The 144,179-nt window shown below is 39.1% G+C and overlaps 1 protein-coding gene across 1 annotated transcript; it reads left to right on the top strand.

Annotated features, from left to right (window-relative positions):
- The first annotated feature begins 71,061 nt into the window (after positions 1 to 71,061).
- KLHL4 (kelch like family member 4) lies at positions 71,062 to 109,018 on the top strand. Its single transcript, XM_059483187.1, has 11 exons — positions 71,062 to 71,737; positions 89,945 to 90,115; positions 90,985 to 91,121; positions 91,631 to 91,827; positions 94,677 to 94,889; positions 95,930 to 96,116; positions 99,442 to 99,666; positions 101,591 to 101,753; positions 104,387 to 104,599; positions 106,481 to 106,652; positions 107,393 to 109,018. The coding sequence occupies exons 1-11, from the start codon at positions 71,313 to 71,315 to the stop codon at positions 107,450 to 107,452; spliced, it is 2,163 nt and encodes a 720-aa protein (XP_059339170.1). The 5' UTR covers positions 71,062 to 71,312; the 3' UTR covers positions 107,453 to 109,018.
- Positions 109,019 to 144,179: the final 35,161 nt, after the last annotated feature.

Here is a 144,179-nt window from a genome sequence, read left to right as displayed (position 1 = left end):
AAAAAACAACTCGGGTTGTGGTTTAGATTTTTTTTCCTCCCTCACACATTACATGTTGCTCTGGGAGCTTAAAATATTGTTTTCAGCTGAGCAAAAGGAAACGTCAGGGATAATTTTGATAAATGTGAGCCATCTCATATTTTCTGTTAACAAGTGCTTTGTGTGTCTAATAACATGCACCTGTGAAGCTGAATTTTCTTTTTCATGTGACCTCACAGAACTGAAAAGAGGCTGTGCCTTCTGCTGGGGCAATAACATGGATGGAAAGATTTGATAAACGCAGAGATAGATGGTCCCCACTCTGTGGACCATCCTTCTCCTGGGCTGAGGTTTGCTCTTAGGATTTTTCTGGTGAAGAACAAACCTGGACCCACAGATAGAGGTGGGATGAGCACACCAGGACCAGCCTGAAGTGGGCTCAGCTCAGGTCAAAGATCAGTGCAAAATACAAATCCATACAAGATCAAACTCTGGACTCGATGCTCTTGGAGATCTTTTCCAACCTAAGACTTTAAAGCTGCTCCTCCAGGAACTGAACTCTCTTTACACAAACTAAAAAATCAAATTATTCCTCCTTTCTAACAGAATCTTTACTAGGAGCAGTGAGACTCTTTGCTATAGAGGAGTGAGAATTCATATTAATCTCATCAGTATTTGGAGTGCTAAAATGTCCAGTGTATTATTCATAGTGTATTATTCGCAGTGTATTATTCCCTGTAGAGAATTTACACTAATCTCCTCAGTATTTGGAGTGCTAAAATGTCCAAATTATTATTCTCTGTAGCTGAATGCCCAGTGTATAATTTATTCCCTGTCCAGTGCGTTATTTATTCCCTGACCAGTGCATTATTACCTTTGATAATGCAAACAGCCTCGAATTGCAGAGTGCAGGAAAATTCGCTGTGGTTCCAATGTGCTTTGCTTTCCAAACAGATTTCCCAGGGACAAACTGCCCAGCTCTTCCCTCCTGAGCCAGCAGCCAGCCCTGTTTGCCCACAGGGATAAGCTGGGGGCTGTTCAAGCTCCCTGCCAAAATTTCCCAGGTCTATTGGTTAAGGATGAATAGGGAATGGTAGATTTTCTTGTTTTGTGCAGGTGGCTCTTGTTTTTCTTCTAGCGATAAAACATAAAAAAGAAACTATTATATCCTGATACAGAGAATACCCCATGAAACAAAAAAATATATAAAACTTGCTTTTTTCAAAAATTCAGATTTCCTACTGATACTTTTGTCATAAGTGAAAGCTGCAAAGTTTCTGTTTTGAAAGATGTTTCAGTTTTTATCATGTAAAGGCTCCTGTGAATCCAGGTAGATAGTAATGAGTTTCTTCCAAACATTTCACAACTACAAAAGAAGTGAATACCACTGGCTAATAAGAATTAAAAAGAAAATTGTAGCCTACCTGGTTTCCTGTTAAAAAAAGATTTTCCTAAGCAGAATCAGTAGATCTCCAAGTGACAAAATATTTTTGCTTTAGATGAGACAAATTTCTCAGCTTTAAAGGAGTTCTTTATAAAACTAAAAATGTATTATATAAATTTTCTCCCACACTGAGCTTGACACTAAAATACTTCATCGTTACAAGAAATTTGTATTGTACTATATGAATTTGTACCAACTTTAGACTGCAATTCAATATGTCTGTGAAACCTGACAGGTGAGAAATTTTCTTTTAAATTAAATATCTTCTGGTCAGTTTTTTAAAATGATTCCATCTCTGCTTCTAAACTCCTCTAAGCAAGCTTGTTTTATTTTAGGAATGCTCTTTTAGTCAATTATTTAAATCGTAAGGCTATACAACAGGATATGGTCTGTAGGGATTTGTTATGTATCAATGGGTCATTTATTTATGAAATTTCTGTGCTCTATGCCTGCTAAAATATTGATGTTCTTCCCCTTTGCTCCTTTCTCTGATTTAAGTAAAATGGTAAGTATTGAATTGAATTAATTTAAAGATTAGCCATTATAATGAAGTCTTATTTAATCATTAAGAGGAGCCAAAAGAGGCAAAATGTGGCTGACAGAGTTTAGTTTGGACAGGCAGGAATCCTTGGAGCAGAGTGAAATTTCTGTAAAGTCTCATCCACATTCTGGTGTAAATATGAGGTTAATTTTCTTGAGGAAGGAAATGTCAGTGTCACCTGCATCACTCATTTCTGTACCTCCCAAGGAGATGACAATATTATTATTAATACAACAAATATTATCATTTAATTATAATATATAATAATTTATGTATTACATATATTTAAATAGTTATTTAATATTTAATTATAATTATATACAATGATATAATACATAGTAATGCTACTACTACTACTACTACTACTACTAATAATAATATAATCCCTCTTGATTATTATTCACTTGATTTTCACCTTTTAACCAACATCCATGGCTAGCTAAGAGTGTTCAGGTAATTTAATTTTGGTAAAAATCCTGCAAACCTCTAATTCTCTTTAAGTATGTTCCTGAAGCCTGCCATTCATTTATGGCAAATTATCACTCATTATCTGTTTTGTGATTTGCTGCTGCTCTCTTTTACCAGAGAGCTGCTTTTACAAGATTCTCATGTGAGTAAAACATTTCCTAGCTAGCACAGCTTTCTATTTTAATTTTTGTTTTTTTTCATGCATACATGAGAAATGAGCCTTGCTGGCCAAGCTGAGTGATTGGTGTGAATGTCTGAGGTGTCATTTGAAAAACAATGAATTATTAGAAGAGCTAATAGGAGCAACCTATGATGATACAGTGTCAAGCAAGGCTATTTGTCCTTCATAATCCCTGCCTTTATGGGTTAAAAATAGTTGTATATTCAAAAGCAATCTGAATTTCAGTGTCTCAGTTGTTGGTATGTCAGTAATTTATCTAGAATAGTCCATACTTTGTCATAATATCCCCAAAAATATTGCAAGTTCATTTAATAGTGTGCTGTGCTTTAGAAAAATACATAGTTCCATTTCAGGAGAAATGTTACATTCAAAGTTTTCTTGGTGTCCTTGGTGTTTTGCAAAAGACAAGAGACTCTGAAATTCTAATACTTGGGTGTTTAAAGAGCTTCAGTAATTATACTAATATGAAAAAAATATATAAAAAGAAATTTTTGTTTCCATAATATAACGATAAAATGCCCCACAGTCTCTGGACTAAAATGCAGCTCATGGAATAATAAAAGAAAACCTTTATGTATATATTGGGTCAGATTTGAAAATTCTGGTCTGCACTTCCAACCACTTCTAAGATTAGTTTTTAATGAGCAAATGGATCATGAGGCACCTTCTGGAATCGCCACAAAAGGGGAGTCAAAACCTCCCTACCTGAGTCAGGGATTGACACCTGACTCTGCTTTCTTAGGAAATTTGATTGTGTTTCAATTTTCTACTTGTAAACTCCAGACTTTCACATAAATTTATAACCCAGGGAAGAAAACATCAACCTCAAAATGTGTAAGTAAAATCTGGGACTTATTGTTATCCATGAAATCCTAATTACAGAGCTGTTTACCAGAGATAAAAGCTGGCTGATAATGCAGTGCACCAGCGCAGTTTGATCACTAATTGTAATCTATCAGGAGCCATAAAATTACTCCAGAATGCTATTATGGTTTTTAATTCTGAACTGGGATTTGGAAAGCTTAAGATGCTGTTTAAAAAATACCCCTCTCTATCTTGAAAGAAATGAGCTTCTAGAAGTGATAAAATGAAAATGAGGGATGGATGGGCTGAAGAAAGGACAGAGTGCAGGATGCAAGCAGAGAATATACAATATTTCAGAGCTGGCATGAATTCAGGAGCCAATTTAAGGTTTTCTCTGGATATCAGATGATCTGGTGGCACACCAGTACAGCAGGTACCTCATGTGAGAGAAGTGCACCTAAAGCACCTTGTTAGATCCCCAACATACCTGAGGGAATGAAGGGCAACAAGTTCAAAAATAACTCTGATATCTACCACTGAGCATCTGCTCCATAGCTTCAGTCCAAAATTAACCATTAAAATTATCCAAACAAAGGTGTAAATAATGACTGGAAAGGGTTATTCCCTAATTCAAAATTAGAATGTTCTGGTAGCAGCTCAAAACAAAGCAATTTCTTTGTGCTCCAGCTCTTTCAATGAACATTAAATTCAATTTTAGCAATCACAATTCTTATGCCATTAATCAGAGTTTGGACTTAAATGCAAATAGCAAGATGGGACACGATGAAAAATTCCAATGCTGGGTTAGAAAAGCAGGCTGGCATTGCATTTTTAGAATGATGCAATGACAAAATCTGGTCGCCTGCTTGGTCTTGAAGGACCTGGGTGAGTTCATGGAAGAAAAATCCATCCAAGGTTACCAAAGAAAGGCACATCCCACATCCCCTGTGCCCTGAGGAGGGGAAGCTGCTGCCACCTGGGAAAGATTAATTCTAGGCTCATCCTGGACACTGGCCTGAGCTTCTAAAGCGCCCTTCCTACTGGGACATTGCCACCATCAACAAACCTGCTCTGAAAGAGGGAAATTTAGAATTTTAGTGACAATAACCAAATTATTTTTAACTTTTTAAAACTATTTTTAACTATTTTTAAACTATTTTTAACTATTTTTAAACTATTTTTTAACTTTACCTCCCCGAACATTAATTGTGGAGGCAGATAAAAGATATTTCACTGCTGCTTTTCCCGGTTTTGCTGTGCCCACCAGCCAGCTCTCTGACACTCTTCCCTGTGATATTTAATTTCTCCCTGAATGAACCAGTGTTCTTACATAAAGGGCCACTTTGTTTTCCTGCTCTTCAGGGAAAACCCCTGGCCTTAGATCTCCAAAGAACAAGTATTCACAGGAATGCTTATAAAATAGCACAAAAATTGTGTTTGTCAGAATCTCCTGTAAAAATATTTTGCCTGTGCAAAACACTTTATGCCCAATGTCACAGAAAGTTAAGTTCATTGCAAGAATCCTTCTAATTTGGCAAGGAAAGTCTTTGATCCCAAATTTTACAGACAATGCACTCTTTGATTTTGCAGCTCAGTTTCTTAACTTCTACCTATTCTTTTATATCCTAATCATATTTGCCCTTTCTTTTATATTCCTTTTTTTATAAATGCAGAAATTTTGCAGGCTGGGCCAATTTTCTCCACTTGCTGATGGAACAATAATAATTTTAAAAAATAAATTTTTAAACTACTTATACCTCTATAGCTTGGTATAAAATATTTCAGAAATGAAAATTTCTATTTTGTTCTTTTAAAGCAAACCCAGCCACTGGTGTACAGAAGCTGAATGCTTATATTTCATATTATTTTCAATAATGCAAGTTATTATTCTGACAATAATCCATCATGTAGTAAGGTTGATTAAGAAATTTAGGTAAGTAAAAACCAGCAAAATAGGGAAAACACTAAAAATTCTTTACAAATATAAAAATGGCTTCAGTTCAGATCAATATAATTAAGCTGAAAACACTGTAATATATTTTTGAAACACACCTTTCTTTAATCTGTGTGCATGAATTTCCTCTCTGCCGTGTGCATTGGATGGAACTTCACTCCAAATATTTTTACGAAGTGCCCTAAATTTTAAGTCATTGGGACTGAAAAAATAAAATTATTTGAAAAAAAAATTGCTAGAGCTCACTGATACTCTATTAATACTAATAAATTTACTAATAAATTATTAAAATTTGCAATTTACTAGGCACTTTTTTAAGGTTTTGAGCATATTTCAATTTGGCCATGAGATTTCAGCACAAACCACTCCAGAATTGTCTCTCCATGACCCAAGTCCATGCAGAGAATGTTTCAGCTGGCTGACTGTAAATGTCTGTGTGTCGATTCTGTAACAGTTTTATAGCAATAACATTGGGCTGCTTTTATGGGAGATGCTTTGTACCTTGGCATCTGAAATGGGGATTGTACAGCACACAGTTATGGAGAGCAATCCAAACTCTGATGTCTTATTCAAAAACGTGTCACCATCCCAGATGTCTTCTTGCAAAGCCCTCTGACCACCAAAAACAATTCTAAAATCACTGCACGCCACTTGTTTGCACGGAAATTAAGAACTGATGAGACTCTTGCTGAAAAGCTTTTTTCTGATTTTTTCCCCAAACTTTATCAGTCAAATAGAGTTCAAATTCTTCAATTTTGTTCCCAAAGTTAGATGCTTATTTATATTGTTAGAAAGCCATGCAAGTAAATCCTAGGCAGTAACTTAGGATGAGAGAACTTCATCTCTATTTTGTGGTTATTTTGTGTATTGGTGCTGCTGAAATGAGAAATCCACCCTGCAGTCCTCACAATGATTTAAGAGATGCTCAGGCAGTTTTTTCACATTATTATCAGTACTTATAAAGAGTGAGAGAGGAAATACTTATTCAAGCTACAAAAACATGAAAGAGGGAAAAAAAAAAAAAAAAAAAGAACCTGTTTCACGTTGATTTTCCACATTAAAATTCTTTGTCTGTTTCAAATTTAAAAGCGAGTAATAGCTAAAATATGCATTGGGCTCTGAGAGCTGCAGAGCATCAGTGCAGAGCCCTGGTGCTCTTTTCTACACCGAGTTCTTCAGGAGCCCAAACCCCTCAGGCTATTCCAGAAATGTTCCAGCTCCTCAGTGCCATGCCAAGGCAAACCCTGCCAGAGCCACGTCTCACTCTCAGTTTGCACAAATATCACACCAGCCCTTCCGAGGACAGAGGTGTGTTTTCTTGGGTGTTTGCACTTTGCTATGTAAATTCTCAACACTCAGCACAGCCAAAAACCTGTTTCCTTCAGCTGAAATTGATACCACAGGTTTTTTTTCTTTTTTTTTTTTTCTTTGTTTCGATTAAAAAATACCCAACAACTTCAGTCATTAAAGCCAAGCCTTAATTATTTACATAAATTGAAGTAATGGGTATTTTGCTTGTATTTAGACTGAATTATAGTAAGTATTTTTGATAAATATGAGAGAATTCAAATGAGATGGAAGTGGGTGAAATATGTCATTTTCTATAATTAAAATACAGTAAATCTGGAATTTCAGCAGAAAACAATCCAAATTAAGCACTGAAACCAGTAACAGTTTCAGTAACTGAATATTATAGCCAAGACAAATTTTGCTTTTTTGTTAAAGAGTGAATTAGTATCATAAATTAAAAGTTTCACCTTGCTATAAGGTAACCTTTGAGAACAGGCAATTCTAATTTAAGACTAAGGTAATGTTGAAAATGGGAATTCCAAATAAAGCCCTGACAATTTAGAATTATTTTTAGTAAATAAAACAAACACAGCAGCTCAAACCCTACAAGAGGAAAATAAAACAAGCTAAAGATAAGTAATATTAAGGAAATGTGAACTATCCATTTTCAATATTTTTTCATTGAAATATTGAATTAAAAACATTAAATACTCAAAACGTTGACTATTTTGTATTACCGCGCCTGAGTGGGCGCAGCTGGTGAGAGAGAGACGGTGAATCTTGTTTCTTGACATCAGAAGGCTGAATTTATTAATATATGATATAATACATTATAGTTATACTAAAAGAATATAGAGAGAGGTTTGCAGAGCTGCTAGCTAAGCTAAGAATAGATAGAAAAGAATCCACAACAAAGCTGTGGCCAAGGACTCGGTCCCCTGGCTTGCACTGGTGATTGGCCCTTAATTATAAACATAAAACATGAACCAATCACCAATCAAAATAGGTGCCCCTGTTGCATTCCCCAGCAGCTGATAATAATTGTTTACCTTGTCTTCAGAGGCCTCTGGCCTCCCGAAGACACAGAAATCCGAAAGAAAGGATTTCTGTGGAGAAATGTCTGCGACAATTTTGTCAGTGTAGGCAGGAGTGTTCCATCCCAAGTGCCTTTGCAGCTGTGCCACAGCCCCACTGACACATCTGCCATGGATTACTGCATGGAGGAGAGCAGCTCCAAGAGGAATTAAATATGGATTCAACCTTCTGGCTCCAGATGTCCCCAAAGTGCCAGAAGTGTCCCTGGGGCCAGGGGACGGGGGCTGAGTGCTGGCTCTGCCTTTCCCAATATTCCAGGAGGTGCTGGTGTGACACAGCCTGGCAGGACCTGTGCCCGCCAGGCCCAAGGTGACTCTGGGCTGTTCCTGTGCCATCAATTTGTTCTTGAGAGAGGGAAGGGGCTGAGAGCAGCCCTTCATAAAGGGACACAGATGTTTGTGTTTATTGCACCACCTGAGCTAATTAAAATTCTTACCTTTTTCAAAAAAAGGAAAAAGCTCCCTGTGGGAATGAGAAGTGGCTTAAAGGAAAAAAAAAATATTACAGATGGGTTAATGAGAAAGGGCTATTTTCAAAATAAATTATTTGGTTTCGAGTTTTTGAGGAAAAAATGAGTATAGTGACACAGATGCCCAATTTCTCAGCTCTCTTTGTTTGAATCAGGATACTCCGGATCCCTGAAGATCCAAGGGAGATGTGCAGCACCTCGTTCGGGTGAGAGGTTTTGTACTCAGCATGTGAGAGGGAAAGGCTGGAAGAAAGGATCCTACCCTGGACACCTAAAGTGGAAACCTTTGGCAGATAAATGCTGTCATGGTGCTGCTGCTGTTACATGAATTCTGAAGGAGATGAAAAACCTTGTTGTGCATTTCCCAGATGTTCCTGAGCTTTGCCATATCCACAGGGATCCTGAGCAACACCCACAAGAAAATAGCAGTGAAGCTACAAAAATTAATGCCTCAGGTGGAGGTGCACCTATCTGACATTCTTTTTTCTTTCATTTCATGTTTTATTTTCAAGGACTAAATTCTTTTTGTAGTGAAGTAGTTACTGACTATAAATTGAAGAACCCTCTCCCATATTTCATTGAACTCCTATTGAAACCAAAATGTCAGATAAAAGAAAATAAAGAGGCTTTAATCTGAATTAGTTTTAGAGTCAAATTCTTTTGCAGAGATAAAAGATTTCTGTTCACAGATAGGTTTCTGTTTACCTAACAACTGACAAATATTTTCTAAAGGTCTGAGAATTTTCCATAGCATCTTGATACAATTGAAGACCCATTTAGACTAATGAGCATTAAGATTAAATCATTTACTCACAGATCAAAGGAGATTTTAATTATGTAAACGAGTTGTTCAGAAACACAAAGTGTTCCATTAAGCTTCACAATTAATACATACAATATTTATGAGTTCAGACTTTTTTCCTTGTTAAAAATTGATTGTTACATCAAAAAAAGTTTCCCTGGATGCACTGATTGAAGGAAAAAATATTTTAAGCCATAAAAGTAGCAAGCATGCAAAAGATTTTACTGCCTTTTGCTTTTCCTCCTCCTCCTCATTTTCCCCTTCTCTTTTTTTTGGTGGTGTTGTAGTTGCTCTGAGTGCCTTGTCACCAGATGTTCATTATGTGTACAAAATATTGAGTTCCTTAAGTCAGGACGTGCAGAATGGCCCTGCCAAACTGCAGGGCTGTCACTGGGCCCCAAAACCAAAAATACTCCTCAAACACCCCCACTGAAGGTGTCCACACTTCCTATTTCTTAAATATGGGACAACAACAACAACAACCAATGGCACTGTGCAAAAAGGAGCTGAGCTTTGGTTTTCTGATGAGAATCACAAATTATCTTTTTTTAAGGGAACAACTTCAGGTAAAATGAAGCATAAAAGGTCCCATCTTGCTGCTGACAGATATTACAATAGTGCTGCACAGGGTAGATTCTTAAATCACTACATTATTTCTAACAGGCAAGATTAAAATAAATGCAAAGAAAACAAATGATGGAAAGAATGCTGATAAAATATGCAAGCTGGATTAGTTACAGAGTAATTTATTTCTACTAGAAGTTCTACTTAGGAAAGCAAATCAAAAGAATGGAAATTTGCTGACACTAAGTAATCCTGGAAAACACGGAGACTGGTTGTAAGAAAACTGATGACTGCTTAAGAGGGATGAAAAATCCATTGCAATTCTCAGGGCCAGAGGTTTGCATCAGAAAAACTTCCTATGAGATTAGTTTCCAAACTTAAAAGCTTCATTAAAAAAAAAAAAATAAGATGGCAGAATAGTTTTACTTGAGGTGCTGGGGCTTATTTCTGCCCCTGGCTGCAGAGTAAACTCCAAGAAATTAAACCAGATCACAGGTGCAGGTGCACCTGAGACTTCAGACTGCTTTCAGTCAGAGTTAGCAGCTCAGGCTCTGACAAATGTGGAAATTTGACCAGAATAGTCACTGATGATTCCATGTTAGATTTACAAGGAAGAAGCATAAAATATTTAAATATGTTATGAAATCTGTACCATTGTGTCAGTGAAAAATTCCAACACCTTCAACATTCTGTCTTAACAGAGCAGATGAATTTTGTAGGTTTTTTTTCATATATTAGGAGCTCGTCATACTTTAGCTCTTTCACTCGATACTATGATCTTATGATTGATCCTATTTATTTTTGGTTTGTGTGCAACTTGATGCTGATGCCAGAGTTATTCTAATTATAACACAGTCAACAGAATGACAGAAATCTTATGTCCTGAAAGTCCATAAATAATTCAATGGAATTCAATAGTTTATGTTCATTGCAACCCTAATAAGCCTGCAAACTTATGGTCAGCTTTCAGGTATTTTCCATACATTTACCTTTCCATTGAAATATAATTTCATCCCAAACCAGCATCACTTGCCATGCTCCTAATGCTCCTGCTTTTGGATACAGATGGTGGAGAGAAAAAGTTTAATTCACCACTTATCTACTCCCTGCCTATCAAAATAAGTGTGAATGTAAATTATCCCAATCACTTTCATGCGTGGCACATGAAAACTGAGAAATCTGAGTGTTTACATTTCCTTTTGGCAGAGGAAAAAGTCAATTGAAAATACTTTCAGTACCTCCTCATTAGATATCTTTCTTACCCTCGGTGCTCTCATTTTCTGGACATAGCCTGGGCACAGACAGAGCAGGAGAACACTGCAGCACGTTCTCCCTCCACAGCAGGGCCAGAGGAGCTCTGAGGTGAAGGAGGGAATGTTCAGTGTGTGCCACCCATCCTGGGGCAGCTCTGGAGCTGTGGGCTCACTCCTGCTCCTCCCAGCCCTTTGCAGGAGCTGTGCCCCCAGGGCAGACCAGGCTCCAGACAGATCCAATCCTGCTGATTAAGATTTTCCCAAGGGATTTCAGCTGAGTCTCCAAGCCATGATCCCTGTCTGCTCTTGGCAGAGCTGGGTGTGAAGCCTTAGGACTTCAGCTTTTTTATTTTTCATGTATTTGTAATCTTGCAGCTCTTTAGTGTGCAACTCTAAACTCCACGTACAGTGTGAGCTGCTGCTTTCCCAGTTTGGGCAGACACAACAATTCCTCTCCAGGCCTGGCAATCAAGGACACCTCACTCAGTCCCCAAGAAATGCAAACAAAAGTGAATTTGCGGGGCAGCAAACTTGGGGTCAATGACTTCATTACCTGAAGCTGTAATTAGAAAATTAACCCCCCATATACAAATGGACCAAGCTTATAAAAGTGTACAAACCCATAACTTGTTGTCAATTTTAGGGTGTAGCCCCTGGGGGGCTTCATCTGCCCTAAATGTACCTGAAGGCCCTTCAATAAACAGAACTGCTTTTTATTCCCTTAATTTTGTCTGGCCTCTGTTTTTAGGCAGCCCCAAAACAGCACCTCAGTGCTCTGGTTTGGGTGGGCATAGTTATTTAGACACAAAATTTACATTTCCCTATAGCTCCTGTCATCTCTGAGGACACTGACTCCAGTTCAGCCAAAGGAGTTCAACATCTCAGCCTGGAGGAGAGGACAGAGCAGAGGGAGGCTCTGAGTTGGAGCCATTTAAATGATCTGGATTTCCATGTGTGTGACAGGCAGCAGAAAGGAGCTGGAGCAGGAATTTCAGGTGGATGAGATCCCAAGGGGCTCCTCCAGTGCCTCAGGGCTGCCTGATGTTCCAAAGAGCCAGGACAGAACGTGCCACCAGTGCTGCCTCGTGGCATGGACACGGCACCCTTGAAGTGCTGATATTCAAAACACACTCCACAGTTCTCCCAAGCCACAGAGAACTGAGAGCAAGCAGCTTCCAAAGTTTCTGTGAAGTTTTTCCTCCTTATATATTTGATAAAAAACAACAAAAAATGTCTGTCGTTCAAAAATGTAATTTCCTGTTTTTCTGGGAAGGTGGTGAGTTTTCAGAGGTATTTTTAACACCTAGCAATGTCCACTGCAGAAGTAAATGCATGAAGAGCACTGGTTACACACTCAAGTCATTGTTATTTCTACAAAGTTATGTCTTTATCCAACCAAGAAATCACCTGAAAACTCAAGTCCCAAATGTGTTTTGGAAATTTTCTATTTCTAATACCTGTCATTTCTATATTCCAGTTCAGTGGCAGAAGGAAGAAGAGCTCAGAGTAAGAAATCAGGTGATGGAGCCTCTGTTACTACAAGGGTTTCTGCTCTGTATTGTTCAGAGCTTTCCCCTGCCCACTCCTAAAGACTCCAAAAGAGAGCATTCATCACTTTTATTAGAAAATGATTCCCTAGTTTAGCAGCTGACAGCCACAAAAAAAAAAAGTTTAATTTTTTCTTAAGTTTTAGCCCATTTGTCCAGAAGTAACTCAATGCCATCCCAGCTGCTTGCTCTTTTAATTTGTGTATATCCACTTTCCTTACATTATCTCGTGTGTTTAGTCTAACCAGACCAAAAAGGATAAATGTCATATATTTGTTTTTAGTGCACTCTTTAAATCTTTATTTCTTCTTCTTCAGAGTGCAAAGACAAGTAGGAGGAGAAGAAATTAAATAACATTAAAAAATTTAAATATTCAGAATATATATATGCCTTAATTCAAAGTGCTTTTATAACAAAAATACTATTAAAAAAATACACATAGTAAAAGAGAAATCGAACTGAGCTTCCGTCTGAGGCAAATTGAAGCATTCAGGCCCTTCCTTAACCCTTCTAGAGCAGTTTGAAGATGAAAGAAAACCCATTTTATCCCCCAAAAGACAAGTTATACAGGGGGACTTTAACTGAGCTATTATAAATTAAAAAAGAGATAAAGCTACTGTGTAGTTTTCAAAAATCACAGTTGTTCACACAAGAGTTGAAAGTGAATGCATTTGTAACCTGCCAGATTATTGAATTTAAAAGTCTTAGTCCCATTTCTCCCGTGTTCCTTTCCATGGGATTAGAGCAGTAATGATATTTTTATGTCATTTGCTGCTCCCTAGTGGGGACAAAATATAATTTCAAGGTTAAAAAGAACAAGGAGACAGAACGAGATCAATTATTTGTAAATTTTGAGCTGTAAGGAAATGAGAGTTACTGAGTCTGTGCTGCAGTGCCAGGGCCCTCAGTTCTGGGGTGCAACAACCCCAAGGTGAGGGTTTGATCCCTGCATGGATCATTCATTAAGAGCTGGACTCGATCCCTGTGAGCCAGAATATTCTGTGATTCTGATATCTCATACAGCACACACTGCAGAGTCAGGCAGGGCTTTTTTGAATATAAATGTAAAGTTCATAATGGAATTAGTGAGAGTGATGCTTGCGTATCAAAACCCCAAATTTGGCTCCCGTTCTGCTTCAGTTGATGAAATACACTTTAAAATCTAGACATTTAATAACCCTAAAAGCCTCTAGTGCAAAATGAAAAATCACTGCACAAAAAGAAGAAACTTTTTTGCTTAACCTGCACAACTTTTAAATGTGAATATTCCTGTGCTAACGCAGAGCTTTCTGTTTGTTTGTTATTGCCTGTCCCATGAAATTGGTTCCCTAATTTCCTTGAGTGCAGAGAAGGGCTCGTCTGCTTTCTCTAATCACAGAGGAAAAAGCAATAAATTATATTCAAGCAGAATGCATTTACAGTACCTTCATGCAATTGGTACAGCACGTGCATTTCCAGCTGATTCTCCCAATAAAATCCCATCAGTGTGGCCAAGTCACCTAATTCTCAAATCCTATCATTTGCACATGTTTTGCTTCTGGAGGGGCACCCAAAATGTCTCACAGTACAATGTGAATTCTCCAACCTGAGCTGGACCATGAGACATCTCCCAGAAAGCCCCAGCTGCTCAGGATTTGCTTTTCAGCTCTCAGGGATGACTCCCACACTTCCAGTAATTCATTTTAAATAGCACTTGGACCACTTGATGTTCAGCTTACTCCAAAATCAAATCAAATTTTCAGTGGAAAATTGATTTGAAAATTTTGGAGTTGACTTGCAAAGCTGCTCTGAACATTTATTTTGGGAGTCAGGGACTTAAATAGGTGTTTGGCAGCTGAGCTTGGGCAGCTGAGCAGAGAGACTTGGGGTTGAGTCCTTTCAGTCCTGCTCACAGTCACCTCAAACATATTCCCCATTTCCACCTCCAAAACTTGCTGTTCTGGGAAAGAAATTAGTTAGAAATCTCTGATAAAGAGTGAACTGTGAAATTTGGTTAAGAATTGCACATCTGAACAGAAAGGGCATGGACAAGAACAACCCCATTTTGGATTCTCCACGCTTTTCCCCTGCTATTACTCTTAGAACGAGTAATTACATATTTAAGTACTTGCAAGTTTAAAACTGCATCTCATTTCCCATTTGTGGGGGTTTCTCTGCAGGTTTGTACAGACACAACATCTTCAAGATCTACCTTGTTTATTGGACTCTTCAGCAATTTTTAGAAATTGTTGCCCTGTGCAGTCAAACAGAATTCAATACCTTATTTATAGCACACATTTGATTCTTGCTTTGTAGTTGTTTCTTCATTGGCAGTTTCAGTAATTACTGGAGTGCTCTGCAGGGCAAGAGCAACGAATTAAGCTTGCTGTGAGCACAGGTAAGAACTCATGAAATTAAAAAAAAAACTGTTGGGAAAAACAGGGAAAAGGTTAAGAAAAATCAACCTATAAACTGGAAGAAGAGGGTTGTGAAAAACTTGCTAAAAAAGCCAAGAAAATATTAAATTTACCAGTACTGAAAATTCTATATCCTCCACACAAAATTTTGATTTGGAAGAGTAGAAATTGGCCAATTTGCAGTATTAGATCCTCATTTACCTTCCAGAAATGAACTTGCTAAATACATGACAGAGGGCACCAAAGGCACCTGCAGAAACCAGAGCCATTGCCAGACTTCTGTCTCCCAGAGCAGAGCTTATCTGCACTGATAATGTTTACATCTCCTCTATTTTTTCTTACAAATGTTATATTTTATGAGATTATTAATTCTCATTTACTATATAGACCTAATGCTTCAATTTTGCTTTTCAATTTTTCAAGCCTTCTTCAAAACCAAACAGCATTAACACTGATTTTACTCCTCCCTATCAAACTGACTTTTATTTGCAGTATCGCCCCTTCCAACTTTACCCCCAAAAGCCACTATTATTACCAGTGGCAGGTGTTTACCCTCTTGGCTCCACCTGATAGCAAAGAAACAACACTCATAAAATTGCATTTTGTGGCCACTAAAGCAGTATCAATATTAAGCAGACAATGAGAAAAACCGAGTCCCTCCTTGCTGAAAGGACTGTCCAACATGGCTCCGTATGATTCCCTTCAATAATGTTATCTGTTCCACTCAAGGCTCAGAGAGGAACAATGCAGTTTGGTTTTTTTCTGCTCCCATCCCCTTTGTGGAGGGCTGAAGAGGTGATGTGCTTTTTGTGTGTGTCAAAGTTTTTCATGTGGAATTGCCAGTTCTCTGTTTTTAAAGGTTTTCTGACTCAGTGGGGATTTCACAGTATTTAAACAGACAAAAATTCATCTTGAGATTAAAAATCACATCTTAGGAAGGCCACAAGACAACGAATGATCAGTGTTTTTACAGGGGAAACTCACCTTGGCCTTTGGGTGCTATCATCAGCCTCTCAGCATTTCTGCAAATCTGAACACTTGGAAAAGCTCAAACCTATCAGGAAAAACAAAAAACTCATTTTGGAAATAAAGTTTATTGACTTTTGATGTACGGTCTCTCAGTCTAGATCCCCTCTTTGTTGCTTGAATTGCAAGATGAAAATAATGTGAAATATGAATATGACAATCCTTGGTCTAACCACTACATGGCACAGAGAGATGCACTCAGCTACCATGTACAGCACTCAGCACACCTCCTAATGAAAAATGGAACTCAAATTTTGGATTGTAGACATAAATTTTCTCCCAGTTTTCTATTTCTGATCTCTCAGCAGCTATGCAAGTACAATATCTGTCAGTATCAGCCTTACTTTGCACCACAACAGACCAGAAAATTCAAGACCAGCCTATGCACCCTGCCTGCACTGAAGAGCATGGAACGAGATGTGCAGGAAAGTAGAAGTAAACATGTTTTTTTTATTATTGATTTCTTCCACAGTTTTTAATAGTTTTTTCACAAGTGTATAACTTTTAATTTAAAATGTAAATTTGTATCCATATAATTAACTAAAATATAGTGGAATTAGAACTGTTAGGAGTGATTTATTTCATATCACCAAGAGAAAAATCATAAAAACTAACATGACACAGAAGAAAAATTCCTACTAGTTAAAAGCTTTGTAGCATAGCAAACAATTCCCAGTGATGAGTAAAAAAGGAGTTGTTACATATACTGAATATATCTTAAATGATCAGCAATTAAAAATTGACAAGACTGCTCTAATGGAATGCTAATGGCTATCAAGGGTAATATCCAGCCAGAGAATAAGCAACTGAGCTAATAGATCAATTAAACCTACAAGACAATTTGTGCCCACTGTCACAGTGGCTGTTCCAAGAGCGGATGTTCTACACAGAACAGTCTCCCACAGCCAAGGGACAAACTAGATTTTCAACAGCTCTTGTCTCAGAAATTCAAAGATAAGGAAAAAAATGGAGAAAATGGGTGCTTGACTACGTGAAGAGAATATTTTATAGCAAGTATAAAAATTTGTCTTTGAGCCACTGGGATTCATAATTCCTATAAGAAAAAAAAGCGTTCTTTTCATGTTCTTTCCTTGTTTTCCCTATGGTTGAACCTGAAAATTCTCAGAAAGACCAAGAACTTGTTTGAGCTAAAGAGGAGATTGAAACGGTTGGTTCCCCCACTCGAGAAGCCTCCACCCCCATGGCAGCCCTTGCTGTTGAGCAGCTGAAGCAAACAGATCCACCAGTGTTTTATTTATTTAGTGCATTGCCAGCGCGCGGGCTGCACTCCATCACGGTGACGGCTGAATCCATCATCCCCTACCTGCAGCTATAATAGGAGCGCTCTCAAATCAACAAGTCTTTCCTTCAGAGTAACTGAACTGTAAATTGTCCTTGACCAGTCAGACAAACAAAAACAACCTTCCCTGTTAATCTGCTGAAGACAAACAGCTCCGAGTGTCCCCTCCTGCCAAGGGGGATGCTGGTGGCAGGGCTGGTTTGTGCTCCGCATCCCTCACGCGGGGCCCTTCCGCCCCCGGGTTCACCGGCTCACTGAGAGGTGGAGGAAAAGATGCAATCCGACCTCCAAAAATGTAAATAATCATTTTGTTTCTTGGGTCACGAAGCTGGTTTTAATGGAAATGAGGTTTCCTGGATCGTTAGGATATATTAGAGAAATACAAGTTTTTCTGTTGGACGGACAGAACTTCCAATACCACATCTTACATCAAACACAGGCAAGTTTTTACTCTTGTGCAGGAAACCAATTTCATAAAACACAGTTAGAAAATTAACTAATGATGCCTAGGTTTCACTTTTCTGAATTTCTAGTTCATATGTATGCATATAAATTACTGGAAATATTTTTTATTTAGATTATTTTCTGTATTTCCTTTGGCGGCAACGGAGTGCAAATATTTTCTCTCTCCTCATCACTCTTTGTAACTGACTTTTTAAGGTGTTTTACCAAAAAAAAGCATTCCTGAAAGGCTCCATTAAAGAAATGCTGACACATTATGTTACAGTATGTTACAGTATCTTGGGTTCTATCAGTCACATTTCATTACTTTTACATAACATGGCTCTATTGATGCAACCTGATGTGACATGTCACACTGCAGTGTCAGCGGCAAACTTGGGTTAAAAAAGTTTTCCTCCTCAAAACCCCTGTCTTGACAAAACACAGGAGGGATGACTCCACATATTCCTTTATTTATCACCACAAATAAATAATTTAAATTAAGACTAAGGCCACGCCTGTGTGTTGGTGTGTAATTCCCTGCCACATTTGTGCACACCATGTGCAAAGTGGGCGATTGTTGGAGTGTTTTACCACTGGCACATCTTTATTCAGAGCATCCAGAGGTGTCTGGGTCAACAGCTTCCTATTTATTCAAATTTATATTGACTATCTTCAGAAGGCAAAGCTGACAAAATGATTAATTAGACTTTATAACTCATTGGCAGCCTGCAGTTTAATAGAATTAGCAGAGCTTAAGTTCATCTTTAAATACCATGACGGTTTTAATTTTAAAAACGTCAAATTACATTTTTCAGTCGGCACCAAATACAAGATGACTTACTCCAAACTTAAGGGAAACCCAAAAAGGCTAAACAGGCTCCATGTTTAACGCTGGATTTTTAAGAAAATTTAAATCTTTGAGGAACAGATTAATATTTTCTTTTTCCCCACATTAAGCAACTGCACTCCCTGGGTAGGCAGTGAGTTGAGCAGGTATGAGGGTTTTTATAGTGTTTGCATGCAGGATTTTTTGTAAAGATTATCTAAACTGGACAATTTCAACAAAAATAGAGTCAAACTCTACAAGGTGGATGCAAAACAGGTAAAAAATCAGTAATAATTGTGGCATTTTTACCTTAAATGTAAAAAGGTCTACCTGGCCCTCCACAGAACAGGACTACAAGGGGTGTCACACAGGCTTCTTTCATTGCCAAGTCTTACTGTAAACTATTACAATTCAAATATTCATATTTAACTAATATTATTACACTAAAATATTTAATTTATGTATGTGATATTATATAATAATATTTATAGTCATTCATACTGACAAGTTCTCAATTTTTTTCAACAAAGCAGTGGATCTCCAGGACACAGAAGCTGCTGGAATTCTAGATAGCCTTGCTGATGTGCCAAAATTAAAATCATAGAGAAGCACTTTTAGCACCTGCCTGTACTGCATCGATCTGAAAGTAAAGCATGGCACTATTTTTAAAGAGTTTTTCACTTTTTCAAGGCAAAGTTAGAAACTCCCAATTAATACACACACAGAGCACACCTCCTTTTATTCTTATAAAAAGTATTTTAAATGGTGTGGTTACCACTTGACTTGGTACCAAATTAAGTGTAAAACTGTGCAGTTGTTGGAGTAAGCAGATACTTCCCAAAATCTGCATCTCAGTACAAATGAAATTCTTGTCAGTTTTTGCAACAGTGAACAAATGCCCACGAAGCTCAGAACACTCCAAAGCACATAACACAAGCTCAGTTTTATAACAGGAAAGTGTCATTTTTATGGACTGCAGCATGAACCTCACTGTATTTCAGATACTCTGAATTAGAAAAGAAAATAAAATGCACAGGGAACACCTTTTATGAAGTCAGAAATATATCTACAATAGGTAAATAGGCTTCCAAGAAACTGCAAGGTATTAGAGAAGCATAAAAACCACAAAGCTAGTGTATAAATATGCTGGAAAATCAGGGAAGGGGTGCATATATATTCCCATAATGTCTAACAAAAAACTATCTTAACTTCTCTGGATATAGCTGCGTATGTCATGAGACAGGAATTATGGTGATTCCATGAATTCGCAGGGAAATGATTTCCAATGGAAAATGATGCACTCACTTTTGAACAGTGTGACATTGCATCTTTGTTTACACTCCCTTTTCAGATATGAGATTCAAGGTTCCCTCTGAACCTGAGGAATATTGGGAGCAGACCTGTTTTAATGTGCTGACCAAGAGGAAACTGCAAACCCACAGAGCTGCAGTTTCAGGGGGTTGTTCCAGACATTGCATTTTTCTGCAACACTGGTGGAATTCCCTCTTCATGCCAGGAACTGGACAGAATTTTCTTCACAGACAGCGTGGAAGTAGCAGAATGCGATGGCAGGGAAACAGAAAATGGCCAGGGAGGGGAGCTGTGTCCACCTATAAGCAATGGTGACATGTGGATAAGGAAAACGGATCCCTGGAAATGAAATGAAATTAAATGAAATGCAGCAGAAATTTGCAGGTTGGGTTTTGATCATGGGCATGCTAAGTCAAGAGGTAACAGAGAAATAAAGCACTGCCTGTTAGCAGTGCAATATCTGAGAATGTGTTTTATAGAAAATGCCACCAGACAGGGCTGATGGTCCTTCAGGAAGAGGCAATTTTCCACTTAAATGCATGTGAATATTAACCTGTGTATGCTGTGCAAATGAAGAAGGCAATCTGTAAGGGACTTAGAGCAGGCACCCTCAATGAGATTCAAAAGAGCCAATTCAGCATATAGGGGATACATGGCTGATCATAGAGCCATAATGAACAATATCCCTTTGATGTTAATTAGTTGCATTGGTAAGGCAATGCCAGAGAGGCTTTACAGCAGTGGAGAAAGGAAAATCAGAACCTCAATAAAGCTTTCAGCATGCTAAAAGCAACAAGGAATTTTTAAGAAGCCAACCAAAACAGGAGCCCCTAATTCACTCGATCATTCAGAGAAAGAGGAAAGATTTCATAAAAAGCAGAAAGAGAAATATCAAAGAATCAATTTTGTCAGAAATGTCTGCATTTATTTTTCTTTTCCATACTACTGTAATAATACTCTTTGCCTCTTTTATAATCCACTTTTTACTTCCCCAAAGCCCAATAGGGCACAAGCCTGTTTGCCCAGCCTGGCAAATTGTCACCATCCAAACACTGAACTTGCTCCCTGCTCCTGCATCTTCTTCCTTTGCTGTTTGTGAGTCCAGCCAGACACCAAAGTGTTCAAAGCTGAGCATTCCTGCTTTGGCGTGAGGCCCAAAAATCCCAAATCCATTTGGTTTTCAGGATTTCAGTCACTGTAGAACATTTGTCCTGATGTTCTACAGTGAAGCAAAGCGGGGGCTCTGACTTGCTCCTATCCCTTGCTGTCCTTGGAAAACAAGAATTGCTGCGGCTTCCCTGCCTTAAAATCCCAGGGAGAGCCCAGCTCAGGGTCACAAGGGCAGGAAAGGAGAAGAGCACATGTGGAAGAGCAATGGAAGAACAAAGGAAGAACCACCCCATAAATAGTCCAAAAATAAGATCAAAATATTTCGCTGAATGAGCTCTATAAAATATCCAAAACTCTGCTAAACTGCACTTTCAACCTTTATGTTATAGAAAAAAGTCTTCAGTTTGGGTAATTTTGTGAGTAAATCAGGTTACAAAAAACGCCAAAATGATCCTAAATATCAACTACAAATTAAAATTATGGTAGAAAAATCCCATATTCTTACTGTAAATGTTAAACTTCTGACATCTCAACACATTTGCAGTGATTGTGTTTGCAGCATTAGTTTGATCAAAAAAATAAGAAAGCAACCTTATGCATTTCTTATTAAAAATCCCAACCCCCTCCAAAAAACAGATCATACTTTGATTTAGGTTCTTATCAGCTGATAGCCTTAACTTCATGGCTATGTAAGAAGATGGAGGGAATGATTTATTGTTGACTGTCATTCTTTCTGGAGATGAATAATCTTCTTCCTCAGTATTAAAGTGGCTTTCAGGCAAATCAATCAACCATAGATCATGTCATAAGACTGTCTGCTGATGTTAATAAAGCATTTGGTAATAAGGAGCTTTATGTGTTGTATTTATAGACACAGATATGCTATAATGTCCTCTTTAAAAAGGGGACAATTTGCCCGTGGCATTGTTTAAAAATGAAGTTTAACACACAAGTTTCTTAATTCTCCAGCATATTTTATGTGCAAGAGCGCAACAGTTTGCTAGGAAATCTGCCTCAAAAAAAGGGATCAAGTGAGGGAGACAAAAGCGCAGCCTGAGTAATGGACATAATGTAAATTATTATGGTATTTCACTTTTATTTATAATCAGCATTCCTGTATTTCCTTGTCTTCCTCCATAACCCAAAGATAGCCTTTTAGGTAATAAGGAAGAGAGGGATTAATGTGGAACAGCATATATGTGAAGGCTTACTTTAAACCTGGCTCTTCTGCATTGTATATATCATAAAATGACAAGATAATGGATTGTCAGGGCTGCAGAACACACAGCACTGCCCCGTGCAACTCCAGCACAAGCACACAGTCATTTCCAGCTCAGGTATGCTCAGGAGTGGGTAATTTAAATTATCTATGAATTCTTTCAAGCTACTGAAAATTCATTACCTCCATACCTCCAATAATAAGGGAAAATGACATTTACTGCAGAATTTAAATATTTAGAGGAAGGATTGAGTAATGACTTATGGTCATCAAATGCAGTTTTGTAATTGAACAGTGAAAGAATAAAGAATTAGGCTTCTGGGAAATAAGGAAAGTGAATTCTTTCTAAATCCTAAAATTTTGACTTAAATTGTTTGCATGTGTCAATTGTTGAGCTCTGCAAGCTGATCTTCATGATTTGGACATTTTCACTTTTGAGTAGAGGTTGGCTACTAAGGAATAGCTTGAATAAATAGCATTAAATAAATGTAAAAAAGTAGGATTCCTCAGGCGTAAAGGATCCCTAGGAATTTCTGAGTGCCATGATCATGTCTGTATAATATTGCAGACATTCTCCTTATTGAGCAGAGACTTTCCCTGTGGGAGGGAAAAAGCCAAAGCCAGGAACACTGACACCACAAGGAGAAATAAGGTACAGCTAAAGCAGCAACCACGCTGGGAAGCTCCTTGTGCAAAAATATCACTTTTGAAAGACAGATGGTGGAAAATCAGATACTTGAAAGATTCAGAAGCTCTTTGCAGGGGCACTGAAATGGGCAAATAAAGTTATCTGGGGAACTCTGAGTTTTGTGCTCACAAGGAAACAATTTAATCGTTGGTACTTCAAAGATTAAGACAGAACAGAGAAAAAACTAGGAAGAGATGATGGATCATTGATCAGTTTTGTTGGATTTGGAACAACTATGGAGAGAGCACTCATAGAACCATGGAAGGTTGGAAAAGACTTTCCAGCTCAGCAAGTGCAGCCATCAACCCTGAGCTCACCACATCACGTTAACCCTGCAACAAGTGTGGGGGAAGAGTCGGACCCTTGACATTTCCTTGTCTGAGACTAAACTATTTAATTGCATTTAATTATTGCTATTTCATTGAAATAATTTAATTCTGATTCGTGTATTTTTGGGGTTTTTTTCTCCCCCCTTTTCTATTTTCCCATTTTCCTCCAAGCTGTTGCAGTGGCCGGGGCTCAGCAGGCTCCTGTGTGGACTCAGTTGAAGAAGCCAGGTAGATTGGTTACCTGGTTATGCTGTGCAGTTATTTCCTGCCCTGATGGCACTGAATTAGATTGCTGGAGTACAACCTTTACAATCTGTCACTTCTCCAGATCTTTTAAGTGCCGTTGATATCATCCTGGAAAATTCAATCACTAGAGTAGGAATAGCTCTGGAAATTATTGATGTCTATAATAAGGTAATATGTCACGGCAACAATGTCATTTTTGTATGGATTCCAGCTGGTGGAGATATTAAAGGAAATGAAATGGGAGATAAAGCAGTCAAAAAAGCTTTGCAAAATAATTCAGAAGTCATTGAGAAAGAGAATTTGGGCAGTCAACAAACAAAAAGGCAAAGCCAAACAAGTAATTCTGGCACTGAAGGTTTAAAAAGGATAAGGCAATTTACAACAGTAGAATATTCTACTTCTGTGCCCAGCCACCAAACCCCACAGAAATGGCAATAAAACAGTACCCAAGAAAACCAAATATGTGAGCAGAATAATGACACCCAGGTGCTGCAATGCCTTTTCTAGATGTCCCTACCAGAACATCCTCACCAAAAACTGCTCCAACGTAAACTCATCCCAAGAGACAGAACATCACTCAGCAGAGGGCAGGATTTCACACACCATTTAAGAAAACTATTTGCCCATGTTCTATTGTTTGAATAATTTGTATTAAATCCAAATAAAAAAAGATCCGAGAGGAATGAAAAATCAAATTTTACCTTACAGCTTGCAATTAATGGAGCTAAAACTATCTATTAAGTCATTCTTCTGTATTTTTTCAGATGAAGTAGAAGTAAAATATTAATACAATGTGGTTTACAATATGTGCTTTCTTAAGTGCTAGTATTTACCTGTCTAAAATAGGTAAAAGTGGGATATTAAGGTCATCTAGAGGCATGTTGGATACCTTTGCAGGAATAGCCAGAAAAATTGAGCACTCCTGTGTAAAGACACACTCCCAAATCAATGCTCTGACAATGAAGCTCAGGGTGCACAGACACACACAGGAACTTAAATATAGGTAGAAAGTAGATTTTTGGAAAATATAGCATGGAAGATCATGGTCAGAGCACATTACTGTTGAAGAAACAGCATATTTACCATAGAGAGAGTGTTTGGGGATAATACCCGCATCAGAAACACTCTATGGAGAAATTTAGCTTTTATTTCTACAGTCAGCTGTGGGAGCTGACACCTGCCCATGGCAATGCATCACTTTCAATGCCCTTACGCCAACACCAAAGAATTTCCATCGTGGAAATCTTATTAAACCTTTGATCATCAGCGCTGGCCTCTTTTCCTGCCTCTCCCATGGCCACAAGTTCCTATACACAAGAGGAAGAAAAAAACCTAAGAACAAAAGTGGAAAAATCCTTATGACTTATAAAACCTGGAGATGGCGAGCTGGGTGCCGTGTAAATCACCTTTTTAAAAATAAATACACGTTTTAACCAGCAGCTCAAACTTTAAAAAGAAAATTTTAAAAAGTGAAAAGGGAAAAAGAGAAGTTGAAAATATTTTACCGCCCTCCAGTGGTAAAATGCGAGATGGACAAGAACTGACAGAGTTTTCAGGGAATAAATGTTTTATTTCTCATCTCTCCTCAAATCTCCCCAAAACATTGCAGATATTAGAAATTTAAATGCTCAAGAGAAAATAATACATGCATATGTCAAAATCAGAAGTATATAAACGTATGAACCTCACTGAACTTCTGCAAATCTTTCTGTCCCTCCCCCAGTCAGTCCAAGCAATGAATTCCTGGAATGGAGATATTTATATTCTCAGAATTCTAATAATAGGATATTAAATCTTAGCATGATCTTGATAAATTTAACCAATCTTAGTGTGGGGTCTTTAATTATTTTGGGTTTTTTTAGTAGGTGAATAGAGGGGAACCTCAAAAACTTCTTTTGATTTAACATGAAAGGCTGAAAACAATGAACTGCATTGATGTCAATTAACTGAATCAGTACAGCCAACATCAAAGAATCCCCATCACCATCTCCAAGCACACCAACATTTTATTCTCATGCCAATGACAAGAAGGGTCCAGGGAATGGTTTTACTAAATGGTTAATAATCAAAATATAGCCTGATTTTAGGAAATACTTTCCATTAATCGCTTTTGACACAATGAATTTTTGACAATTTAAACATTTTTTTTATATTTCCCCCCTAAAAATTAAAAGTTATCCATAGTAGTTATTCATTAGATCTAGGTCACTGCAAGGTAGCCATTCTCTTAATGAATTTGCATCAAGTTGTTTTGGGTGAAAATTAGAGACACCTTTCAATGCCTTCTCAAGGAGAAGCAAAATCAAACAACAGCTATTGTTCCTCTCCAATAATCCCTAAATCCAGGGATTTTTCACTGCAATGGTGGGTGCTGGGGTGCTGTGGGACATGAGGGTAACCCCAGCAGAGCAGATCCCAAATAACCCAGCGTGGTGTCCTGCAGGAACAGCAGCTCTCACATTTGATCCCAAAATGTGAATTCCTGCAGAGTGTGCCAGGCATCCAAAGCACCACCAGATGAACCAGTGAGGGTTTCCAGAGTGCTCAATAAACCAGCACAGACTCAATGGTCTCTTGGTGCTGCTGCAGCTTAGCCAGGGCCTGACACACAAAGTCAGCCTGGAAGTGCCCAGAAACACAGAAAACACAAATATCTGAGATTTGTACACAAATTGCACACAACCTGTCCGCTCTGCTGTTTATTAATTCCTCACTCAGCTGTGCGGAAACATCTATGATATCACTTTCAGCCCTGGCTGTGAAGTGGCCAAGAGAACAAGTGTTCGCTGCTCTGGGGACGAGCTCAGCTCCCTCCTTCCGTGCCCCTGCTCCAGGGGAAATTCCACTACTGCTCTCCTTCTGGTGAGACAGATGACTGCAAACATGCTCCTCTCACAAGCACATAAATGTTTCCTCTCCATCGCAGCAAACTACGTCTGTCAGCTGCTCGTTTCCTCACAGTCCCTCATTGTGGGTTTTCTAATGAATTGTATTTCTGTATCGCAGAATATTGAATTTCCGCGATGAAATTTTCTTGCCTTATTTGAAATGAAAAAAAAAAAAAAAAAAGCCCAAACAAAAACAAAACACTGAAAAACCCAAGGAGAAACATTGTTGTATTTGATTACTATGGTATATGGTTTCTGTGAGGAGCTGCATTTTACAAATTGCTGAATATCTGTGCTGAGGAGCTCAGCAGCTCTCAGGACATACCTGTGAATAATTGACAAAATCAGTTTTGAGCCTGAACTCCTCTTCTGAAGCTCTCTGAACTTGGGCAGGCTGGGGAAAATATATTTCTCATTTTTCTCCTTTGTTATGCTCTGCTGTTCCTCCAACAACTCCTGCACTTCTGTGGCAATAAAACATTAACTGTGGGGCAGCAATTGCAAAAGCTCTTTTGTCAAATCCCATCCATAACTGCAAATCCAGTAATATCACACACAATATCCTTGTGCCAGCAAAACACTCCGTGATTTCAAGTACTTTCACAACTCCAGCTCCCTGTACAAAGCAACCACAAATGAGAGACCACATTGGACTTTGGACCTCAGAAGTAGTTGACCCTTAGCAATTTTATTCCCATTGTAACTTATACAAAAATACAGCTTTGAACCTGCACAAACAACTTTTCTGCCACATTTTTTGTCTGCTCAATCCTTTTGTCCTTGTGGAAATGACAGCTATCCATTCCACATGGTTAATATAAATGTGCTTGAAGAAAACAAAATGTCACTACTTTCAATTACAAGGGCAGCAGATAAACACCAACTCATTACAGGGTACTTAAAGCTCAAGTCCAAACTTACTATGAATTACTTTCTAAATCTAAATGCCAATGTTATACTTAGGTGTATTGATTCAGACATAGAAACCCATTTAACTCCCTGGGTCAGAGTTTGTTTATCTTTTGTCAGGACCAGATTGCCAAGGCAAGGAGAGCAGTGGTGGCTTTGGATAATGGAAGGAGCTTGCCTTGAGTGCCCAGCTTCATTAGGAGGTGACAAAGGCCTGGGATTGCAATGCATGTGGCATTCCAATGCTTGCAGCAGGCTATTTTTATATTTTACATAATGCTCAATCTGAAATTGGATGCTGAAACTCTGATTGAAGGCAGCACTGTGCCAAACACAAACAGCGGAGGGACCTGAGATCATGCTTGAAGCTAAACAAGCTCTTCATTGTACTGAGGCTTCAGAGAGGCCCCTGGAAACTGGAAATTGAGTTAATTGGGCAAGAATCATTGCATCAAAGGCCAACCCACACAATGGAGTTTGTCAGTCACTCTGCCATTCCTTATGGAATTACCTGCCTTGCATATCCTAATGAGATCATCTAAAAACACAATTTTGTATCCCCATCCCCTCAGATGCCTCTGCTACCTGACCTTGGCTCCAGAAGTGACAAAATTAAAGGGTCTAACAATTCCCTGTAACATTTCAGAGCTTTTCCAGAAGTGACAAAATTAAAGGGTCTAACAATTCCCTGTAACATTTCAGAGCTTTTCTCAGGACTCTGGGAAACTAAATTACTCTCCTGAAGGCCCACAGACAAAATTCGCAACTAAAACCCAAATTTAAACTCAAAACAAGAACTTAGCAGCAGAAAGAGGGATGAGATTGTCCCAATGAATTCAGTGGTTGGAGCTAAAATATATTTTTTAGAACAGCAGGACTTTCATTCCTGGCAGAACATTTATGAGTGCAGCAATCAGGGCTGAGTTTGCTAAGCTAAATGGGAAAAAAAAAATGGTTTTTTATTGTATTTCAGATGTAGTATGAAATTACAATGTGATTCATTCAAAATTCCATAATCTTATTTTCAATAAAAGACATTCTTTAAAGGTAACAGTTTCCACTCTAAGCAGTTACACTCAAATTCTTAATATGATTTCTGTGGTACAGAAATCACAGAATTCCTTATGTTATTGAAGCATTACCTAATTTTCTATGCATTACAAGCATTATTATTGATGTTTCAGAGGTTTTTACAGGAATTCTGATCGAAACCACTAAAAACTGAATCTACATCTCCAAAATCCCAGCCCAGGGCGGATGTCCATAACTCTGATAATTCATTTGAAATTAATTAAACTTAATTTAAAATTAATTAAATTTAAACAAGGATTCTGATATTCATTTAAAATCTAAATAACATGGATAAACACAAAAATTTTAAATGTTTCTCTTCTAAATATCTTTGAAAAATTTATGGGCAATCTAACACAGAAATAGAATTAGGCTCTAGGCAAAGACAGGGACATTACTTTACCCAGGTAAATATTTTTGTCATTAGCTTCTTCTTTCAATAGAGATTATAAAAAAAATTTAAAAAGAGAAAGTAATCTCTCCCACCCCCCCCCCCCAAACTTGAAGGGTATTATTCTCAGAATTTTCTTCAAATACAGTTATGGTGTGTTTTATTTATCATTAAAATACCATTAGGAAAAGACAATATTTTTCTTGCAAATTTATAAAACTAATTTCTAAAATCATATGAAGGCAGCTGCACTCACCATGTAATATTTTCTTATTTTCATTATGAAAATGCTTTATGTCACTAAAGGTGCACTTAGATTTCAAAGGTATCAACTCCAACCCCTCCAAACCTGTGGGCAGGAATTTTGGAAGGAACCAGCAGAGGGACCCCTTCAGTTAAAAATTAAAAATCATCCAAAACACAACCCCTGAATCCAAACCCACCAGGGTTTTATTTAGGCACAGGCCCAGAGAGTGTCTGAAGTACCAAGAGCACAAAAAGCAGCAAATTTCTGATACAAGACAGTGAAGTTTCAGACAAAACAACAAATTCTCTTTTTGTGTTTGCACATTTCCAGTAAAAACGGTGATGTTTTAAGATTACCATTCACTTACATAATACTGAGGATGACTGGAGCCCATTTGCTAAATACCACAGTGCCATAAACAAACAAACAAACAAGTAAATAAATAAATAGATAAATAAATAAGTAAATTAATAAATAACTAATAAATAAATACCACTGCTGCAATAAACACATCCACAAAGTGGTTCTGCATCAAACACTTCCCAACTGCACCTTTAATTTCAGGGGAAATTTGATCAGGGCCGGTGTCTTTGGCAATTGTTGCCATGGCAGCTTAGCCAGTTGTGCTGTTGTAGAAACAATTAATTTTTCATATTGCAGGAGCTTGGTATTTTAGAACTTTCTGCTTTTTATTCTTCGATTCTGGGAGCTCCCAGAATATTATTTTTAGTTAGAAGCCACAGCACCTTTATAACCAGTGCTTGTTCACACTGCAGTGTGACAGCCCCCACACTTCTGGAACACTTATTCTAAAAAGAATTGTAAGCTATGGAATTCTGGAGATGCAAATTCAGAAAAGAGCTCATTGTGCTGTCTGCTTCCCAATGCTTGCAATGTTCTAAAACACCGATTCCACCTAAAAGGCAACATGGGCCATCCCCCAGCTCTGCCTCACTCTGAGAATGAAAAGCAAATCAGGTTCCAACCACTACAGATTTAATCTGGTTTTGTCCCTTAAATACAAAACTCAGTAAGGTTTGGAGATGCAAAAGAGATCCAATTTTCTAATTCTATTAATGTTTCATAAGTGATCTTATTTACAGAGAAAAAGGTAACCTGGAACCTGTAAACCCCTCACCTTTACAGATGTGCCTCTTTCACAGATAAACAAAATTTACAACCCAGTAAGTCACTCTGACTGCACAGAAAACTGATGGCAGGTGTACCTTTGAACCTATTTATTAATTATGACACAAAAAGATTAATTTTTTGTCAATGTAAGAGTGATATAATAACAATAGCAAAACACAAGGAAGCCATTTCCTGCATACAACACAATACTTTCACCCTGCCCTTTGTCTAAAAATTCATCTCCTTCCTCTTCAGGCTGTTTTGAAACTTCAATTCTTCCCTCCCTGCAATTCTCCCATTGCCTTTTGTCACTCAATAACTCAAGTCCTCCTTCAAACATTCTTGCATTTGCAGAATAAAGTGATTGTCAGCAGAAAGGGATTCTAGTTTTTTTCAAATTTTCATCATTTTTGATGGACATGTAAAAATTTACCCAGGGTTGAAAAAACCACTTGGGGAAATAAGTTTTTTGATTATCTATGCCAAGATAGATAATTTATAAATTATGATGGAGAAATTTATAAATGTATCAGAATAGCAACATGGGAAATAACAGGAAACAATTTGCAGAGAATTATTTCATGACAGGACAGTTCTGATAATTTGCCAAGATAAAATTTTCATTTAGTGTTTCAACAAAAGAGACAACATAAATATTAAAAATATACCCTGTTCTCTATTCACTGATTATCTTGAGCTCTCTTCTCCACATTCCTGATACCTTTTGGGTTCTCCTGCTCCCAAGAACTGCAAAAAGGGAAATAAATCCTATTGTATTTGCCAAAGCATACACAGGAATTCCTTCCCCCGCGATAAGGATCCCAGTGAGGACAGATGGCAGATGCTAATTCCACCCAGCTGACACACTGAGGGGTTTTGATCCCCACACAGGCAAGCTCACAAGAACTTGTGAGCTACTTTGAAAAACTCAGGAGATGACCAGGATCTGCTGGGCAGAAAGCATATGGTCAGCAAAACTTGAAAGGGACGAGCAGGTTTGGGGTTATTGCGTCTGACTTCTCAAATCTGCCCATTTGAGCTTTTCTACAAAGGTTTCTTACTTGATACATTTATAAAAATATGCAAGAAATTGAGAATTTGAGGATCTCTGAATGCTATCTATACATATCACTGTCTATGGAAACTATATATATATAATGATATATTTTAGAATCTCCACCCTCATTTCCAATTCTTGAAGTTTTACAGCACTTTCATAGTAAAAGCAGATAAATTCTTGTCATTGTGGGATTACAGAAACTCCTCACTAGTAATTTAAATGTGTGTGACATTTCTGGAGCGCACAGTTAAAGAGAAAGGGAGGAAAATATAAATTCAGAACTAAAGGTCCCTAAAAATCCTTCCTGTTTTTTAAAGGCTGAGGTCTGAGTGCAGTTCAGTGCAGGGTTGTGCTTGAAGAGCACATCAAACCCCAGTGTTCCTGTAGCACAGGGGTAACAAATTCAATTCCAAATGCATTTAAATATGGATTTTCTCCTGCACATTTATGGCTGCCCCTGCCATACAGCCTTTACAGCAGAACTCTATTTTCTGTCTCTCAGCAGCAGGTGGCTTCCTTCCTCCTGTGTTAAAATTCAACAGCTTAGGCCCACAAGACACCACAGATTTAAACAAATGGCCTTTCTGAATGAATAAAAATTTACTTTAACAAGCAAATAAAATAAAAGAATAAATTATCAATAATAGGGAAAAATAGAGTAGAGAAATATCTCAGTTTCTTTTTTTTTTTCTTAGACAAGTCAGTTGTAATGCATTGTGTCATCACAATAAAATACCCCAAAAATAGGAAATCTCTAAAGTAAAGGACTGTACTGTTCTTTTTTCATATTGTCAATCCTTACTTATTTAAAGTTTGTGCAGTATTATCTAAACTACACTACTCTGAATCCAATGGCAAAACAATTTTTGAAAGCTCAGCTGGGGAGATGAACTTGCCATAAATTATTTTCCAAGGTATTGGTTGATTTTTTAAAAATTTATTTCAATGGCATTTATTTTTTTCCCCAAAGCAATGTCAACTATTGCCTTACATAACTTTCATTTAATTGAAAATCAATAAAACCATACTCATATAACCCTGGCATTCAAAAGTGACATTTCTCCTTTGTTTTTACAGCACACACAGCAAACAAAAATCAATGCTTTATCTCTCCACACTTGGCTAAAAAGGATAATAAAGCAGCAGGCTCACAGTGCTGTATGATATCGATCGTGGAGTCTCTCAAGATAAATTACTGAGATTTAAAAATTATTCTTGCTAAGCCAGCGCTGCATATTTTTTTATCAGTTTTCACAGGACTTTGAGGGAATATGGGCACCAGTACATGAGCTAAAATACATTACACTGGGGGTAATTCTTTGTAAAACCCTTCAATGAAAAATGCACTCAAGGAGCACATTTAAAAGTGAATATGTTTCTTTTTTTTTTTTTTCTGTAGAGAAAAATGGTTCAAGTTGTACAATCCAATTCATTGAGACACTCCAATACTTGTGCAATACATTGAACAGATTTGCATTTGCTTGCAGTTTTTAGCAAAAGAGAAATTTAGGACAAGAGAAAAGCTACTTTGTAGGCATTACTTCATTTTAAGGAAAAAAAAAAATAGCTTTTCATTATAGGCCTTTTGGGTGAATATTATAGTAGAGGCCAGATCTACCTTAGGATTATTTATAAAGTATGTTTTGAAGAGAAATTTAAGATATGAAATTTTTCTGTGCCATCTTAAAGGGCAACCTTTTCTATGCTATCTTGAAAGGATTGCTTTAAGAGATTTTTAAATTTGAAATTAATTGCAACGTGAATGTAGCTTAGCAACTTCATTTTCACAGTCAAACTCTAATGAATCATTAGCTGCCACTTAAATGTGTAAAAAAATACCTGAATCTTAACTATAACAACTGAAAAGTTATTAAAACCTTTGACTCAGAGGAAAATGAAAAACACCCAAAAGGGTTTAGTAGGCTGGAAGGGGGACATTGCTGAATATTATTCTGTAAAACAAATGAAAGCTGCTGTGAAAGAGTCTCACTATAATTCATCTTGGTGTGTTCTCTGCTTGCTTTGATTCCAATCACCTACCAACAGCAGGGGACAAAATACATAATATTGTACCTGTGTCCTGCTCCTCCAAGGACAACTTAACTCATAAAAAGCCCTCAAAGTTTAGCTCTAACTCTCCAGAATTGTTACTTCTTCACTTTGCAATTTTCCTGCAGGAAATATTTCTATAATTTCAATGAGAGTTTTGATTTCTGGGGAGATTTTCCATCACGATTTTTGATATAATGATATTTAGAGACTGGGAATGTCCTGCAATCCCAAGTTCCACTCTGTGGCACTGGGCAGGGACAACAGGACCTTGTCCAGCAGCAGAAAGTGGAGGAGGCCTCAGGAAATGGTCCCTGGCAAAGGCGTTTGTTTAATGTGGATGCTGAGGGAAGTTCAGTGGAAAACATTTATCAGCAGCTTCCGTGCAGAGAGGAGATATGTTCTAGGGAAAAATGCAAATATTACTCAGCAGGCCAAGGGCAAAGGAAATAGGAAATGGGCTAGAGAGTTCTCTGAAATAATCTGTCACTGAAATGTGAGAAAACAGCCCCGTGTGCTGCCTGCTCTGTTGTTTTAAAGCCTTCCACAAGGCAGGAGCCTTTCGCAGCATTGTGCCATTATCTGAAAGTTGGCTACTCCCAATCTGAGCTTCTTCAAGGTAGGATAAAAAGCTTAATTTGGGTCTTATCTTGACACATCATTTGCATGTTTATCATTTGAGCCTTTGGAGTAACTCATAGGAAAGTCGTGAGCTTATCACGGAAACAATAGATGTCAGAAATGCTGTGACTGTTGGCTTTGGGCTCTGCACAGCCTGCTCAGAAACGCCAGAATCTTTGGGGAATGTCAGAGGGACAGAGCACAGCTCTGGGAGGTGCCACCTCTGAGTGGGACAAGGGGTGGAGCAGTAATTTTGGGAGCATTGAGGAAATCTCCTCAAATACAGCTATGAGGGATAGAAAAACAGATCATGATCTGATCTCTGCATTTTTAACCTTGAAATGCTCAACTCTGCAGGCACCAAGTCTCAAGTATGCATTCATTAATGGCAATAAATGTGCTTGTATCCGTGAAGACAAAGTAGATGCTTATTAAAGTTTGATTTTTGATGGGTTTATGATAATAATATTGCTTAAATTAACAGAATAGTAAGTCCTTACACAAGGGGATATACAAACAATCCTTCCTTCAGCCATATCTTTTGTTCTCCCCACTGATTTAAAAATCCCCAAACAACTTTCTCAAAGGTAAAGAAAATATAAAAATCATAATTGCTGCAATTAGTGTTGCATTATCTTTTGAATTCCAGTATCCTTGAGTTCCTAGTCAATGAAATCTTACTGAAATTGCAGCAATTCCCCAGGTTTGACAAGTGCTTTCCATACTTATCTGAAAATACAGCAGGAAAGAGAGAGAAGTGCATTATATGGAATATTCACACTAATTCCAGATACCAATAATATGAAACAATGCTCTCTAGGTGCTTCAGCAGAGGAGAGAGGCCCCTCCAGAGGGTGATTTAGAACAAGCAAATTAGAGTCTCTGTTGTGGATGGCACTCAGAAGGCTCGTGAAGCCAGGCAAACTGAATTTCTCCTACAATGGATGGTATCAAGAGCATACAAAAAAATGCAAGCCAGGAAGAAGTAGTACAGGAGGAAAATAATCAGCATGATTGCAATCTCACACTCAACTGGGTGCTTGTCTTTGCCTGCTCTCCTGTCTCCATTGTTCACTCTCCATATCTTTGCCCTCACACCACTTTCTGTTTTAAACTACAGTTCCATGTGTTCCTCACCACTTCCTTAATTTATAATGAGCATAAATAAATGACTTCATCCAAAAGGATTGCACTAGATAGTGTGCTCAGTGCTTACCACACCTCTGAAGTAGGGTTTAGTTTATTGTAGATGAGCAGAGGAAGTGGATCTTGCAAAGCATCTCCTCAGTGAGGAAAAAGAGGGTAAAGGTACCTCATTCATAAAGCTTGATAACAGCAAGAATGATAAAATGACCGTGGCTGATGTAGAGGAATTTGACAGTAAAATAGTAAGAGGCAACAGAACTGAAAAGCAGGGCACAAGTGCAGGAGGAATTTGAACTTAGATTGGCTGAATAAAGGACAGAGCAACGACACATTAGTAGGGAGATGAGATCAGAAAGCATTAAAGATATTCTCAGTGCTAAAGACATTCTTGGCCTTGTTTTTACTGCTGCAATTGATTGTGCTCCCTCTGCACCACTGGGGGACTGGCAGGAGCCTCAGCTGAGTGTGGCTGGAGCTCTGGGCACTCAGAGATCCCACCTGGAGCAGATGCTCCGGGCTGGGCACTCCTGGCTCTGGGATGAGTTTGTGAAACTCAGAGCAGAGCTGAGAGCTCCCCTGCACCCCTGGGGCTGCCCAGAGCCCTGCCCTGGCTGCTCTTCCAGCTCCTTTGGAAGGAAAGCTGAGAGCACGACGAGCAGGGCACCCACAGCTGCCCCTGGGGTACAGGGGCAGGAATGGAGAGCTGGCACTGCCTCGAGGGCTGCTCATAGCTCAGGTTCAGCAGGTGATGCCAACACAGCACAGCTCTGCTGAGAATGGAAAGGATGAATGGAAAGGATGTGATGCAATTTTCACGCTGTGCTTTTTGTTTCTATTGGGTAAGGCAAGTGGCTCGGCAGCAAAGAAGGAGTTAAAACAGGGAGAAGCTGAATACATGAAGAAAATAATCCAATTACTTCCGAGATTCATGACTTTTCTATATAATTAGATAGTTCTACCCTTTTTAAAGCACTGAAGCTCTGTAGGTAGTGATGACAGCTGACTGTACATACGCCTGCATGAAGTGAGAGATCAGATCCAGAGAGATTTCTTTAGGAGAGCTCATGCCAAAAACCTCCACCACCTTGCTGGCAGCACCAATAAAAAGCACAGCTCCTGCCTAATTTGCTTATGCAGTAGAGCTGATCCCCTTTGGAGCACATTTGGAAAATAAATGTGGGAATATCACAGGGAGGAGGAAGTTTGCAATCCTCTTGCTCTTCCTGTAAATATTTGCATGGATATCTAGGAGATTTAGATTCAAAGGTAGAACAACCTGTCTGGTTATTTTAATTTTTTTAAGCAGTTCATGATTTCTGCTATTTAGTGTTGGTAGACATGTTGTGCCATCTACTGAAAAACAGCCAATATATTTATTGCTTTGTAATCCTAGAATCAAGAGATTCAACTATATTTGTTAAAATCAGAACAATTTCAGACTGCAACAAGAACATATTGTTGCAAAATTGTTCAAAAACTTACCAAAGAAAAAATACCCCTCAGAAAACTCTGCACAGAGGAAGACAATGCATCATTTTAAGTAGGATTTCTACAAACCATGTCTAATAAGTGTTCTGTACTCACAGGAGCATACTCTGGGGCAGGAAAACAAGAACTAATGACTTTCGAGGAATGGACCATTTTCAAAGTGCTTGTTAACACAGATTCAGCTTTACAAAGCAAGGGTCCTTAACTCTCTGTCTCTTCTGATGAGACATAATTGATTTCAGGCTATATGGGGTCAAATATACTCTGTGTAAATACAGAAGATAAAAATAGGCAGTGATGCCAGGATATGTGAAACAGCTGAATCCACAGATGCCCATTTTAGAGAGCAAACACCAACTTACTGTAGGCTACAGAAAAGGTGAGTCATCTTCATCCAACCCATACATATGTGAGCATATATAAATATTACGAAATTATTGTAAATTTATGAATTATTTTTAAGAGTTTGCATTACCCACTTGGCCACAGAACATACCTGGATAAAATAATCCTTATGGTCACTACATGTTCAGCAGCAGTACTCAAAAGGTTGATGCCATGAGTCTTCAAGTCAACCAGACAAGGCAGGATCTAATTACTTGACTACAACATCAAAAATGAAACTGCATAATGTGAAGTGTGCAACACTTGAATGTTTTGCTCAGAAAAGGAGCAGGGCTGTCTGCTTCTGTTTCACTTAAGAAAATGTGAAGACTTTACATAAAACCTTGTTTACTACATGTGGGATAATTAGCTTGTCAAATATTAAGACAGTGTCAGTTCTGTTCCATTAGCTAGCTGAAGATACTATAAATTACATGGAAAATGTCCAAGGAATAATAATATCAAGGAACACATCCCCTGGAGGAGTTTTGGTGATGGTTTTCTTCCTCTCCCTCACTGTGTATCCTCTGCAGAGAATTTTTAGACAGAAAGGTCCCCAAATTTAGCCCACAGGCTGGAGTGTAAATACCCAGAAGGGGAGATCAGCTCCATCAGAGTCTGCGTGTCATATTCTATTTACAACCCCACCCAAGAGCCTGATGGTTGGGATGACACGCTGCAGACAGGGCTGAGCAGGGTCAGTGGGATGGAAGAGCTGAAATTTCTGTCCCTTTCTCTACCATGGACACACATCTGGCACAGCAGCACAGCCTGGCCAGGGCTGCCGCTCTTCCCTGCCTGCAAATGCAGCTCAGCACCTTCTCCCAAACGCTCTGGAGCGCTCACCACAAATAACTGCACTAAAAATAACCTGCAAAAATATGCACCAGGAAAAAAGGCAGCATCTCCAGGCAGCCGGCTGCTCACTGCTGCCGGAGCTCCAGGAAACCTCAGAGAGCTGAGAAATCTCAGAGCTGGCTCACCCTCTGAAATGAGCAGTGAGATGGTTTTACTCTCTAACTCCATTTAAAGCTGGCTGGATCAATACAAATGAAACCAGTAAATAAAGCATGATTAAAGGCTGCAGCACTTTTAAGGCTCTTGGTAAATTTTACTGTTAAGTGATGCCAATATTCATAACTAGGTGGATTCAAAAGTCACCGACAAAGGGATAAACCCTTTTAATTGCAGCAGTTCTATGGGGCCTTTTTCTTGGGGTAAACCTGGATTGTCACAGTCTATTTCATGGATCTTTGTAATTACATGTGTGAGAATTTAGAATCATGGAATTATTCAGGCTGGGGACATCCTCTGAAGGTCCCAGCCCATCTAGCCCAACCTTCCTATCAGAGGCAGGGGCAACTATGAAATGATAGTTAAAATTAAATTTTAATAAAATCAGACACATAGACTTATACAATAAGAGCAGAAAGATGATACTCCAGTAAATACTTCCATATCAGATCTTCAATTAGTAACATTTAACAATCATTGGTACATATTTACCAATATTAGGGAAAAGAATGTTTTCTATAAAAAGACTGAAGTATTTTTTCCTATATATTCATACTTTCCCAAGCATAAGAATTGGGAATCAGCAATCTACCTGGTTTGCAGTTCTCTGGAGGAAGCAGTGTGGGATCACACGGGGAATGGAGAATTGTGTCTGCTCATGACTGATCCAGAGGCATCCACAGAGTCTGGTCTGCCAGTAATGGAGAAAACAGCTCAAAAATATCACACTGGATGTGGGCTAAAAAACTGATAGAAAGAAATGTTCCTTGAACCTCCTCAGGCCACGCATTTTGGGGAGCAAAGCAATTTGTGACTGCCAAAGACACCCTGGCCCACGCGGATTCGGGGTGGCTTTGCTGCCTGACAGGGTGAGGTACAAAGGAACGCCAACGCCTCCCAAACCCAGCAAAATCCAAGGAGAAAAGCAAATTGCAGTGCAGATAATATTCCAGCTTTTAGTTTAAGAGATTTAAGGATCTTAACTTTATAAAAATGTTTTTAAGAATCCAATACTTATAACTGTAATTACAATTCCTATATTCTCAGTTCAATTTTTTGCCTTTTTTCCGTGTGCCTACTGTTCATGCTGTCAACACTTGTCTGGCTCATTTTAGTGTCTGAAAACTCTCAGAATTAGAAAATAAATGTACTGTATCAAAAAGCCTGAGACATGAAGACTTGTACAACAGCTTGTATTACACTACATCAAAATGGGAAAGAATTTGTGACACCGTTATCAGCTTGTGAGAGTGATATCACACACAGGGAGGCTCTGGAGATACCAGGAGGGGATTGAAGCTGCTCCTGTAATCCAGCAAGCAAACTGTGTGCTCAGGTCAGCGAGCATTGACAGGCAGAGGTAATGGTGCAGAGCAGAGCAGATAACCCCCAGCAAATAAATAATCTGTGGTGGCTGGGAGACCTTTTGCACCTGTGAGGAGAAACTCTGCAAGTAATATGATTAGTATGAAATCATCATTAATATGATATAATATTAATTATACCATATTAATATGATATAATTAATTAATATTATATCATTATTATTAATACAATTAATTATTAATATGATTAATATGAAATATGATTAGATCTTGTCCTGATTTCCATTCTTGTTTTGGAAGACATCATGAAGAAGTATCTCTTAAAAATTTTAGAAGTTTTTCCATATGTCCCTTTTAAATGTTGACTTGATGCATCTGTCAATAAGTCAAATGGAAAAAAGTGGGTTTTTTATTTTCTGTACATGACTGTTCAGTGGGGCTTGGGATAAAGACGTTCCATTGCCTTGTGAGGTGAAAATCATAAGGATGCATCTATTTATTTCTTTTTCCCCAACAGCTTAAACAATTTCATTTCTTCTCAAGTCCCACAAACAGCTCTTCATTCAGACTTTACACAAACTCTTTCCCCTCCACTGGCTCAGAACTTTGACATCCCAAATCCCCCAGGCCAGCCCTTCCCAAGGCTGTGCTGCTGTCACACCTTTCCATTCCCAGCCTTTCTCTGCTTTCCTGCCTCGTCCTCTCCATCAGCCCTGCAAACCCTTCCTCCTCTCCAGCTGCTCCTCACTGGGGACAAGGCAGAGGAGTGGAGCCACGACAGAAACCCCACATTTTCTGACACTTTTACAGACCCCCGACCACAGTAAACATCTGGTGTGGCTGAATTCAAGTGAATGTGGAGTGACTGGCAATGAGCTGTGAACTGGGACAGCCTTGGGAGGAAGAACCACTCTAAAGTTGAACAGAGGTAGAAAAGACACAAGAAGTAATTCTTACATAACCCTAGAATATGTCTGGAGGCTTTTTCTGAAACATGGTTTCTGTACTTTTTCAGAAATTCTGTTTCTTTGCTGACAGCAATATTTTTATCATTTGCAGCACAGCTTTTATTATTCATCTTTTAGTCAGTTATTCTGAGCTAGTTATTATGAGTTATTCTAAGTTATTAATATTTGGATGTTTATTCATCTTGCATGGATTAGAGCCTTTCACTAAGTGTTAATTAAGAATTTGAATAAATCACTTAGTTCCCTAAGCAGATATCCAGTGCAAAACCTCTACTAAAGAAAGGAAAATCTGCCTGGTTTTACAGAATAGCAGATCAAAGCTGCCTGAGAAAAGGAATGGTGTCTTGTAAGAGAACTGGGATTGCTTTCCAAAGGCTGGTCTTAATCCTTTCATATAATATTCATACATGGAAGTAAACTCAGGTCATGATTCAAATAACTTATTTCAGAAATTAAGTTCTGAAGCCTAACTTGAATATTTGTCTAAAAATAGTAAACACGTGACCACAAAAAGCTTAAAGCTGAGTTCTTTTAAATCCTAATGCATTTTGGAGTATTATTAGAGAAGGTCAGGAAAAAGGGCCATGGAAATGAATTCAGTGTTGCTGATATAGTTTGATGACAGAAATTTTTTAATACACCAACTTCAAATAATTTTTGAACGTGATTTTAATGCGCCAGAAAAGCTGTGCACAAGTTGAGGTCTGTAACTACACAAAGGACAGGAGCTCATTTGTTTGGTGACAAACATCAAGACTTGCACAGAATGACAGAACAGGAACTGGACAGAACTGGTAAAATGGAAAACATAGGAAATAAAACTACTATGTCTCCATTTCCATTTCTAGTAACATAAAATCTCCTCCTAGCCACAGGATTGAATGCATAACACATGCCATGATGTCACCACTAAAGTCACTAAATGCTGTAACAGCAACTTGGGAACAATTATCCCTGGATCCCAGATACTTATTATCATCCTGAACCTGTTTTGTTAAGTCATTACCTCAATGCATTCAAAGTCAGACAAAAGTTACAGCAATTGAAAAATGATAAAAATATGGCTGAGTTTTCTTATTCACCAAAAGACACAAGCAGAAGGAATAGATTTTATATGAAGTTTACTTCCTTGTTCTAGTTTGGTGTTTGTAAAATCTTCATAAAGAAGATTTAAGTCCTGTATTGCTTAAATAGACACTGAAAATGATTTTGCTGGTATCCCTTACTGAATTGCTGAAAAAGAATTAACTTCCAAGAAGAATCAAACAGTTGGAGGCCTTATTTGAAAATCTAGGAAGTAAGAAGTTAGTCATTTAAGGAACCATTTTCTCTCCATCCAAACATCTCAGTGATGCTTTCGAATCTATTTTGTTTGAAGAAATATTTCCTAGATAAGAAGAATTACTTGTCTTTCATCTGCTTGGTTCATCTGCTCCTTCAGTTAATTTCTCCTTCAGCATTTAATTGACTCCCAGTACTGTTCCTACTGAGGGACATTAGGAAAACTGTCACAATAGATTTATAAATGTTATAATTATATTTTAATAGGTACCAGTGGGTTTGTTATAAGTATTGTGCTGTAACAGGAAATGGGCTGGTTTATGTTTAAAGGGTTTGGAAAAATGATTGTTTAGAAACAAAAAATCCAATGTCTTTGTGGCACACGAGCAGATCCAAGATATTTGGGAGCACATTTGTGAAACCATTTCTGGATGTCCCATGGTCCCCCTCATCCCATCCCTGCCTGCTCAGAGAGTTCATTACAGAATTTAAACCTCAGCCCAAAGTGAGCACACCAGGCTGGGAGCAGCTCCTGGCTGGGATAACCAACCCAACCTTCAGCTGCAAACACAGCCCAGCTGTGCCCTTGGCAAAGGGTGTGAGGGGTACAAAACCAGCCTAAACCCCATCCTGCCCCTTTGGGGACCTTTCTCCCCAAAAAGGCTCCTGCCTGTGTGGACCTTCAGGGTTCTGTACCTCCTCCAGCCTGGGCTGCTTTAGAAGCCAGAGATGCACATCCCAGGGCAGCAGCTCCTTTTTTTTGTTCTTTTTACACTCATTATTGCCCAAAATTGCCCATTGGAGCCTTCTCCTTAAGGCTGCACCACAGATTCCTGACAGCTTGCTTGGGAGAATTTTCTCCTTGCTGCTTCATAAAGTTATTCCTGAACTGATGGCACTGATCTATAATATTGACACTTGAAACTAGAAAGCTTAATTGGACAGAATTTGCACCAGAATTTTATACAACAAACCTCAGCACTGTGTTGGAACAAAGTCCAAACCTGGCAAACATCTTCTCTACAGGCCATTGTGCACCATTCACCTTTATCTTGGAATAGTTCCCTCCCTGTTGCAAATTTGATGGGCTAAATAAATGCCAGCCCATATGCCCATGAGATGAATGCCCACAGAGAGCCCCAGTGCTGGAATAAAATCTATCAGAGAGCAAAAACGTGTTCCTGGACCATGCTTTTGTCACCTCTCCATCTTGGTATGAAAAAACCTAAAAGCTTTGTGTCTGGTGAATGGGAAATGGCATGAAAAGCACAATAATGAGTCCTGTGAGCACAGGGCTGCTGGAAGCCAGAATGGGAATTGATTCTGACTGGAAATTTTAAGTATTTCTTGAACAAAGTCCATACAAAAATCTTCCATTTGAAAATACCAGCCCTGCAAGCCACAAGCTACAAACCCCATTCCCTTCTAAAAAATCTAATGGCAACAGTAACCACAATTATCATCCTGCAAACAGCTGAAATTGGATCTCTGTACACCACAGAACAGATAAATGGTTTGCAACTGCAGCATTATTTCTAACCCCCCTTCCTAATTTACATAAAGAAATTAATATTCAGAAAGAATAGTCTCTGGTGTATTGGTGGGAATATAATTAACAAAATCAAGACAGTACTTACACGAGTATTTGTTTTGATAAACAACAAAATGTGCTGAAGACAATTTTTGGGAATAAATTGGTATTTGTTTTTTTTTTATGGATGGCACAAGTTGGCCTAAAAGCTTGATTTTCTTTCAGGATTTTAATTACATCCATAGCAACAAATGCTTGCAAATTCTGACAATAGCTGTCGAGCTTTTTTGTCTTAATCACTCTTCTCTGACTGTGGGGAATATATTTTTAAAAGTATTTATTGCTTAAGCAGCAATTCACCCCAGAGTCCAGGACATCTGTCAGGAAGATCAATAAAATCTCAGCCCTAAGGGGTTTGATCAAGGCTGGCTAGCATATAAACCACAGATGATGCTCAGAAACTAAGCTAAAAACTAAATTTAACTTCAAAAACTCTCAGGGTAAGAACACTGCCCCTAAAATCATGTCTGTTTTTAGCTCTGTGGGGGACCAAGGGTTTCTATTCCTGAGAAGCAAGAAAAGGCTCTCATTTCTCATTTTCTCAGACAAACCCATGGAAATGTGTCACAGCCATGACTCTTTTGGGTCCTTGAAAGGCCTTTTTTTGTCAGCATCTATAATGATAATAATTTTCATTGCTGTTTGTCCTATATTAAAAACTGCTGAAGTTTAACAGTCTCCACTTAAAGAACATTCATAATTAATTTTCTACCACTTGATACATTTTAACTGTGCTTATAGCACTAATCTTTGAACTCAGCTGAAAGGCAAAAAAAAAAAAATAACAGGAATTCTTCCATTAGTGCTCCAAGCTATTCCATTTGCCATCCTTCCATATCATTCAGGTTTTTCGCTGGAATAATGTCAATATAACTAGAAAATGAAATATAAAGGCTATTTCTGGAGTCAAGAAGGGAATGATTTAAAAAAAATAAAGAAATTTGTGATATTTTCTTTGCTGTGTTTTTTGTTTTTAAGTTACATATGACTCATTTCTGGCTTTAATATATATTATTGAGGTTGTGCATAAATCCTTATGTTTAATCTAATTTTTTTTTTTGCCAGAGTGTGCATTTGTCATATGTACATGGTTTACACCATTTCAGTACTACAAGGTGCATTTTTTATACAAAAATTCAACATGTGTTTGGTTGGGGTTTTTTTTGGTTGTTAAACCAATAGCTCTGCAGAGAGAAATGTGGTGTGAATTCCTCTTTTCACTGAATAAATTCAGTCTGAAATGAGATGGAACTGTAGGGCTTGCTCATTTCCTTGTGTTCTTACACCCTTTTTCATCTGTTTTATGCTGGGCTGCTCACGGTTCTTGTTGTGTTTGAGTGCACAAAGCAGGGAGTGACTGCAGAGCAGGGTGTGACACGGGGACAGCACCTTTGGGGTGACACCCAAATATTATTCCTCTCTCAGGGACCACAATCAGACATCAGGAAATCCTGTACCACCAAAGCAAATGCAGCTGAACATCCCCAGAGTTAATTTTTTTTGGGGGGGAGGACATAATTTTACATTTTCATGACGTTACAATGATAACCCAGGATCTCTCTAGGGCACAACCCAGAGCCCATCATTCCACAGTGCATAATCTGATATTTCTCTGTGCTGAATCTCAGGGCCCCTTTATTGCCCAGTTACTGAACTTCTTGTTCAAACCTACAATTCCTCACTGCCAGGGCCTGAGTGTGATAATCTGCAGCTCAGCATCGTCAGGAAATGTTAACAACTGAGGACTCCACTCCTTCTCCCAGATGTTATAAATGTGCAAGACAGCAAAGTTCCAATCTCAAGCCTTATATATCTACTAATAAATTCCCTCAAGGTTCAGAATGAGCTTGCACTCCTACTTAGTTTTGCACTTTAGCCAATTATTTTTCCTCTTATGCACCTTCCTTCTTATCACATATCACAAGAGGTTGTGCAGAGCAGGAAATATCTGTGAGACACTTACAGCAGGAGCTGTAAACACAGAAATTCATTCAATAATTATTGGTGCTTGTGTGCATGCTTAATGTACAGAAAAAATGAGTAATCAATCAGAAACTGTGATGCATGACAGATGAGAGCAGATAAGAAAAGAAGGGAAATGGAGAGTTGCAGCTTGGCCCCTCTGGTTATAGAACAAAGATAAGACTTTCAGTGCTGCTCATCCGTCACACTGTAATTCTTCCTACCTCAGATGCAACATTGGATAAATGTATTTCCACAGCAAATTCAGTCTTGAACCAGATCCTACTGGTTAAAAATAAAAAAGCCTGAGCCTTTCCTTGAAAGATATTCTGAAAAAACTGCCATATTTGAGCACATGGTTTAATGACAGAGTACTGGCATCCAGACACTTTCTAGAACTACAAACAGAGTTGTTTTCAGTGCTTTGAAATGTGGGACTAAAGGCTGTATTAATTCACTACCAAGTGGTTCTGGGAGCATCTTAGAATAGCCAAACCCAGCTGGAATGGGTTTTGTTATGGGGTGCTCTAGAAAGTTGAGTTGTTCCCTTCTTAAGAGGAATTCATTATTTCTTTTCCAGTTTGTCCCTACTCTCTGCTGACATTCCCATGAGCAGTCAAAAGCAAGTTTCTTTCCTTTTAGATATCTTTTCTAAACATCAATGTCAACTTTTATTCAGACATTTGTTTTGAAGAAATCATTTCCCTTTGCATTTTTACCCCAAATGATATTATTTGTATTTAAAAATGTCAAAACTTCTGCAGGGAATCCCTGCTCTATAATTAGATCTTTTCTAAGACGTCAGCACTCATTAGTGCTGCAGCACAGACAGAATGGTACAGTTATCACAGTTTGAAGTGATAATGCTTTTGCTAGCATTTGATTATTTAAAAAATGCATTTTGTTAATAATTTCTGTTTCTATGTTAATATCCTCTGGCTTTGAGGTATTTAAGCAAAATTTCTTGAATCAAATATATAAATAAGAACCATATTCTCAGTTTGCCCCTTGACTTTCATGTGGACAGGGTTAGGTTCTGCATTTTTAGGAAAAAGTGATGGTGAGAGCTTTTGGTTTTAAGATGAAACCATTCCTACTGAAATACAAAATCTGCTTCCTCTACTTCAAACCAGTATTTAATTCTTTATTTAATTCTTGCGCCTTTCAGTCAGTTCCCACACCATCATGTGTGCAAATGGAATGCAGCTTGCACATGTAATTGAATTAGTGTGAAACTCTCATCAAATAAAAAGCTGCCTTTAGTCAGACTTCAGAAGAGAGCCCTTGCTAGAGCTGCAAAGACAGAAAGTGGAACACTCGCTCTGAAGTGCTCGAGTTTTCTCTCAAGGTGCTATTTTCTCACATTTCTGAATCATCTCAGGCTTCTCTACCACATCGAAGGATGTCTGACACACATCTACCCAAATCCTTCTCTAGCACCACGAACCCCATTTACAATCTTCTCATTTTAATTTAAAACCTGCTCCTGAAGAAGAAACCCTGCCTTTTATCATGGCAGTTTTGCTGTGAGTGTGACGTTTCCTCCACCATTCCTTACAGAAACTGGATTGCCTACAGGTGCATCATAATGGAAAGGAGCTCTGTGCAGTCTGTCTCCAGGTTTTCAGCAAGGTGACACTGAGAGACTTTCATTTTTAAGTTGTATAAAATTGGCTTCCTGACTGAGCTCCAAGGTATGAAGCAGTTCGTGTTTTGACAGCTTATTTAACAGGCTTTGCTGGCTTCACAGGCAGATTTATCTTTGGCCAGCAAACAAAGCAGCCGGGGACAGCTCCAGGAGGGAGAAAAGGGCTGAAATAATTAAATGAGAAATAGCAATGATTCATACACTAAAAAGAAAGGGGGAAACCCATCTTTTCTAATTTAAAAAATAAATAATTTCAAATCTCTGCTTCGCTTTCCCTTCTGCAACAGCTCTAATACTCACTGCAATTTGCTCCAAATTCCTGTTATTCTGAGGCACATGCCACGACTGGGTCACAATTTTCCTGTCTAATTAAACAGCAGCAGCTCTCTGAGTCGTATCCAGGGAGGCCCTGCAGGGCTGCTCACACACTCTCGTGTTCACTCCAAACCTGCCTTTTATCCACTCGCACGAGGCCAGACCACTCACACTGCAGCTCCTTTCAGAGGATGCCCCTTTCACCCTTCCATATTTCACATTGCCTCCAAGAGCAACCTTGAGCATTCTCTTCCATGGGAAATTCTGTGTTCAGTACATGACTTAAACAGGAGATTTTACACTTTGAAGGGAAAACAGAACTGGACTTGAGCAGGAAAAGCAGCCTAGAACTAAATTAATCCGCCAAGTCTGTTTCCACTGTACAGGCAACAGAATTAAATAAAGAGTTATTAAAAGTCAGGGATAAACATGGAGCTATCTCCAGCAGAGAAGCAGTTCCGAGAACTCTGGTAAAGAGTTTTAGAAAGCAATTGTATATTAGCCCACAAAAAATGAGACTTAAATGTTCATCCCTGTAATTACCCTTCATGATTCAAAAGCTCTGCTCAAAATTCTTAACTTCTACTCAACCAGGCCTTGTGCTTTGATTTTCTCTCTAGTAATATTTCAGAGTTTATGAGGGTTTTCCATAACCAGGATTTTTGAAGTGGGTGGTTTTTAACCTGACCTCCAGGAAGGAATAATCTGCTACCAACATTGGTAGCTACAGTACCCAGAAACAGTCTCATTAAAGATGAGCCCAGAATGGGAAAAGCAGTATTTGAGCTAGTTTTTCTCACAAAACAGAGAAAAACAAGCACAAATGCTGCTTTTCCCATTGGCCAGCTTGGGAAAAATTCTTTCACTGAAAGAGTGGTGAAACACTGAACAGGCTGAGCAGGACAGTGGTGGAGTCACCACCCCTGGAGGTGTTAAAAAATGAGCAGACGTGGCCTTCACACTGTGGTTTAGTGGGTGTTTAAAGGCTGGATTCACTCTTGAGGCCTTTTCCAACCTTAATGGTTCTAAATGTTCCGTAACTGTCCTTAAATTAGCAAAGCATGATGGAATGAGCCTTTAGAAGGTGTTTATATGATGTAATATAATGGCATTTCCATGCTGTATAATTGCAGAAAATATAATTACAGCAGGTTAAATCATTGATCAGTTTGAAAAGCATGGCTTGACCTTTCTTAGCTAATCAATTCCTTCTAAAAATAAAAATAGGTTTTTTTAAAACTAAGAATAAGGATATCTTACAAAAGGACGGAATCAAAGTTCAACAACATGGCAGGTTCATGCAAATAGCACAGGGAGAAAAAAGCATATCAGAATCCAAAGCTCTAGTTCAATTTGCATCTTTTGTGCAATTTCCACTTAGAAAGCTCAGTTCCATTGAGCAGAGCCAACAATTACTCATTAAGTACTGCCAGGTATGAGAAACTTGGGAAATAACTGAGGCTCTTATGAAAGATTACAGTGAAATAACGTGGGATCATTCCCATTGCTGAGCATCACTGCTCAAATCCTCCTGCTGTCATTGTCACACGCCACCAAGGTTTATAATGAGCTGCTAAACAAATGTTAATTAGCAATTTCTTGGAAGTTTGAAGAGCAGGAAGGGTTCAGTGAGCTGTGACAAACACTCTGCTGAGCCACGTGTCCTTTTGTGGCACGGCTTAACCCTGGATTTATCCTGGTGCAGCCTCAGGAGGATCCCTGATGTGGATCCAGCCTGGACCCTGCTCAGGCACTAAAGAACAAACTCAGCTGGAACTTGAACAGCTCCACACAGTTATAGCAGACTGTAAATGTGGCTGACAAGCCCTGAAAACATTTTATAGAGTCACAAAATACCCATGCCAATCTGATCAGAAACACCTCTGGAAGAGCCCAGTTCTGCCTCCCATGAAAATCTTACTTAAAGAAAGCATCATCCACAGAGTCATTCCCAACAATCTGAGCTCAGGAACTTCCCTGGCACCACACAGACAGAGAAATGTGAAATTTGCTGGACGTACCCCAACATTTCCATGCTGATTCAAACACAGACACATTCCTATTTACTAAATGTAAATACATTCCTCCAACTCAGATTTTCAAGCATGATCTGATCAATACCTTGTCAATACTTTGCACACTTCCCACATTTGTGTATCACCTGTCCATTTCACTGTTTGCCTCAGTAACATTGAATTTCTTTGCTGTGCAGAAGCCCCTGCCTTGAGCAGTCCCATGAGTATTAATTACTCACCTCACTAATTTCAGTAGAGGGAGAAGTCAGCTGCCAGATCCCAACTCTTGCCTACAATTAATTAACCGTGTGGAAAAGATGGAAAATGCTGCACTGCTGCCCAAAATCCTCAGCAGCCCCATCCAGGTGAGCTCCCTGTGCCCAGTGCTGTTTGTACAGCAAAGAGTGCAGGAGGCTTTAGAAAACAAAGTTCAAAACCAATTAAAGAGAGTACAAATCCAAGCAGTTAATTCATGTTTTTATGTCTTTATCTCACCAAGCTGTAGGCTTTAAACCACAGAGGTAAGGAGTGTGAGGCTGCTGAACCTGGGACCTCCTTGCTCACATCTCAGTCACAGAAAATTGCCTGTCTGCTGGGTAATGTGACCAGAGAAATAAAAAAGCTTTGCAGTTAACTACTGCCTACATTCTGATTAAAAAAAAGAAATCCTCCCCAAACATCAAATAATCAAAAACTTCTCCCCACCCAAATAAATCCTGCTAATATTTTTGAGGTTATAAATAAACATATAATTTAAATTCTAATCAAAATCACACACATTACTGCTCGCATCTACATTTGAGTATAAAAATATTTAGGAAGAAAACAATAAAGACAAAGGAGAAAAACCTAGAGGCCCACTGAGTTTCAAAGAATTGTTCGCCACAAGTTTTAGCACATTCTCTGCTTTTAAACTCATTTTCTCAGACAGAGAAGCAGCACTTTGAGCCATGTCATTCAGAGAAATCTCAATTAACAGAGCAGTGGATGTGCCGTTATTGCCTAACAGCTCAATAGAATTACTGGCAAAACCAAAACCAATGGACTTTAACTTACATGGAGAGAAAAAAGAACCAATTTAATGTGCAAGTCTGGAAAAGTCTCAAATACCACTATATTTTTCCCCCTTCACAGACACACTTAATTGACTGGAACAATTCTCCTTGGCTTCAGTGACTTTATGATTTGTCATAAGCACCTCATGAGCTGCCGAGGACACAGACTCTTCCTCACACTGCCAAAACAATCCTATGAAATATGGTTGGGTTTAATTAAAGTGCAATTAATGCCTTGAATTTTAATTATTTCTGCTGTGATCTGGAGATGAAAATATTCCTCTGCCAGAGTAACACATTTAATAGGAAATGGACACGTTTGCGTTAATTCCCACTCTAGATCAAATTCAGGAATGAGTTCCTTTGGTTGAACAGGCAGAACCTGGGGAAAAAAGTAACCCAAAAAGCTTCAGCTTTTCTGCCTGTCAGAATATAGATGTTGAAATAAAATTAATTCATTTAATGCAAAAAAACCCCTGAAATCTGTTTTCTGAATGCTAAAAGATAGCTGTGATTTCCCCTTTTATCTAGAGATATGACTTGGAAAAAAAATATTTCATAGCTAACAGGGAAGGAATGTTGAGTGACACAATGACATGACAATATTTTTGCTCAATGTGCATGTGCTAAATTTTAATTCTGCTCTGGAGAGACTTGAAAAGAGAAAAAATCCCTACTGAAATAAATACAGGGCACTTTTTCTTCAGAGCAGTGATTCCATGACAGGTTGCTTGGAAAATAGTGTGGTAATATTAAGTGTACTGATCATTTGTTTTTTGTCAAAAGGGGCGTGGTTAACATTTGATTTAGTGCTGCTGACCAAAATTGAGCAGGTGACAGAACACTGGAGCCAGGGGAAAACCAAACCAGTTCATTCTGTGCTTACAACTTCACCATCAGACACTCTGAGTTTATTCCTCTCTGAGCCTGCTAACTATTGCTCCTTTGGGAAAGAAAACCCCACATATTTCAAACACAGAAACAGAATAAACTGAATAGCAAGGCACGGTAAACAAAGAAATAAATTAATAAATATAATCTGAGATCTCTCAAAGGCACCACCAGTTTTCTGCTGGAGCAGAAAAGCTCTGAGTTTAATTTGCAGGTTCATTTGAGAAGCTCAGGCCTTTAGAAGACCATGAGAGGAGGTTTTGGTTGCACTAATTAATTCAAGGGTTTTTATTAGCTAAATTTCATGGCTCAAAATGAATTTTGAATATGAAAATATGGTTTTTCTATCACTGTAAATGAATATGGAGTATATAAAGGATTTCTAAGGCAGTGTCCTTTGTACTAAATAAATGATCTAAAAAAAGATGAGCCATTGTTGCCACCATCTGCCTTTCTTTCTTCTCCTACCTTTGTTTCCATTTTTACCTCCTTGGGATTCCTTCCTTGACTCCCAGAGGAGCTCTTAACAATCAAACCTAAAATGAATTCAAACAGTGACTCTAAACATTAATTCCCCCAGGTTCAGAATGAAATACCAATATATGCCAAAGAATCTTACACATTCAGAAAAGCAGAGCTACAAACATATGCAGGAACATATGCCTTGAAATGAGCAGCACAGTTATTTTAAATATTGAAATGTTTTTAATTTTTGAACACATGAAAACAGCTGAACCAGTAGCAGCATCATTAAAAATCTGGCAGGCAAAGTTTTCAAATGTTAAATATTAAAATGTCTTACAAATGCATCCACTATAGACCCTACAGAACCCAGCAGTAATTGACATTTACCCCAGATTACCTCCTGCCTTTAACAGGAGCTTTTCTGATAGGCATTGAATAAATGTATGAATCGCAAAAATAATTGCAATATCCTTGGGCATTTGCTTTAAAACATTAATTTATTCAAAGAATGAAATGCAAATGTTGCACCAAGACAAAATCCACCTGTTTTAGTGTGCAAGGGTAAGGTTTTCCTCAGCCTTTTTCTCCTCTAAAACCTGTTACTGCACCTGAAAACCTTCCTGTGTCAGACATGGCCCAGCTCAGCTGGGAAACAGCAAAATTCCATCTTGCTGCTCAAAAACCAAGGAGCTGCCTGGTGAGGAATGGGACAAATCAAAGTGTCCACGACCACAGGACCCGGCTCTGTGATCCTGATCCCATGGATGGCGTGGCTGTGTGGAGGACAGGAATTTACTCAACCCCAGTGCAGAGAGAAAGATCTGTTCTCCTTGGCAATCATGGAGATGTCTTTTCCTTTCCCCTCCTTTATCTTTTTCCTTTCCTTTCCCCTCCTTTATCTTTTTCCTTTCCTTTCCCTTTCCTTTCCCTTTCCCCTTTCCTTTCCCCTTTCCTTTCCCCTTTCCTTTCCCCTTTCCTTTCCCCTTTCCTTTCCCCTTTCCTTTCCTTTCCTTTCCTTTCCTTTCCTTTCCTTTCCTTTCCTTTCCTTTCCTTTCCTTTCCTTTCCTTTCCTTTCCTTTCCTTTCCTTTCCTTTCCTTTCCTTTCCTTTCCTTTCCTTTCCTTTCCTTTCCTTCTCCCAGCTGTGCCCTGGGTATGGATCCAGAGCTGCTGGAGGTGCTGCAGGAGCTGAAATTGTGAATTTGAGAGGATAAACCAGTTGATGATATTTACATTCTACTTTACCACACATGCATTAAACTTTGAATTTGGCAGGTATGTTTTGGCTCTCATTGGACAGCAACTCCATTTATTTTTCCATGGATTCTGTGTGATAATCCTGTCTAAGACAAAACCCCTCTCTCTTCAGAGAGGCTAAAGGAAGACAAGCTTACCATGGACTGTTGCCCTCCCTTAGATCCCCAATGGAGCCAGGAGGATCCATAAATCCACTCTGCTAACAAGCACAAACAAAAATCTCTGATGGAACAGCTTGTAGCTGGCAGGTGAGCCACTCCAGCAAACATCAGGAAAAATATGCTTAAAAAAGGGAAAAAACAGCCCAAGAAAGGCTGATGTGAGCAGTGTGATTTATAACATGCCAGCCCTTGGCTCCTGTTTTGGCTGCTTTCCTCAGAGCAAGGAGCTGCCCTGGGAGAGCAGGAGCTGCCCTGGCGCTGCTGCTGAGCCCTCACTGGGAATGCCTTGGGATGGGATGGGATGGGATGGGATGGGATGGGATGGGATGGGATGGGATGGGATGGGATGGCACGGATGGAATGGATGTGTTCCCTGGGATCTCTGGCTCCAGGGCTGCTCCTGCCCAAATCCAGACCCCTCACAGCAGATCAGAGCTTCCAGCAGGCTCAAAATCCTGCAGCATCAGAGGGGATTTGTCTCCTCTCCTCAGCTCTGTGCTTTGGGGCTTTATCAAGGTCTGTTTTCATGGTTTCTTCTAGAACACAATTGAAAAAACCCCAAAACAACAAAACTTCCCCCCTCCCCCCCCATTATTATTTTTCCCGCAGAAGGATCTAAAACCAATTTAACTACATTGAACATATTTGCTCTTCAGTTACTCAGAGAAAATATTCCAATTTTTGCAAGAGTGCTCATCACTAAGGTTTGCGGCCTCAATGTAGAATGAACTTCAGGTGGGATTCACCTTTCATTTGTTTGAGAGTGTTTAAAAAAAGTGAAATCCAGTGAAATTTCCTATCTCTTGCACTACTGCAATCCCTTCATATCAGAATCAATGTTGTGTTTGAGTTTCTGTTAAACAGCACTTGTAACCGAGCTGGAATTCTGCAGCAATTCCTGTTTGGTGTCTCCTGTGCCCCAGCCTCAGCCACAGAGCACAGCCCTCTCTCAGCCTCGTGCTGGGTTTGAAAGATAAATTCCCAATACTACTCCTCCACCTACAAATCACCCACAAAGTTACTTTACAATATGGAAATTTTTAGATATAAACTTATATGAAACCATGGATCTTATGCATAATGTATTAATACACACATTATATAATATAAATTATACATATATATATATATCAGCTTGTTAGCAGTAGAGTAGAAAATTTCATGCCATGAGGGATGTGGTATTTTGTTAAACAGCATCACATTTAGCTAGATAATGAAATAAATAACAAAGAATTATTGTAAATACAAAGTTAACCTTGTTCATTTTGTACCACCAAATGGAAAAAAAGTAATTCAACTAAAAAAATATTTTTGCCTGTTGCCAGGAAGAAAATGTTATTGGAAGCTTTGATGCTTGTGGCAAATGGTATCAGTCATCATTAATTTGACTAAACCTGTCAGTTTTGCATTATTTGACAGGCATTTCTAGTTGGGGCTTATTTTCTGAGAACATTTTGACAAGTGTATCACAGTACAAGTATCTAAACACAAAGCAAGAGTTTAGGAAGCAGTTGGAGTGATGCAGAGCAGGGAGGTGTTTGGGTTAACTTCTCAGGAGTCTGGAGAGCAGAATGCCAAAACTGAGATGAAAATTTCCCAGGCAATGACAAACACACACAGAAAGCTGTCCTCAAGTTTTGCGTGTGAGGGTATGAGCACAAATAATGTAATTAATTCTACATTTTTAGAGTTTTGGGTGTTTTTTTTGTGGACCAGCACTGTGCTTGTTAGTGAATAAAAAAGGAGGAATGAACAGATGATACTGAGGAGGGTAGATATTAAAAATTGGCTGGACTGAGGATGCTTCACTGCAACCAGCTGGCTGATTGCACAGACAGAACTGGGCAGGAGCAGCACTGGGGCTCACAGAACATCTCCCCGTTCTTTTGGCACCCTGAGATGGATCTGGAGCTCTTCCTCAAGGACATCCCTTCCAGCCCCACCCAGGGCAGGAGAAGGAAGAGAATTCACATCCTGAATTCCAGAACCAGATGCAACCACCATCCCTCACGCTGAAAACGTCTGTGAGCCTCCTCTGCTCACCAGAAAACACCAATGGTTTAACCAGGAGGGTGCAAACTCACCACCAAGATTTAGAGCATCCATTCACCCCCAAAGGGAAACTTTTCTCCCCACTTTTCCCAGATTGGTGCTGGTGTTCTCCAGCCCCAGGGTGTTTTTGCTGAACTGTTCCAGGACATTGAATGGCTCTGGGGGTGCCTGCAGCGTTCAGCTCAGGGTGAGCTGGCAGCAGCTTCGGCAGCGCAGCCTCAGATAAATGGGTTGCCACAGCAACATCCCTGCCTGCTGCCCAATCCTGCAGCTCAAGTTTAAAAGCTGAGCTCAAACCGAGGTCCTTTTCCAAAAAATTTCTAAGCTCTTATTAAATAAAAGCAAACGTGCCACCATATTGCTCTCAAAAAAAAAAAAAAAAAAACAAACAAAAAGGAAAGAAAGAAAAAAGGGGGACAAAAAAGGGGGAAGAAAAGGGGGGAAGAAAAGGGGGGAAGAAAAGGGGGGAAGAAAAGGGGGGAAGAAAAGGGGGGAAGAAAAGGGGGGAAGAAAAGGGGGGAAGAAAAGGGGGGAAGAAAAGGGGGGAAGAAAAGGGGGGAAGAAAAGGGGGGAAGAAAAGGGGGGAAGAAAAGGGGGGAAGAAAAGGGGGGAAGAAAAGGGGGGAAGAAAAGGGGGGAAGAAAAGGGGGGAAGAAAAGGGGGGAAGAAAAGGGGGGAAGAAAAGGGGGGAAGAAAAGGGGGGAAGAAAAGGGGGGAAGAAAAGGGGGGAAGAAAAGGGGGGAAGAAAAGGGGGAAGAACAGGAAAAAATAAACGGGAAAAAATAAACGGGAAAAAAAAAAGGGGAAAAAAAAAGGGGAAAAAAAAAAAGGGAAAAAAAAGGGGGAAAAAAGAAAAGGGGGAAAAAAAACAGGGAAAAAAAAAACAGGGAAAAAAAAAACAGGGAAAAAAAAAAACAGGGAAAAAAAAAACAGGGGGAAAAAAAAACCACCCAAAAAACGGGGAAAAAATACCTAAAAACCGGGGCAAAAAAAAAAAAAAAAAAAGGGGGGACCAAAAAAAAAAAAAAAACGGGGCAAAAAAAGAAAAAGGGCAAAACCAAAAAGGGCAAAAAAACGGGGCAAAAAAAGGGGGGGGGAAAGGTGGGGGTGGGGGGGGGGGGGGGAAGGGAAATCAATCCATCCCACACAGAAGGAGGCAGTTCTTCAGTTCTTGCTCTGCCATTTACTTCCAGAGCTGGTACTCCAGCTCTTCTGACCTCAGCATTGGCTTCTCTTCTACTAAAATGCTGCATTTCCACAATGAATTTGCCTGGCTTAAAATCAAGCATGCAATATTTATATACCTCTAGTCAAGCATGCAGAAGATAAGAATGCCATTTCCGAGGGAAGCAGCAGAGTTTAAATGCAGTTCTGTTCCTGTGGCTTTTCAAAAGCACCTTTGGTCACTGCCCTGTGCCCCTGGAACCTCAGCAGAACTCAAACCAGAAGTTTCCCAAGAACTAAATTTTTTTCCCCTGGAAGTTCTGAGCAGGAGAAATAGTTGCTCTAATTTTATGAAATTTACAGCAGTGTGAAGAAACCCTGGACCTATCAAACAGGTTTTACTAATACAGAAAGGAGTTAAATTTATAATGGAGCTGGATTGTCATTCACAAACTGCACTGATGGCACAATTTTATCATTATATTCCAATTCTTAGAGCTTTTGAGTTTGGATTTCCAATTCCCAGCTTGAAGTTCTCAACATATTTCAACTACATTACAATCAAAAAACTCCCAAAAATCTGCATCCACTCAAACATCCTATTACATATGAGAGAATGCCAGGAAATACAATATATAATACAATATAAAATACAATATATATTCCTTGGTTTTTTTCCAAGGAAGGTTGATCTCTTTCCACTCACTCTTCAAAAAGCATCCACACTTCGAACCAGCTCAAAATGAGAGATGCAGCTGAACAATCACTGACACCTCAGATAAGAAAGGTCCCCAGTACCTTCCAAAGCCTCTCAGTGATGGACATTTCTGTGGATCTTTCCAGTGTTCACTCCCAAGCAATGCAATAATCCTGATTATTAATAAATAAAGAATAATAAATATATTATAACAAACCCTATGTCAGCTGGCAGGGCAGCAGCAGAGCAGAATTCCCTGCCCAGACTTTTGCACATCTCCCTTTTCCATGAGTGCCCTGCCTGTGCCTCACCTTTGCTCTGCTCAGCAAATCCTCCTGCACACACCAGCACTGTGGCCTTGTTGTTATAAATTCAATTTAGTCACTACATGGATCGTAAAAGCCCAGGAAATAGGAAAAAGTTTCCTTTAGCAATTTCATGTTGGGGTATATAAAACCTCCCCCTAAAGTTTGAGATCCGTTTGCTGCAACATCAACATAATAGGGAGAAAATAAAGAAGCACATCAGGTCTGATTCATGCATAAGTTACAATTCAGGTTGCCTGACAAAGTATTTTAAATAAGGGTCTTGGCAAAATACCTCGTTCTAGGTGGTTCATTATCCAAATAACATCAGCAAAGAGCAGAATAATTGCTTTGCCTCCTCTCTTTCTGCACTGAGTGCGTGCATTATTATTGTATGTACTTTCCTAAAGCAAACAACCTCCTTCACTGGCCATTAAAAACTCTTTTAAAGTACCTGAATCATCACCCTCCCTGCTTCTGAGTGTGCTCTGCTGTACACAGGGGTCCTGTTTGTACTTCCTATCGTTCTGTGTCTGCACATCTGCAGATGTGCTCATTGTGAGCAGATTTTAGCAACTCTCCGGGGTCCTTGGGGGAAAGTTCAAGGATAAATGTTCCTCATGCACAGAACACAGCAGAGGAACTGTTAAAGACACATTGTTTGCAGTGATTTAAAGAAATGAGCCTGTCTTTAAAACCTCTGTAAGTACTTTAGGCTCTCATAAATCCCGGGACAGAGTGGTGCTCACAGGTTCCAATGGTTGCTGGCAGATTTTGAGCATGTAAAAATGAGGAAGAAATGTCTCAGGGATGTTTGGCTCTGCCACCTGTGGCTTCCCTTCTCCATCTCTCCCCCTTTCCCCATCTCTGGTGATTTTTCAGGACCTTGGGGGAAGAGTTTGTGTCTGGTTTTGCCTTGGGATGCTCAGAACCAGGGAAGTTTTAAGAGCAGATTAACAGGGCAAAGTCGATTATTCCCACCTCTCCTCTCACAGCAGCTCTTACAACCTCAGGAAATTCTACTGAAACACATCATATTAAAAAAACAATTCCAAGTGTGACTGGACACTGTCATGGTTGAGCAGACTGGAAATATTCAGCAAAACTGGTGAAGTTATGCCAAAATTTCCAAAGATAGTGAGATTTAGGCTTGCGTGTTTTAGGAAATTGGGTAACTGTAAACACAGGCTCCGTTTTGTTCTGTGTGGAGGCTCAGGATGGATCTTAGGAAAAGGTTCTTCCCCCAGAGAGTGCTGGGCACTGCCCAGGCTCCCAGGGAATGGAAGAACCCCGAGCAACCCCAGAGATCCAGGAGGATTTGGGTATCAGGGGACAGGGGGATGGTTGGGGTGTCTATGTAGGACTGGATGCTCCTTGTGGGGCCCTTCCAACTGAGGATATTCCATTATTCTATGAAAAAGTCCTAGAAAAAAATCTGGAGTTCAAGAAAAATGTGCCTGCAGTGAAATTTATTAAATTAATTCCAAAGAAGAGATCAGTACAAATTTTGCCAGTTTCATTCTCAGATGTAGGATCCAAAACCTCTCCATCCTATCCCACAACAGAACTGAAATTGTGGCAGTTTTGAAAATTCTCCCATGACTGATGCAATCAGCTGCCAGCATCTCACTGATAATGTATAACAATTATATAACAATTATATATATATATATATATATATATATATATATATATATATATATATATATAAAAATGTATTTTAAGTGCACATAAATTGTACACAGTGTAAGTGCTGCAGAGAGACACATTTACAAAAGGAAACAAGCATCTTCCAGCTTTGGAGATTCTGTGTTAAAAGTTTAACAAGAAAGTAAATTTTGGGAGGAATTTTAAATACAAACACAAAAATATGCCCATTTTATTTTGGTGGTCTCGATCTTAAGACAATAAAATGCATCATATCTATCCCTAATATAGATATTATCTATCTGAGTTATCTACTTATAGTTATTATCTACCTATAGTTATTCTTTACCAGTTCAGCAGTTGATGAAAACACAAAACCTTTGAGTTTCTGCCCTCTCCCAGCTCAGACTGACTTTAAATCAGGCTTTTTACAGAATTGTGTTTTCCTTTGGCATCAGCCATTTCTGAAAACACCCCCAGAGCCTGACAGGCTGCACAACATTTTGCCTTTTCACAAAAAAGGTATGGTTTTTATCAGCACAGATATTTACCCAGATGAATCCTGGCAACAAGATTTTCTGAAATACAAAATTCCACGAGGCAAAGAAAATGATGCACAATTCCTTGAGTGCCTTATTTTAAGAACAAAATACAAGTAGCACAACAGTTGCACCAAACTAGTCTGGCCCATGGCATTATTTTCCAGTAAATCAAAAATCCTGCCCTGAAATTCTCCACTGAAGTCACCCTTGCCATGATCAGAGTGTGAGATGAGACAGAAATATTGCATTACTTTCTTTTGAGGATGGTTCTGCTCAGGGGTGTATCCTGCCTGGGGAACAGAATGGAGATTTTGGCCTGTGGCTCTGGGCTGGAGCAAGGACATTTCTTGGAACAGTCAATATATTTTCTGTCCCAGTGTATTTCCTTCTGGGTGATTCACATGGACAAGGGTCAGGCCAAATTAATTATTGAGGTAATCAGCTTTCTGGTCTCTGCTTTAAAGAGAGAAGGGCCACAGAGAGCATAAAGTTAATTTATATATGGGAAAGAAAAGATAGGGGAATATTGCTTTTCTAAGAAATCATTTAAAGATTTCTGAAGAGGCTCCCAGAGCTTTGGATCAAAGATAATGAAAAAGTACCCAGTACATATTCTCATTATAACTTCTAGACCAATACTCTGGCATTTTCATCAGAAAAAATCCTAATTTTTCAACAGATTGCTTTTGCTTACTAGGAATTGAATTATTTCTTATCTGTGGCTGCACACCCTCACAGACTGATTTGGTACAAGGAAACAAGTGAGACATTGAAATCCACCTCAGATACTTAAAAATATCAGGAGGCATCTCATTACCTTGACTTTTATGGCTGATCAAACAGAGCAAATAGTGTGTAGTTGATGAATACAAGCTGATTTCTCTCCCCCCAAAAATGTTTCCACAACTATAAGTAATGAAAGCTGTGCCCAAAAGTGGCCAAGAAAGCCCTTCCAGCTGTGCAGCACAGCTTCAGTAGCACAAATAATCACCTGAAACTGGGTATTTCTGACAATTTAATTTACTACACAACATTTGCAAGCTGACAGCCTGTGCCACGTAATTAAGAAAGAGATGCCTGGCAAGATTTATGTGTTGGGGAGAACCCACTGGAACTTAATATGTTTTTGACAGGACTGAAGAATTGAACAAACTTAATGACTCCACTGGTGGATCATATAATTTCCTAAATAAGAATTTTTAAAAGATTTTAAATTATGTTTATTTGCTTTAAAAACAAGCAATTCAGGGAATTTCAGATTCAAAATGTCATTATTTGCATTAGATAGCTTAGCAATGGAAGTTTATAGATTATATAATATAATACAGGAATTTCCACCTGGCTGTGTTCATATCCCACTGCTAAATTACAAAGGTGGGAAATGTGCCTTCAGCCTAGGGGTAAATAATGGAGGAAAAATAGCAGAACTGGCTTTGAGGAAAATCAGGAAGAGAGAGAAAATAAAGAATCAAATATTAATAATAATATTAAAGCCTCGAGCTAAAGCAAAATAAATTAAGGCAAGGCTTTAGTCATGCTATGGAATTCAGCACTGAATTCATTATAGGAGTGACAGCACAACCAAGCACAGAAAAAAAAGAAGAAAGTTTAGTTTGGAGTTAGAGAAAGTGGTGAAAGTGGGTCTGTTCATACAAAAGCTGTCTCTTTTGCAGGGAAATGGATGCTCTATTTCAGGTACTTTAAAGCTTACTAAAGAGAACATCACATAAGGACAATTTGCACTGACCTGGACCATGTGCTCAAGATCTTCCCATTTGCAGATTATCTCATTAAAAATTGAGATGCCAGCTCTGATCCATTTTATACCATTTTACATGCTGGCAGTAATTTAAATAGGCTCCAACAAAAACAAAACCAAAACCATAAGAAGTAAAAAATTCTAACCTTCTTTTCCATTTCTCTTTTTCAAAGCGCGTTCCTTTAATCCTTGGGCTGAAAGGGCTCCAAACCTGCGCCTTGCAACCCCCCTGGCAGGGCCCAGGCAGCATTTCAGGCATTTCATTGCCTGGTGACATTTTCAGGTGCCACACAGACCACGCTCAGTGCTTTGAAAAGTCTTTATTGTGCCTTTCAAACCCACATCCCTCCTGTGAGAGACTCAGCTGGGCTGTGCCCTGCACTGCCAAGCCCTCCCTGGGTGTTATGGGCTGATCCACAAAACCTGAGCTGGGCTGAGCACCAGCAGCTGTTGAGGAACACCACTGAAATTTGTAAAGGCTGGTGAAAACCTTTTATTTTGCCTCATTCTCCCTTTATATTTATGTACTGCTGACACATATCAGCATCACAGGTGAATAATGTCCCCAAACAGCCTGAAAAGGGGGACACAAGGCAACAATCTCCTTAAATCACAGCAGCACCGAGTAAAACTGTTAGTTCCCACATGCTGAGAATCCAAATGGCGTATTTGTTCTAAATACACACATTTTTCCTTTTCAGACACAGCCAGGCAAGGGGGCTGCACTTTGGTTTTCTGTTAAACCCTGTGACACGTGTGGCTTTTTGTGCTTTAGCCCCCTCAGTCCTGCAAAGCTGATTTGTGCAGCCAGATTAATGAGTCACCTACGTGCTGGCAGTGCCACTGAAAGTTTTGTGCGGTGTTAATCAAAATATTGATCAAAATAAGATATTTAAGTTAAGGGATTCTCTGCTTTTGAGCTAGGTGAGAAGGCAGCTGGAAATTTGCAAGTTGTGTGAGAAAGAATATAGTTACTATCATGGTATTTAAAGAGCCAGGCAGAATAATCTTCTCTTGTTTCTTAAAGCTTTTGGACTTGACCAGGTTGGTGAAAAGAAGGTTATTAAATATCCTGATATATAAATGATGGGAATCACACCACAGATTTTTGGAATTTCAGTATTGCTTCCTCTTGAAGGTAAAAGATGTGTTATTTTCCAGAGGACTGGGTGTCCTGGTAATCCAGCAATGCCTTTCTGTGTGTAAGTGAGAGCTCTGCAAGGCAGAATGATTAGACTGTCAGCCAGAAGAACAATGAGCTGTGTTCCAGCACACAGAAAGCAATTTCAGAGGGAAAAGCCACCTCAATGGAGCAGCAAGAAGCAGTTATTAAGTAAGGAGAGGCAAATCGCTTTTCTTTCCCTACTGCTTTCTCCCATAACATTTTCATTAACACCACACATAAAATTATGAAATGAAGCACTAATATAATCAACTGCTGGCAGTGATTAAAAAGCAATCCCATGTCCAAGGCTTTTCTGCATGTTTCCATGGTTAGCTGAATTGAATATTTTAGAGCAGTGGAATTTGGGAGTTAGATTTTTCCTGTAATCACTAATTCCACATTAGCACCACCACAGTTACAGGCTTAGTTCTTTAAAGACAACTGTATTTTACATGAAAATAGTGATGGCATCCAATACTCCTGAAGGTTCAAGAAAGTGGTAAACCATCAGGAACTCGCTAACAAGTGTATTAGCAGTAACTTAATTTAGAAAGTTAATGCCACACACTGTCAATCCAACTGTGCCAAACAACTCAATATGTGTGCTAAAGTAAATTTAAAGTTCTTTATAACCCCTGGTGTGCAAATTGAGACCTCAAAATGATTTGATGCAAACAGCCTTTTAAATTGACACTATCAGCCAAGAGCATCTCTTTCATTTGTGACATATGCTGAACTATATTAGCTAGATATTACCAATTTATTTCAGCAGAAGCTTAATTTCAGGAGGCTTGCTACCCTTAATTTCTGCTGAAACAGTTTCCTGGTAGTGTACTTGCAATATGTTTTAATTTATTACAGCAGGGCTGTCCTTGTTATAGAATTTCTATAGTTAATGTATGCAGCTGCAATATTTTCCTTAATCAAAGAGAAAAGAGCCACTTTCCTTTGCCAGATCTCATCAGAGCACAAGCACCCAGCAGTGATGGGGATTTCTGTCCTGCACTGATTTCTGCACATCACCAGGGGACCTTTCAGGAAGTGGGGACACTTGACATTTCCCCCAAGCACCAGAAATTCCTGCTGCCCATCTCAGGGCTGGAGAGTTCCCCTTGCAGGACTGAGCAGCTGCACCCCACTCAAACGCCCCAAACTGAGCTGGGAAACTGAAAATGGATTTCAAGCTTTTGGCTGCAGCTTTTAGCACTGAAACTCTGTCACACCTACAGGAGCTCTCTCACATCACTGGGGTTTGGGGTGGCACAAATCACAGCAAAATTCAGGTGCAAGATGAAGAGATAAGGAGCTGTATCAAATAAAATTGCTGGTGAAGTTCTGAAAAAAATTAAACCAGCATAATCTACACTAAAAAATCACACCCTTGTCCTAGGCCATAAGTGGATTTTTCAGCCACTTTATGCTAAATAGTCAGATTTAATGTGTTGGTTTCTGTCCTTCTGTTTCTCTTCAGCAGGCTGAGTATCTCTGGCCCTTTGGGAATCTGTCATTAATAGGCTTTGTCTCAGAATGTTGCATGTGAGATTCAGTAATCTGTGTTTTCCAGAGGTTTCATGCCATCCCTCTCTCCCTGAAATTTGCTATCACTTGCAAATATAATCACTCTGTTGTTCAGTACCATTTTATTATTAATAAATAGATATGAAAACATATTCTGTTTTCCTATCAATTCCTAGATTTCCCCTTATGGTACAGTACTTACATGTACATCTCTTTCTTCCCCCAGAAAATACGAAAACACTAAAAATTCCTTGCACACCAAAATAGAAATGCTGAGTCTCTCTGCTCTAAAAACTGCAAACATGAAAGAACCAAAGATTATTTTTGCATGAGAAGGATAGGAGTTGAGTGCTTTAAATGCAGTTCTGTATTTTTATATTCCAGGCCAGTATCACACAGTGAAAGTGCAGCCTCAAGGTGTTTTGGCAGCCAGAGCCAGGCTGAACAACAATAATATTGTGATGTGGATCTGTATGGCTTTTTGTCAAAGCAAAAATGGAGTTATTGTGTGCTTTTACAGGGGACATGAGCAAGGCAGCGGTGTCAGGATGCAGGAGACAGGTTGCTGACAAGGATATTGGTTCACAGCACTTTTTCAGATGAGCTTTGGCTATGATGCTTTTGAACATATGATTTCAAAAATTATTCTGTCCCCTGCATTCTTATGGAGTCACAAAGGAGAGATAAACCTCTGGGAAAATTGGTAGGAAAAGTGATGACAGCTGGGAGGGAAAGTGAAGGTTGATGGATTATTATGTTGCAAACCCCAGCAGTAAGAGCCTCAGTTTGTGAGAAATGACACAGGTCCCTTGGTGCTGCCAAGGCAAAGCAGCTGCTGCTCCAGAATCCCTCTCTGCGCCCTTGCAGAGACCAAATCCCAGCTGGTGGGAGCCGGGCAGTGTGCCTGGGTTCAGTCAAGGTCTGCACCTCAGAAAAGCCATGCAGGAGAAAGGCACCAAACAATTGTCTCAGAAAACCTCCAAACCTGCCCCAGGCTGCTCATTTTCCCAGGAATAATTGAAGATCTCTCCAAGCCCTGAAAGCAGGGATTCAGGGGAGATGCAGGACTACACATTTTAAGAGGCTTTATTGACATACAGCACCTTTCATGAGCCTCAGAACACATTTGTGGATTAAAACCTAAATACTCCTAAGAACCATTACATTTACAGTGCACAGAAATACAGCTGCCTGCAGGATTCCCTCTCCTGCAATTAATTAAAGGTGCCATTTATTACTTTTTAAGAGAAAATGAACAAGAGTCACATTAAAAAAAACTTGCCGGAGAAGACTGACCTTGGGCATAAGTCCTTGTTCTGCCAGGGCTTTCAGATGGCAAATGACACAGAGCTGTAGTGACAAGTGTCAAACCCACACACTGGCCTTTGCTGAAGGTATGCCAGATCCTTTCCATACTCCTTCATATCCAACACTAATCACCGGGGGTTAAAGAGGGGTTGTTGTTAGCACTGAGTGTGCAGAAAATTCCAGTATTTTCTGCAAGAACCTGACCACTCTGATCTTTTTTATATTTGTGGAATAAAAGCCATCATGTGCTTGTTTGATCCATCTGTTTCATGGAATAAATGCAAGTTGCAGCTACAATTCTACTACTTACTGGTAGTTACTAGTAATTTACTAGTGGTTACTAGGTAAGCAGCAGTCACCTTTAATAAGTACTGCCAGGTTTGCACAACCCTGCCCCACCAGCATGAGAAAGATGTTGAGAAACAGAAGAGTTCACAGGAATAAAACTCAAATACAAAGTACAAATATCTTTTATACTTCTTTGCATCCATCCACATTTTTTCCATTCTTTTATATCTTGTTCTTGACCTGTGACAAGTTTCAAGTCGTGAGTTTGAGTTTTATTTTTGCTGCATTAATGGCATCACTTTCAAGCCCTTGTCCATGGTAGACCCTTCTGGATATTTTTTATTTCTTCACTCCAATGTTCTGGTTCCATTTTGAGGGTGACGGCACTGCCACTGTTTGTCAAGCTCTTAGTCAGAATTACTCATACCAGGCTCATGTCTCACATGCTTTTTCCTTGGATCTTGTGGGAATGCTGTGATTTTTATCCAATTTTGGCACAGGGCTCTGTGGGTGGGATGCAATCTGTAGGATAGCTCCCAGTTATTTGAGGAAGCAATTGTGTTTAAATGTGTCAACACCTTCCCTAAAGTGGATCATCTCTCCTGCCTCCTTTATGGGGAGCATGGGAAGCCACTGACTGTCTTAAACTGATTGGAGTCTGTGGCATTGAAAGTTTTCTTTCAAAAGAAAGCAGGAGCTTTCCTGCAGATTTTAAATCGATTATTTGCTTTGGGTTTTGTCCTGTTCCCTTCCCCTCAGCTCTGACTCCTGATTGCTGCTGCTGTGCATTGCAGATGTTTCCTGGCTATCTCTCGCAAAGAGGATGGACTAATGGGAGCTCTTTTTTGCATTATTTTTCAAAAGAGGGTCATAAAAATATTCAACTTGTTCTCTGTGTCTGGCCTGATCTGCAGTGGAAGTGCTGAGCACACAAAGTGTTGCAGACCTGTGGGGCACAGCTTGGGCACAGAGGGAAGAGTTTTTAAATAGGGCTTGGTTTAGTGATCAACAATCTGTGCACATGTGAATCTTCTTGTGCTGTTCCCCCCAGTGCAAACTCTGTAAACAATATTGATACAAGTAATTAACTTGACTTTCTAAATAATGTAATATCATAATAGACGAAAAATATCTTCAAAAATATGAGAAGAAATTATTCACTTTTTGTACTTTTTGATTGTATCATTCAGCCTATGCAGATTTTCCCCTATTTGGCTCAGTTACCTGGTATTGAAGAACTCTGCTCGAAAGCTATCCTTGACTTTAATAAAAAATTCAATTTTTTTATGGTCTGTCTCATATCCAGCAAAGAACTTCTTTATCAGCTCTTGCTACCAACCTTGCAATACTCCTGGCTCCAGACTCCACAAGTGGTATTTTTCTGGGATTATTTTACAAGAAAGGTGGATGATTCCTCCTTTTATTAGTCGCATATAAGTTTGTTGGAAAAGAGAGATATTTTTCTAACAGGCTCTCCATACATGCACTGTACTACCAGGCTCAGGGCAAAAAGAAGAACAAGAAAAAATAATAATTTTCTGTGTCTCTGTTGGGAAGAGAATAAACATCACATAACTGTATGGATATATTCCTCTTGCTTCAATTTTCAAAGAAATTACTGAGTTACTAACTGAAAAATTCAGACATTTTGAAATACATCATAAAACTCCTTTCTCTTAAGTGCTTCGGTGGCAGACAAATTTGGGAGGCAGCTGTAGCTAAAAGTCATTTTTGAAGCCTATTTAAAACATGATTTGAGACAAAATTATCAATTTCATCTTATAGGTAGATTATGACCAAAATGCTTTTGTAATTTACTAAATCAAGTGGTGCATCAGGTATTGACACATGTAATCTTGAAATGATTACCAAAACCCTAGACTCTTAATACATATCATTCAAATCATCTGCAAGTTCAACATGTTTACACAAAGCTTTTCAAATCATTCCCAGTTTCCTGCCATCAAATTTAATGTATTTTCCTGATGGGAGCAAAGACCTTTCTCCAAATCTTGTATGGATTGAATGGAATGGAGGGGTTTTTGTGGATAAAAAGTTATTTTTCCTCCAAGTCCTGTCAAGCCTCTGCTGGGATGAGCAGCTGGCAGTGATGCTTTGCTGCAGGACAGATTTCTGGAGATGGATTTGTTCCTCACAGCTGACAGCCACATGAATTGTGCTTGGCTGCACCACAGCCATGAGATAAAGACATCAAAGAGTTCCTGGCACGTCACACAGGCAGAGAACAGCTCAGGAGGGACCTCTGGAGCTCATCCAGGCTGATCTCCCACTCAGAGCAAGCCCAGTTGGAGCCGTGACACTTGGCATCACAGAATCCCACACTGCTTTGGGATGGAGGGACCTTAAAGTCCACCCAGGGCCACCTCTGCTATGGCAGGGACACCTTCCTCTGCCCCAGGGGGCTCCAAGCCCTGTCCAGCCTGGCCTTGGGCCCTGCCATGGGTCCAGGGGCAGCCACAGCTTCTCTGGGCACCTGTGCCAGGGCCTGCCCACCCTCAGTGGGTCCCACTTTCCCTGAGGAAGGAGATGCCACAGCCTCTCTTGGCAGCCTCCTCCCACCTCCCTGCTCACCCTCACAGGGAGAAAGTTTTCTCACCTCTCCTCAGCTTTTGCCATGGCCCAACTGGGCCTGCTGTGCCCATTGCCATCCATGGCTCCTCTGGCACAGCCTGGTTGTGTCTCTGCTCTCCCACCTCACATGTAGAAAGTTTTCTCACCTCTCCTCAGCTTTTGCCATGGCCCAACTGGGCCTGCTGTGCCCATTGCCATCCATGGCTCCCCTGGCACAGCCTGGTTGTGTCTCTGCTCTCCCACCTCACATGTAGAAAGTTTTCTCACCTCTCCTCAGCTTTTGCCATGGCCCAACTGGGCCTGCTGTGCCCATTGCCATCCATGGCTCCTCTGGCACAGCCTGGTTCTGTCTCTGCTCTCCCACCAGGCACCTGCAGGCAGCACGAAAATGCCCCTGAGCCTTTTCTTCATAAAGTTGAACAAATCCTGCTGCAGCTGCCTCCCCTCATCCATCACACGCCCCACCTGCCTGAGCCTCTTGGTGGCCTGGCTGGCCTTGCTGTGGTCCTAGAAAATCCTGTTCTTTGGAGATCTCCAGCCATGAGGGGAAAGAATAATGCTGTTATGTGGTTATTCATCTAAATGAGACCAAAGGCCTTAAATTAGGGCTAGGAACAACAGAAAAATCTTATATGTTGTCTCTTTTCTCATTTAGAAGGTTGAACCCAATCAGAGATACACTTAAAAGCATGTGAGAAATTAAGAAAGAAATCACCCAGAAGTAAACACTCATTTAATTCAGCTTAAAAAGAACTAATTTTCTCACTAGGGGATAAATGAAAATGGTGAAAAGCAGGTACTTGGCATAAAGCTGTTTCAGGGTTATACATATACATGCCACACTTCCAATAATTTCAGGCCTGAAATTTTGGGTTATCAAATCACTTATGTTGACCTGGTACAGCACACTGAAATTTTAGCCAGAACACTAACAAGGTCTGTAAAAACATAATCTCCTTATGCCCCACGTGAAACATATCCTGTGCTGACTCAAGCTGACTCTCTGAGCAAGATGGTCTCTTCAGCAAATGTCCAGGTTGACTATTTTAATTTTAGCTAGATTCACTACATCTGCTAAAACCTGTACTGAGCAGGAACAGGCGTAATTCACAAGCAGAAGTGCTGCTTGTACATTCCCCTGTAAAATGCAAGGAATATGCTTTTGATGATAGAGCAGAGGATGACTTCAGCAAAAGAGATTTAAGGGAAGAAAACCGACAGAAGCTTTGTGACATGGTGGAAAAATATGGATTAAATGTATCAGAGCTGTTGCTAAGAGGAGCTGACAGAGCTGCTGAGATAGCTCAATGACCTGATTAAAGAGTAGCAAGAAAACCTGTTCTCTGTCCACCTCTACAAGATTTCATCATAAATTATTTCATTAACTCGGTGTGTAGAGACTCCTTCCCTAAAATAGATGTCAAATTGCCATGTAGGCAATCCTCAGGAATATACAGAGATACAACTGAGTCTCATTACTTGTGTGAAATTGAAAGGAAAAACATCCTTAGTTGTGCAGGCTGAAACTGAGAAGTCAAGAAACATTAAATTGAATATTATATATGTGTAATGCAAGAAAAAATGGCTGAAACACTTGGGTCTTCAGAAAGTCTTAGATTGCTGTAAAAGGTAATCAATAAAGTGTGAAAACATCTTATACTGACTTCTGGATATACAATAATCTCTCCTGCTCAATGCCCAGCCTTTTCACTGATCCTCTCACTGTCTATAAATCTTTTAATATCCCTGAAATTTGGTAGCAGCTTCTTTATTAGCTCGTATCCTCAACAAGCTTGACTTGAACCCCCTTATTAAATGCACTTTAAGGCCTTTATACACCTTCCTGTTAATGTAACTTATTAGAAGTTGAATAAGTTTTCTAGCTTCTCTCTATTCCTAGAACATCTCAAAGGAAATCTTGTTAATGTACATTTAATTGCAACAGCTCAGCCTCAGTGTTCTCTATAGCAACAAATATGCATTGGCTACGTCTGTCAAACCTTCCCTCAGCTCCTTCCTTTCTGCCTTTTATGGCCAAGCCTTTCACACAGGTTTTCTTTTGTACAAAGTCTTTCCCTCTATGGATCTAGATAGGAAAAGAGCTTTCAATTATTTGGATGAGTTCTTCACTCATTCTGTAATTTCTCTCACGTGCATCCAGCCCATGGTGCTGCACATCCTTTGCTTGAATACCATGAATGGGACAGGAGCAGGAGAGTCCAGTATAAAAACTGCAAATTCCTTAGTCCTACCCTCTCATTTTGTTTTTTATTCTTTAGGTTTTTTTAAACTCTACTTCACATTTCCTCGCTTGTACTATATGAAGTCCAAAAGAATAAAGAGCGGATCTTATTTGAATGTTCCATGTCCAATCATAGAATTTTGGCAAAAAAAAAGAAGAAAAGCTCACCGAAAAAACAGAGAAAAATGAAATTAATGTCAGGAGGTCTGAGAGGAGAGGTGTGTTAGAGAGGGGTCCTCTCTGAATCATGTTCTACTGACTTTGTGTTACAGCTTTTGCTATTTCTGCACCCTGCTTGCAGTTGGATAGACCATCAGTAGCCAACCTGGGGGAACATAACATTAAAAAAAATCCAGTCCATTAATTTCTTTTTAATTTGCAGATGAAAACATTCTGTGTGCACTATTTCAAACCACACAGGGGACAGTTCTCACAGCCCTGCCTGGTAACCAAGGGATGGGAATGAAAACCTCTCCCGTTAAATTTGCTGAAAACGCGTTACAGCGCACGCTACCGAAAGAAAGAAAAGAAAGGTGTTTTCAAAAAAAACCCCTCGAGTGTTTCACTGTCCGTGAGAAATCAAGAGCAGGATGGGAAAGGCTGTTTGCACAGGCACTCAGCCAGGAAACTGTGCTTGCCACAGATCCAGTCATTCAGGGAGCATATCTCCGATTTTCCTGAGCTCCCTCCCTCTCCTCTCCTCTCCTAGCCCTGCAATTCTATGGAGAAACCCATCGGTAGGTGAGAAAACACAGCCAGTCCTGCAGCATGCATCCAAAGGCTGCCTCTCCTTTAGGTAAGTGCTACCACACCGAGGCCATTTGTAGGAATTTTACACAGCCAGACAAACAAACGCATTCCCTTAAGGAGCCGCGGGAGAGTTCCCAGAGAATCGCCACCAAAAACCCGCCTGGAAGCATCCTCTGTAAATCCGCCGTGAAAAGCAGCATTGCTAATTAGCAGGCTGGATGGAGAACGCCCTGAGATAGACAGAAAGTGTTGTCACTTTATTTGTGCGTGCTCCCCTGCATCTTAAGGCGCAGCCCGGGCTCCCTGAGGATCATGTGAGGCTGGGTTATATATGGGGAGCCGCGCTGTGGAGCTGCGAGTGTGTAAGCCTGGCAGCTGGGGAGTGTTATGGTCGCTGCTTTCCTGTGCTAAGCTGATTTACTTGTTTAAGGTCTGACCTCATCATCCTGTCAGTATGGATTCCCACCTATGCAGCTAACAGCAGCTCAGCATCGCTCGCGGTGCATTCATCACGAGAGAGGCACGGAGCTGCCCGTGTTTGTTCTGCTGCTGCCTTTCCTTAAGAAGAGGAGTTGAAACAGAAGAGATAACAAAGAATCCATTTCCTTCCTGAAAGAATAGGCTTTTGTATTTTTTTTTTTTTTCTTCTTTCTGGAAAAAAAAAACCATGTCAGTGTCCGGGAAGAAGGAGTTTGACGTGAAGCAGATCTTGAGGCTCCGCTGGAGGTGGTTCAGCCATCCCTCGCAGGGCTCCGCCGGCTCTGGGGGCTGCCACCAGCAGGAAGGCTTCGAGCACAGGGGCACCCCGGTGCAGAGCCGGCTGAAGAGCCACTCTCGGGACAGGAATGGGCTGAAGAAGAACAGCAGCCCCGTGCACCACAACATCCTGGCCCCCGTGCCCGGCCCCACGCCGGGGCACCACCGCTCCATCCACAGCTGGCACCAGCACAGCCTCATCGAGCAGCTGCGCTCCAGCGAGGACAGCAGCAAGAACGGCGGCTCCCAGGAAAACTCCGGCAAAGAGGAGTCAAGTAAAACCACGCAGGAGCTGCAGATGATAACAGAACAAAATGCAGATGAATCTGCAGAGAGGTAGGAGTTTTGAAGTGTGCGCTTGGAAAGGCAGACTTGCTTCCGAGTTATTCCCTAAAAGTGTCTTTGTTTTCAGCCAGAGTTCCTTAGTGCATTCATCTCACTCTGTGTCTGTGCACACCCACACTCAGAGAGAAGGAGCACTTCTGCCTCAGAAAAATGAACAGAAACATTGTCATGAAATTGTGATCTTTGCTTAAGGTACATCCTTCCATAACTCTTCCATATGCATACAACCTGCTAGTTTGTCAAATTTGCTCTATCAACATTCCCAGCATATCAATTTATTCTCTTGATTTGTTATGTGTGAGTGCAATGAAAAAAGGAGCCTTCTGACATCCTGTCCTCATTCTGACTTTTTCAATGGGCGCAACTTTGACAAATGGGAGCTGCTGGAGGTGCATGGGCTCTGTGGTTGCCATTGATCTCTCAGATTTCTCACTGATTTTCTTTTACTGTCTTCCTGGCAAGTAAAATTAACCTTGAACCTAGTGGCAAGGAAGCATCACTCTTTGCTTTTTTCGATGTTTGTTTGAAATCCCAGTACTTTCACAGCTTATTTAGTAGGCTAAGACAAATCTTTTCTGCAAGGTCAGGAGAAAAAACATCACAGCTATGAGAGCTTAGAGGTGTAAGCATAAAGGAAGAGCTATTTTTAAGTTGTGAATAACAAAGAATACAATGTCAATACCACTTATTTAAGTTTTTTTTATGTTTTCTTTTTCAAAACTCATGTCAGTATTTTTAGCTTATCTAGCAACATTTTTTTAACAATCATATCATAAATGTTTGACTTCAGTCCTTTCCCCACCTTGGAGTCAAGTCAAACATTTATGATATGATTGTTTGCACTGTTTGATGAGATTGCTATCAGTCTTTGGACATAATTTAAATGTATTACATTGCATTTAGATACAAATTTATCTCACTTGAAGTTACAGTTCTCTCAGTAAAAACCAAGCTGACATCTTGCATATTTTTAGCAGTTATTATTTCTCAAGTTGTGCATCTGCTGTGGGGAACATCTGCAGATGGAACAGCAAAAACTGCATTCCAAAATGTCACTTGGAAACCAGTCCCAGTAGTCAATCGGTACCAGATAAAATCATGATGGAATAAAAGCCCTGAGGAAGGACTGTGGGAGTTCTGAGTGTTTCCAGGGGTGCTGGTTTGGAATGGGGAAACAGCAAACCCTTAGTACAACATTTCAAATGATAGCACAAATTTCCTGAAATTTAAAAAGAGGTGATTTTAGACACACCTTAGAAGGAAAATTGATTTGATTTGAAGAAAATAAGGAACACTTATTCATCCAAATAAGATTCTACACCATGTGAAGAAGGAGGTAAAAAATCCCCTAATCAGTTCAGTTTGGAGGTAATAAACCACTGCCTTCTAAAATAAGATGTGACATTTTCTCCAGCTATATATAAAGTTTCTGCTAAGACCTCCTGAAGTTTTGTACCTTCATATCTATTCCAATTTAAGTTCTGCTCTTGAGCTGTTTGAAGTTGCAGCTTTTAGGATAGTTTTGGAACTGCATATATCATACATTGTTATAGTCAAGTGAGTTTCTTTAAGATTTCAGAAAAAGCCATCATTGCATGTTGCAGATTAAAATCTATTTTAACATACATCTTAAAAAGCTGAATTTGTAATCAATTGTTTATAAAGTAATTCATGGCTATGAGTTTATCTATAATTAAAATTTATTTAAAGAAAATAAAACTGGCCATTAAGGACAACATAGCTCAAATTTCTTAAATATGTATCAACAGAAATCGTTAGGTAAATCTCTGTTCCCTTCCCCTAAAGCATCCAGCACAGGCCACACATTAATTAATACATTAATTGGTTGGGTAGAAATGAGATACTGAGAAGAAATAAGGAGAAGCAGCCTTATACCTACAATTAACTAAATCTAGAATGTAGATATCATGAATATCTACATTCTAGATGAATGTATTTTCATCTCTTCAAAACAATGTCTCATCTTTGAAATGGTGCCTTTACATCATTCCAGGTCCCCTTTTCCTTTAGAAGTTCCAGATAGTCCCAATCAATGGTAATTAATGGGCTCTGCTGGTGATGGACACACAAAAATCAGATTTTTGCAGGATCTCCTGAGCCCACACACTGCCAGAGCCACCACAGCAGGAGCTGTGCAGGTATTTCAAATGTCAATTGATCAAATTTCACACCCACACCTGAGAACACCAAAGACAAATTTACCTTTTAGACCACAAAAGCCCTGTACCTTCAAAGCAGTTCTCTCTCCACCAGTGGATTTTCCTCTGCCTGGAAAAGTACCATTTTTAGGTGGATCTAAAGCAGGACTCTGCTGAGTGTCACATGGAAATCCAAAATAGTAAAAAAGGGGAGAGAATCTGGCCAATTCCTCAACCCTTAGCAGAATATGAAAGCAGTTTCTACTAAGAGTTTAATGTTTCCCATGGAAAACTTTGGAAATGCAAAACCAATATTCTGAATTTCTTGAGAAAAATTTGAGCTTTCTTTCTCTCAAACCTCAGGACTGAATGCTGTCAGTGCTGGACAGAGAGGACCCTGGGGTTTGATGAATAAGGGTTGTTACTGAGGAGGAAAGATAAATAATGAAGTACCAACCAACAGGTCCATACATGATCATCAATACACTTATTTCTGCTTTCTTCAACCCATTTTGGTATTCCTGTCCCCAAATTAAATAGTGCAAGAGTTAAGAAACCCCTCTGGTCTATGGCCTTGCTCCTGAATTATATCCTATGATAAGTGATAAAGTAAATGAGGCCCAAGTGATTAAAACTCATTAGTTTTGTCCTAATCATAACCAGTTAATGTGTGGTCAGCCAACACATTTTGGGCCATAAATAAATGGTTTATTGGCACAAGGGTAAGGAAAGTTTCTCAGCATCCTGGGGACTGTCTGGCCCAGTGCTGCTCAACCAGGAGCATCTAAAATGCTGGGCCTTGAGCTGCTCTGAGATCCTTAGGGAAGTTCCATCTGTGGTTTGGATAAAAGATAAACAGCAGACAACCTTAATTTACTGACCTTATCTGATTCTCACCCATCTGCTCCTTGAATGAGGACTGGGACCTCTGCCTGGGTGAAAAAGAGAGAAACCAGCTAAAGTCTGCACAGTCACTGAGTTATTTTATTTGTAGAGTGCCTTTCCCAGTCCAGCATTTTCTGATGTTACTGGGGTGATCAGCGAGCTAAACCTGTGGATTATGGCTGTGCCAAGGAAGGGAAAACACCTCCAGAGATTTCAGGTTTGGCTTAAAGAGGAGCTGCAGTGAGTGAGGTCTGTAGGAGCCCATGGGGAATCACCTGTGGGTGGTTCAGCAGGCAGGGCTGGGGGAGATGAGCACTTGAGCTGTTCTGATCTGACATCTCTGATTGATCCTGCTGGAACCTTGTGAGGTTCAGGCTCCCCTGCCAGGGGGAACAGGAAACATTTCCATTCCTTTCAAGGAAAAGTGGTGTGGCCGTGATGCAGACACAGCAGCACACACTGGGAGGATTTGGTTGTTAGATCCCGACAGTCAACAGAAACTTTGTGTGCTCCCCATGGACACACGTGTGCACCCACACACTGACAAAGCACTGAAACCTCCAAAAAAAGAATAATTTTTATATTTAATTACTTCAATTACTACTCTTAATAATTTTTAGGCTTACAGATATTAACTTCTCCATGAGAGCCCAGTGCCCAGCACATTTATTAACGTTCTGCCACATTACCACATCCCTTCCTGCATGCCTGCCAGGTTTGTGATTCCACAAGTGTGCTATTGCAGACCGTGTGTGCTGCTTAAGTATTTCCTAGTTGCCCAAAGGCACTTGGATTTCAATGGTAAATGGAGCATCCATTCACCATTTTTCTCTTCTGCATCTTTTTCTCTAATTATGTGGCTGAAAAATTGCTGACAAACTCTAGCTTGGGACAAATTCTAGGACAAATGTTGTCTAATTTCCCACATGAGACAAAATATATTTCTAATTAATTCTAATAGTATCTTTTGATGTTGTAATCCAAACAGTCATTACTGATGCACATGGAAACAGATACTTGGGAGGTGCCTCCTCCCAAAGGCAATCCTGTTCTGTGGGGGCTATTTTTGATGTACAGCTATTTTGATAGTTCATCTCATGACTTGAAAATTCATGTTTTTTGGTTCTTGCAGACATATGGAAATAACTATCAGATTATTTTCTTCACTGTCTCTGACAAATATATAAACACACACACATGTACATGACTATTTCAGATGCTGTCCCCTGTCTGAGGGTTTTCCCTTGAGTTCTGCTTTTACCTCCAGTAGCAGATGACAGCCTTGGCTCCCACTCCAGTGTGAAATAAAGAAAAACAGGTGATAATTTTCCTGGTGAAAAGGGAAGATATGAGTTATCCTGTGAAGTCACAGGTCAAACCTGACTGAGAGGGCTTTTATCACTGTGAGGAAGTTCTGGGTACCCAAATAAACAGTGGAACACAGGAATGACTGATTGTGGATCCCAAGGCAGCAGTGAAAGGGAGGACTGAGGTGTGTGTGATAAAGGGGGAACATCCCCACACTGCTTCCCTGTCGTGGTTCCATGAACAATCTCTGATACCCAAGGTAAAGTTTAGAAATAACAATTCCTAATCTCACATCATGGCAGTCCTTATTTTTTAAAACAGAACTCCTCCAATTTTATTTTCACTCAACCTCCATCAGTTCGAAAAAACTTTCAAAAAATTTAAGTTTAACAAGTATTTTAGAAGCTTGATAAAGAATGCTGGACATGTAGTCAGACAGCATTTTAAGTCAGAAAGCTGGACCAACTGGGTTTAGGTGCTTCCTTGCTTGACTACAGTAGAAATTAAGCTCATTAATGCCTTGGTCTTTCCCCATGAGTGCATATATATATTATATATTTATATATATACCTACATGTATACCTACATATATACATATGTACATATATATATATATATGTATATATATACACACACTCATTGTATAATATATATATTGTTTTCCTTATTCTTCTTATTGCCACACTTTCCTTCTTGACACCCTTTGCCTATGTTTGACAATTGCTGCAGGTCTAAAGAGTTGCAGTTTGTGCAGTCTGGTCCCAGAACCCCTCCCCTACAGCTCTGATATTCCACTGCCTGTGTCCAGCAGCTCTGTCTGCACTCAGTGGGCAGAGCTGGATGTGCTCCTGTTGGATCTGGCAGTCCTAGGGGAGAGCTGGATTCCTTCTGTGTCATCCTGACTCAAATCTGTTGGAACGCCCTCAGAAGTTGTTTTTCTCTTATCAACAATGTGGTGCTGCTGCTCGTGCCTGCCTTGTGATTCATGCGGAGCTCCTGCCTCTGTACCAGGGACCTGTTCCCAAACCATCTGTACATTTTTGCAATTATTTGTTCCCAAAAGCAGCACTTTGCACAAATAAATTCCATCTTGTGTTTATCAGATAATGTCTCCAACTGGCTTAGCTGGTATTCAGTTCTGATTTTATAACCCTGATTTAGTGATTTAATATTGAGTTCTGATCCAATTCCCCACCATGCATGCAGCTCTTCTTGGCTTGATCTCCAATTGTAATATATAATATCAAAGATTTCTCTTCATTTTTTCAATAAATTTATGAGAAGATATAGAGGAGCTTCAGTGCTAAGTTCCTTAGGAACCCAGTTCGATTTCCCTTCCTATTTGTCAGTGGTAATGTAATGCCATTTGCCATTGATAATTTAATAGCAAGATTTCAAACCAGTTTCACCCTTGTTCCAAAATGGGTAACTCCAGACAGTCCTGGAGGCTGAACTTTGCACTGTCTGATACAACACACTGAAAAAAAAATACTCTTATGTTCAAGGTATACATGACAACTATTTCTTTTCTGTTCTCCATAATTTCTAGTAAAAGCTGTTAATGAGGCACTTCAGTTTACTTTGACATGTTATTCTTGGCAAATTCTTGTTGAATTATGTTTCTAAGTGCTTAGAAAGAATAATTATATGAATTTTACACTGTGTAACTTGGCAAGAAGTAGCAACAAGGAAAAGAAATTATGTTTGTGTCTTGTGGAGAATTTTTCAGTTTCCATAGCATTTATAACACTTTAATATCAATTCCAGCAATATGTTTTAAAAAGATGATTTTTCTGCAAGCCTGCAATGGACAAACAAAATGCTCCCTTGTTACCTCAAGGACAAGCAAAAACTAATTTTCTTCTAACAATGATCTTTAGCTAAAGGTCAAAATATAAGTTGAAACTGGATTGTTTAAGATGTTTGTGGCTGATTTGAGAGGGGTCAGAAGTCACATTTTATGGAAATTCACACACAACTGGTTGAAATAGGGTATCTGGGGGTAAACAAGAAAATTTGATATCTAATGTTTGCTAAGTGTGGAAAATGGATAAAGTTACAGGAAGCGGTATCTGATGCAGGATTAAAATCTAAGAGGAAAATCACCTTTTTATTTTTTCCCAGCAGTTGATAATTCACAAAGAGGACCAGGCCTTTTGAGGCCAAGAGCAAATGCACTGAATAGTGACCAATGCATTAATTCTGACTAAACCAATGCTGTGACCTCGTACAAGAGCTCTTGGTACAGAAATTAGAATCACAATGTCTCAAAGGCATCCCTGGGATGTATTCCTGCTCTCACCTTTTATTATGACATCTTCTGAAGAACTTGAAAGCAAAAAAATGGGGTATTGAAGTGGGTTGAAACAGCTATTAAAGATTAAAGGAATGAGAAGAATTGTATTTGAATTTAATTTTATATTCATCCTGTGGAAGGACTGGATATTTATTCAAAATTATTGTTTTTTTTCATAGCTAGATAAACAGACTCATAGGAGAATTTAAGCAGAAAAAGAGCTCTGGATGTCATCAAGTCTAACCCTGTCTACCCACCAAGAAGTCTATAATGAGAAATAATCTGACTTATTAGAAAACACACACCATTTTACAGGCCTACATTTAACAAGCCCAGCTTTCAAAGATGAATTATTACTGGCAAGGGAAAAAAATGCCATTTAATAGTAATTTAACAATCTAGGACAATTCCAGTAATTTCAAAACAATTTTTTTATGATTCAATTATCTCCTCATTTTCACTCCACAGAGCTTGCTCTCAGCAAAGACAGCTGTTAAATGACTTTTTAAAGAGTTATTACTGTTCTTAAAATCACTTCTTAATGTCTCCAGAAAAAGTTAAGGAGATGATTAAACACATGTGCCCAATGCAGAGCAGTTTTTACAGACCCTCTGAGATTTTGCAACTGAAAGATCAACAAGAAATGAAATGGTTGGTGAAACATTCTGGGAAAAGGGGGAGAAAGTTTCAGAGTTAGAGCCAGACAGGATCCTAACAGAAAGAAACTCTTTATTTTCACTCTTGGTTTTTGGCTGAATTGTTTGCTTTGGAATATTGCACTGAGGAAAATACTAAAATCCTACACATTTAACAACTAAAGGGATTTATTTCATGTAATCAAGCAGCTAAATTTGCCCAACTAAACTAGACCAGTTTGGTTTAGCTCCTTTCATTCTGCTAGAGCAAAATAATTCCCTAATGTATTTAGAGAATGATTATACCAGGCAATTAAATAAGACTGTGGCTCACTTGTTGTGCACCTGTTGGTGTGCAGGGTAAAAGAATTTAAAAATGAAGCTGAAGAACTGTTGGTATTCACAGATAGAGCTGAAGTAGAGGATATAAACATAAGGAAAATAATCTCTAAAATAAAGTTATAATCAAATTTAACCTCTATGACATCAGATTCCCCCTCAGTGACTCCATCAACACAAGCTGAAATTCCTGCCCTGCTGTGGCAGCAAATCTGCTCCCAGACCAACCCCTTCCCTCCTTTTCCAAGCAAATGCTCAACAGTAAAACCTCAATTCAAAACAAATTAAACCAGTTAGAACAAGACCAGAGGGCCTGGCTCTTCACAAAAATTCTGCCCATCCAAGAATTCTTAGCTTGAAGCATTTTTATTTCATTGTAGTAATTGTTTCCATCCTATGGGACAAGTCAGGATATTTCACTAAAACCTGTCTGCTGCTCCCAGGGAGCAAGAGGAGAACTAAAAGTATTTAAAGGAATATTTAAGTATGTGCTAGAGCATCTAAATGAATGCAGTTGCAAAGTGTTTTGTCAGGACATAGGCACTGTATTCTCATGCCGCTTTACAGGATAAGAAGTTCATCACATTCTCCACTAAAATCCATTTAGGCCAAAGAAACATTTTTAGAGGAAAGGAAAGCAATGGCTGATTCCTGGCCCTTCCTTCAGTTGTGTTGTATGTATTTCAAAAACCTTGGGACGTTAATCTAGATTTCTTACCTGGATATTAACATTTGATTTAATCAAATTCAAGTGTTCTCAGCCTAAATTTTTAGCTTCATGACCAGGATCTGAAAATCACAATATGGGTTATGTCTCAGATTTGTTGCCTGCTTTTATTACCTCAGAGCCACCACCCAGGCTCTTGGTATCACAGTTCCCTCATGTAAAAAAGCATTTTACTGGGGATACAACAGGAACTGAGCAGGATTTTCAAACATCCAGATTTGCTGCACACAGCTTAGCAAAGCAAAGTGGAATTCATGTACACTATGAGAGATCCATTATATTTAGAGTTGCACAGAATATCTTTTCATTATACTGACATCACAGAAATCAAAGCCTGCTGGGACTTCCCATTATAATAATATTAGAGGCCAATATATTTCCAATAAAATGTTTTGAACAGCAAACAAAGGCAAGACATCTGAGAAAGTGGACAGCCACTGCCATCCTCTGCCATGCTTCAGTTTACCTGATAAGTTCCAAGTTAAGAGGAAAGGAGACATTCTGACAAGAAATGAGCATTTCCAAACCCTGTTGATTTTAATAGAATTTGGGAAAATGAAGAACCTTTTTGAATAGGGCAAATATACCTTGATTTAAATGGAAACTGTGAGCAAACCACTAAGAAATCCTAGGAGTTGGAGAAAAGCTATTTTAAGCTATTACATATGGTTTGAGTTGCTAGGGAAACCTCTTTTGCAGTGTTCATTTAGCACAGATGCTCAGGAAAGCTCTGTCTCCATGTCAGACCATTTCAGAACCTTGCAGAATGGGAGGAAATAGAGATGCACACACACACACAGAGGCAAAAATTCCTCAGCAATTTTACCTTAGTCATGTTCCACATCTTTGGGGGCAGCTCCTTCTTCCCCTCTCTGCCACGACCACCAGATCAAAATCTCTGATTCCAGACTGAGAATATTTGCTCAAACATTGCCTTCAGTTTGGATCCATTGGGGTTCATGTTTCAGATATTCATCTTTGTGGAGCTGGAGCTCTGCCTTTGCCATGCACTCAGGGAAAAGGCAAAGGAGACACTGGCTCTGATGCCACCATTTCTGACCACCTTTTGAGCAGGGAGATAAATATATTTTATATATATTTATATTATATACATATATATAGATATACATATAAAATATATATATATATATATATATGCATATATAAAATAATATTTTGATCAGAAAATAAATATATACCCTGAACAAAAACTGGGGTGCTCTATCATGTTTATAATGGATATATAGTGATCATTTTAAAGATGAAAATGCTGGTTCTGGATCAGGACTCCCATTTCTGCCTCACAAAAGTCACTCACAAAGGATTCTCTCCAGCTCATCATTCAGTTTATGGCAAACTACACCTAAAGGCAGAAATTCCCTCCTTACCCCCACCCATGTCTGTGTGCTGGTGCAGTGGCTTGGGATGGATTTTTGACCTTTCTGACCCAGTAATTCCCCAGCAGTGCAGCCAGCGCAGCCCCTGGTGCTGCCACAGGGGATTTAGGAGCAGAGCAAAACAACTTCCTAAGGAAGTTCCAGCCTGGTGATCCTGCAGGAGCCAGGCTGCTCAACCACAACAGCTGAGATCAGCACAGAAAGGACAAGGCTGTAAGTCAGGATTAATTCTTTTGCCTGCATTTGTTTTATTCACTTAAAGGATCCCCAAATTTCTGCTAAAAAAGAGATGCAGAGTGGCTTGGTGGTAGAAAATGCCAATGAAGCTGCTTGGGAGGAAGCTCCCATGGGATGCCCCCACATGTGCCTCTCCCTTCCTCTCTCAAACAGAGCCCAATTTCTCCTCAGCTGTTTAAAGTTTCCTTACACTTTTTCACTTAAAGGGAATCCAAACCTGACTTTAACACAATTTAAAAAGTAATAAGTTCAGGACTGGAAGGACAATATTTTATGCATAAATGCAATAAAATCCCCTTGTTATTATTTGTATAACCACATTACAATGGAAATTTGCCTCTCTCCAGCCTAGTGATTACTACTGGCACTCTGGGAAAAAAACCCTGTAATAATAATAACAATATAAGCAATATTTTTCGCAGTTCATATCAATTACACACTTTTAGCTTTTCTTTGTTTTTCTTTTGGTTTAATGTGCTACATTTATTTAGATTTCGTGTTTTTATTCAGATTCAATTACAGCGAGTGAGGCTGACACAAACCTTGGCTTGTTGGAGCAAGTTATCACTATTATCTGTCCAGATAAATGCCAAGTCACTAATGGCATTGAGAGCACAGCTTTTATTAAGCCAGGTTGTCAGAAATACTGGTAAATACACTTGATAGTGTCAAATTAAAGCAGCCCTAATGTTCTGTTTGTAAAGGTTGTAAAGACAATTCTGTCTCTGTCTAACAAAGGTGCTGTGGGCTCATGAGTAGAGGTTTCCTCACTAAGGAATTCCTGTAAGGGGCTGTCTCAACCCCCTTCTTTTCTGAGCTAGCACAGGAGATGTTCAGTGGATATTATTTCTGACATACCATGATGTACACAATAATTATATATATATATATAATTATTATATTTTATATAAATAATATTATATAAGATATAAGATATAAGACATATATAATATTATATATTATAATTATTTATATAAAATTAATTTTTTTCAGGTGTTAAAAAGTGCAAGTCAGTGACCAAAGATAAGAACAGGAGCTAAAGCATGACAGTCTACATAATTTATAACATTCAAAATTCCTTCCAGTAAATATGGAAGGACATTCACAATATGCTGGTTTGCTTGTACTGACTTGAAAGAAAAAGCCCTCAACTGAGCCAGAAATGAATACAGTATGCTAAGTTATTTGAATTCCTTTCCAGACCCAGGTTTGAGTTATATTTTCTGACACAGAAGCTCCGAAGATAACAACTGGCTTTGGAGAGTACTTTGATATCAGCATATCTGTACCCAGGGACACACAGAAATATTTGGCTTTAACACAGGGAAACTCTCTCAGGGTGTAATTGCACAATTAAGAGAAGGAGAGAATTGATCACAGATAAATTTATGTGGCTTAAAAAACCTTCAAACAGAATAGAAAACTTCAGTCTACCTCTCATCTCTGATTTCTACCTGTGAGGCTGCCCAGACCTTTAACACATCCTCTTTCCCTCATTTCTAATAAATCTGTAATTATGACAGGGTTAAATAGGTCAAAAATCACATTTTTTCTCCCCACTGCAGTAGTGTCTAGCTTTGAATGAGGTATCCAGCAGATCAGCTGAATCAGGTCAGGAGATATTTTGGAACAAGCCTGGAGATTTTTACGTGACTGGGGGTGTCTCATACAGCAAAATGAAATTTGAAGTTGTGCCTTCATCTAGGGGATCGTGTTTCACTTGAAGGGGAAAGCGTGGTAAGTCTTGTTATTTGTTAGTGAGCATCCAGCTAAATGCAGGAAAGGAAAAATGTAAAAAATGAGATGGTCATGAGAAGCCCAAGAATACTCTGACTTTTCCTTTGATGAAAAACAAAAAAAGAGGTGAGAAGCACGTATGAAGGCGTTAGTGGTTTGAGGTTTAATAAACCAAGAGATCTGCAGAAATCTCCCAGCAGGGTCCATCCTTGATGAGCTGCGAGGCTCAGATTGGCAGGGGCAGGGAAAATTGCTACTGGGACTGTTGCTCTCTGCCTTTCAAAGCTCTGCTCACTGCAGGCACAACCACTTCATATTTCTTTTTTTCTTGTACTTGGATCTCCCTTTGCTCCTCTCTGCTCCACTTTTCCCAATAACAGTCAAAAGGGACGGCATAAAGCAGGGTCTTCTTCCCCTTCCCATCAGGATTCTTTCTGAAAAGTGCTTAATGAAGGAAAAAACATGGAGTTAATTAGCTTCATCTGGCAATAGCTTGGCTTGGAGTGAAAACCAGCTCCTCTTGCCATTGGCCTGTATTTTGTTTTCCACGTCCTCTAAAGAAAAATGCCACGGGCTCAGATCCAGCATTAACCATTATTTTTCATTTTGTACATTCTGACATCTCAAAATCATGCTGTATCATGCCTTCTGGTCATATAATTTTTTGTTCTTTAGAAAGATTATCACTTGTTCCCAGGAAGTTGAGCAGGAAATACTCAACCTCAATGAGTTTCTCCTTTACTTTTAATTTCCCTCCAACACAATCATGTACTACAAATGTGAGTTTGGAATTCATGCATTGCAGTGACCACCTGGCATTAGCAGAACAAAGGACAATTTTAAGATGATAATATATAAAATACTCCTATCCTTTTACCTGAAAGGTTTCACTCAGTTGCTCTTTACTATATAATCTAAATGAATGCAGTGTTAATTCTCCTGGAGGATAATGTTCTTGAATGGTGATTTAAACTGGCATTAATTGAAATGATTTCACTTCACCCCTGAACATAGAAACATTTCTATTAAATAAAACAGGCTGTGCAGGCAGTGCTCTCTCCAGGCTGATTGGATATTGCTACAGCTCCAATTTCTATGGCACAGAAATAAGGGGTTTTAAGTATTTCAAGAATGTTTATAGCAAAGTTTCGTGTTCAGATTAGTTCTGTACCAGGATGAGAACCATTAGAAACTCCTTTCTTTGTACAGAGGATTATTCAATTTCTCAATTATCTGCATAAAGCAATGAGCATAAAACCCTTCTGTAGACATGAGATCTTTCAACAGTAGAAAAAGTAGATCAACAATCAAGAGAGTTCACACACTAATCTGCAGAGACTGGAAAATAATTTTGTAATACCTCTGTTAAAAATAATAAATATACAATTTCCAAAGGGAAGCACCTTACTGAGGAGATGTTTGGATTGACTCATCTTTGTACCTCAAAATCAGAGTGGCTACAGCTGAGAGAAGGCACAGAGGGCTCAGGGCTCTGCAGTTTGGGTGCAGCTCCCATTTCCCACTGGAATTACCCCAATAAATCCCTGATTTCTATTTCTGGGGGAATTCAAAATATCCTAACCCAAATTCATCCTGCTGTGAATCATGCTGACATCTGTCTGTATATCATCATGTCTGGGGGAAGAACAAAACTCAAACGAGCTAAAAGTGGTTTGCAGTTCATGAAATGCACACTTACACTTCTAATCCCAAATGGGAAAAGTTATTTTAACTAACACTGACTGAGACAAGTGGACAGTTTGTGCTAGCCTTGGCAATAAAAATTGCTAAAAACAGGCAGTTTCAAGGGCTCCAAGCTGAAAAGGAATTGTCAGAGCTTTCAGTTTAGTTGGGAAGTCAGGAGTTTCTCCGTTAACTGAAAAAAATTATAAATTTTAATTACTTATTTCTTCGTTTGCTACGTCATTTTCTATCATTATTACAACCTCACGTTAATGTTATGACCTCAGCAGTCATCAACAGCTTCCCATACTCTCTTAGGAGAAATCTTTTCACCCATACCCTAAAACACACAATAAAGAATAAAAAATGAAGATGTTTCTAGCAGAAATTTCAAGGCAGGGGCTAGGACAGTTACTGATATGCTAAAATTTTATCAGCATCAATTAATACATTAATACAACTTTATCATTATTTTATCTGTGTTCAGAAACAGCTTCTAAATTTTTCTCTCTTATTTCCTAACTGAAATATTTGAATTTCTCAGCCAGCTGCTGGGGTTTAGCTGTGACAGATGCCGGGATTTTTGTAGGAAAGGAGTTTTTGTCAGCAGCCAGAGGGGCAGAGCTCCCAGGGCTGAGCAGAGTGGGGTGGCTGGGGGAAGGGGCTGAGCTGCACTTTTAAATAAGCAATAAATAAAAAGAGAGAAAAGAAAAATGATGATCTGCACTGGAAATATTGCTGCACAAACCAACAGAACTGGCAGGGTTGCAGTTTTGCCTGGGCACAGCTCCAGCACATCCCACAGAGCTGGAGCCCCTGAAATCCAGAGTCTGTGACTGGTGGGGTTTACAGAGCACGGGGAGGACACCCCAAACCCAAACCTATAAATGACACCAACAGCTGAACTCGGTTAAACTGAATTTCTCCAATATCACAGCATCTTAAACAGGCACATTCAACAAACACCCAGGAAGTGGTGACCATAAAAATGTAAATAATAACCTCAAAAATGTAAATAATAACCTCAAAAATGTAAATAATAGCCTCATCTACACCAAGAAAATTAAAATACTCCAATAAATCACCTTGTTTTCATGCAATATTGTGCTTCTAAGCTTCCTTATCATCAGGTTTGCTTCTTGGTTTTGGCCACAGACACACTGAATGAGGTTTAATAAAACACTGAATTTTAAAAATGATATGGCAAATAAATGGCATTTATGTGTTATTGCATTCTAATTAAATAATGAGGAAATCTGGATTTATCCTTTATATACTGATTAATGAAGAGTGCTCGGCTGATTACTGTGAAGAGTTCTCCATTATGACAGAAAATTAATTTAACATAATTCAGAAATTTAAAGAATTGTCGGCCTGGAATGTATCACAAAACTCATGCCATCAATTCTGATTACAGAAAAGATGAAATTGTGCCTCCACACACCTTTTTGAGTCCCAGCTTTCTTAGGATCCAGAAGAATCTTGCTGTTACCTGTCATTTTCTCCCCTGTGTTTCACTCAGGTAATTATTTGAACAGAGGTGTAAGCAGCTCTTTGAAAAATAAAAAATTCCCGAAGTTTAATGAGAAAAGGGCAAAGATGCCTCTCTGTATTTAAATCCTGTTCCCTCTCTGAATTTAAATTCTGTTCCCAAAAAAGTTTTTTCTTGCTATGATAATAGCAAGGAAAAAACCCGTACAATATGCTATAATTACCCATAAAAATAATTAAATATTAATAACAATTAAACCTCCTTTCTACCACATGATTTTCTGTAATAACATCATGGAACAGCATCAGGAGCAGGAATTGCCTGGAATTCTCTCAGCACTTTTCTGCCTTTGGAACTGAATCCCTGGCAGATTTCAAGCGTGGCTAAACCAGTTATTCCTACCTCTTGTATTTATTTCACTCAGAACCTGCCATCCCAGCTCAGTTCTGAAGATGTCGTGTGAAATAGTGTCAGAAGTCATCCAGAAGGCGAGATGACTTCTGACAATTCATGTTTTTCTCCCAGTAAGCTTTGGTACCTTGGAAAAAAAAGAATGAAATACAATTTCCTGACGTGATTCATTGTGACCAGCCACGCTGGCTGGTATTTATGTCCTTCTTGTCATCCAGACACTTAATGCTTTTTGATTATTTCTTCAACTTTTCAGTGTATATTTTCTGTTTCAAAATCCCATGTTTCTTTTAAAATGGACCATATTTTGAGTGTCCTTCACAAATCCTTACAGGAAAACTCTGGAGTGATTTCACTTGGGTTTCTACCTGAAATGAAATTCATACAACTCAGTGAGTTCAGAATAATTTAAATATAGATTTATCTCTCCAGGCTAATCCACGTTTTAAGGCTTTATTAAGAATGCTAATTACAGCTCCTCATCCCAGTGAACACCAGCACAAAGATAGCGTGAAACAATTTGGATTCCTGATTCTTCAGACCAAATCATTGATATTTTTCCTCCCTTTTGGAAACTTTTATTCCTGAATACTCAGCTTTTGTTTGCCCAAATTTGTGCACATTTTATAGGAATAAATCTTTATCTGTGCTACACCTTCAGCATCCTCTGCCAGACTCCAGGGGGCTTTTCCTGACTCCTTCCTTGAGGATATTTTGATCTCTGAATTTAATTCATCATTACCCAGTTCTACACTCTGAAGGTCAATATTTGAGTCTGACAGTCATACACTAAGGAAAATATATAAACATTTATCTTTGAATTTAATTTTTCCCCTCCATTATATATCTACCATTTCAAATGAGCTGCTGAAGAGAAACCAGAAATGATATTATTAATTTTAATGGAGAAATTGCTTTTGCTTCCCGTATTTTTCAGTCTCTGAAGACCTTTGCCTTTGAAATAATTAATTATATTAGTGGTATTTATGGTGTAGTTAAATGTGACTCCAATAAACTTCTGAAAAAAAATACCCATGACTAAATGAAATAATTAGACTTTCACTATCTTGGAAATGATTCTCTAACCACAAATAAATACATGCCATGGGGAATTATTTATTTTCCCCAGCAGTATTATCTATTTACAATTGGGATGACTGAGTATTATTTGAATTTTTTCTGCAAACATCAAGGCTAAGTGCAATGTACTGAGACACAACACTTAGAGTGCATCTATTGAATCTGAAAAAAATAATTTTTTCAAAAAATAATTTTCTGAAAAACGTTAAAGGATGCTTAAGAGGTAAATAACAAAGCATTCCAGAGTATGAATTTGGCACCCAGCAGCTGATACAAAACTAATGAGCATATAATCCAATTTTGCAGCTTTGTCATTGCCTAGGAAGCACTGGGAGAAAACAAATAAGAAAGTGGAGTCATTAAACACACTGAGACAAATTCGTTTTTGTAAGTCAAAAATGACAAAGGAAACATATTAGAGGTGAACTTGCTTTTCCCATTTTTCTTTAAAACTAAACTAAGCCAAGCTAAAATGGATTTGAAGTTGTAATAAAGACAGAAACGTTTTGCAAAGGGGATGGAAAACTGCTGTGTCTCAATTCAATATTACATTATAGTTTGGTTTTAATTATTTCCCTTGGCTTCTATGAGCTATATAATGAGGTATGATCTTTGGAAATGAATGATCTAACATCTCTATTTTCTGACACTATCAATTCAACCCAACTTACCCTTTTTTTATTTCTCTGTTTTCTGAACTAGATGTTAAATTGTGGATGTAATCCAATATTCTGCTAAATTTGATATGCTAATTTTGTGAAGAGACCTTATCTCTCCTAATCATTTATGAATTTGCATTAACAATATCAAAGACAACCAGGAAATTTAGTCAACAGCTGTCATTTTTTCCCAGTTGAGCTTGGAAATTTAAAAAAACAGGTGCTATACATTCTAAAAAAACATGATATTAAACTGAGAAAATGTTTTTCTAAATAATTAGCTAAAGTAGTGTTAAATATTGCAGCACTTTCAAGCTATGAGATATAAATTTATATCAGCAAATGCATAATTATTTACTAAAAAAAGATGAATAGAAAAATAAAGATTTTTCTAAGGAAGTGTCAGGAAGGTATTTCAATCTACATCAAAATCCATATTTACAGGCTGTAAGAAATGATGTTTTGAAAAAACAATATGGATTGCCTATAATTGGGGAAGCTAACAGAATTCTGGACTGGGAGGAATATGTTTATATTGTACACTTCTGTGAAAGGCAGAGAAATTAATTTGTCTCCACTATTTGCATTCAGATTCTAAAGGCCATGTACAGGTTCCATGAGATTTTAATTTGGAAATTTCTTTAGAATTATATGATGCTCATTAAATTCTCCTCCGATTCATTACTATTGACTCAAGAAATTTAATGGACAAAGTAAGAAGAGATCAGAAATGACACCTAAAGATGTAATATCCAATATTTCACGCCAAGAGGTATTTTAGCTGTCAGGATCACAGGAAAACAGGATTTTTTTTTAAAGATTCTGTTTGTGAGTGCTCAGGAGGCTGCATTTATCCCGTCAGTGCTGTGCAATCCACTCAAAACTGATGGAAGCAGACAAATACTACACAGCCTACTACTAGGGGGAAATAAAGTACTACACACTGAAATAAAGTAGAGCTGTTTACAGTTTAATAAAGTGCAGTAAAGTTTATGTGCAGGTTTATGAATAAAAACTTCCAGATAGCAAAGAGAAGAAGTCACGGTAAGACCAGGACTGTGGGACTGCTAAAAATTTCTGTGCTGCCCTTTGAATAAATTCAACATCATCAGGGTTTATAATGGATTTCTAACGCTGTGCTCATCCCTGGCAGGCTGTCCACCACCAGCAGCTCTCTGGGGATGGGCACCAATGGCTCTGATGAGTTTTTCCAGTCCTCGAACCACGCAGAGCAAACGTTCCGCAAGATGGAGAGTTACCTGCAGCAGCAGCAGCTCTGTGACGTGCTCCTCATCGCCGGGGACCAAAGGATCCCAGCACACAGGTACAGCCCTTCCTGCCCCTAATTCCCAAAATTCTGCCTCAATTTATGAATCGTTGGTTGTGAATGGAGAGTTACTCTGATTAGTATTCCAGCTAATCACCATTCATATCTATTATTTTGAACACAATAAAATTCAAATGCAAACTGCCGGCACTGTCCACCCTCTCTTCTTGCTGCTGTCAAACCACAGCAAGATCAGCGAAGAAAATCTGCCCAGATAAGCACTCTGGGAGAAAATTAGATTACTAATTACTCTTTTAACTTCACTCCTCACTGCTGCAAGATTTGACTCCTATGCTAATCGTTTCTGTTGTACACACAGTTCATGACATAATAAAGCTGGATTTTCTGCCTGGTACTGAGATGATGAGCTAATTTGCTGTCCTGTTGATGCCTTGTGAAGGCTGCCCTAGAACAGAGACTAGATGGAGCTAAAGAATAAAGTAGGGGTTTATTAAAAGGCCTCAATGGATCCACCTTGGGCAGGACAGGAGTCCAGCCAGGGCTGCACCCAAGATGAACCAAAATGGTCCCAAAATGCACGACCAGGCATGGGGTCTGACACTTTTATAAGTTCTGGTCCCTTTGGAAATTGGAGTTAATTGTCCAGTTATAGTTTTAGTTTATGAAGCCCCACCCTGCTTGTTTTTCTCTCTCCAGCCCACGGGGTTTGTGCTCTGGGGCTGAGGTTTGGGTCATTTGTCCTTGGTCCCAGCTGGAGCAGGAATTGTTTTGTCTCCCTGCTCTGTGCATGGAGCTCAGCATCCCATAATGTAAAGCCCAGAAATACACACTAAAGCAGCACAGAATGTGAAAAATATAAAATATAAAACCTTGAGGCATCTCTGCTAACCCTGCCTCCCCTGCAGGCTGGTTCTCAGTGCAGTCTCTGATTACTTTGCTGCCATGTTCACCAACGACGTGAGGGAAGCAAAGCAGGAGGAGATCAAGATGGAGGGAGTGGATCCTGAGGCGCTGAGGGCTCTGGTGCGCTACGCCTACACAGGTAACCCTGCCCCAGAGCTGCTCCCAGAAATTTATTTATACTTTTCTTCATTAATATATGAATTTTCATACCAAAGTTCCATTTATAGAAATTTATACATATTTTTGTTCATTAATAAATGAATTTTCATACTCTGGGTTGGAATAGAATTTAAAAAATACTCATCTCCAAACCCAACACCTTCCACAATACCAGGTTACTCAGAGCCCTGTTTTGGGGAAAGTTTTTTCCCCAGTCACAATTTTCTTTCCTTTTTTTTTTTACCAACCCAGATCAGATCTAAAGCTGTTAAAGTTCCAATAAAAATGTCCAAATCATTGTATTCAAAATCCACCAAATTCTGTAAGTTAAAATACCTGCTTAAAGAATCCTTCAGCAAGAAAGGAAAAAAAGGCCATCTCAGAGAAAAGCCAAAGAGCGACAAGGTTTTAAATAATGAAAATACAAGGGAAATTACTTAAAACTTTTTTTTTTTGTTTGTTTGTTTGTCCTAAATGAAAACTGCCCAGGTATCCTCGAGTTAAAAGAAGACACCATAGAGAGCTTGCTGGCTGCTGCGTGCCTCCTGCAGCTCTCCCAGGTCATCGAGGTGTGCTGCAATTTCCTCATGAAGCAGCTGCACCCCTCCAACTGCCTGGGGATCCGCTCCTTTGGGGATGCCCAGGGCTGCTCTGAGCTCCTCAAGGTGGCCCACACCTACACCATGGTAAGGTGAACAGCTGGCAGCTTTGCAGTCACAGTTACATACAGAAAAACTCGTTTCTGTTGTTCCCCACCTCAGAGTTCGGCCCTGTAGAAAGGCAGCCTCAGTGAATTTGAATTTGCAGTACGAGTGGTACCTGCTCCTGCCAAAAAATGTAATAGGGCCTTAACACGGCTCGTGTCTAGGGACAAACAGCAATTGGCCATGCTCAGGCCTTTGATTCCACACAAAGAAGATTCTAAAGCTGCTTTTAAGGTGAGACACTCATAAATAGAGTCAAAATAAAGAATGTGTTGGGAAGATTTGGAATGCTAAAAAAGAAGCACGTCCCTGACTGGAGCATAATCCTCCTCTGGCTCAAAGCAAGAAATGAATATTCAGAGCATGGGAAACAGAGAAGTGAGATAACTTGCTATGAAACTAAATTTAGGGATAAATATTCAGGGCAACAAGATGTGCTATCACAGCTCCAAACACACAAAAAGAATGGCAACTGCTAGAGCTAAACAGATATAAAAAGAATGACTTGTTGGGAGACCCATGGCAGCTTTCTGCTTGCAATATTAGGGGAGGATGTCAGAACCAGTTTAGAGGCTTCAAAATGCTGAGAACTCTCCAGCAGGGGTTGTGCCTGTCCACCTGCTGAAGGAGGTGAGAGAGGCATGAGCAGATGAGGGCACTGCTTGTGCTCCTTCCAGTCACAGCAAGGAATGCTCTGTTTAGCAGCAATTACGCCCCTCTACATGTCAGAGTTTGAAATGGGGCATTTAAGATAGAGGTTTGCTCAGCCTGTATAACACAGTGCTGTCCTTGCTGCTCCAAACCTTTTGGTACTCATCCAAATTCAGGAAATCCCCCTCTGCTGTTGCCTATTTCCTCCCACCAGTGTGAGAACATGGGGTTAAAATTATGGTCCAGATTTCTGCAAAACTGAAATAAAATTGTAGGTTTGGATTTATGATTTTATGACAGTAAGAGATGTTGAGACAATAATCAACAAAGAGATTATGACAATAATTTTTGTTTATAGTTTTTTTTACCACTTAAATCCTCCAGTCTTTCCCAGGAGTTAAACCTTTATTATTTTTTGAAACTATGTGTCAAAAATTTGAGAGTTGAGTAATTAAGAACACCCTAAAATGAAGGATCATGATGACTCTGTGACACTCAGCAGCACTGGGCATGAGTTTTGTATTTTTTCCCTTGAAAACAACTTCTAACACCTCTAGAAGCACCTCCTGTTCTGGCATGGAACAGGCTGAAAATGCTGCCATGAAATAGGACCTGGACCACAAACCCACCCACCATGTTTGCTACTGACAGCTTGGAAAAAGAAGAGGAAACCTGCACCTCTGAAATAAAAATCTGTCTCAAACCCTTGCAGAGCCATTACAAAACACCTTTGGAGAACAGGAGATGATCACAATGCATAAACACATAAACATTGTGGAGGGGGATAAGTAAAACATTCAGGTTTGTTTTGTGGTGGTGAATATGTGGAACTCAGGGGAAAGGCTGGAAAGTTGTCCTGTAAATACAGAGCCCATTCCATTTTCAGAGTGCTGTAAACACCAGATCCATTCAGTAAAACCAGACGCAATGGGGCCCTTCCCTTGCAATGTTTTGGCCACAGAGGCAGAGAATTAACAATTTCCTGCCTGGTATCTTTTCGTGCAGATAGAGCTCGTTCTGATAAACAACTGGGGCTATATTTGTAACTAGAAGTGGACTGGCCTTCCTGTCCCTGTTTCTGAATGTCACAAATTGAAGCAGGATATGCATAACAGACCAAAGTTCACATCTCCTTTAATCACTGATACTTCTGAATTTGCATCCTGGCTACACTTGAAAAGAGTTACAGAAAGTGAAGAAACTGCTAAAAACAAACAATAAAATATCAGTTACTAAAATTTTTTCAACTGTCCTATTTCAATCCGGTCCCTAAAGGAGATATATTAATTCTAGGTACAGACATAGAAATTATATTTCAAATGCAATCATAAATTCCTACATGCATCTCTTTGCAAGTAACATAACCCCCTCTCTCTCTTCACCAAATTTCTTTTTTCCTTTGGAATTTGATAGGGAATGAGATAATATGTATATTTGTAGCCTATATATTGATATCAACTCTGATATTGTTGTAACTGAAATGTACAACATTTTTTAAATGAAAAATAATTCTGTGAAAGATTCTAGGTATTTAAGAAACTTCTGGAGTTGGGGAGTTTGATTGCAGCAGTAGCTAAAAGGCTGAGGAGCCTTCATTGGGATTTATCCAACTTTGTATTGCCCAAACAGTGCTGCTAGAAAAGTGAGCTGAATTTCCTTTGCTGAATTTTCTTGCCCTAAGAACACGCAGCCAACAGCTGGCACAGCTTGCTGCAAAAGGATTGGAAGGTTTTGGTTTATTTGGCTCAAAACCTTTGAATCTGCAACAGAAGGGACACATTTTATCTGAGTGTCCACTTGGCAGTTCTAAAATGCACATTTTATCTTCAAATAGTATTTCTATCAAGCCACAGAGCTAAGATCACACTGATGAACAAAAGTACCAGTGGCAAGTCCCTAAGCCAGGACAGAGACATCTGCAGCATGGTGGTATGAAAATGAGCATAATTCCTCAGTTCTGCAAGAGCAGGGCAGCAAAAAGAAACCAAATTCTCCCTTAAAAAATCTACCAAAAAATCCCTACCAAAATCTCCCCTAAATGGTAGGAGGACATTTAATGATCGTTAGAACATCCACAGCATTTCCCTGAATGAAACATTCACAAAGCCTACCTTATCTAAAAAAAAGCTATTTCTACCTGTGAAAATCACCAGTGCATTGAAATCTTCTTTTATTTTTAGGAGCACTTCATAGAAGTAATAAAAAACCAGGAATTTCTTTTGCTCCCAGCTAATGAAATTGCCAAGCTCTTGTCTAGCGACGACATCAACGTGCCGGACGAGGAGGCAATTTTCCAGGCCCTGATGATGTGGGTGAGGCACGACCTGCAAAGCCGCCAGCAGGACCTGGGCATGCTCCTCTCCTACATCAGGCTGCCCCTGCTGCCCCCCCAGGTGGGAACACCAAGGGTTAACGGGGAACTCTGCCAGCTGCAATGCCTGGATTGAGCATCCTGCAGGCACAACTTGGTGGGAAGGTTCTGGTTGGGACTGGAGATTGTTGGTGGTTTTCCACACTTTTAATTTTTTTTTTATATCTTCATTGTTTTTAAACACAGATGAAAATAAACCCCACCCCCCCCCTCCCAGTGCCAGTGTAATTACCAGGCCCAGAATTACCTCTAAAAAAATGCCAGTCTATTCCAAAAGCCAAGTGTTCCAATGCTGGGTTGGAATAGGTCCCCTCTAACAGCACAGCAATTTAGATAACATGCAAAGATATTTCCTTAGATTTATCAAGCTGCAGGACAGATAAGCCACAACGCTTCTTTCTTTATTGCCATAAAAAGCAGGCAAATATTAAAGGACCTAAATGAATGCTGACAATTCTGAGCACTGACATTACTTGTCCCTTAATTCTGGAAGAGACAATTCATCCATCAAGTTCCAGAGCTGGACATTCTGTTTTACAGAAAGGTGACACTCCTGTCTCTGTGTCATAGAGGAATCCTTATATTTCCTCAAAATTTCATATAGAATATTGAGACTGTCAGTTCAGGACTTTATGACTGCATGACTGATGCTGCAAGTATTCTACCTTGAATAACATATAAAAGTACCATAAACACTTAATTTTAAATATATTTAGTATCTTATATTCACAGAGATATCCAGTACTCTGTGGCAGATTTATTTACTCACATAAGGAGTTTTGCATAGAGAGTACAGCACTACAAATTTCTGATTTGAACCTTTAGTAAAAGTTAAAAGAAAGAGGCAGGAAAAGATTAATCAAAGCCATCACACTCATAGACTTTCCCCCTCCACCTTTATACAGTTTTTCTTGCATTAAAGCAGAGTTCCCAGCAAAGCACAAATGAGTGGCGAGCTCAAAATGAATATTTGTAGCTACAAATACTTCAATTATTCAAGTACATGCAATTTTAATGATTTAGCTGTATATCAAGATGCTTTTTTCCCCCCCCATTTCCTAGCTCCTGGCTGATCTAGAAAACAGCCCAATGTTTGCAGACGACCTGGAGTGCCAGAAGCTGCTCATGGAGGCCATGAAGTACCACCTGCTGCCAGAGAGACGCTCCATGATGCAGAGCCCTCGCACCAAGCCCAGGAAATCCACAGTGGGTGCCCTCTATGCTGTGGGAGGCATGGATGCCACTAAAGGTAAGCCCACAGGTTCATTTGGTTGGATTAATTCATCGTATTACAGACACTCAGGGAACACATGACATTTGGTTAAGTATTTCCCATAGGAATGTGTCAATTTAGGGGTAAAAAGGAAGAAAAAGCAAATCACAGGACAGAATCCTATGTTTCAAAAGTGCTTTCTTCCTGTAAGAATCATATTTGTAAACAATACAGTTATATTTAGGTGCAGACTAAAGAAGTTTGAGTCATATGGTGGTTTTTAAAATTAAAATTAGCATGAATTTTTGTGAAAAATAGTTTAATTTTGAATCTGAAGGAAAAGTAAATATTTAAAATGTTTCAAGATTTGTTTACTATTGAATCTTGTGGTCAGTATTCTGACAAAGTAAGAAAGCTTGGATTTCAGAGAAGCAGAAAAATAAAACCAAAAAGCATCACTGAACTAGAGAGAACTCCTACCTAATGCTGATAAATCCTTATTAGAACATTCCAGGTGCAAAGATTTGTATTTTTCATGAACACAGCTTTTCTTCAGGACTTCAAACACAGGGTTTGTTTTTTTTCCCCAGATTTGTAGTTGAAAGTTAATTATTATAAATATATTCCAGTTCCTATTATTTGATTTTCACAACTGCAATCAGGTTACAGCTTTAAACATGGCACTATTCTATTTAGGAAGCAGAATATTAAATCATTTTCTGCAGGAACCTCAACTTCAAACCCACAGCTTGGAGCCAGAGAACTCTAATTAGTTTAAAGTCTAGCGACTCACAGCACAGAATTACTTTTAGCTGTGTGAGTTCACTTTTAATAGAATCACAAAGAAGATAATCCATTTCATGGTTTACAAAAAGCTGCTGACGACTGGTTTTTCCCCACATGAGAGACCTTGCAGAGCTACCTCCCTATCTCTGTGCAATCAAATCAGGTGCAGAACACACATCCATCCCCTGCACAACATGAAAACACTCATTCCTAGCACAATTTAGCAAATTGGAGTTAATCTGGTGCAATTAAGGAGATTCATTAGCGATACTGAGTATTTATGAATTATATCAGGCAACCAGGTAATCTTTAAAGAAAATAAGAACACAATTTTCCAATCATTTTTTCCCAGTAAAGGTTATGCAAAGAAAGGGTTATTTCACTCAACACGTGCACTTCCTCTTGGTGCCTCTCTTACTTCTCACCTTGGAGCAAAGCCAATTGTTTGAACTTTTGCCTTTTGGTGGGTAGGAAGAGCAGCATTTCTGCTCCTCCTGCTGCCCTCCACAGCTCTGACTCAGATTTGGAGCCTGGGCTGGATTGGGAGATAAAGGAGCAGCAGAAGGAGACCAGGATGCTCTGGAGGAGCAGCTCTGAGAAGGGAATATCTCCCACCCCTGGCAATAACACTGCCTGTGATAGACACCAGGCAACGCCAGCTTTGCCTTTGTGCTTATCTCAGGTGGGATACCAGGACAAATCTCAAATTCCAATGATCAAAAGAAGATCAAAGAGGTGCTTTTGGGCTGGAATTTTGAAAAACGGGAATGCGCCTAAACCACGTTAGGTTTTGTGACTTTCAGATCTTGGAGCCTCTGTAAAAATTGCAGCCCACAGGGTATGGCTGAACACACTCAAACCTGGCTGCATTTTCCCTGTGTTTTAGTTAGTGTGAGAGATTTCCTTTGAAGTGGAGAACTTTGGGGCACTCACGTATTAGCATAGAATAAATGAGAAGGAATCAAAGCAAGGAGCAGCAAACAGAATAACAAGATGGAAAGAACAGGCAAAGAAACCCAGCTGCTCTGAATAAAGGGGAGAAAGCAGAATTTCTGCCTTTTATTGCAGATGGAGCTGGTTTCTTTCCCAACCTATACATGTGGAAAAACATATAGATAAGAGAAAAGACAGCACTGAATTTCTGGAGTACATCAGGTGATCTCTAACAGATCTCTAAACCAAATCCTACCTTTCTTTCCTGCTTTACTGCATGGCTGTTTTCCTGTTGTAAAAAGTAATTTCTTAGCCACAAACTGCCTGTTGTTATCTCCCAAACACCACTTGTCTGGTCTCAAATCCCAGTCAAGGAACAAGAAATCAGCTCTGTGTTCCTCAACTGGTTGCCTTTGACTGAGCTGAATTTGAGCTCCAGGGCGCAGTGGCAATTCTGCCTCGGATCTCACTGAGCCGTGGCCTTGCTGTGCTCAGCAGCTCTCGGAGGAGCAATTGTGCCCACTCCTGAGCAGTGACGGGAGCCAGGGTGTGGGGAGGTGTCAGGCTGAATGGCAGAGCTCCTGCTCAAGGAAGGGTTTCAGTAAAATGTTAGTGCAGGTCCAGTGACCTGAGAGAAATGGAAAATGTGTGTGGTGTGTTAGAGCAGCCAAGCAGCTGCTGCAGAACTGCTGCACAGGTGAGCCTCAGGCAAGATACCTGTGGGAAGCAGGTGTGCACTCACACACAGCCCTGCCTCCTGCCTGACTCCATCCTAAAAGGGAAAACACACAGGATTCCTGAAGATGCTTAACCAGTTCCTCAGACAGATACCTGGAGTCTGGTTTTAATATCACTAATGCTTCAGGCACTAATACGGTTAAACAGCAGATTGTTGTGAGGCACTGTAATCATAAGAAATATCAAAAAACCCCAAAACAAACCCACAAACCCTCTACTCTCATGGTATTTAGGCAACAGATCCAATTCACCTCCAAAATGTGCAGTGCTACAAAAATTGCCATATTGCAAATGCTCGGGCGCCCCCAACGAAGGCAGGAATGATGAGGAGAACTCCATTTTCTCAGAAGGCCAATTAATTACTTTATGATACTATATTATACTAAAGAATACTATACTATACTAAAGAATAAGAAAGGATACTTACTGAATGTTAAAGGGATAATAATGAAAACTCGTGACTCTTTCCAGAGCCCTGACACAGCTTGGCCCTAATTGGCCAATGAGTCAAAACAACTCACACCAGACTCCAATGGAACAATCTCCAAACACATTCCACATGAGCACAACACAGGAGAAGCAAATGAGATAAGAGTTGTTTTCCTTTTCTCTCCCCCTGCCTTTCAGCTCCCAGGAGAAAAACCCTGGAGGAGGGAATTTTTCCAGAGAATGTGAATGCCACACTGCCACAATTTAATTCTCCATTTCTTGCCACCAGTATATTCTCCTAGACTTGCCAACCACGCATGCAATTAATACAGCTTTCTCACTGGGTTCACACGAGAACTGAAGTTCGCAGCAAAACCTCACACAAAAAATTTCAATATTTTATAATTTACTCAAGTTTTGAGCTAGCTGCTGGTGGCTGGGCACTGCTCCCTAAGGCTGTCTCTGTTCGTCACAGGCACCACCACAATTGAGAAGTACGACCTGAGGACCAACAGCTGGATCCAGATTGGGACCATGAACGGGCGGCGGCTGCAGTTTGGGGTGGCCGTGATTGACAACAAGCTCTACATCGTGGGGGGCAGGGACGGGCTCAAGACCTCCAACATCGTCGAGTGCTTCAACCCCGTCACCAAGGCCTGGACCGTGATGCCCCCCATGTCCACACACAGGCACGGCCTGGGTAAGAGGGGCTCTGCCTCTGCAAATGCCCAGCACACACACAGGGCCTCGATCCACTCCAGCACTGCTGAGAAAACTTCTAACAGTGCGCAGAGACTCCCAGAAATATTCGTAGAGGACGTTTTTCAAAGAGAGATTTGCCAATTGCCATAATTTAATGATTTTATTAGTATACACCTAACTAGCACTGGTGTTCCAGGGTTAATTTTGCTGGTAGGTAATTCCAAAATATAAACTATATAACTATAAATATTATTTTTGCTGTATAAACTATAGTGAAAATAATTAACTTTTCACATGATTTAATGGTCAAATGATATGTTTACAATACAATAACAACCTGATTTTATTTATTATTTTTTTTATAAATTATGAATTAAACCCAGAGGTATCAACCACCTCTCTAACTCAGATCAGGGCATCACCCACACTGAAGAAAAGAGTGTATGGAAATAAGTACAACTTCACCAGTTCTAATGTAATTACAAGAAGTTTTGCAGAGCTCGGCAGTGACTTAGTATCTATGGTTTTTTTTACTGCAAAATAATCCTTAATATTATTCACACTGAAGGAATAATATGAATATGAAATCTAGAATTTATTTCCAGAACTATAGAAAATAAGGCTACATTTAGAGATGAGTAGACTGTAACAGAGGGAATATGATGATTTCTGAATTTATATATCCTAGGCCTTGTGAAAAAGCTGGCTTCTCTTAAGTTACAGAAACAGGTATTGCTTGAAATCATCAGTAAGTTAAAATGCCATGGAATATTTCTATTTTTGTGGATAATAGAGGAAGATTGATCCAGAATTATTTGGCAAAACAATGTGGCCTCTGTCACCTTCTCCACTGCTTGACAGAGAAAGGATCATGGAGGGTTCTTACCAGCTAGAGCACCAAATTTATGAAACCAAACACTAGTAGGTGGCAAAGGGGAAGAAGACCAAACAGATGAAATAATTTGCATTTAAATATTTATAATTCCTGACTGCAGGGGCATAATTCTCCCCAACAAGTAGGTCACAGCCATAAATTGGAGAGCCCAAAGTTTGGCTTCAATCTGTGCCTGGTTTGCAAAGCTGCCTCACTCTTACAGTCCCCATTACCTTCAGGGAGATTCTGTGCAGTTGGTGCTTTTGAAGAAATCAGGCCATGTATATTTAGGCCTGAAAGACAGATTTAGAAAACTTTTAAGCAGCTAGATTGAAACATTTTTCCTTGCCTAACAAAGGGAGCAAAGAGCAGCAGCAGCTCCCAAAGGGAAGGCACCAAAGCCCTGCTCTGGAGAAGCACAATGGGCCAGGCTTTGTCCACCCAGAGCTTTGCAGTGACAGCCAAGCTGGCTCTCCTGTGCCTCAGGAGCCAGGAGGATAGGATAGGAGCCAGCTCTCACCCAAGAGGCATTAAAATGTTGTGGTGCTCTGGCTAGTAAGGACAGCCAGCTACCCACCCACCAGGCTTCGTGCTGGCAGCACTACAGAGCTTCAGCTGGCTCAGAATTAGGGGACATTGCTGGTTTGGGCATATTTTTCATTGCCTGACTCGAGTTTTGCCTTTTTGTAGGAGAACAACATCGTTCCCCAGTTAGGGGCTCAAATTTGTTTTTGCAAGGTCACCAGAAGTGACAGAGATAAAAGTCCAAGAAGAGAACATCAGAACTAAAGCAGCTTTCCTCTAATCTTTTGGCAAAAGATAATGGTTATTTAGAAGAGTACTGTATGTGAAGTGCTTGTTTATCTCTATTTATTCTTCCAAATGAAAAGGCAGCTTTCAGATCATTTAATACCAGCCCAAATTGCTTATCAAATTGCTTACCAAATTGCATACGGGGAATTAGCGAAATGAATTCGCCGCTGGTCACCGAAACCAGGAGATAATTTGTCCCTAATTCTATTCCGTGTCCCTAATTCTATCTCTGAAGGAGTAGCGATGCTTGAAGGACCAATGTACGCAGTTGGAGGCCACGATGGCTGGAGTTACCTGAACACGGTGGAGCGCTGGGACCCGCAGGCGCGGCAGTGGAATTACGTGGCCAGCATGTCCACCCCGAGGAGCACCGTGGGGGTGGCAGCCCTCAACAGCAAGTATGCAACAGGAAAACCTCTCTCTGGGCTTTCATTTGCTCCCTTCCCTGCCAGTGCAGCTTCTCGAATTTTATTTTCAGGCTTATGGTTATTAATGATCTCGAGGAAACAAAGAGAAAAATGCAATGCGTAGAAATAACAAAGGAAAGCCTTTCCTCTGCTGTGTGGTAAATTGATCGCAGGCTTGCAGTAAGGTTTCAAAAACATTTCGGCCTTTTTAAATTATAGCAATGTGAAAATGTCATTACATGCACGCCATAATTTTACCTAGAGTGTAACATACAGGGATATAAAATCAGCTACTTTAAAAAATGTTCCGAGTTTATGTTTACACTTAAAAATCATTGTGTCTAAATAGACTTAATGTGTACGGAAACAAAGGCTTTCCTTTGTCATAGAAATTCACAGCCAATTTTTAAAAAGGTGTATGAGGTGTTTGATGGAAAGGAGATGAGTTTATTAATTATGTATGGAATAAACAGTCTCTTCTAAATCTTATCCAGTCCAGACTTGCTCCACTCTCCATCTCTTGGTTAAATACACAAAATCAAGTGTTAATGCACCAAAGCATTCTGCTAAGATGCTAAAGCCACTCACGCCCTTTTACATGGGAACAGACAACTGTGGATCTTACAAAAATTTTGTTAAAAGCCTCTGGTTATGGAGAATACCATTTGAGCCAACATTTCTTATTTAACCCTGTGGGAAGCTCTCAGCAGTCTGTAGGGGCTGGGAACACTCAGTTACAGGCAGACAACTGCTTTTACCTGGAGCCTTTGCCACTGGCTTCCCTGGTCTCTTTGTAAATTCCCAAAAAAGAGAAGGAGAAAAAGCAGAAACAAAGATGTCAGCAAAGGGATGTTTGTAAATGCAAGTTGGGGGTTTGGATTCATATTGCAAGCAGGATTCAAATTGTAGAGGCAGAAGTGCCTCTCCAGGTCCCTGCTATAGCTCAGAGGAAATGTTCTCAGCAGAAACCCAACCAGAAGCTCCTCCTGGTGCCTTCCACAGCAGCAACATGCAGGAAACCACTTTGTCAGAGAGGAAATCAGCCCGATCCTGACTCTGTTCTCAATCATTGCTGATACAAACTGTCTCCAGCAGGGCTTAAGTCACGTCTGTGAGGCTGGTGATGTAATTTCTGGCATAGCAGGAGATCAAATGTTCATCACTCAGTGCTACTGCTGCGCTCCAACCAAGAGAATGCTTCTCCTTTTCCTGTTTCCCTAAACCACACCATATTTTTTCCTGTTTAACCCCACCAGCAAAGCCTTTGCATATCTGTGGAGCAGCACTTTTGGACCAATAAATGCTCCATTGAAAGCATCAGTCAATGATGCTATATTTGGTCTTTTCCTCAGAGAATGGGAAACACCACCGTGTTTGGAGACATGTTGTGGAAAACAAAGGATCCCAACCAATCACTTTGTGTATACAGAGATTTCCTTGGCCTGTGAAAGCTGTGTAAACAAGCAGGCTGTATCAATGGCATGATGTGAAAAGAAAATAAATCAAAGCCTTAAGTTTTGTATGGATCAGACAACAAACTGCAAAACCAAACTCAATTTTATCAAGTGAAAAAACACTAGGAGAGAGAAAGCTGGGGATTTTTTGTTATTCTAATGGTGAATAGAAGAATATTCTAGTTAAAATATGCACCAGAGAAATTGGAAAGATTTTTAAGTCTCTGGAATAAAACAGGCACTTCTAAAGGAAAATTCAGCTGATCTGGTTTACTCTGGGCAAGTTGCACATTTCCCTAGTTCTCTAATAAGCTGCACTACATAAATGAAATTTCATGGCAGAAAACAATAACAAAGGTATGAAAGGGAGCAGAAAAACCAGCACACTCAACACCTGAACACATCTTCTATTACTTTCCATCCTAGTCCAGCAGCACCCAAGTCAGCTTGAGACCAGAAACAAGTTCAGGCTTTGCAAAATTCATTGACAAAAACCCACAACCCTCTGACATTTTTTAATATGGATTACCACAATTTATTCCTACAAGTTCCCCCAATGTTTTTTAACGGGGATTACCACAATTTATTCTTACATGTTGCCCCAACATCAGCTGTTTAAATCTCTGTTTGCTAAGAGCCTTTGGGCTGAACAAACAAGATGACACAAGGTGGTCCCTTCTGTCCAGCAGATTTTCTTAAATACAGACTCAGAGGAAAATATATTTACTATATATTTCATATATGTTTTTGATATCTGTTCAAGTTATTAAAGTTAACTGCGCAGGAAAAAGTTTTAATGTAATAATATGTCATACTCTGTAACCCTGTCCCTGGGAATGCCACCATATGTTTCAAACATATGCAGCATCTTTCAATTCAGCTCTTTCTATTGGCTCACATTTAGAGAACCTCACATGAATTTTTAAGCTTCATTTTCATGTGTGGCTGCTTGAACATTTCCATTGTAAGTGAAGAATTTAACTTCATCTAAAATGTCTTTCTGTTAGATGGCGAACATCTAACATGTTTGCCTTTGAGCAAAGGAAGTTTCAGAGCGCACCAAATAATGACAATTTTAAAGTGTTCTGAATGAAGTCAGCCAGATAAAATTCTCATTAGTGGGAGAGTAGAGACTGAAATTGTTTTCCTGCTTGCGGGTTGCTGTCGCAGGCTGTACGCGGTCGGTGGGCGAGACGGGAGCTCCTGCCTGAAATCCATGGAGTGCTTTGACCCCCACACAAACAAGTGGAGCCTGTGTGCCTCCATGTCCAAGAGGAGGGGAGGTGTTGGTGTGGCCACCTACAACGGGTTCCTGTACGCCGTGGGAGGCCACGACGCTCCCGCTTCCAACCACTGCTCCCGCCTGTCCGACTGCGTGGAGAGGTAGGAAAACATTTTGCTTTTTTTCCTTTTCTCTTCGCATTCGAGAAGGGATTCTAGAATAGATTCTCTTCATAGTTGGAGTGTTGTGTTTGTAAAACATATTCCGCCTTTTTGAAATAATATTTTGAGCAGGAAAAACTGACTTCCAATACTTTTGTGATAACGAAAGAATTAGACCTCAGCAGCAAATTCCTCCCTTCTGCCTGACCTACCCAAGAGCCAGGTAAAAGGAACTGAAGTACTGAGACAAGTTAAACGTGTGACCTTCCTATTTCTCAAATGCCAGGACTCAGGTTTAGGTGCTTGTGCCATATGCTGTAGGAATGAAACACTTTTAAGTTGTTCCAGTAATTTGACTGATACTGATAAAAGATATAAAAATATAAGAAATATCACACAGTCTTGTCATTTGGGGAAAAGGAAGGAAAACTGAGCAGGTGTTAAACCCTGCTGTGAGCAACAATGGCCAAATTCTGTTCTTACTTAAATGGGGTAAAGCAGGAATTACCTGCAATTCACTGCAATTTATATTGGAATAAATCAGAAATAAAATCAATATTAATGTAAGATGCTGCCATGCATTTCACGTCAGAAACTTAGAGCTACTACACAAGATATTTAACTTCTTTTATAGTAAACTTCTATGAAAACATTAATTCTGAGAATAAACAGAAAACCAAAGGCTTTAGGGAGGAAGAAAATAAGAATATATTGAAATTAGTTTTGCTGAGTCAACTGGTGGCCATGCTATCATCCCCTCAATTCCCATTTGTGTTTAAAATCTATTGATGGCTTAATGTAACCGAAACAAAGAGTCTGTAATCGAAAAGTGAAAACAGGAGCATTTTCTGTGTGCTTGAAGGCCCCTCTAGTGGCTAAATCAAAAACTGAACTGTGGCATTTACAATATCTGAAAAAATCCCTTTGCCCAGGATTTTTCTCCTGAGAAGCTAAAAGGCCTCAGAGAATAAGGAAAACAATAATTATCTGATTTGCTTCTCCTGCGTGGAATGTGTTTGGAGATTGTTTACCCACAGGTGAATGTTTCATTGGATTCTGCTGTGAGTTGTTTTGACTCTTTGGCCAATCGGGGCCAGGCTGTGTCGGGACTCTGGAGGGAGTCATGAATTTTCATTATTATCTCTTTAGCATTCAGTAATATAATCTTAATAATTATAAGATATATTATCTACTAATTAATAAGATAATATTACTGAATACAGCGTTCAGTAATATTATCTTATTAGCATTCAATAATTCTTTTTCGCATTATTATCTTTTTTAGCATTCATGTCTTTTCTGTATTCTTTACTATAGTTAGTATAATACTATGTTATTTACTATCCTTTCTGTATTATTTAGTATAGTTTGTATAATATTATATTATTTAGTATCCTTTCTGTATTATTTAGTTTCCTTTCTGTATTCTTAATATAGTTAGTATAATACTCTATTATTTAGTATCTTTTCTGTATTCTTTAGTATAGTACTATAGTATAGTATATATTCTTTAGTATATTATATAGTACTATATAATACAATATAGTACTATATTTTATTAAAGAATACTACACTATAGATAGTATAGTTATGGTATCTTTAGTATAATATTCTTTAATATAATATAGTATTATAAATAAATAATATAAATATAAACATATAATATAAATAAAGTAATAAATTGGCCTTCTGAGAACATGGAATCAGATGCATCATTCCTGGCTTTGTTGGGACATCCCCAGCAAACGCAATACCGAGTGACATCTCAGTTGTACTCGTTCAGAGAAGCAACACAGGAGAAAACAAGCAAAAATCAGCAATTTAAACCTGAAACGTGCCTCCACCACGCATATTTCTGAATTTGACCTCCACGTTTCCTAGGTATGACCCCAAAACGGATGCCTGGACCACGGTGGCCCCGCTGAGCGTGCCGCGGGACGCGGTGGGCATCTGTCCCCTGGGGGACCGGCTCTACGCCGTGGGCGGCTACGACGGCCACTCCTACCTGGACACCGTCGAGTCCTACGATGCCCAGAACAACGAGTGGACAGAGGTAACGGGGGCCCAGGGGGTGCCTCAGAAAGGGCAGGGGATCTTCCTGCAGAGAGGGATAATTCTGTCCAAATAACCGGGAAACTGTCGCCGCTTTGGGGAAAAACGACGCGTCGGGATGTAGGAAATACTGTATGATACTAGAGGTGGGCTCCCATAAAATATCAGCCCCCTTCCCTGCAAAATAACCACATAAAACTTTTCACACTGAGGGGTGGAGGAAATGCATGGACAAGCAAACCAGCTTGCACAAATCACTTGGGGTTTTAAGTGCTTGAATTCAGTGTTGGCAGAGCTGGTGTGTTTGTCAGCCATGCCCTCTTCTGGAGGCACCTCCAAACTTTTATATTTATGGCCCTCCCCACTGAGAGCAAAAGGAAATCCCTGCACTGCCAGGATCCTTTTGCAGCCATCTAAAATGTCTTCATGTTAAATGAATACCAGAAACAAGTCCCTGGTTTGAAGACCAAAAACAATCCCTGGTTTTGGAACACTGGATGTGGAGGCCTTTGAACACGCCAGGGGGACAACCCCAGGCTAAACATTTGTAACTGAATTTTGCCAAAAAGCCCAAACTGTGTTTTCATACCTTAGTTAAACCTAATTTTTTTAGCATTACATCAGTTTTAATAAACAAATTGCTTTCCTATTAATCTGAAAGTAATTTCTTCTTGTCCTATCCATAGATGCTACTAAAAATGTTTCCTCCTTTTTCTTGTCCTTTTTCCTTTTCCTTTCTAGGAAGTTCCTGTCAACATTGGCAGGGCTGGAGCGTGTGTGGTTGTTGTGAAGTTGCCCTGAGGACTGTAAATTACCATGAAACTGAACTGAGTGGAGTCTCAGAAGTGAAGAAACATTTCCAGGACAGTACAGACTGCTCACACCTCAGCATCCCTCCCTTACAGACAATATTGATCCCTGAGCCATCACACCATTGCAGCACAGAAGTGTCTTCCTGCATCACAAAAATCAGAAAACTTTGCAGAAGTGAATGACTTTGTTATGCCTAATATGTAAAATCCAGTAAAATGGTTTAAATGTTTGAATGGTTCAGGTTTGTCACAAAATTGTATCTGTTATTTATAAATTGCAGCAGTGAGAGATGTGTATAAGAATTCAAAAACTTTTTTTCCTTTCTATGTTGTCAGGAATGCTAAAGTTTATAAAAAAGCTTTTATATTTTAAGTACATGAAAATGACTATGAAACACCTCCAACAGGGAACTGCACAAAAAGAAATATTTACTCCTAAGTATTACTGTCAACAGAATATTCTCTGCAGAAGCAACTTAATTTCTATATTCAGAAATTAAACTCCTAAATTAACTTTACAATCAAATCAGAGAAGCAGATAATTTGTTTGTTCTTTACCATCCAGCACTGCTAGAACTGTGACAGAATTTCCTTTTTTGCAGTGTATTAAACTGAATAGTAGGGCTAAGATACCTTTATCCTATTATGTGCCAGCAGAAAGAAATCCCTCGTCAAAGCATAATGCAAATATAATTTGCAATAATTTTCAGTGCATAGATTTGTGATATTTTAATGCTGCTCTGTGTCAGGTTACTCATGGATTTCTCTTTGCCCACTAACCATCTGTCAGTATGTGTTAAACTAACCTGACTATTCTTGGGATAATAACCATGCATTAAATTTTAAAACAATCACGTGATTACATTCCTTGAACATAAGTTACAAAATGAAATTTTTATATCATATTGATATGACAATCTTTGACCTCAGCTGAAGATTACCAGCTTTCTCTCATGTACAGTAGAAATATGGTAAGGAATAAACCACACCCACTGTGTAACTTTAGATACCATTTCTGTAAACCTGTTTATGTTCTATCTGGAATTAGTGGAATGATGAAAATCAAGAACAAACAGGAAAAGGATCACCTGAGAACAGCACATAATATTCCACTTGCATGATATTTTCTTTTTTGTGTGCCAATTTCTACTGTTTTGCTTTAATTTCATTTTTTATACTTTCAAAATGCTGAAAGTGTATTCTAGAAAAAAGAATGTATGTAAAATATTCTATGCTGTAAAGCACAATAATTGGTCAGTATCCACCTCAGTGTTTGTTATGTTGATGTTTTGTCAGTATCTGAAAATTCAGGACAGAGACAAAGATCTCTGAATGTGTAGGCCAACTTTCCTGATAGAATACTGTGGTTTCAGATTTTAGCAATATGCTATTTTAAAACAAATTTATAGTATTAAACTTATTGAATGCCTCTAAGGAAAAAAAAATCTCATAAGCATATTTATAAAAAAAAAAGAACATTTTTAACTTTAAAAATCAATTATGTTTATATATAGCATGCTACATTCAAATAAACTTTACTTTCTCTGCTAAGAAATTTTGGACTATATTTTATATTTGGACCATGCTTTCAAAACTAGAAGACACAGAAGCATCAATCTCATTTCTGTACTCCAAAAGAACAAAAGATGCACAAAAATCCCCTTGTAAAGAAAACCAGCTCATGGGTTCCAGAAGTCACATCAGAAGAATATCATTAAATATTTTAATTTCCCAGCAGATCAAGGATCTGAAGCAAACACAAGGGGCCGAGCACAGACAGAATCTGCCCGTGGCACTGGGGAGTGGGAGCTGGGAGTTGTTCCTCTCTCCCTGTCCATAGGGGAGCTCTCTGTCCACATACCCAGAGCACCTTCTTGCAGCAAACACCAACTTTTAAACATTAATAATAAAAGTTCTAACATTTCTCCCTTATTCTTTGTCATCCTGCTTCGGCCCTGCAACAGCCACGTGCAATCTTTTATGTGAATAAGGATTTGTGTGATGCAGGGAGAGGGTCCCTGCTGCTTTTCACTCAAGCTATAAATCGTGCTTTTCTCCTAAAACAGCACACCCTGCTTCCCGGAACCAGCACAGCCCCATGTGTTTGGAAAACACTGGTATTGAATGCTCATTTTTAAAATAAAAATAAAAATTAAAAAATATATTAATTTTATGAATTATTTCTATGTCAACGGAAGGAGACCCAGACATCCGTTTGATCATCATAGGCCCAATTTTATTGATCAGTACGGCGGGTTAAATACAGTTAATAATGAGCTTCATACATATTGCAAAAGTTGAGCTCAGGATTGGTCAGTTACATATCAGCACCTACGCCTACTTCTGCATTCCTATGGTTCTACTTTTGATACTTTTCACATATTCTCAGGATATATTCAGGAAAATCTCTACTCCCTCTCCTCATGTTGCAGCAAGGTCACTGCTGACCTTTCCTTTTAGCTTGCTGACTGCTGGCTTTTCTCTCTCAGTTTAACCAGCGGCATTATTTCAGCGTGGCCTTTCTCAGCTAACCAATTATTAATAAATCTCTCCACATTTCTATTTTTATTTTAAAATAAAAAAATAAGACAAAAATGCTCATTTTTCCAATAAAAATGATACAATGTGCAACTTGATGCCGACATGGGCAAGAGGCACATCAGGACAGACTGACAGATTGACAATGCCAATGGGCCTGACCCACTAAGGCTTTGCAGGGAATTTGAAGTTTTCTTGGGAAAAAGAAGGCAGAAGCCTCAAGTGAGAGAAAGCAGCCATGGCTCCTGAGCTAATTGAGAGGTTTATAAATAAAAGCCCATCTCCAAAAACCTGTTCAAGTCTCTAGCACCTTAATCCAAACACACAGAATCTTTGAGGTGACACAGAACTCTCCTGCCTTTGTCCCCTTCTCAGCTTGCAAATTTTATTAAATGCTCTGTCAGTAAAGAAGACAGGAAACACTTAGGGAAAACACTTAGATATAAACTATCTCCTTAAATGCCTCTCAAAATACACACTGCCATTTCTGTAATTTAATAAAGGCTCACAAGGAGTATTAGAACACTTCTTGTATTTCTTTACAGCTCTCTAAAGAAATCGTGTCATGAGGTTTGCTTAGGTAAAAAATAACACAAGGCAGAAAAAATGTCATGGTTTTAGCTTTCAGAAATCAGTTCCATTTATCAGTTTAATAAATTCAGTAGCTCTTCCTAGCATGAACCACAGCCTCTGAGGCAGAGCATGTGAATATTTGCATGTGTGTGTTATGGGATGAGATGTTCTCATTTCTGTGGCAAGGCTGAAGTGGCAAATGCACTTCTCCAATTTCAAGTTTAAGGCTGCATTTTGTAATAGAAACAGCACCAAGATAAATACAGGTATGAGGAAAAGGGAAAGGATGGGAAGGATATGGTGGTTTTAGTGCTGAACTTTAAGGGTTTTGTTTTGGTTTTTTCCATATTATTTGTACAGCAGTGAAAAGCCATGTGAAAGGAAACCAGCACTCCACAAAAGGAAACTGGGCTCTTAACAGGAAGGTGGAAGGAAAGAAAGGAAGAGAATTTTAAGGTTTGGGTGATAAATCTACACGAGCTGCAGCAGCAATGACACTTTATGTAAATAGGATGTATGGGGAGCAGGGATACCACTTACCCCTGAAATCAGTTCTGGAAGGCTGAAGGTGCAGCTTAACCCTGTCTCTGTCTAGTAGGAGATCTTTAGGCCAAGAGCACAAGCCCAGAAAAATCCCTCCCACAGTGGCAGTGACACTTGGAGGAAAGCAGTGTTAGAGCTATTTAAATCCATCACAATAAAAATAAATTATAGTCACAATAAAAATAAATTATAGTCACAATAAAAATAAATTATATCCCTGATAGAATATATTTTTTTTATTTCTTGCATAACACAGCTACACTAAACCCCAACCTCAATTGATCAGTTCTGGGTGTCTTCAAATTTTACAAACCGAGGAGTGAACAGCCTTCATTCACAGTTTATAGGAACTTAGTAAGAATTTACTCAATCCAGGCAGTAACACGAGAATTTTTCCCTTACAGGGTCACACACAGTACATTTTCCACACAGGATATTTCAGTGTGAATTTCCTTAGAGTTGCTTGATGTTTGCCCATTAATTTTTCACTCAGGGCACACATGACACTCTTAGATCCATTTCATAATAATGACTCCTCCTCCTCAGCAAATTGGATGAAACTTTTCTCATCCCTCAGTCCTTGCAAAGCCCTGAGCACCGGGGATTTGAGCGAGACTCGAGCTCAGCTCAGGCTCGGTTTGCCATTCAGGCTCTGCTCAGAAGATGGTGCTGTGTGACAATTTTTGGGGAATCCTGACTCTAAGAGAACACGAGGCCACCTTGTAGTAATATTTATCCTTGAAATATAAATCCACTCTTTAATACTCTCCAGAGCCTCCTCCATTTAGTGGAACTGCCTCATGGACACACTCCCTGCACACTCAGACACTGCTGAGCTCCTCAGGAAAGTTTGGGATGAAAGTTACTGAGGTACAACAAAATCTCTTCTGTATTCCCAAAGCAGCAGCTGATACTGCTGCCCTGGTGCCTGTCCTGGGTTTTGGCACATGGAAATCAAAATTGTTCATGTTTGATTTTGCTGAGCTTAATCATGGAACTCATTTCTGTGGCTGCAAAGGTTTGGGATGAAAAGCCAAGGATGTGGGCAGGGGGATGAAGAGAAGGGTCTGCTTTGGCCCATTACCCTTCAACCAGCCAGGCTGCCCTCAGCACCCACCCCTGGCTTCATCCAGACATCTTTAAGCTGCAGTTCCTGATGTGGGGTAAAACTGCACAGCTCTGCCATTTAGAAAATGCACACGACAAATCCATAGGTGTTAAAGCCATAAATAAAATATTAAAAGGTTTTTGCTCTGTTTCCCTATTTTCCATACTAGGATAGCCATGAAAGAGAGCCAGAGGTGAGTACAATGTGCTTTACATGAAGATAATGAAACTTCATAGAGTCTTGACAACTCTTTTATAGAGGATAAAGCAGGGCTTCATCCTTCCACTGCAGCAGGGAACAGGGAATATTGAATATTCCCAGATATTGGATGCAACTTTTCCAGGATTCAGCGTTCTCACCTCACCTCTCTAAACACAGGGCTGCAACTTGCTTTTATATGTAGTTCTCCCTGTCACCTTCAATTTATAGATGGTTCAATGATACTACTTCCAGAATCCAGAAAGAGGTTCTGAAGCAAAACATTTAAAAAGTTCAGTTTATGAATTATTCCTTACAGAAAATAGAGACTAATTTACAATCAGCTTTATACTGTTTATAAGACAGCTCTAAATAGAAACAATTTTTTAAATGTTGGGGAAAGTGAAATGTTAGAGCACTTGAAACTGACCCATTCCTCTGCTATAATTTTGATTTAAGGTGTAGATATTCCTCACTGACTTCTGTCAGCTCAAGCTAAGGCTGAGCTCAGAGACATTTGACTACTAAGTTAAAACACCACAATATATCAATAATCTATTGTGAACCACCACTATTACATGGCAAAGTTTGCTTTTGTTTTTTCAGGACACCTATCCCCTACCAAAGACATTTCCTCAATAATTACAACTCCCTATGAAAACCTCTTTATTTCTGTGACACAAGCAGCAGAGATGGAAAGAGAGACAAAAATTGAAATTTATTTCCTCAGCTTCCTAAGCTCCTCAGTGTCCAACTGGTCCCTTTTAAAAGCCAGAGTTAATATTTGCATGCAGCTCTTTACATAACAAGTCTCAGTGCTCTTTCCCTGCCTTCTCCTCCTCACTAAAAACGAGCTTTCTTCCAAAAAGCTTGGAAATATTATTTCCCTAGAGGCTCCTCTATGCATTACCTCCCTCCTATTCTCACAAAAACCATCTCCTATTCTCTTAAAAACAAACATCCTGTCCCCAAATCCTCCAAACCCCCACATGCCAAAGGCTTTCCTGCCTTTGAGATTCCCCTCCCAAAGCTCAGCTTTTATCTGACAGTGCTCCCATGTAAAATCAGGCACGAGAAAATAATTCCAATTGTCACCAAACCAGTCCAAGTGGGAACAGTTTTAATTTCAAGCATTCAAATGTAGGCTAATCTTTCTTAAAATAAAGATAAAATCAGCACTTCTAGATGAAAAAATAAAAGCCTATGTACAGCTACAGAACAACTGATGATAATTGAAAAACCCCATTCTGCCCAAGGCATCTCTGATAAGAATTGATTATCAAAGACCTCATTAGTTTCTTTCACTCTGCACTGTTTGTGCTGAACAATAGTAAATAAAAAGTCTTGTGATGATTGTGTCTTTACAACCTCAAGTATTGCACGAGCTCAGAAAAACATGTGCTTGTCTGATTCACTTGGGGAAAACACTGTGCCATATAAAGAAAAATTCATTTTAATCACACTCAGCAATCAGATTCCTTTGTGGGGAAAGGGGCCTGCAGCTGCTGGTTGGAATCAAACATGCTGCAAGAATAAAGAGAAATCTCTGTGGCATGTTCTTCCCCAGCAACATTGGGCACACTGCGTTGGCAATGTCCTGTGAAACTGGGGAAGGCTGGGGAGGAGAGGTCAGGAGCTAAAGGAGACACTACAGAGGAGGAAAAAACCAAACCCAAAAAGTAATTCCTCTGAGGAGCCTGTCAAACTTAATTTGATCCTTGAAATACAATAAATACATTATAAAAATCTCATCTGGTGTTTTACTACAAGAAGTAAAAAGGGCCATGAAGCAAAGCAGGAGCAATGAAGCTCTAAGTGAATACAAGAGAATTTCTTACAGATTTCCTTCCTGTTTTCTTCCTTCCAACAACAGAATTGTCTGATCAGAAAGCAGCATTTTATTTGGAATCTGTTTCACTCTACACTTAGTAACTTAGAGACTAAAATTGTATAAAATTCACATTTCAATTACCTAGCATGCAGACACAGCAACAGAGTTAAAATTCATGGCAATTAAATGCCAAGAGGTTTTTATTTCCTTTAGCAATAAAGAGCTGAAGGCCTTTAAAAAAAGGATAAAAGCCAACAAGATCTGAAATGTAATGTAATTTTCTTAAGTTTTAACAATCAACCTCTATGAACTTCACTTTACATATATTTTGTTTGTTTGGTATCTCCTTGTATTTATTCTCCTCTTTTCCTGGTCAAACCTTTTTAACTTAATTGTATTTTTGTATTTTCTCCACTAGGTTGTCATCATAAAACCCTAAAAATTCTCTTATGGCTGTTGGGTTTATTCAGCCCTCCAGAGTCAGATATAATGCAAAGTCCACTACAATTTTGGCATCTTCTCATAAAAGTACTGTAGCTACAGATGAAAGCAAGCTTTTGCTAAAGTTGTTTCAGGAATATTGTTTGGAAACCAATTTGATAATTCTCATTATCTTGAATGGGTTATAGTCCTCTAATTTATTGACATATCTCATTGTTGTTATTATTTAAAATTCAGAGCTACATGCTTTACTCTCAAATTCTCATTTGAGAACAGATATTTGCAAGTGTTTAAACAGAATTTTCTAGAATTGTGTTTGGATATTGATTGATAACTGCAAGCAACAAGCTCTTGATTTGAGCGTGCAAATAACTTCTTTTTCAGTGAAAAGCATTTTTTACATCTTTGTATTGACAGAGTCAGGACTTTAAGGGACACTGCAAGAATCTAAAAGTGATCTGCAAATTAATATATAATTTCTGTGCAGTGTATTAAAAGTTTCTTGACTCCACTGTTTAGAGCTCATTTGCTCTTCTGTCAAAAACTGTCAAATAAACTGAGTTCAAGCTGTTCTATCAAACACATCAGACCATGCCTTACCCTCATGATAAACAGATCTTATTTTTTATGTTTCATGACCGATGAGAAGCCCAGATTCACTTCATAAAGCAAAAACTTCATTTTAAAATTAAGCAGACACATCTATTGCAATGTGGTCCCATTGCTGGAGTGTTCAATAAGGAATGTTGAGATAATTTATTTCTCAGTTTTTCAGAGGGAGCTAAAGGAGCTTTGTGGGCAGGTGAGGGTCGATCTCTCCTCTCAAATATGAAGTGAGAGGATAAGAGGAAGAGAAAACTGAAAATCAGGCTCCCTCTGTGAAGGACCAAACAAGAACAAACCAGCAAAAAAATGATTTGAGGAGGATCAAACACCAAAGGGTCTTTGAATATCACCAAAGGGTGATATTCCACATTATATCAGTAAAACCCCCACACCCTGAGCCTCCTGCATGTCTCAGATTTCAGTACAGACTGATTTTATTTTTAGTCTGCCACAGGTGATAGCTCAGAAAGTCACCCAGTCTAGCCAGTGCAGCTGTAATGGCACTCCAAGTTATTTTTACAAAGCAAATCAATTTTTATATATATATATATATATATATATATATGGTATTGAGTTACAATATCGCTAATTTAGTTTTGACTTGAAAAAAAAAAATACAACAAAAACCCAAACAGCAGACTGTTTGGCTGAAAGCTCAAAGGAAATGAACAAACTGCATTTCAAACTGAGAGAAATCCTTGTTTGCATTGGATAGAAAATTCAAAATAGGGCTGAAGCATTTCAGAAAAAAAAGAAGGAAAAGAAGGAAAAGAAGGAAAAGAAGGAAAAGAAGGAAAAGAAGGAAAAGAAGGAAAAGAAGGAAAAGAAGGAAAAGAAGGAAAAGAAGGAAAAGAAGGAAAAGAAGGAAAAGAAGGAAAAGAAGGAAAAGAAGGAAAAGAAGGAAAAGAAGGAAAAGAAGGAAAAGAAGGAAAAGAAGGAAAAGAAGGAAAAGAAGGAAAAGAAGGAAAAGAAGGAAAAGAAGGAAAAGAAGGAAAAGAAGGAAAAGAAGGAAAAGAAGGAAAAGAAGGAAAAGAAGGAAAAGAAGGAAAAGAAGGAAAAGAAGGAAAAGAAGGAAAAGAAGGAAAAGAAGGAAAAGAAGGAAAAGAAGGAAAAGAAGGAAAAGAAGGAAAAGAAGGAAAAGAAGGAAAAGAAGGAAAAGAAGGAAAAGAAGGAAAAGAAGGAAAAGAAGGAAAAGAAGGAAAAGAAGGAAAAGAAGGAAAAGAAGGAAAAGAAGGAAAAGAAGGAAAAGAAGGAAAAGAAGGAAAAGAAGGAAGGATGTGGTGTATCTCTGACTAGATATCCATTACTTTTATGGTATTTTTAAAGTTTAAAAGCTAATTATGTCTCAATAGTAACAGATATAACAGAAAATTATATTACTAGGAAAAAAAATATGCATGCAGCTCTTAAAAAAGGGAAGTACTGTCTTTGGAGGATGGAAGCTGTGACCATTTACTCCAAAACTAACACCAAAATTAAAACTCAAAATGCTAATTAGGACACTGAAATGCACAACATTTTTAAGCAAAAGTGGTTCTTTCTGTCCATATTCATTAATTTGGACTGACAGTAACTTGATGATATAACTATTTCAATTCAAACTGTCAGCCAGTCTGCCAGGTTTACTAAATGAAATTAAATTTTAGTTGTCTGCCAATAGGAAAAGTATTTCTGTGACATAAACATGGTATTTATTTATTTTAGTACATGTTCAGGGCTGGAATTGACACTGGACCTAAGCAGCCTTTCATGTTGGAAAGAGAAAATAATAAATTTTAGTGCCACAGAACAGTAGGAACTACAGGGGTTCTAAACCTTTAAATTTTAGGGAAATTCTTTAGTTAGCTCCATCACCACCATGCTCCCACATTGTGAGTGCAAGCCTGAAATTTTTCTTGAAGAAAAAGAAGGGACAAAAGGAAAAGTTTTCATGACTTTTAAATCAGGAGGGGGAAGCAACACAATGAATCAAATGGGGAATGAGCCATGGTGGTTCTGCATTATTTATCAACAACTGAGGTGAAGATTTTGCACCATTTAATAAATGAGCAATTTTTTAAACTCGAACCAATAAATTGTTTCCAGCACGGCCCTGAGTTTTAGACATCCTTAGAATAAATCCTTCCATCAAATTACTTTATCAATCAACATCCCAGTCATCGGGGAAAAACTGATGAATCAATGGTCTTGTTCTAAAATTCCTCTGCAAGGCGAGATTTGGAAGGTTCAGGAACTGCTGGGGGTTATTTCCACAGCCACCAGTGGGGATTTGCTGTGCACTGGCAGCTCAGGCTGAGTGTGGCTCCAGCAGACCTGGTGCAACGAGCTCTTGGTAAGAGTGGGCAAAGCACTGAGCTCTCACACTTTGTGCCACAGGATTCCAATTTCAGGTGCAGCTACACCAAAATTTTTTTTAAATTTAGTTAACTAATTTAATTTAATTTTAATTAAATAAATTAAATTTAATTAAAACAAAATTTAAATTTAATGAATTAAAAGAAAATTATCTTTAAAGAATTTTCACACTCCACTGAACTTTTCTTTGGTCTTGGTCAACACTGAAAATGTTACAGCCTTGGAGGAAAGGAAATCTCATAGCTCAATGGTGTCACACCTTGATGTCATGCTGTGATGCTTTAACACAATTACCAGAAAATACCAATAAACTGCACCATTATTTACAGTAAAATCTGTAGGATCTGAGTGTTTGAGTGGCCACACACAACTGGACATAAAGACTCGAGCAAATCCTGTCGCTAACTCTTAGTTATCAACTCTCCATTCTCTGCGCTAGGATTACTCATTTTGCACACAATAATAACAACAAAACATCTTTAAATAAACCTATTATTTATTCTTTAGTACATTAAATTCCCTTAGATTCTCAAGTTTGTCTTCATAAGGAAGGAAAAATCATTTTTCTGCAATCTCATAAAGGCTGTAGCCTTGAAGGGAGGTTGCTGAAGCATTGCACGTGTGATTTGTATCAGTTCTTTCTCTCTGTGTCTATTGCACAGGAAAATAATTGCAGCTTAATAGACTTCTTCTGAATAGTATAATTTATATAGAGTATAACTTTTAATGTAGACTGAGGTTACTTTAGGAGGAAAGGTAAATTAAACATTTTAAAGAGTAAAGATTGTAAGCAAATGGACACATAACTCAAAGCTGGAGAAGAATTACGCTACTTGTTGGAAACTGAAAAGTACTAATTTGCATTTCTGCAATCATTAATAGGGGTTATGAGGTGTCAATTATGCTCCACGTGTGACCTTTTTCAGTTTCTAGGTAATGCACCTCAATTAATTGTCTGTGGCACCATAAAGCACCTTTCCCGCTGCACCATGGAAAGCAATAAAGTTCTGCAGCTGAGCTATGGAATGCACAGCTGACCTCAGCACTCAGCAGAGCTCACTGGTGCTAATGCAGAACCTTCCTCTGGCACAAATTCAGCGCAGGCAGGAGCTCAGGGCCCAGCTGAGGCTTTCCCAGCTCAGGGGGGGTTTCTGTAAAGTCACAGCAATGAAGGGCCACGCTTGGAAATCCCAGTTTCAGTTCTCGGCTGAGCGGCGCACTGGGAATTCTGCTGGAACAAAACTCAATCCACTGCTCTAAACTTCAGTGCAGAAATTGCTATGAAGGGCAAGACTATGATCCAGTCACACTGATCCTCTCTTAGGAATAGAAATGAGCCAGAAATCTTGGCCTTGGCGGGCATTCTGGACAACATTGATGAACAAAATCAGAAAAGTATCATGAAATATTTTCTACCCAAGAGCCCTAAGCTGTAAATACAAGATGTAAACATAATCCATTAATTTAAACATGTCATTAACTCATTAAGTACTTTGAAAATATTCAGATGAAGCAAAGAATCGTAAGATTATTAATTTTTTTAAACCCCATGGACCATATATTAAACTTCTTAGACCAAGGAAACCAAAATGATTTTCAGCTTTCAAAGCAATTCACTTGCAAAATAATACAGGAGGTACAATAGAAAAGAAACAGGTTCTGGTCATTAAACAGCAAGGTAATTCAGTAGAAAAACATAACCCTAAATGGCAGTAGCATCACCATTTTAAGAAGGAGAACATGGTGAGAAAATGAATGTATAAAAAACCTTTAACCTTCTTCCCTCTGCTCCCCAACCATGTACAACAGAACTGAAAATCTAATCCACAAACAGAATGCAAACAAAATCCAACAGAATATTTCATCTTTCTCAGCTTTCTAAATCTTCAAATAAATGTCAAATGTAAATGTATTTTCCAGCCTGGCAATGCCAAGGTGTAAAAATCCTCTTGGGCTCATGCAAATGTTTCTTGCTGCTCACAAAGACTTTATGAATTAATGGTGAGATATCTATTGAAGTTTATATTTATTTTGTCGCTTAAGTTTATAGCTATATTTATTGCCAAAATTGCTTCTCAAAGCCCACCTGTCAGTAGCAGTTTTGTTTTCATTAATTATTGCTCACATGTCCCTAAACAGACATGGCAGAGGATTTATCTCAAGTTCATAACAACAAGGCTGCTCAATAAATTCATGGAGTATGTACTGATACAGATATAAAGTTGGCATTACTGGAATTTTTAAAAGAATAAAAATGTTCTGAGTTGAAGTGCAAATATAATTTCAGAAAAGCTTCAAGGAGTTCTATAAAAACCAGGACATAATAAATGGGATGAGTATCCACCCAGATCAAAACAGAATTTCCCCAAAACACCTTCCTTTTATTATGTCCTGACATTTTTACCTTAAGGAATTAAACAGTTAAAAGCGGAGATGATTTCAGTTTTAAAGTACTCTGAATTTCTGGTATTAGAAGCAAGGAAATGTATTTAGGTTCTCTGTCAAGCTCTGCCTTCGAGCCCTCAGCCCTTGCATTCTGTCTGAAACCTGAATACGCTCATTAGATGGGAGAATATTCTCATGTGCACTCCATTTTATGGCTCTGAGGAAGTGCAGACAGCTGAAAGTCACAATTTTGGCTTTCCTTCCCACATAAAGCCATTCTATCAGCTGCACTAAAAATAGGGAATCCGAGTTAGGAATCACCTCAAGCCCACTCAGAACCGGTTGGTGCCTATAGCTGCAACAGAGTGACAGTGCCTTAAGATTTGTCCTGCTAAAACAAGATTTAACAGACACAAAAGTCTATTTCGTGTACTCAAAAACTTCCTGGCAGATCCATGAACCCATTTTGCCTTGCTGGCTCTCTCTGAGCTCTCCCTCACTGTTAAATTTTTCTTTATGTAATAAAATTAAGTTCTTTCATTGAGTTCCTTTATGAAACACAAGTTTCCCATGAACTTCTTGTAATAAGTAATATGAGTGAAACTAAATTATATCAATTCTCATGAAGGAAAGTGTGCAGGTGTTTTTGAGAAGAGAGTTTGTGGATTCAGTGGGCCCAGTACTGCCCAAGCTGCTCCCTTTGAGCAGCCCAAACAACTCCCAAACTAACTTTTCCTCCAAACCACTGCATGTGACATTGGAAAATGTCCATTTTTTAAAAGGAGAATGGTACAGGAACAGTAAATGATGTGTAAAATTGAGTAAAAGATCTTCACTTTTTCTCCATATTTATTGTTGCCACCTATTCTCAGAATTGTGTGGGGTTGACAGAGGATTGAGAAGTTCCATCCATCTGTAGCTTATTTTCATTAAACCCTGTAATTTTATGTCAAAGGAATTGATGTTCTGTTCTGACATGCATCATACTATATGTCCTAGACATAATAAAGTAGTTTCTGATCACCAGAGTTTGAGAGAGATTAATTCATTCCACTTACATTATCCAGAATATGCTCTGTGACTCCTCCATAACAATTTCTGAAGCTTTTCTTTTGCAGAATGGTTATTCTCCTTGAAGGATAGCTCCTTTTCATAAAAATATTTAAGACTTTATGAAGTAAATATGAAAAAGACTCTTATGAGCACTGGAAATCTGAGAGGAGATTGAAGTTTTCCCTGCAGTGAGTGCAATTAAACTGAGATGTGAAAGAGCTTTAAACTTAGTCTGTTAAAGCATTTTATTTGCTTTCATGTTCATTAGTGCAAGCTCACATTTTATATAAACCTATACCTTCATTTTGAAGGTATAGTTTCATTTTGAAACTTTTCAGGTGATGGAGATAATAATGATTTGTTCCAGCACTTGGTTCTTATGGAAAGAGCATCCTTAAAGCCTGGCTAGAACCTAACTAACAACTGGATTGCCTAACAACCTCCTGGCTCCTCTCATGTATTTAAATCCCATGCCCAGGGTTAATTAAGACATCCTTGCAAAGATTTGGAAAGACAAAGGGGAATCAAAGGGCTCCAGAGAGGGACAGAACCCCTCCACCAAAGCCCTGCCACCTGCTGCAGGTCCCAGAGGAGCTGGAGCACACCTGAGCCTCAGGTGACACAGGATGGGAACCCAGCAAATCCTGGCTCTGCTCCCTGAGCCGTCTCTCCATGCTGGGAGCCTCTCTGAGGGTTCTGAGCATTTTGTGCTTTTCTTCTGTTTAGAGTTTTCCCCAGGAGCCAAAATGCTGTTTGAAAGGCTGAACAAAACCTCCATGGATGTTTCTTTATGTGTGCAGCACGCTCCTGATCACGCTCTCAGTGTATTTAGAAATTCGTTAGCAGTGGTGTTTCAAGGTGCCTAACTTGGTAAATCACTTCATGTCAGAGGCAGCCAATGAAAGAAAAGAAAAGAAGGAAAAAAACAGCGGCAGAAAAAAACCCCAGAAAGCATTTGCTACTTTTATCTTCAAAAATCATTCTGAATATTAATCACTATCAGTAAAACACATTGATCCACATGTAAGACCATCCTATGAGCTGCAACATTTTTAATTCACAGCCTATACTGGGACCTGAGAATGAATAAGGGAAGTAATTTTCAAAGTCTGGGTACAGGCTCATATGTGGCATTTCAGGCAGTAAGGGAGTGAAGGGTCCAGCTTGCTGGCAGCTTTAGTTTTGGGGAAATCCAGCAAAATTTGCAAATTTTTAGGTTGGCATCCCAGTGTTGGCCAGTGCCAGGCAACAAAAGGAGGTAATTTTCCATGGGAAAAAGAAACAATTTCCCCAGGTTCTGGGGATCAGCTCAGAGGTGGCATTAGGGGCTCTAAGATAATGTGGGGTCCTAATTGCTGGCAGCTTTAGTTTTGGAGAAACCCAGCAAAGTTTGCAAATATTTAGGTTTCCCCATGGAAAATGGACTCCTTTTCTGGGCACTCACAACGGACGACAATGAGGCGCCAACATAAAAGGGAAAAGGAAACAGAAATGAGAGGAGTTTCTTGTGGGCAGCTGAACCCTGCCTGTGCTGATGCCCAGGCTGGGAGAAGTGACAGGACAGTGAATTTCTGCCTCACTGAGTGCCCAGGAACGAGCAGGATCAGCTGGTGCTGATGTGAGCTGGTGTGGGATATAAACCACGGCTCCTTGTGGGCCCATCTTTAACTGCAGGGTGCCCTGACTGTCGCTGAGGGCTGGGGATCAATTCCTGAAGCTTTAGGAGAGCCAGGTGTATTTACCAAGGATTCCTTGGGCTGGGGCCAAGGTGGCACAAGGGAAGGTGTTATGGACACAAAGCCTCAAGGCAAGGCTGGGAGTATCCATCAGCTTTTAAACCTCTCAGGCATTTCAGTGCTTTCCACTGCAAATTCCAGCCACCTCTGCTGCCATTCCCAATGATCCAACTAATCATTTGATGAAAGACTTCATTCCTCAAACCTGATCGCTTTAAACAGCAGGGCTTTGCAAACTGATCCTCCTTAATCAACTGCACACTTAGAGCTTTAATTGTGTGACTACTACTCATTTCATTGCAAAATTGCTAGAGAACAATGATCATCTTCCTGACTGTCACTTATATGCAAATCACTCACAGGTCCTGATCAACTTTACAGCAGTTTCCTGCTAAGGGTCATTAATGCCATTTCCATGGACTCTGATCTCTCTGCTATTATTGTAACCATAATGAATGCTTAAATTCATAGTAATGAACCAAAGTTCTTTTTTTTTCTATATATCCCGACAACTTTTTTGAGAAAAAAATTTTTGGACTTAGCCTAGTGATTAAAAAAAAACCCCACAGCCAATCAGTATTGAATTTTCTTAGAAAGGAAGATTGAAAAACAAGACATTATTTTCAAGTCATGAATCGGGGTTTTTCTTTCACAAAACCCAGTGTAAGTGGTGCTGGCAACTTTGTGCCTGTGCAAGTGTTGTGTCATAATCCACAGCAGCAGATCAATGAACTCTTGGACAGAACCACTCAAAATCACCTCCTTTCCCATTATCCTGCTTTCTGGCCTTCCAAGCACAAATTACCCAGCTCCAGAATGCTGCTTTAAGGAGCTCCTGTCAGAGTGATGCATGCACAGCCTGCTGCAGTGACAGAGGGGAGGCAGGAGCACTTTTCACAAGGAATAACGCAAATTTAGCCACAAATCTGCCTCAGCACTAGGCTGCCTCGATTTCCTGCTGTACAATCCCAGAGCTGCTACTGGACAGGACATTATGGTGCCAAACCTTTGTGATTCACCACAGGACAGATTGCCAGTGAGGGGTGTGACTGCAGGGATATCCTCCAGCTTTTTAAAGACCTGACACCAGATTATTTTCTCCCTCAGGTAAAGCCTGGAAAAGACAGCCAGGAGGAAATAAACCCCACTCTCCTATCAGACCAATTTTTAGAGTGGAATTCACAGCCTGAGAACCCTAAGGGTGCTCACCACTGCAGCCCTGACTATGCTCTGCCTGTAAAAAATAAAGCTTAATTAAAAGCATATATGTTTCTAAATTGCAATTAGTCATATGCAAAACCTCCAGAAACGCGATGCTTGGCTTAGATTTTATCCTTATCTACTGTTTCTAAGCTAGGGGGACAAAACAGATTTTCCTACTTGACATTTAGTTTTGGCATTAGTAAAGCTAAGCAAGGCAAAAAGCACAGACAGGAAATTAATTGGCTGTGTCCATTAGCAGGAAGGCCTGGAGTGATCACTATAGAAACTGAGATGGGGAGTGTGGCAGGGTGAGAGAGGCTCGGGTGCTGCTGTCACCTCAGAAATTGCCAGGGCACAGGCCAGGGGATGGGAGGCGAGTGAGCCACTCAGGCATAGTCAGGGATGGACTCTCACACACTCATTTTCTGGTTATAGCTGCATGGAAATTAAAGTCTCTAATAAAGGCTTCCATTTCCATTAATGAATTACTGGCTCAAGCTCACAGGGTCGTCTGAAGTGGAAGTGGTTTTGCCTGTGGTGGGGATTTAACCCACTCTTGAACTCAGGGAGGGCTGTGAAGGGTTTCACATCCTCACAGGTGAAAGGAACTCAAGCCCAGTGCTGAAACTCGGCGCCTTCAGGACAAATGTCCCAGGCTGTCCACAGGAACAGCACCCAGGACTGGTGCTGGGCAAAGAACAGCCTTAGATCATGCTGGAGCCACCAAAGGTAGGGCAGGAGGGAGATTCCTGCCACAATTCCTCACTCTGGCCAACTTCCAGAAGTGCCAAACTGCTGTGCTGGTGGAGATTTCCCAGAAGGGTGATTACCTGCTCCTGCTTCTCCAGCTGGAAAGGAAGGTTTGTCTCTGGGAGAGGGAGGAAAAGGAAAGCCAGCCACAGCCAGGGCTGGGGAAAATCTCTAGGCCAGCTGGGGAAAATCACTAGGCCATCCTTCGACCAAAAGGATGAAGGGACATCATATCTCTTCCATTTGTTTGGTGTTTGTCTGTAAACTCCATGGCTTACACGAAATACATCCCCACATCACCAGAATTACCTGATTCCCTCCCCAGCCATGCAGAACTCGGGGCTGTATCATCCAGTTTCTCATATGCAGTGAGTGAAAACGCTTGCCAAGACCCCAAATTCACAGTAAAGGAATGTAAATTCTGCAGAAATTTATCTAAAGGCCTGACATTTTAAGATCTATGTTTTGGCATTTCTCTGTTTCAGCTTATTGAAAAAGCAGAAGGTGAGGGTAAAATAGATTGTTAACACCAGAACCCTGTTCTTTAGATGTGGCACGTGCAATACATTAAATCATGCCAAAGGATAAAAAATCCTATGGATTATAAACGAAGCAAGTGCCGTGCTAACCTTAAATACACATGCAAGCTATTAATTAAAATTTAACATTTCCAAGTTTCCAGCAACAGGTGACTCTCACCAGCTCCCACACTGCACACAGAAATATGAGCTGCTCAAGTTTTCAAAATCATGTGTCTAATCAAGAAGCAATTTTTATCACTCTACCCAATTTTCAGTTTTATGCCAATGCAAAAAGGCGTTTAAAAATCTATTCCTAAAGCTCAGGTCAAGAGCAGACATTAATGTGAAAACCTTGGGGAATGCACTGGAGTGAGCTGAATACTTTGAGCTGGTGACCAGTAGATGGTGGCATAAGCTAAAATACTGAAATATTTGATAAAAAGATGGCAACTGTGATAAAATGACAGCTTTTGTTTTTCCTGAGACTTCAGATCTTTTATCTGATACCAGGATCCTTTCTGCTTTGTTCTTCTTATTGCAATTGCTGTCTTTGTTCAATTTGTTTAAAGTTGGGGAGAAAGGTGTATTTTATTGTCTTCCATCAAATATTAATTTTCATGTTTTTTGGTCTAATATTTACACTGCAATTCTATTGAATCAAAAAGCCTTCACTTTCAAGACTACTGATTAATCAGTATGTTATTTATTTATGGCATTTAATGCAGGAATAATAATTTTAAAAGGGCAATACCACTGTTAGCTTGGTTCAGTCAGAGTTAAGTTTTAGCAGGATGGGGCAGCACCAGCTTTGCTTTGGCCAGAGGAAAAACAACAGCAGCACCCAAAGGACCTTCCTGCAGGTATTTGCTCCACACTGTTCCACCCTGCAGTTCATAAATCATTCCTGTTTCAATACCAAGGAACAGGGAGAGAAACAAAAGCAATTTTGTGTTCTTCACTTGGACTCACAGCGATTGGGGAGGAACTGATGGATTTGGTGGGACTGGAGCAAAAGCAAAGCTCTGTCACCATCCATCCCAGAATCAGCTAAAGAGCACGCAGCTCTTCCCAAAATCAAGGCAAAATCGGCCCTTGAATTAAATAAGTGCTGCCTAGGTGGATCAGGGCGAGATGTAAGTGGAGATAAAATAAAATGAGCGTTCAGAGCTGCCCAGGTTTGTCAGGGCATCTGTCAGAGAGGGATCCAATATCTGCAGGGCTCCTCTGTGCTCTCCCTGTGTCCTGGAGCCCGTGGGAATGGGAGCCCATCCATTGTCCCTGTCACTCACAGCAAATTCTGCCAATGCTTCGCTGTGCAGAACTGCAGCAAACCTGCTCTGAACTGAGATACCCGGCGGGCTCAGCAAGGCAAGGCACTCTGCAAACACACCAGCAGTGCTCCCTCAAGCAGTATTTAGTTCAGGAGTTCTTAAAAAGCAATAACTCCAAAGTTTCAAACAGCCCCAGGTCTCACTCACACAGAATTACCTGCAAATATTCATTGCAATCATGAAATAAAGAAGTTTTACTGTCAGACTTACAGTTCATCGTTCACTTCCACAGGAAGTGATGACTGCAGAACTGTTCAAATTTAAAATAAAAGTCTTTGCTGAATTATGCCTCTATACACAAATTAAGGTACAATACACATGCTCACAAACATAAACAAAAATCCCTAAAGGCAAGACACCTTTACAGTACCACAAAATAATCCTAAAAGAGCATTATGATGTCTTTCAGGATATAAAATCCAAACCTGACCCATGATTGTTTCTGTTCTCAGATGGTTCATGCAATAAAGTTGATGCACACACAAAAGTTTCAGGTTTGCCCTTGTGCTGCAGTTCCATTTCCATTGTCTGCAAACAGATTCTTGCGCAGTTAGAGAAACAGACTTTAATGCCATGGTCTGAAAAAATTCAGTTTCACTAAAACTTTCCCCAAATTTCTTCCATTATCAGGGCTGAGCTCTAAGCATTGTTTATTACTATGTAATAAAAACATCAAAGGAAAGGAATGTTCCTTAGAAGGGGCCAAATGAGTGATATTTCATTAATTCTTCAAATTTCTTCCAAGCATCCCCATTTCCCAAATATATATGAAAATGAACACAAGTCTGCACTTCTATTCTGATTAACAGCCTTGAGAGAATTAATTATAATATCAGTGTTTACAGAGAATGATTGTGATAGAATTTTTTTCAATACTTTTAAGGGAAATGTGTATGATATATTTAAACAACTAAGAATTATACAAATTAAAAAGAAACCCCAAACTCTACACTGGGAAGAACTGAAAAAAAAAAGCAACGAGAGCAGGAAAGATCATTGTAAATGAAAATACAAAATGCTCAGATGACAATGAATAAAGAGTGGAACAACAACAGGGAAAGTGTTTTAAAGTCCTTCCAAGCCGGGAAATATTTACAGCCTGCAGTTCATGTATTGAATGACATTAAACAAAAAGAGTATATTCAACTCCCTGTAGGGTGGAATTCTTCCTCGGCAATCCATGAGGGAAAATGATTCATTGAGTTATTTACAGTGAGATGTAACAAAACCCTGGCAGCTTTCTGATGAAGTACTTGTGTGTTGACAGGCAACCAGACAAGGGCATTATCAGTAATCATCTTTTTCCATCCCTAAAATCTCAGCACATCCTTTTTTTGCAGATATTCACTTTGGATAACTTTAGGGAATGACATTTCCTCCAAGGAGGTTACTGCATGATGAAAGAATCAAATTATTTAATATCTGTTTATTTTAAAAGTAGAGGTGCAATAGGTTATAAAGCTGTTCTTAAGAGAGTTCAAAACTATTTGAGTTTTGTGCCACTGTGGGGTGGTGGATTTCCAGAAGCCCACAAATCCAGGAGCAGAAGCTCGTGGGGTAGCAGGAAAACCCCAAATGTGCCTTTGTTTCTCTGATAAAGCCATGCAAGAAAGGCAAATTTACAGCAAGCTCATTCATAATAATCACATGTAGTTTTTCAACATAAAAAAAACACAGTAAAGAAATAATTTGTCCAGTAGCAACAGGTACTGTAGAAGAGAAATGATAAGACATTATTTTTAATTATCAGTGTCAGTTTAAGTATGCACATGAACATCTATATTTTAATTTTGCCATTGTAAAAACCAACTTTTAAAAATTTTTTCTTAATCTAAGATAGTTGGGCATTACTCAAACATGTCTCTCAAAGTGAAAGTGAGAATATCTGGGAGCTGTAAGACCTTCCCAGGTAACTCCCAAACCACTGAAGTTATCAAAAAGAATTCAAAAGTGAAATGTTATTTGTCAGTCTCTTCAGTTTTAAAGCCCTGTGGTACTTGGATTTATTTCTTTTTGTCCCGAAATCAGAATACTTTGCCCACTTATATTTTGAGCAAGCCAGCCTTGCTACCTTCCTCTTAAAACCACCAGATTCCTATCTCTACTGAATGACCAATACTTCTTTTCTGACATTAAATATTTTTTCAGGTTACAAAAAAAAAAAATCCTCTTTGAATTTTCTGATGCTGCAGCTGTTAAACTCTGCCATTCCCACAGAATTTTGCTGGGGATGCTGTTTCCCCACACACACCGGGATGATGCTCTTTGCGTGCTCCGCGTCAGTGCCACCAAAATTTGGAATCTGTCAACTTTACTCAAATGCTGGTGTTTATTATCCCCTCACGTTGTGACACAAGGGCTACAGTGAAGTATAATGTGGCTGCATCTCCCTAAATATCCCAGTGATTCCTCCTGAGTAAGTGCTGCAATTTTCTCTCTCTTTTTCCCTTTTGTTAGCTGTGGGTAATCACAGCAACCACTCTCCACCATTAATTCAAGTGGTACAAAACAGTTCCTGGACAGAGAATGCAGAATTCATTTTAAATAGCAACATTTCTATTTGACTACTTCAGAGTGAAAAAATATTTTCTAATCTTTTGAAGCTGCCTGCTGGAAAGGATTACAGAAATTGCTCATATAGAGGAATAGGGGAACAATAGGTGATAACTGTGGGAAATGAGGTGGCACAAAGGTGGTTCCTCTCAGTTATCCAGGGAACTCTTTCTGAGACCCAATTGCATTTGTGCTATATATAAAGATGGAAAATAATCCAGTGACTTTAGAGGGAGAGTGCTGTGTTAAAAGCAACATGTAAATTTGAAAGCTTCACTGATCCTTGTGTTTGTTGTGTCAGCAATAAAAATATGTGACCATGTGAAAGCTGATGCAGCTGCAGGATGGGAACCTGTGCATGAAATGCCACCAAATTCTACAGGCTCAGCTGCCAACCCTTCCTTGTGGGGATCTTGTGCATTCCAATGCTGACAGAAAATTTCATGAGCTCACTGAGAATGTTAGAGATCTATCAAAATTAATGCAGATATAGGCTGGATGAGAACTGTTTGTCAGTTGTTGTCTGACTCCAAACCTCATCCAGCTCCTGTGCTGCAAGCAGACTATGGGTATAGAAGAGGAATGGAGCAATGATTCAAAGTTCTATATATTCACTGAGAGTAAATCACATTAGAAATAGAAAAATCCACAATCTAATCAAGAAAATCCACAAAACAGGCGCTTAGTGCATATAAATAAAGAAAATTCAGAGAAACTACTCACTATTTTCTGACCTATATCAGTATATTTTAATTTTCTTTATTTTACCCCCCCTTAGACACCTGTATATTCACAAGTATTTCTGGTAGTTCGTTATTTTTCTTTAGGCTTTTTTATTACCTTTATTCTTTTGAAATTTGAACATTAACACACTTTAACTGCTACATTTTTCAGTACTTCATGTGGCACCAAAGATGGAAGCTCTTTTAGCTTCTGTCAGTCATTAACATCAGTTAGTTTGGTTTTATAGCACCTTTCTCATTAGACTCTTTTTGCAACTTCCATTCAAGTCCCAGAACTCACCTAATAGTGCTCATCAAAAGGTGCCAGGCCTTACTTTGCATTACAGGTATTGTTTAAAATAACTCCAATCTCATGTAAATCTAAATTCCAGCTGATTATAAGCCCTTCACAAAGATAAATTATTGAAAACCAATCTTCTGCAGATGAAAATGATTGCAAAGCTGATTTTATGCATGCTACACATTCTACTGCTAACTCTTAGAGTCTGGAAGAAAATAACTTGCTCCTTACTATTAAAATATAATTGAAAACATACGGCATTCTTTGCCAGCTAATTTCCATGGAGCAGCTAATGAAAGTGCTGCAGTGAAACTGGGCTTCAGTGGGAAGCAATAGCACAAAAGTAATGCCAGAGCAGCATGGGTCTAATTACTCAATTTTTAAACTAATTCTGAGGGCCTTTTAGTAAATGCCTGATTTAATAGTTTCACCGTGCTTTGGTTAATATGTGACCCAGATGAAAAAGAACAATTGTTTGAAGCATGATAACAAAGACTCCCTCCAGAAATGCACCCACCCAATCATGCTGAGATGGTTTTCATTTCCAGCTCCATCTTTTCTAAAGGATCTACAGCATGGCTGTGGCACAACCTGTGAGGAGTTTGCAAATATTTGGAAAATACTGAGGTCTCCATTGGCCTCTAAGAGTTCAGGCAATAGTGATGGATGAGATTTCCCTCAGCCCCTACAATTGATGGTTATGCAATCTCTACATTTCCACTTTTGGTGCCAGAAAATCACATATCAACCTGGATTTAATGCAGCAGGTCTGCAGTAGTCAGGTGCTAAATAAGGTTATTGTTAATTATGCTGAAAGCACGGCTTGTTAAGAGTTGAGTCTTTTAAAAGATATTTTAAATGAATTACCTAAAGAAATGACATTTCACTTTATGAATCTGATTTTATGGCAGTGAGACTGCTGTAAAGTAATGGATGTTGCAGCTCTGTGGAAGCACTCTTTGGGGATTACTGCTTGCCCTTACACCATGAAGAACTTTAATGTGCTTTAGCTTACACAGTGACTTCATGCTTTTAGTTGAAATCCCCTGGTTACACCATAACTCACCCTCACTTGCAGAGAACAGCCATATTGAAAGAGAATGCTTTCCTGGACAGTTTATCTTTTGTTCCCATGTACAGATTTACACGTGGTTTCAGTGACAATAGAGCATGGCAATCCAGCTTTATTTCAGCATGGAAAGTTCTCTGATATAACATTTACCACCTGTTTCAGCTCTTCAGTTCATCACATCCTCTTCTGATAACAAAGCTCTAAGTTGTCTGAAATTCTAGCAGTAGGAATATCTAGAAAATGCAATACTTGCAATAGTCTCTTGCTTTGGATCATCTTGCTTTTGTATGATCTTGCTTTTCCCTCAACAAATTTAACCGATATCTGGTGTCTATATTTTCCTTTGAGACAGTGTTCTCTAATTATTTAAATGCACATTTTGTTAACAAGGGATAAACATATAATTATTTATTCCAGACAATTTCTGCTGGAGGGCTCTGTGGCAAGAATCTCAGAGAATTTTAAGAGCAGGAAATTAATACTATAATGTTCAATAATCTTGAATTATCTTAATCTCAAATGCCTATCCCCATTCCTGTGCCCCTGTACCTAGGCAGAAAATCTCCCCACCAACAACTCTTTTCCTGTTTTCCTTTATCACACAAAATCATCTTGCAATATTGTACAATGGACTGGATTTCCCTCCTTTCTCATTTAGCACCCTGAGATAAACAATTCTTTAAAATAACTAAAATCTTATTTTGCACAAATGATGCAAAGGCAGCAGTTGGGACCCTGACAAGCAGGAGCTCTGTGGGACCTTCCAGATTTATCAGCTTTTACCTCTGGTAAATCCAGATCAGCTCCACAGTGAACACAAGTTATTGAAGCTTCACTGCACCACAGATCAAGCCTTAACCATTGAGTGCAGAACTTGCAGATGAAATGCAGTTGGAATGTGAGAACCTTCCTGAGAAGCAGCTTTCCCTTTATACTGGATGTGTCAGGATTTGATGTTAATTTTAGTCAAATTTCACAAATAACTAATTTGCCAAACATGCAGCCAGTTGGTAAGAGCTGTAATCATGGTGATTTTAGTGACATGAAAGGTTTAAGACCTGTTTATTTCACATTCAGTAAGCAATCCAGAAGATAATTCCTAATTTGTAAGTCTGAAATCCATTATCCTTGGGAAGCACTATGGAGAAATCATTATCCTGCTTTCTGAGCTATTCTGGTTTCTCTGTGAATACACAGTGATTCTCTGCACAGCACTGAGAACTGTACACAATTAAAAATCACTGAACTTTTGAGTGTCTCTGTTAATTGCATAGCAATCAGAAAATTAAAAATAAAATCATAAATTCAAGTCCAAACAGAGAAAACAACTTACAGGAGTTCTGGATGTTGTTTTTTGGTTCCAGCTCTACCTCTTCCTTCCCACCCTTCCAGCACTAATTGGAGCACGCAACAGAAATCCCTTTTAGGGGTTCCCTGCCTCATCCTTTTCCCTTTATGGGGAACAGTCATAAATTCTTGAAGCACAGCACAGGGACCATGAACCATAATTCCTACAAACCCTTCCTGGCGGATTCAGCAAAGAGAAACAGCTGCAGATTTTAATGCTGGGCTTTGAGGAAGCAAAAAGCTCAGTTTTGGCTGGGAGTTAAAGGTGAAGGCTGTGGAACCCTGAATGAAGAGAAGGGGGAAAGGCAGGAATCTCAGCAAAGCACTGGAAATTGGATCATCCCCTGGTTGTGTTTCCTTGTCTGTAACTGCGCAGAATCAGTGACTCTCATAATCTTAGGGAAAAAAAGAACCCAAAACCAACCAATCTTTCTAAAGTAGACATAAAACCCCAATATGAACCGCATTTGCAGTCATTTCTACTGGATGTGTCAGTTCCTTGTACCATCTTTTGTGCACTTTCAGACTGTCATTTTCACCGAATGTTTTTACTATCAAAAATAGCAAGCAAAGACTGAACTTGAGCAGAAAAATAGGAAAACATGAGTAAATAGGAGAGGATTACTCAAAATTTACATTTTCAAAAATTGGATTGTTATGAACCATAGATTTCTTAAATGTAAAGGTTATACAATAAATAGCTGATCTCCTCAGTAAATCAAAGTTTTGTATCATGACAAATCCTTCAGCACGCAGGGTTTTGATTGCACTGTGCTTGAGAAAGGCCTTGCTCCATGGGCACGATAAACAAGATTAGTGAGGAAAATCTCTTAAAATGCTACAAGAAATAAAACACCAAAAATTCTATTTCAAATCATTTAAATGTATCTCTCTATTCTGTGATCTTCCCAAGCCAGGAGGAATTGCAGGCCCTTGTGTGCACCAATTTACAAGTGAAGCTCCATGGCAAGGAGCAGCAGCCTGTCAGTGGTACGGGTGTCTGAGCAGGAGCACACACTGCAGCATCAGCTCAAATAAAAACACACATCACCCTTTCCCCCCAATCAGTAAACAAAAAAACACTTATAAAGGGCAGCAGGAGCATAGGGAGAAGAATATCTTCCTTTAATGGTGATTTCAGAAAGAGGGAGAAGGCCCTGATTAAAATCTGAATGCCAGGAGCCCAGACATGCCCAGCACATGCAACAATTTGTAGCAGCGAGGAGAAAAGAACATTTGAGGAGAAAATAAGTCAGACCTGTCAGATAAGGGCAGCGAGTTCATGATTCAGCAGTGCCTCACTGTTAGCCCAAAGGTCAGGGATGCGAGGGGGACGTGGGAGCTCTGCACTGGAGCAAATGCTGAGCACACACTGACACAGCAACCACAACCTCCAAGCCATAAATTACAGCGGGATAGCACTGCCTGCTTGCATTTCAGTGCTGACTGCACTGGGGCCTAAGGCAGCAGCCTTTTCTCTTCTCTTTTTCTTTTTTTTTTCCTCCTTTTTTAAGCTAAATTGACTCTGAGAAGCAGCCTGTAGCTTTTGCAGGCATCTGGTGCCCAAATGCCAATTCTCTCTGCATCTTGACATTTGTACAAGGTGAGCATCTTTTGAAGCTTCTTCCCTCTTCCCACCACCAAGAATATGAAATTATTTCATCATATTCTCTCAGGATTTTGAAACTATTTCTGAATTATGAAATGTTAAGTGCCATATCCTCAAACTGCAGTTTGCAGTTGCAATTGCCTTGGTAAGAATATAACAGAGACAAGTTTGTGCTGTCTCTTAATTAAAACAAAAGGGTGAGTAAGATCTTGACATCCAGCTTGGCAAATTTGTTGGAGCATTATATTTTATCATTCTGATGGAGACCCAATTTTGCTGTGAGTGAATGGAAGAGTGACACTGAATTTCCTGTTGATTGGTGAGGGTTTATGGTTTATATCTCCTTCAACTAGAAGATTGGCACTGGACCCTGCCCTGAATATTTCCCTTATAGATATTATAATGTTTATAAATTAATTCAGAGGAACACAACAAACTGTACTGGCATCTGGTGGCTCTGAACACAGGAGAGTCTAAATTATAAACATAATTGGCCAAGAATTTACTTATTTATTTGTAACAATTTATGAACCTCATTGTAGCTACTCCTGATATAATCAGGTGACAACCAAACGAGGCATGATCAAAAGTGGAGTAAAATTATTTTAATTGGGAGACAGACTCACTCGTGCAGCCTCAAAACAGTAAAAATAACATGTTTAAAAGGACTTGAGTAATATTTGGTAGCAGAATTTAGCTGCAGGCTGAGATCCAAGAGATAATTATTCATAATGGAACCCTGGTAAAAATTTTGTCTCGTTTTTGCACTTTTTTCCCCTAATTTGGAATGTAAGCCCTTTCTTGTGGATAAAATTACTGTCCAGCTTAAGGGTAATGAAGACAAACAGCTCCTCAATTACTATTTGTAAAAAGCTTATCATAGACCTGCTTCTGTTTCAGTAAAATGAAAAATGAGAATGTCTCCATCATCTGCTGTAATAAAAGTTTAAACAAAACCTTAGTTATTGCAATAATTTTCAAGGTCTCTCCTTGTTCAAGTGAACTGAAGATATGAATTCTGTTCTTATTTCCTGAAAAAGCCACAGGATAGGGCAGCTTCAAAGAGAAATTGCTGAAATCCCCAATTTTCCAAAGCAAGTAATGAAACCCATATTTTGCAGATGTTTACTTAGTATCTAATAGAGAACAGGCTGCATTCCTAGATTTTTCATTAAAAGCAAACCATCCCCTGACCACTGCCACAGCTCAGCTCACTCTGGTTTGTAACTGGATACACAAAACCTGACATTACCCTACATTGCATTTATTTTTCGCTGATTTATTTAAAATGCAATAAAAACAATTTTACCATAAAATGAGCAGTGTTATGTCTGTGTTGGACAATAATGAGGTTTTTCCAAAACTACACCAAGAAAGGCCAAGGTCTGCTTTACCATTCAATTCCAGCTGAATGACAGAGCCCAACTAAACCAGGGCCCTGTACCAGGATGAGAACAAAAGCATCCTAAAGGTGCAGATAATTTCAGGGCTGAGACAGAAAAGTTCTGGTTTATTTATTTATTTTTCCTTTTTCAGATCAACTCCTGGATTGTATTATTTCCAGGCTCAAGCTCTGAATTCATAAAGGGAAAAGAATGGGTGTAGCTGTCAAGGGATGGCACCAAGATGATAATTTCACTTAGTTTTTGCCAAAGATAAATCATCACTCACCACTCAAAATTGTTGTTCCAGTGATGTGACATAATTTTAACTGTACCATCATGAATAGCAACACTGCAATTACATCTAAGAATTCAGTGCAGCAAACATCTCATTTCTGAAGTGTCAGACAACAGGCAGCATCCTGCAGCTCCACATCTCACTGGTAATCAATGCACCCAACAATAGAGCTGATTGGCAGCAAACTTGATGCTATTAAAAGACAAACAGCAAAAAAACCTGATTTTCTCCAAGGGATAAAAAACGTATGGACCATCTACACTCCCCTCATGTTGTTTTCCTGCAGGAAGAATAACAAGAAAAAGCAACTTTTGGGCCCATCTTTAATTAACCTCCAATCTGAACTGCTGCACAAGAGTAAGAGCTGGCCAATTTCTAGGCTGCATTTTTTTGTGAGCTGCTGTTTCTGAGTCCGGGATTACCTGCAAAGGAACGTCCAAACCCAGATTTATGCAGTGCTTTCTGCAGGTTAATGGTTCCTCCTGGTTTGGCTTGCAGAGCTCCGAGCTGCAATCATCACTTGGGGTGTGGAACTGCGAGAGAGCAGCAGAAAACCTCTGTTCTCACCAATAGAAATGTTTATTTAAAAACACCCCAGTGCTTTGCTGTGGTCCTGGTACACAAACAGCAATCAGACAAACTGCTCTGCAAACTCAGCTAAACACAAACTCCTTTTCCAGCTCAGTCCTGAGGTGTGTTTGTCCTTATTCACAGTGAGAAATAAACCAAACAAAATGTGCCAGGGCAGCCACAGAAAAACAATTGTAATAACCTGGCACTGCTGTCTTCTCCCCTGACCTCAGAGGTTCACTGCCATTTCTCCATGCAGCAGGAATAACCTGAGACATTCCATCTTCCTGACATGAGCAATGAGCTTCGATTAAAAGGAGCTAAAAGAAGAAAAGCTGCTAATGTGTTTTATACAGTCACTGATCAGTCCCTGACATGAAATATTTCATTTGCTTTAGGACATTAAGAAGTGTTGTGTACCTAAAAACAAAAGCTTGGATGATGGTATATCTATCATTGCATACATCATAAAAACAAGCAGGACATAAATTTGTTTCTGCCTGTTAAAGTCTAATTACCTGTAAAATCATTACTTGGCCCTTTAACAAATTGACACAATCAACTTAATGATCCATAACATATTAAAACTTGCAATGTGTTTCTGCTTGCTGCCTGTCCAAAGCACAGTAAATATTTGCTGGTTCAGGTGGCACCACAGCAAGGGTCAGATCTTCATTTTTGCTGCTAAGTACAAGTAATTGCAGTATTGTCACTTGCCATGGTGCCTGTGTTATCCCATCAGTCCTACAGCTTGGGATGGCAGCAGGGAGAGCTTTGTAGCATTCTCTTTAAAATCACATTAAATATTTATCCCTTGCTTCACCTTTTTTCTTAATATTTGGAAAGGCATGCAGGAATCCTGTGGAGAAGGTGGCCTTCAGATAATCCTGTTTATGACAGCACAGCCATGGTTGTTTGCCATCACTTTCTTTTAATACCTGAGATATCCCTGTCCCAAAACTCCCATTTTAGCTGCCAGACTATTCCCCCTGACCACCCACCCTTAGCTCCATACTCTGATTTATTTTCTTTACAGCATCATCTAGCAGCCCAAGAACATGACCAGACAGTTTATTCTTTCCCACTGGTATAAAAGTTTTCTCCTCTGTGAAAATTACAATATCCAGATCCTTGGGAGAAAACCAAACCTCCTCAGAACACATCCAGGCTGAAAATCTTGTGAGCCAGCATCTGCTATTTTATCTGGGAGATAATAACTTTCTGCAGCAGTTGGTTTTAACTCTCAAAAGTCCTGTGTTCAAGGCTGGAATATTTTCAGACATGGACTACTTAAAATTAATGAAGTGACTTCAAATAATGTGTTCTGTATCAGTCATGGAGAAAGAAACTCGTTAGATACTGAATGAATCAACTTTACAGGTGTTCTGATGCCCTTAAGTGCATGTACCATCCCTTCTGATTTCTAAAAGCTGTGCAGAGCTTTTAGATAAGTTCTTGAAAATTTAATTTTGATTTTTAGTTACTTTAATGATCCCTTTCCTAATATTTAGAATGTACAGAAATTATTTTAAGTTTCTTTTGCTTGCCTCTTTATAGTATTTCCCTGATTTCTCCTAGAAGAATTTACTTCCCATTTTCATGGCCATCCTGTGAATCTTATCTATTTCTAACAGATATTTATATCAAAAGACATAATTAACCCCAAAATCAAGGGAAGCCACTGAAGATCAAATAATGTTTAATGAAGGCACCAGAAAAACTGAGAAACCCTTTAACATTAAAAAATAAAAGCTGACAATACATTTTATAATCTTCCACAGTTTCTGTGATCTCTGTTTAATCATATATAGATGTGAGAAAAATGGTACTACCTCAGACTGAATAACTCTTTTTTTAAAGTTATTTTGAAGCTGTTGCACTACAAAAGTAATCCTAAAATTAGGGAAAAAAAGAAATCTTTTGAAAGACTGAGTCTAAGATGGCAATTCTGGTGTTTAATCAATCCTTACACTGAAATATTACCCACTGTTCTTCTAATTAAAACATGACAGTATCTTGATCAACAATCAGAGACAGAAACATCAATGGGAGAGGGTCATTAGGATTGGATTTGTAACCTTCATAATTTTTCATTTCCTCTTTATCTTCTTTATAATAAAAATTAGCTAATAAATTGCACAATTTGATTAAAACAATAAAGCATTTTTACCCTTTTCTTGTTCAATATATTCTTCCTGAATCTGTAAGAGTGGAAGCACCTTTAGGAAATTCTACAGGTAAAAAAATTCATATTTACCAAGTTCATCCTTAAAAGAACTGCAGGATCCCTTTCTTAATTCAGCTTCCCATAACTTCAGGGAGGTTTTTGCCCTTCTATTTGCACCCAGACCATGCTGTCAGTCCAGCTGCAGTTATTGATGTTTACAGCCACGTGTTCTCAGCCAGCATTTGTACTTCACAAAGCTCTTCCTCCACTTCCCCTCCTCATCCTCACTGCATCCTGACTGCTCTCAGGAGGAAAGAGGAGAATATTCAGGAGGTTTTCCCAGTCTGCTCTCTCCTCCATATGCCTGGCAGTTTGTGTTGTGTTTTAGGTGATTTGTCACCAAATGGGTTTTGAGGCAGGGAGAGAGCTTGTTCCTACATCTGTACACATTCAGCTGAGGATTAGGACAAAATAATTTAAATTGAGTGAGGAGGCTGATGTTTTTCTTGGAGCACTCTGCTTTAATCCTATTTGCATTTTCATAAGAAGGCAGTTCCTGCTGAACAGCAAGATGAGGATGGTACAAGGTCTCCTCAGGGGCTCTTCTCTGAATCCATTCAGGAGAAAACTTACTCACGGGAAAACCAAAACATTGTAAAGGACTCAAAATGTTCAAAACAAGAAAGGAGCAAGTCTGCTTGTAATGCTTAATGAAACACTACACTCCATGAAAATGGCAGAAAGGGAACAGACTTGTCCTTCTTTCCATCTCAACTGTAAAAATCACATTGAAGGTGAATCCCAGGAACAGTGCAAATTCCCACAGTATTTCTTAACATGCTGGGGAGAAGGAAACCAGGAATGGCAGCTTCAGGCTGCTCTTGGAAAACATCAACATGCTAGGAAAAGCATTTCTCTGCAGTAAGCAATTTTCCTAACACATCAAATGTTGTCACAGCACTGACTAGGGTTATTACCAGGGATGAAAACCACAAAACAACAGCTCTGACCTTCAGTAAATCTCAATCTACATTGCACTGCAACACTCTTACATCTTTCAAAAGCAGAAATCATCACTAAAAAGGAAAAGAGCTGTCCCATTGCCACAAACACTTTTAATAGTTTGGAAAATACAGTAAAGATTGAGAACTACCACTACGGGGGAAAAACAGAGACCCACTTCCAGAAATGATGACAAGATTGCACTTGGCCAAGGAAGGACCCTGGTCCCTCTTTTATAGAAGTTTTCAGAGCATTCCAAATTCCCAATTTCTCTTTGATACAACTGCAGTGATTATCATAACCTGCATCCCATCCCAAGAGCTCCATATGTGACATTTCCCACTTTGCATAAATTCACAGGGAATTCTCAGTTCATATGTTTCCTCACAAATGTCTCAGCGTGGATCTCAGAGATGCAGACTTACAGAAGCTGGGCTACAACTTTCATATCTGTATTTCATTCACATCAAACACTTCATTTCTTTGACATATATCATGTATCTTTTGGTCTTGTCACTGAACTTTCATTAGATGCCTAAGGAAAAGCTTTGTAAATGGTGTTGCATTTAATTTTACACTGTCCTTGCTCACCACAACTGCACAGTAAAATAAATGTTTTATAGTTCTAGAACTGAAGTAAATGCTCTGATTTTAAGCGTGTGAGCAGGAAAAACAGTAATTAAATTTTTTACTGCAAATATTTTTTGAGATATATAAAATTTGATGTAAATTAATTATTATTCATTTTTATTTGTAATAATTTCCCTATTTTATTAATATATCTTAGGGAAAAAGGTATTAATTGGAATCCAAGGTATCCACATTCACTAAAAGTAGTATTGGCATGTATCTATATGAATATGTATGGATGTTGTAATGGTGTCTTGACTGCAAATCCCCCATCTGTGTGTGAAAAGTGAAATGTTGTGTTCTGCCATGCTGTGCCACGTCCCTGAGCTGAGTGCCCCAGGCTGAGCACAGGAATCCCAAACACTGCCAAGTCTGCAGTGGCAACAAGTCCAAAGGCACATTGGCAAAAGCCATATTGCTGAATTTCTCACTGGCAAGGGATAAACTGACAGTGCTAAGTCATCCCCAGAACTAACTGAAAAATATGTTTGAATTTACGTGTTTAGAGTTCTATACTCAAAAAAAAAATAAAAAAAAAAAATCCCAAAAGCTTGTCTCCATTTAAATTCCTGTCACCATTTTTTCAGTGATCTCATTTTCCCAGTGAGAAAGCTGCAATTCCTTCTTGCCTGGGTACAGAAAGACACAAGTGATATCTGCAGGTTCGCCACAATTTGTTGGTCAAGAAAAGAATAAAATATTTTCTGCCTCCAGCCTGTCAGATGCACTACACATTTCACATTCTCTAAAACAGCCACAGATTTTAGAAAAATCAGTGTGATGCCTTTTCCAAAAGAAATGTCACTTCAGAAAACACTCCTTTAAAATATAGTTATGCATACATTAAGAAAATTATATACAATCAACTTCTTTTTTGATTAAACGTTCTTTTAGAGGAAAGACTGTATGCAAACCAATTCATACAATCAGTTACAATATTTAACATCACTTCATCAGGAAAAGCAGTCCAAAAGTAATCTTCCTAAGATGATACCACACAAATTACACCAGACTTCCTTTAGAATTTGATTAGGTGCAGAGATAAATCATAATCAGTGCTTGTTATCTCTGCAGTCTATTTTTATTAACAATAACCTTCCCAACGTGAGAAGCAAGTAATGTGTATTTAAAGTCAGTTATTGTTAATCTAAGGAAAATTCTGCCTTTTAAAGCATCATGACTCAACCCAGCTTTCCTATTTCTGTTGGCTTCAGACTGACTCATTATTTCTCAGAGGACAGATCCCTGCAACAATCCTTCATTCTGCAAAGTGCTCAGGATGCTGATGATCATCTGTGCAAGATTTATTTTTGCTTTCCAACAAATAAAACCTACTTGCAAATCCAGATGTTTAGTGTTACTCATCAGCCACAAAGGCTTCAATCCCTCTGAATTCCAATTCACTGACATTTGGTTTCCTGTTACATAATACAACAAACAGCAAAGATTTGTTTTAGACCAATTTTCTCATTACACACTAATAATGAGTGAATAATAATGAAAAACCCAATAAAGACTCCAACTCATTCAGCTGTTAAAATGAGCCAGATTGGAAATACAGGAATCTGCTGAAAGTCTGTCCTTCCTACAAGTGCAAAATTGATATCTACTTAAAAAAGAAAAATCATACTATTAAATTATAAAGAATCACCTAGCTAATGTAACTTTAATTAAGCATACACTCCTGGCACAATATTTTAATATTCTACCCTGTTTATTCCAGTGCACAGAGATTTTATTTTAATAAATTGACAGAGATGCCACTTGTCATGAGTTCTGCTAGCCCTTATTTGGAAATAATTTATTATATTTACCAGAAGTTGCAGTTAAAAAGAGGAAGAACTCCAAATTTCTCACCAATAATAATATTTAAGTAAACCCTGGAGCACAGGGTGATGGCATGGGTTTTCTGTTTGTTTGTTTTTTCCAGAACCCGTTGTACATTAGCATTTCTCCTTAAAATAAAAACTTCTCAAATTGGTTTAAAATCTGCAATGATGAAATATTGAGACAAAGATTCTGCTGTATAACCAGCAGATTTTTTTCAGAGCGATACATTAAAAAATAAACATTTTTGTCCAGTGCTTCTGCTCCAGGCTCTTTTGACACAGGCTATTTTGCTGGTAATTAGGAATTTCATGTGTTTGGTAGCCTAACACACCAGTTTTGTTCCACATGGAAAATTGTATTGAGGAAATGCAATTATAAAATTCACCAGTTGTACTATTTGGGTAGCTTGGGCTGTTTTTATTTTTTATAGCAACAGCTTTTGGTAACTTGTTCAAAGAAATAGAAGGGTTATTTCTATTTTCAAGAGAAGGAGTTTCAATATTGTGTCCTCGGTTTAGCCATTGGATGGGATTCCTCATGGAGGAACAGCGGGTTCCCTTTCAGCTCTTTACAAAGGGACCCAAAAGAGATTTATACTCAATGCACAACATTAAATCTGCCCAACTCTTAATTTTCAAAAAAATGAAATCATCAGTTTGCCAAATACTGCAGAGTGTAAGCTCAGCCTTGACATGGAAAGACACCTGGAGCTGAACATCAAATACAAAACAATCCATTATTCACACTCAGGTCATGCCGTAAAGGATCACTGAGCAAACCCATGTGGTTGAAATTTGATCACTGAACAAACTTGCAATGATCTCTCTTGGAGCATCTTCTATGAGAAATTGAAAGCACCACAAACAGGTAAATGCCAGCCAGGATGCTTACATTTATCAGAGGAAGCAACAAAGAGCATCTTCTCCCAGACTTCAACCAAAAAGTTGGAAATTTGCTTTATTTGCATATAAGTGTGAGAAACTTAAGAACTTAATCTTTGCTTTAGGGGAAAATATTCAAAAGACCACTACCTGTGGAGCTGCTGGGCCCTTTGTAGATTGGGTCAAGCTAACCTTGAAATGCTGATTAGATAAAATTAATAATGCATTTGCTCCTGTGATGCTGGTTATCCATACTTTAATGCAGGAAAGGCCATCCTCAGAGTTTTTGTAGACTCACCAAGAACACGTATTAGCACAGCAGTCTGTCTGGTTGCAGCAGAAATACAATTATGTAAATGAGATGTGTGCTCCCTGAAGACTGCTAATAGAATGATTGACCTATATACTGTTTAATTTGTTCTCATGCTTTCTCTTTATTGTCTTCCAGCTGCACCAGGAATCAAAACTTGTTAAACTGCATCCCTCCCCAGTTCTATATCAAAGGTGCTCGTGTCACTTCGTGTCAAAAGCAATTCATACTTTGCATGCTCCTTATCACCAGCAAAACATTGAGGGGCGAGTGCTTTTTATTTTGGTTTTTTGTTTTTAAAACAATCAGTGCCTCTATAGACCCTGTATGTTAAAAACACAGGAAAAGATCTCAATTTACAGTTAATAGTAGTAATAATAATAATAACAACCCTAATAAAATTCTATAGTACACCAAAATTTTATAATACACCAAGGAACATGTAAGAAGCTAAAAAGAAGAATATATTTTTTTTTTAATTAAGTAAGGAAATTACAAAGATTTCACTGGAAAGAGCTGGTTTTATTTAAGAACTATTTAAATATTCCCTGTCAATACATTTGGGTGCTTTATCTATTCAGCAAATCAAAGTTCAAGCAGGGCAAGAAAAAATTGTCAGTATTTGTCAGTGGGCTGTTGGTGACAACATCACTATTTGCAGACAAAACTTATTTTGCTTCACTGTAGCAATTTCTTAAACCAAATTTTTTTACAGTTGATTGCCATAAATGTTTGCAGAGAAGTAAAATGCAAGTGCTAAATGAGATATTAAATGACACACATTTACTTCTAGTTGCTAGTCAGAAAATGGATTTCCTTAGCATTAAATAAGCACAAATCTTAGATAAAAATGACCAGAACAACTTAACT

The sequence above is a fragment of the Ammospiza nelsoni genome, chromosome 15 (assembly GCF_027579445.1).
Source record: "Ammospiza nelsoni isolate bAmmNel1 chromosome 15, bAmmNel1.pri, whole genome shotgun sequence".
Lineage (NCBI taxonomy): Eukaryota > Metazoa > Chordata > Aves > Passeriformes > Passerellidae > Ammospiza > Ammospiza nelsoni.
This window is presented reverse-complemented; position numbering and strand designations above follow the sequence as displayed.

What these genes read in the sequence shown, in the direction of transcription:
- KLHL4 (XM_059483187.1), top strand. Translation starts at nt 71,313, where the DNA reads ATGTCAGTGTCCGGGAAGAAGGAGTTTGACGTGAAGCAGATCTTGAGG. An exon ending in CTGTCCGACTGCGTGGAGAG is followed by an intron (nt 104,600 to 106,480) that starts GTAGGAAAACAT and finishes CACGTTTCCTAG; the next exon opens with GTATGACCCCAAAACGGATG. An exon ending in AGAACAACGAGTGGACAGAG is followed by an intron (nt 106,653 to 107,392) that starts GTAACGGGGGCC and finishes TTTCCTTTCTAG; the next exon opens with GAAGTTCCTGTCAACATTGG.